The 121526-nt window shown below is 48.1% G+C and overlaps 7 protein-coding genes and 1 long non-coding RNA gene across 12 annotated transcripts; 4 read left to right on the top strand and 4 right to left on the bottom strand.

The window, feature by feature from the left end:
• Positions 1-2553: 2553 nt before the first annotated feature.
• On the bottom strand, positions 2554-6785 carry LOC306805420 (killer cell lectin-like receptor subfamily B member 1). Of its 2 annotated transcripts, none has more exons than XM_079313157.1 (6): positions 4887-6785; positions 4396-4509; positions 4175-4306; positions 3904-4058; positions 3552-3667; positions 2554-3457 (listed from the first exon to the last, which is right to left on the bottom strand). In XM_079313157.1, the coding sequence occupies exons 1-6, from the start codon at positions 4969-4971 to the stop codon at positions 3331-3333; spliced, it is 729 nt and encodes a 242-aa protein (XP_079169283.1). In that variant the 5' UTR covers positions 4972-6785; the 3' UTR covers positions 2554-3330. The 2 variants fall into 2 exon arrangements, with proteins under 2 accessions (XP_079169283.1, XP_079169284.1); XM_079313158.1 differs by having other exon boundaries at positions 4396-4506.
• Positions 6786-8325: 1540 nt separating this feature from the next.
• Positions 8326-10214, bottom strand: LOC306805037 (uncharacterized protein; the record flags this gene model as incomplete). Its single annotated transcript, XM_079312333.1, has 5 exons — positions 8326-8767; positions 8858-8958; positions 9140-9318; positions 9421-9516; positions 9893-10214. The coding sequence occupies 5 exons, from the start codon at positions 10212-10214 to the stop codon at positions 8653-8655; spliced, it is 813 nt and encodes a 270-aa protein (XP_079168459.1). The 3' UTR covers positions 8326-8652.
• Positions 10215-22271: 12057 nt separating this feature from the next.
• LOC306804941 (uncharacterized protein) lies at positions 22272-25791 on the top strand. 2 transcript variants are annotated; one of them, XM_079312165.1, is made up of 6 exons: positions 22272-22509; positions 23439-23868; positions 24246-24341; positions 24443-24621; positions 24803-24903; positions 24994-25791. In XM_079312165.1, the coding sequence occupies exons 2-6, from the start codon at positions 23547-23549 to the stop codon at positions 25106-25108; spliced, it is 813 nt and encodes a 270-aa protein (XP_079168291.1). In that variant the 5' UTR covers positions 22272-22509; positions 23439-23546; the 3' UTR covers positions 25109-25791. The 2 variants fall into 2 exon arrangements, with proteins under 2 accessions (XP_079168291.1, XP_079168290.1); XM_079312164.1 differs by lacking the exon at positions 22272-22509 and having other exon boundaries at positions 23289-23868.
• A 3089-nt stretch (positions 25792-28880) lies between these two features.
• LOC306804952 lies at positions 28881-30712 on the top strand. Its single transcript, XR_013775074.1, has 3 exons — positions 28881-29007; positions 29082-29302; positions 29807-30712. It is a non-coding gene; the product is annotated as an uncharacterized lncRNA (long non-coding RNA).
• A 5126-nt stretch (positions 30713-35838) lies between these two features.
• Positions 35839-42223, bottom strand: NUDT13 (nudix hydrolase 13). Its single transcript, XM_079312693.1, has 9 exons — positions 42191-42223; positions 40937-41047; positions 40279-40418; positions 39678-39785; positions 38999-39105; positions 38052-38177; positions 37771-37882; positions 36898-37052; positions 35839-36377 (listed from the first exon to the last, which is right to left on the bottom strand). Exons 2-9 carry the CDS (start codon positions 41017-41019, stop codon positions 36183-36185), a joined length of 1026 nt encoding a protein of 341 aa, XP_079168819.1. The 5' UTR covers positions 41020-41047; positions 42191-42223; the 3' UTR covers positions 35839-36182.
• Positions 42224-48722: 6499 nt separating this feature from the next.
• Positions 48723-72947, top strand: P4HA1 (prolyl 4-hydroxylase subunit alpha 1). The gene is given in 16 exon segments (XM_079312132.1): positions 48723-48752; positions 52763-52871; positions 53664-53760; positions 55432-55583; positions 56248-56385; positions 57997-58236; positions 58894-59084; positions 59533-59709; positions 64011-64081; positions 68783-68882; positions 69730-69804; positions 69806-69898; positions 70944-71009; positions 71456-71524; positions 72125-72221; positions 72674-72947. Coding segments are annotated over 16 exon segments (1761 nt in total). The 5' UTR covers positions 48723-48737; the 3' UTR covers positions 72745-72947.
• Positions 72948-79454: 6507 nt separating this feature from the next.
• On the top strand, positions 79455-89472 carry PLA2G12B (phospholipase A2 group XIIB; the record flags this gene model as incomplete). 2 transcript variants are annotated; one of them, XM_079312172.1, is made up of 4 exons in its annotated part: positions 79455-79689; positions 83482-83558; positions 84710-84875; positions 86787-89472. In XM_079312172.1, the coding sequence occupies 4 exons, from the start codon at positions 79455-79457 to the stop codon at positions 86903-86905; spliced, it is 597 nt and encodes a 198-aa protein (XP_079168298.1). In that variant the 3' UTR covers positions 86906-89472. The 2 variants fall into 2 exon arrangements, with proteins under 2 accessions (XP_079168298.1, XP_079168297.1); XM_079312171.1 differs by having other exon boundaries at positions 83482-83574; positions 84714-84875.
• Positions 89473-90627: 1155 nt separating this feature from the next.
• On the bottom strand, positions 90628-118528 carry OIT3 (oncoprotein induced transcript 3). 2 transcript variants are annotated; one of them, XM_079312134.1, is made up of 9 exons: positions 116481-118528; positions 107412-107786; positions 106096-106203; positions 103215-103337; positions 101283-101405; positions 97793-97953; positions 96606-97021; positions 92413-92512; positions 90628-91282 (listed from the first exon to the last, which is right to left on the bottom strand). In XM_079312134.1, the coding sequence occupies exons 2-9, from the start codon at positions 107683-107685 to the stop codon at positions 91094-91096; spliced, it is 1494 nt and encodes a 497-aa protein (XP_079168260.1). In that variant the 5' UTR covers positions 107686-107786; positions 116481-118528; the 3' UTR covers positions 90628-91093. The 2 variants fall into 2 exon arrangements, with proteins under 2 accessions (XP_079168260.1, XP_079168259.1); XM_079312133.1 differs by lacking the exon at positions 116481-118528 and adding an exon at positions 111647-112353.
• Positions 118529-121526: the final 2998 nt, after the last annotated feature.

The following is a 121526-nucleotide window of genomic DNA, read 5'->3' as shown; positions in this document are numbered from 1 at the left end:
CACGACAGAGCACAGGTTAGAGGGGATTTTGTGAAGGAATTGTTCCCTCTGAGGGTGGGGAGAGCCCCCCTGGATCCCTGGAATGGCCAAGGCCAGGCTTGGAGTAACCTGGGATAGTGGAAGGTGTCCCTGCCATTGCAGGGGTGGGCAGAAGACAAGCCTTAAGGTCCATTCTAACCCAAATCATTCTGTGGTGTCTTTTGAGGAGAGTTTTTGTTCTGTGCAAAATATAAGGCAGAAACTACTGGCCATTCTAGCATTATCCAGGCTGTTCGTTCTGCTAATCCATGGATTAAAATCTACTCTGGGTGGATCATTGGGACCCCTCATCACCCTCACTGCCCACACCTGTGACTGGCAACCCCTTACACCACAAGGATCCCAAAAACAGTTTGGCAGGAGAAGGATTTGAGGGCTGCTAACTCCTGACACTATTCCATAAAATTTAAGAAGAATATGGGAAGAGTGCCAACAGCCAGCCAAAATTCCCAGGTGTTCTGGGGAGTTTTAAGAGGTTAAAGGTCTCTGCATCCCCTGGCATAAATTCTGACCTCATGAAATAAATACAGTAAGCAGAACATTGTTTGGGACCAGCCTTGTACAAGCACGGTGGTTTTTAAACATCCAGGGCAAACCTGACCAGCAGCCTGAGGCATTTAAGTTATGCAAAGGAACATTTGGAAACAATTATGTTGCAGAACACTCACGGGGTGAAAAGGCAGAGATGGCAGCAAAAGGAAGGGAAAATTTTCCCATCAGTATTTTCACAGCAGCATTTGGTCATTCCCCCAAAATTAACACCTGGAGCAGCAGCAATGCATTGTGCCATGAGCATTGTGCCCTGCTGCCTGAGAGATGGGAGATGGCAGCAGGAGAAAATGCCCACATTAAGCCATTTCTGCTTAATCTCTACACAACACTTGGCTTCAGAATTTACAAATTTGTGCAGTCTTTCAAACAGATTCTGGTGTGGCATTTTTAACTTTTGCTCTTAACCTCCCTCGCTTTTGTTTGTCTACACTCTGTTGAAGCAGAGATTGCCAGCATCAGGTCCTGGCATTTGTAGCTTGCTGCTACAGTAGTTTATGTAGTTTGTGCTACAGGCAGTGACTGTTTGCCTGCTGTCACCGTGCCACCAGAGCTGTCTCCTCACAGCAGGTGACACCTGGCATAAGCCAGCAGACAGTGCTTTGATCTCCAGCAAACTGCCCTCGTGGGATGGCTTTTAGAGCAGTGCCTAGACATCAGATGCTCTTTTTAGCAGAAAAAAGGAACAGGCAGGTCTGTTAGTAACCTAGAGGAGCCATTTGAGTGAGGGGACAAAGAGAAAATGGGTGCAGGTTGGCCCTGAACCCGTTTCCATTTTTCTGTCACACAGCCCGGGTAAAAACTGGTTTTCCCACTATTCAGATGAATTTTAAAAATGTCAGAGTAGCTTGGCTTCTCCTCACAGGTGGCAGGATTAATGTTGAGGCTGTGCCAAAGTGACTGCTCTCTCAGAGAAGAGAGTTTTGCCTTTCCCAGGACAGGCCAAGCATCACCTGGCCAACATTGCCATACTAAAAGAGAGTTCTCACACCTCCTTTAAAGAACAGCTTGGAAAGGGGCTGGAGAGAGAAAATTCCAAACAATTCGTGGTTTTGCAGTGCTCCAAGATCCTGTGGGGGTTGGCATTGCATTGGTATTACGGGTTACATATTTATGAGTGAAAAACTGTGACAGAGACCAATCCAGCAGCACCAATGGGTTCATGTTCTGATGCAAAAGTCAAATCTGCAAGCAGTCAAGTGTGAAAAAATGAGGCTTTTTTCTCTTTCCACACATAAATGGAAAGGGGAATTATAACTACTTTCTGAATGGAACAAACCCCTGCTTCTTTTTTGGCCAAAACCCACTTTCAGCCAGGGGTGCCTGTGTGTGAAGGATGGCTCTTCTCCAGCTGGAGGGAAGGGTGTCATTCAAAATGCCTCAGAAGCAGCCTGAGACAACCCCCAGGAGGCCAAGGCCAAGAGCTGTCACTCTTTTTGTCTGGGAGCAATCCTCTAATATTCATGGGGTCCCTGAGAGGGTCCTGGAAGGTCCTAAAGCATCCCAGATGTCCTAGAAGGGCGGTACTGTGAGTGCCCCAGGGGTGTCAGAGGTCCTGAGAGGTCCAGGGGGGGTCTTGGGTGGTCCTGGAATCTTCAGGGGGATTCCCAGAGAGGGTTCTACAGGGTCCTTCCAGGAGCCAGCTCCGTGTGCACAGGCTGGGGACACGGGGGTGGCGGCGCTGGGCTGGGGACACGGGGGAAGGGACAGGAAGCTGAGGCATCGCTGCCCGCCGGCGCTGGCACCTTGTGGTGCGAGCTGGCGGCGAGAGCGGAGTTTCCTGCCACCACCACAGCCCGACAGCTGCTGGGGGGACCCTCCTGACACCCCAAGGGGGGACCGAGGGGATGGGCACAGGGGGAGTTTGTCTCCAGTCGGAGGAAAACCTGCTCCCCACGGGGGAAAGGACAAGCAGCTACTGCAAGTGAAACCCCCTCCACCTCAGCCCCCTGAAATGGTAAAAAGAAAAGATCTAAACGTTCGTCCTGACCTCTGAGAGATGAGAGTCAATAAATTGCCACTGAAAGAGGCGTCAAAATGTCGGGGTTCGATCCGTGAAATGCCAGGTGATTCTGTAAATTGGACACGTCGTTTTGCAGAGCTCACGGCCCGGTTTCCCCAGCGCTGTGCGTGGAGCAGTGGCACCGCCTCGGCGGGAAGCCCTGGGGCCTCACTTCTCCTACCCGCTAATTAGGAGCCGTTAATTCAGCTAATTAGGCGCTGTTTCATTGTCCTTGAGCTACCTTGGCCCTCTGCACAGGCCAGCACGGGCTCAGAGGATGCTGGTGCCGAAGGTGGGGGGAATATCCGAGGATTTCTCCCAGGCAGAAGCTGCCAGGACCGGCGGCTGTGGCTGGCCTTGGGCTCCCGGGGAACACGAGAGGGACACGGGGAGACATGGGGGACACGGCGGGGAGCACAGGGGACGTGGGCAGGGACCCTGCGGACCTTCAGTCTCAAGTTCCCCCCCTCCAGCTGAATCTCAGATCACCCCGGCACCAAAACACCGCTTAAAACGTCACATTTCTCCCTCCCTCTTCCGAGTGTTCGTTCCAAAAGTGCAATCCCCCGAGTTATTTTTAGGTTTTATTCGGTTTTTAGTTCGATTTCTCCTTTACATCTCCCGCTTTGGGGAGAATTTCACCGGTTGCGACTCTGCCCATCCCCGCAGGAGCTGCTGGATCCGCGGGAGTTGGGATTTTCCCTGCATTAATGATGCCGGTTTTGGGGTGCAATGGAGGCTCAGATCTCGGCAGATTCTCTCTTGCAGATCCACTGCAGCCTCGTGTCGCATCTCTGAGAGATGATCCCAGTCCCCTTGAGCGTTCCACAGGCTCCAGGTCCTTGCTTCCTGAGGTCCAGCTGGAACCTGCGGGTGGCAGGAAGGAGCCCGTGTCACCCCCGGGGTCCCTCGGGGACAATGGGGTGCCCCCTCCACGCCCAGTGCTCCCCAGGTCACTCACTGCTTCTGGTCGAGGTCGGAGCCGTTCTCCCACCTCCAGCCCGTCCCAGCCACAGGCACCGAGAGGCCGATCCAGAAGTGCCGTGTGGGCTTCTGCAGGCTGTCATTTAGGAATTCCTGGCCCGGAAAGGAGAAGGGATGGCGCTGGTTTGGTTACCCCAAAACTGGCTCTGTCCTCATCCCGGAACTGAGCCCCACCCGCGTCCCCGCATTCTGCCACAGGCACCAAGCGGGGGGCTTGGACACCACGTGGGGAGCTGAACCCATGAATTTGGGAACCCCCTCACCTTCCATGGGTGCCTCCAGCCCCCCTCAGGTCCACCCCACACCCTCAGCGCCATCATTCCCTTCACCAGCTCATCCTGGTTCCACGGCACCAGCAGCGTGGAGCCCCGATTCCTGCAGTCCTCCTGGCTCTTGCTCCAAGGGTTCATCCTGTCGGAAATCCAGTAGCACTTGTTCCCGACCAGCCTCCAGTCCACGGCGCACAGCCGGCATCCCTCTCTCTCTGCGAGCACACGGACGGACCCCAACGCGCTCAGGCACCGCTGCGGGACCGGAGGGAATCTCCGGTCCCCCTTTATTGGGGGGAGGCTTGGAGGATCCCCCCGGGGGCTGCGTTACCTCGGGGCGGGCACAGGATCCTCCGCAGCTCCCTGACGATGCCATCCCAGCCCGAACAGGCCATTCCCAGCGAGGCGTTCCCGTAGTTTGCTGTCCCCTTGGGCTGCCACCGCTGTGCCACCCACCAGGAGACTGGGAGAGGGGGATGCCAAGCCCGGTCAGGGAAATCAGGGATGGGATGGGAAGGGGTGCCCGGAGCCCTTTGCCACCCCCAAACTCACTGCAGAGCACGAGGGAAAGCGCCAGAACGGCCGTCAGGGCCTCGAGGAGGCGACGAGGACAGCGGGGACATGCTGCGGGGGCCCTTTGGGATCCTTGAAAGCCAAATCCTGCTGCTGGGGAAGGGATGTGGCAAAAAAAAAAAAGAGCGGGTTCAGGAGCACCCATGGCCTCCCCGAACCCCCAGAGCACAAGGCAGGAAGTCTCTCTCTCTGAGACCCCCCTGCACAGGAGCACGAGGAGTTGAGTGAGCCCCAAAACCCCTTCTGCTCCATCTTTTGGGGTCCCGGCTCGGGGGGATGGGACAGCAAACAACCGCAGTATCAAGAAACCCCCCCCCCCCCCCCAGACCCGCCTTCCTCCAGTTTTGCCTCGGTTTCCCTACCCTGGGCGGCTCTTGGCGACTCCTGGGTGGCTTCAGCCCGCAGCCGCCCCCCTCCAGTTCCTCTCCCACAAGGAACGGGGGGGCTCAGCGGACACGACCCCCTGGTACCTGCACCCTGCCGCGGCGGGCACCTCCCGGGACACCCCCGCTTGCTCCATCGGTCTAACACCAGGTAGCCGTCCTCGTCCTCCATATGACGGCAGAGCCGGGGGTGCACAGGCTGGGGACACGGGGGTGGTGGCACTGGGCTGGGGACACGGGGGAGGGGACAGGAAGCCGAAGCATCGCTGCCCGAGGGCGCTGGCCCGGTGTGGTGCGAGCTGGCTGCAGGAGCAGAGTTTCCTGCCACCACCACAGCCCGACAGCTGCTGGGGGTGACCCTCCTGACACCCGGGGAGGGGACCGAGGGGCTGGGGACAGGGGGAGTTTGTTTCCAGACGAAGGAAAGCCGGCACACGGGGCTGCTCCCCACTGGGGAAAAGACAATGAGCTACCGCGAGAGAAAAAACCCTCCTTACGCCCGGCAGGGAGAGGAGGAGGAGAAAGTGGTGCAAAGCAAAGGGCAGAGAAAGAGGGACAAGGCTGGAGCGGTGGAAAGTGGTGGCAATGGAAGTGGGGCAGGCGGGCATTTTGCCTTGCAGCTCTGTGGGAGGAAAAGTGTCAAATGCATCCAGGGTACAAGGGGAGAAACAGCAGGTGCTGGATATCGCCGCCCATTGGGGTTCATTGTGTGCCTGAGCTGCCAAGGCCGGCAGGCTCCGAGCAGCGCCGGACGCCGCCAGCGCTGCGCTGTGTCTTGCCCTGGCCCTGCCCTGGCTCAGCCCGCCTGGCCAGAGCCCCTTGTCACTGACAGAGCTGCACCGAGGCACAGCTGGGGAGCTGCTGCAGCTGCATCAGGAGAAGAAAACAAACAGAATCAAAAGCTGCACTGCCGGGTCTCCTCTGCCCGCTGTCACTAATGGAGCTGGGCCGAGCCACCGTGGGAGCAGCAGTGCTGGTTAAAAAGAGTCCCGGGAAAGGCTGGGAAATGTGAAGGGAATAAAATTCAGAGAATGGCATAAAATAGTCTAAAACTAATGCACCAGCAGCGGCTGCTGCCAAAGTGTCCCTACCAAGTTACAAACAAGAAAGATCACAGAAGCACAAACACAGATTTCCCAGCTCCCTCCGAGGGAGAGCAGTATCAGCACAGGAACAGAAAATGCTGCTATAACATCCTTTCCCACTGGTCCCCGTGCTCAGCTTTAGGCAGTGTTCTTCAGTGGTTTTATCCATGGAAATATTGCAGAGAGACACCAAACATTTACTGGTATACTAAAAAGAAGCTGCAAAACCATGAAGGATGAGGTTTGCAATAGGGACAGAAGCAAATTCCCACATCATATGATAGTTAAATATGGCTACTGTGAGTATGCAGCGTGGAGGACAGATGGATTAAACTAGAATATATTCAAAAATTGTAACTATTTGGCCCTATAACTGTAGGTGAGGTTAATAACTCTCACCAATTCAAAAAAGGGAAATCTGCTCTGAACCAATTTAGATGATCATCCCTGCAGCCATTGGCTATCAGTGCTCCTTTTCCCTACCAAACCACAAAGACTTTACTGGAAATCTCTCCTTTTCTGCTTCCTAGCTGTGCCAGTGCTGCAGTGGCCTGGGTGATTTCTCTGAAGGAACTGAGCTTTCCCTTGGCAGCAGCTTTGCTCTTCACTCCCCAGCCTCGTAGCCTTGTGCATTCCCATCTGGGAGCGTTGGCCTGCTGAAGGAGAGGCTCTATTGCCAGCAGAGATCCACAGCTGACAGGAGTAACACAGCATGGGATGTTCTCCTGCCTGCACTAATCCCTTTGCTGCTCAGCTGCAGCTGGAGCCCAGAGCCCTGGCAGTGGTTAAGGACACACTTTGCCATGGCATGGCCCAGCCAGGCTGATTGCTGGGCTGGCAGCACAGCGGGCACACATTCCTGCACCTGCCCCTTCTTCCCATCCCGTGTCCAGAAGCTGTTCCCGTGTCTCCTGGGAGAATCCACACCCAGCTGTGTGTGGGATTTGGAGGGGCTCTCTTGGGGGAATGTGGGGGTGCTCTGTGGGATTGGGGTGGGGGGGCTTCAGCTGTGTGTGGGTGTCTCTGGGATTCCCGTTTTTTCCCTCTCATATTTCCTATTCTTTTTCCGCTCAAGTTTTGCACCCTTTTCTCCTCACCTTCCCAGTGCTTTCCTGCTTCTTAAATGACATCTTTTAACCATTATGTCATCTCCATTTTTTCACTCTTCCCCACCGTTTTTTGCTGCCTTTTTTTCCCCCATTTTTTGTCCCATTTTCTCCTGCTTTTTTCACCCATTTTTCCCTCTGCCCTTTTTTGCTGCCTTTCCCCCTTTTGTTGTCTATTTTTTTCTCCTACCCTTTTTTGCGCCCTTTTGTTGCCACCGTTTTTTTCCCCACCTGGTTTTTATTTTGTTATTGTTTTTGTTTTGGGTTTGTTTGGTTGGTTTTTTTTCTTTTTCCCTGTTTTTTCCCCCCAGACCATTCTTTGCCCCTCAAGGTAAATCCCTCTAATGATGGAATTAGTAGTGGTTTCTATCAACTTAAACCCTCAATAATAAGGCACAACAGAGATTCCCTGTCAATTTAAAGTTAAAGATGACAAAAATGGACACATTTCAAACTGATAAAATTTCATCATACAGGGTGTTCCCTGTTCTATTCAAACAAGAAAATCAGGAATTACAACCAATTGAAATCCCTGGACAAATTGGCAAGGCAGGTTTCTTTCCATTGATACGCTTAATATTGCAGGTGAATGGGGATTGCCCAGTTTAAACACAGAAAATTAACCTGTTACCTTCAGAATATACTTCAGCAAAAATCTGTTGAAAGGGAAGCACACTGCACTTGCTTTCCCTAATTAATTCCATCAGGCTTCCTTCACTATAAACGCTCTCAAAAGTAAAAGCAGAGATGCCTCGTGTGTTACTTCAAAGCAGATGACTTGGTTTGAAAGTCAGGTGTCTGCTAAGAAAAGCAGGAACCTCTCTTGAAATGGAAAATGTAAGCTCCCTCCCTCCAAATTATTATAATTTTGAAATGAAGGGGAGTCTCAGGCAAAGAAATTGGAATAGGAATGGGAGTTCTTTACTAAGAAAAATTAAAACAGAAATACACAAGGTGCCCGGTGCCAGCAAAACCATTCTGTCCCCTTGTCCCCTCACCTAGGGCAGGCAACAGAACACATCAGAAAGGCTTGAGGTGTTCGGGGAGTTTGTGGGTTTAAATCTTCAAAAGATTTCAGCACTTGTTAGTTGCTATAAAGTTGTTTATTGTAAAGGCACAGAAGTCTAAAAAGGTAAAGACTCCCAAGTGTTCAAGTCTGTACTAAAAGCTTTCAGCACAAAGTCCCAAATAGAAGTAAAGCCCCCATTAGAAGAAGAAGCAGTCAGGTCCTTTGCAAAAGACAAACAGAGAGACAAAAAGACGGATCATTCTTCACACTCAGGTGCCTGATGCCAAAAGTAGGATTCCTCCTCAGCACGTGCCAGCTGTTCTTCCTCTTCCAAGGACAGTCCAAAAGTCTCACCTTCAGGCCACTTGGGGATGATTTCCAACAGCCCAGGGAAATTTGGATTTCCCATTCCAGCTTATTGTGCAATGAGGGCGATTCACTCACTCCAGCTAGCATGGCTGGCAGGATGGGTTGCTGAGACTTTTCCTTTGAACAGCCAGCCCAGCGCTGGCAGTGGGGATGAACAGGCACTGAGGTGACCCTGAGAGCAAGTGCAAGGCACAGGGTGCAGCTGAGAAAGGACAGCCCTGTGCCGGGCTGAGAGGGGAAGCTGGGACTGCCCAGTGTGGAGAAGCTCCTTTCTCCAGCCCCTGTTACAGGGGAGCTCGGGCCTTGCTGCAGAGATACGGCTGCGGATTCGAGCAGCCCTCACTCCTGAATTTCTCCTCAGCCAGGCACACAGACTCGGAATTGCCCAGGACAGGAACCCTGCAGGGAGGAGCAGAGGCAGCGCTGGTTCGCAGGGGAACACGTTGTGCCCCTGTCCCCCCATGCCCTGCCCGGCTCCCCGGCACTCACCCGGAGCTGAAGCTGCTGCCGTCCCCCCACTGCAGGTGCTCGCCCCATCTGCGCAGCCCCACCCAGTAATCGCCGTTCCCGCGGAGGCGGAAGAGCAAATCCTGCCAAGGAGAGAGCAGTGGCAGCTGCCCCGGCCCCTCGGGGGGACACGGCCCCGGGGCTCCTTCCCTGCAAGGCCCCGGCACAGGGCTGCAGCCCCAGCCCCACCAGCACCCAGCCCGGCCCACCAGCACCCCCAGGCTCCCCTCAGCCACCCCACAGCGCCCGCAGCCCCTCACTCACCATTGCCTCATCCTTGACAATGACCAGGGAGGCCCCGAGCACCGAGCACCGCTCCTCAGCCTCATCCCAGGTGCCTTTATCCCTTGAGAAGTAGTAGCAGTCTCCATTGTATCCAACCCAACCAGAGTCACAGCCCAGAATCAACGGCGGAGTCTCAGGTGGAACTGGAACGTGTGGTGCTGCAGGGGGAAGAGGAGAAGGTGTGAGGATTGCCCTGTGCAGGGAGCAGGGACCCCGCTCTGCCCCGAGGGGCTGGGCCCAGCCTGCTGCCCCTCCCTTACCTGACTGCACAGCCAAGGCCACCGCCAACGCCAGCAGCAGCAACAGGAGCAGGATCAGCACCAAGATGTGCACGGGATGGCAGCTGAACCACTGGCCTGGAGCAGGAAAGAGCTGCTGGCTGCCAGAAGCACAGCCGGCCCTCGAAGCTGCTCCCCCAATGGGCGGGGAGCACAGGAGGGAGCTCTCAGCCTGTCTGCTCCTCCCTCAGCTGCAGCCAGAGAGCCAAGAGGCTGCACACAGGCAGGGACACAGCTGTGGGGACAGCCAGGGACACCGGGCTGGGGACAGGCTGCAGCAGGAGAGCTGCACAGCCTTGGGGGCAGCTGCGGCTGCCGCTTGCAGCCACTGCTGGGGCCGAGCGCAGCACGAGGCCTCTTCCACACATCGGGAAACAGCCACACACCTGCCAGCCCTGTCCTTGCCAGCTGACACTGGCCCTCCCTAGAGGCCACAGGCGTGCCCTGCACTCACCCGGCAATCTTCTGAGGATGCTTTTGTGCCCAAGGCCGGTTGCTGATGTGCCCTGGGGATCCAGGGGCTCTGTCACTCTGCCATCGCTGTTGCAGATTCCATTCTCCACATCTTCACTTACTGCACACTCACACGTGGTGTCGCTGAGATTGCAGCCTGTGGCTTCTTGTGCCCCTTGCAATTGTGTTAGCCCGACTGCTGGTTCCTTCTGGAGATGCAGGAGCTCCTTCTCAGGCCCATGAACGGAGCAGAATTCTCTCTGCTCCAGCTCACAGCCGGCATACCTCTCCTTGGAACAAACAGCCTCTTGCTCCCGACACATCAGGAGTGCTGAAAAAAGTATTTCGGAGATCGGAACAGCTGTAGGCCCACGGGGATTACCGATTGAAAGGGACACGATGCCAGGTCACGGCTGGTCCCGCCCTGCGGGACACGGAGGATCAGGAAAGGAACCGGGATGAGCCATCGCTGCTGCGGCACCGGCTCGTCGCCAGCGATCCGCGGCAAGGAGGAGACCGCGGGCAGCCGCTCCCTCCGCCAGCTCAGGCCAGGGGCACACGGGGGAAGCCGGCGCAAGGAACTCGCCAGAACCGCCCCGTTCCCCTGAGCGCGGCCCCTCCGGCCGCAGCGAGCCCGGGCTGGGGCACAACCGAGCGGGGTCGTACCTGTGCTGGAGCCGCTCCCAGCCCCGGTGCCGCCTGCCTGGACCTGCCCGAAAGCACCGGGAGAGAGGAACGCTCCGGCTGAGCACGGACAGAGACTGCGATCACTGCTGCTACAGCGAACAATGTGCTGAGGGCCGATCGGCTTCTGGTAGTGTTGACCAAGCAGCGAGGCGAATGGAGACGGGGTGATCTCCTGTCCCTAAAGGAATGAATGCGTTTGGTCCTGTGCAAATATAAAAATTATGACACACCGCAGAAGCAGGTGAGCGACGTCATCCCACCAGGCATTTTTTTGCCAGGTAGGTGCTGGCATGATATAGCGCCAACACTGGCAGTGCAGCACTCGGGGGTGTTCGTTATCTGTCGGTCTTTGAGCCTTGAGATCAGTAAAATGGAGCTCTTTCACTCAATTCGAACCCATAGAACAGCACCATAAAGGCATTCTTCTTCCATTTAAACACGATATGAATGGGAAACCGTGATTTCCCACCTAGTGAGACGCCAAAAATCATTAAAAATGTGTGTTTTCCTTCAATTGAGACCATTCAAATAGTAGGTGAAGGGGAGTCCTCCCAGTTCAAACACAATTACCGAAAAGTAGTTTTCCTCCTTCATTTTAAATCCATTAATCCCTTTTGTTCTTTCTTTCTTTTTTGGCGGCTGCGTCACTGGTGAGTGATTGGTGTCACTTCTCTCTCCTCTCTGGTCACACCCGGGGCTGCTGCCGCTGCCGAGTGCTGGGAGTTTCCTCCCAGTCCCCTCGCAGTGTCCCTCTGCCTGGCAAGCACCGGCAGCGATGGGGAGAGCACTGCCAAGGAACTGCGAGCGCTGCACCTTCCCCGTGCTCCTCATCCCCTCCCAGCTCCTTCTTGTTCACTCCCGCTGCTCCCACTCGCCCTCCCAGTTCCCTCACAGCATTCCCTGTGCTCCCAGTTCCCTCCCAGTGTTCCCAGTATCTCTTCCAGCTCTCCCACCGACGGCAAAACCCTGCGGGGCTCTGTGGGAAATAGGAAAGTTATAGAACTCTCAGAAAGGTGAGTGAAAGCAAATTTCAGGATGGGGAAATGCAAGAATGCTGAAGATGCAAGGACAGGAAACAACAGGGCTGTGAGCTGTGTAGACACAGGCCTCAGGAAAATATGTTAAGCAAGACAGTAGAAATATGTAAGCTTAATAATGAAGATTTATCCATTGTTTTAAGCTGTTAGAGGCAAGCATTGTTCAAAGCAATATGTACGTGTGGCTTCATCATTTGGCTGAGCAAACACTTGTCAGCTTTTAATATCATGCTATTGGCTACAGAGTTTATGTTATTTACAGGTAAATATAACGTAAGAGAAAATATGTCCCAAAAAACCCAACAGTGCTGGTGCCCTGTTGGTGCCCTGTTTGGTTTTATGAAACAACTGTTGGAATCCTCAGATAGTTAAAAGGGACACCTGTGGAATGATCCTTTTGGATTATAAATGGATATTATTCTCATCTCCTCCTGGCTGCTGCACACCCTGGGATGGAGCTGAGGAAGGAGCCTTGTGGAGAATCAAGGTGAGCTCTGGGGAAAAGAAACCAGGGGACAAGATTTGTCTGTTGAGAAATGAGACGTTTATCTCCGTTTATCATAGTTATTACTTCGGACCCTATAATTAATGTTCAGGATGAGGAACATCGTTTTAAGTTCGTCAATACAAACTATCTGAGCACAGACCTTAACTCTGTCTTCACATTCTCTTTTTGGGATGTTGTCCACTGGAAACTTTATAATCCATTCACTTTTGGAGGGGATCAGAGCAGGTTAAAATTATTGCTGCTTGTCCAATGATCATGAGCATTTTTCAACAGCTGACCCCATCTGTGCTTTTCCTGTGTAGCCCAAAACGAATCCCCAAAACCCTCTGCATCCCAGAATGATTGCCTAATTCAAATTGAGCACTTCGCTTCTTTTCTCCCTCAGCGCAGAGTCTCTCCTGCCTTACTTCATCAGAATGTTTCAGCCTATCCTTCGTCTCCAGCATACTCCGTGCCGGTTCTTCCTCCCCTCAGCCCTCTGTCTGTACCCCAGGTGGGCAGTTCGGGACCCCCTGGGGGCCCCTCTGTTCTCCCCGTGTCAGCTCTGGCCTCCCCCGCCTCTCAAATCCTTCCTCAGGCTGTTCCAAACTCCTTTGTTCCCCGTGTCTCAGAACGCTTTCGCCGGCTCTGTCCCCGCTCCTCGGCCCTGGCCGGTCCCCTCGAGCCCTCCGAGTGTGATTCCCGAGGAGCTGCATTGTCACACATCCCTCCGTGTGTGATTCCCGAGGAGCTGCATTGTCACTCATCCCTCCGTGTGTGATTCCCGAGGAGCTGCATTGTCACTCATCCCTCCGTGTGTGATTCCCGAGGAACTGCATTGTCACACATCCCTCCGTGTGTGATTCCCGAGGAACTGCATTGTCACTCATCCCTCCGTGTGTGATTCCCGAGGAGCTGCATTGTCACTCATCCCTCCGTGTGTGATTCCCGAGGAACTGCATTGTCACACATCCCTCCGTGTGTGATTCCCGAGGAACTGCATTGTCACACATCCCTCCGTGTGTGATTCCCGAGGAACTGCATTGTCACACATCCCTCCGTGTGTGATTCCCGAGGAACTGCATTGTCACACATCCCCCCGTGTGTGATTCCCGAGGAACTGCATTGTCACACATCCCTCCGTGTGTGATTCCCGAGGAACTGCATTGTCACACATCCCCCCGTGTGTGATTCCCGAGGAACTGCATTGTCACACATCCCTCCGCGCCCTTTTTGGTCTCTTGTCACCGCAGCATGCGAGCGGCTGGCGAGCGAGAGTTTCCATTCGCCCCTCGGGGCCATTCCTAGTCCCGCGCCACCGATGCCAGCCCCGCTGCCGCTGCAGTGTCCCTCCGCTGTCCCCTCGGATCCCAGCGCAGCTGCAGCCCCTTTCTCAGCCGCATCCATTGCTTGGCTCCCGCGGCGAGCGGCATTCCCGGTGCCAGAGCTCTCTGTCGCCCTTGGCACAGCGCCTGCCGCAGCCTGCGCCGTCCCACGGGAACTGCGCTCGTTCTGCAGCGATCGGTGCCCGGCCCGGCCCCGGCAGAGCCTTTCCCGGCGGGCTCGCCCCGGCCGCGGCTGCCCCGGCCCTAGCCCAGCTCCCATCCCCGGCAATCACTCACCGAGCGCGGCCGTTGCAGTGCCGAGGTGGGCTCGGAGCGGCTTTTGTCCCTTTTGAGCATTCCGAGTGCGGGACAGGAGGCGAGGCGGGGCAGGGCAATCCAAATTACTAAACAACTCCGACAAGCACAAAGTACGTGAAAATTCACGCTGCGGAAGCTCTAGAAGTTTTACTCCGACAAACCAAAGTCAATGAAAGTTCACGCTGCGGAAGCTTTAAAAGTTTTACTCCGACAAGTACAAAGTCATGAAACTTCACCCTGCAGGGAAGTTGTTTCTGGGAGTTCTCGACAAGCGCGCATCCGGCGGTGCTCAGAGTCTGCCGGCCTTTAACCCTTAGGATCAGTAAAATCGAGTACTTTCCCTCAATTCAAACTCAGAGAACATTGCCATAAAGGCATTCTCCTTCTGTTAAAACATGAAATTAATAGAAAACTCTGGTTTCCCGCCTAATGAGACACCAGAAATCATGAAAAAGGTGTGTTTCCCTTCAATTGAGACCCTTCAAATTGTAGGTGATGGGGTGTCCTCCCCAGTTCAAACACAATTACTGAAGTTTTCCTCCTTCATTTTAAATCCCTTTTCTTGGTGTGTTTTTTTTTTCTGGGGGGGGGGGGGGGGGGGTTGTTTTTTTTTTTTTTTTTTTTTTTGGTTTTTTTGTTTTTTTTTGGTTTTTTGGGGGTTTTATTTGAGGGCAGATGATGGGAGAGGGCTCACTGGTGAGTGACTGGGAGCACTTCTTTCTCCTTACAGGTCATGTCTGAGGTGGGCAGTGCAGATTCAATAATTAATGCTTCTGTGAACTCTTTTCACTCTAAACTGCACACAATCACTGAGGAACAAAACCCTCAACGAGTGTGGGTTGCTCTTGCTGGCACAAGAAGAGAAGGAGAAATCTGACAGGAATATTCCTCATCATTCTGCCCAGGCTTTGTCAAACACTCCAGCCCCTGCACTTTGAGAAATAACAAGTGGCTTATAAGAAGTGACTTTTATGTCAGTGAGCATGTTATTATGGATCAATATGACACTGGAAAACAGTCTTCATCCCCTACTGCTCTTTGCATCACCCAAAGAGTTTGGATGCTGCTGCCCAGCGAGCTCCTAGTTGTGTCTTCCTTGTCAATCTTATCAGCCCCTTGTTCAATTGTAAAAAGCCAATAAAATGCAGCCAGTATTAGCCCAGTGCCTCAGGACTTGAAGGTCTCTTGTAAAGAAAGGGAAAAAAGATAGTCTCTCCAAACCAGAGTTAAAAAGTTAGTTATATACATATATTTTTGAAAGGAAAAGAGTGCTCTAGTCTACTTCTCGTCTTTCACTAGTAGCACCTCTAAGAATACTTTTTAAAAAACCCCAAACCCAATGAATTTAAGCTGAACTAGAAGCAATCTGGCTGCAGGATTATTATACTTCACTGCCTGAGTTCCAGTAAGAGAATTCATCCCTTCCACAGTTATCAGCCAGATCCCAAAGTACTGAGCATCAGCTTTTAGCTTTTTTTTTTTTTTTTTTTTCAATTGAACTGTAAGAAGAGCTGCTGCAGAGGGCCATGCTCCAGGCACATCCATGGGACTTAATCTGTACAACTGTCTAAACTCACCTCCTGTCTTTTCCTCCAGTTGCTGGCTTTCGCTCATATTTTCCCTGGGGTTTTTTGGGAGTTTTCTCTCAGAGGGGGAGAACACCACGAGATTAGAAGCAGGTAAAGCTGGGGGATGTTGGTGGCACTCACTGGTTGTTGGCTCTGGGAGGAGGAAGGCTGCTGGAAAACCTCATCCTGCCATCCCAATACCGGGGGCTGCCTCTTCTGCTGTTGGACCCCACACTCCTGCTAGGATGCTCTCCTGCTTCAGCCTGCCATCTCCAACCATCCTGTTGGAGCATCAACACTGCTCCAAGGATTCATCAGCAGTCTTTCCTCTTCCCATCTGGGACACATGCAGGATCACTGCATCTGCTCCTGCCCACCAGGAACCTGCCAGAGCTCACTGCCAACAGCAACTGCACCAGAGGGGAAAAGTGCCCAGGTCAAACAGGAGATTGCTCATGCAGTGGCCCTTGGCCCAGTCAGGATGGGACCAGAGATGAAGAATGTGCTCTACTCTGCACCTGGGAACCATGGTCTGTCCTGGAGCCTTTGGCAGAAAGTGCCTGGTGAGACTCAAGGCCAACCTCTGGGATTCTGGAGGAGAAGTGACAATAGGTATGAAGCAAATTACACTCTCACGGAGAAGGAAATCTTGGCTGCCTATGAGGGAGTTCAAGCTGCCTCAGAGGTGATTGGCACAGAAGCACAACTTCTCCTGGCACCCCGACTGCCAGTGCTGGGGTGGATGTTCAAAGGAAAGGTTCCCTCTACTCACCATGCCACCGACGCCACATGGAGCAAGTGGATTGCCCTCATCACGCAGCGCGCCCGTATTGGCAACCCAAATCGCCCTGGGATTTTAGAGATAATTACAAACTGGCCAGAAGGTGAAGATTTTGGTCTCGCTGATGAAGAGGAGCAGAAGCAAGTGACCCGGGCTGAAGAAGCTCCACCGTACAACCAGCTGCCAGCAGATGAAACACGCTACGCCCTTTTCACCGACGGTTCCTGCCGCATTGTGGGGATGAACCGGAAGTGGAAAGCTGCCGTATGGAGCCCCACACGACAGGTTGCACAAGCTACCGAAGGAGAAGGTGGATCGAGTCAACTTGCTGAACTCAAAGCTGTTCAGCTGGCCTTGGACATTGCTGAGAGAGAGAAATGGCCAAAGCTCTACCTTTACACTGATTCGTGGATGGTAGCCAATGCTCTGTGGGGTTGGCTGGAAAGGTGGAAAAAGGCTGACTGGCAACGTAGAGGAAAACCAATCTGGGCTGCTGATGAGTGGAAAGACATTGCCACTTGGGTAGAGAAGTTACCCATGAAAGTCCGTCATGTAGATGACAATGGCATCCTGGCCTGGATCAGGAATAGTGTGGACAGCAGGAACAGGGAGGTCACTCTTCCCCTGTACTCAGCATTGGTGGGACCACACCTTGAGTGCTGTGTCCAGTTGTGGCTCCTCAGTTTAGGAAGGACGTTGAGACACTTGAGTGTGTCCAGAGGAGACAACAAGGCTGGTGAGGGGCTTGGAACACAAACCCTGTGAGGAATGGCTGAGGGAGCTGGGCTTGTTGAGCCTGGAGAAAAGGAGACTCAGGGATGACCTTATCACTCTCTACAACTCCCTGAAAGGTGGTTGTAGTCAGGTGGGTTTGGTCTCTTTCACCAGGCAGCAGCTGAGAATGGGACGACGCAGTCTCAAGCTGTGCCAGGGGAGATACAGATTGGATATTAGGAAAAAGTTTTCCACTGAAAGAGTGATAAAGTACTGGAATGGTCTGCCCAGGGAGGTGGTGGAGTCACCATCCCTGGATGTGTCTAAAAAAAGACTGGATATGGCACTTGGTGCCATGGTCTACTTGAGGTGTTAGGGCATGGGTTGGACTTGATGATATTGAAGGTCTCTTCTAGCCTAGTCATTCTGTGAATTTGGTGAATGTCCCCAAGAGTCAGGCTAATGAAGAAAACAGGCACAACAAGCAGGTAGATCAGGCTGCACAGATAGAGGTCTCAAAGATAGACTTAGATTGGGAACACAAGGGAGAACTGTTCCTGGCTCGATGGGCCCACGATGCCTCAGGCCATCAGGGCAGAGACGCCACCTATAAGTGGGCAGGAGACCGAGGGCTGGATCTAACCATGGACAGCATCTCTCAGGTTATTCATGACTGTAACACGTGCGCTGACATCAAACAGGCCAAGCGGGTGAAGCCCCTCTGGTGTGGGGGGCGATGGTCCAAATATAAGTATGGAGAGGCCTGGCAGATTGACTATATCACACTGCCTCAGACCTGCCAGGGCAAGCGCTACGTGCTGACCATGTTAGAAGCCACCACCGGATGGTTGGAGACCTACCCGGTGCCCCACGCCACTGCTCGGAGCACCATCCTGGACCTGGAAAAACAAGTCCTCTGGAGGCATGGTACCCCTGAAAGAACTGAGTCAGACAACGGGACTCATTTCAAGAACAACCTTACAACACCTGGGCTAGGGAGTACGTGGGTGTAACATATTCCTTACTGCTGCAGGCAAGGCAGAGTGGTGCAATGGTCTGCTTAAAACCACGTTAAAAGCACTGGGTGGGGGGACTTTCAAGAACTGGGAGATCAATCTACCAAAGGCCACATGGTTAGTGAATACCCATGGTTCCAGTAATTGAGCGGTCCCTGCCCAATCTGAGCCCTTGGGAGCATCAGATGGAGATCAGGTTCCAGTGGTACATCTGAGAGGCATGCTAGGAAAAACTGTTTGGGTGAACTCTGCCTCCAGCAAAGCAAAAAAAAAAAAAAAAAAAAAAAAAAAGCTAGTTAGCTAGTTATTTTTTACTACATTCATTGGGTCAAACATCACACAAACAAACTTACACACTTTGCAAGATTTGCAACATTTCTACTTGATTCTGGACCCCTCAGTTTAGATAGGACATTGAGTGCATTGCTAAGGTCACTCCTTTGGATGGAGTGGAATGTTGAAAAAACAGTCTTTTAAATCAATGATGACAAGGGACCAATCTCTTGGAATCATTGACACAGAGGGAAGTCCAGGTTGCAGGGATCCCATCTCCTCAATCACTTAATTGATCTTCCTCAGGTTGTGAACAATCTCCAGGAGTCAGAAGTTCAGGAGTCTGGTGAATTCCAAGGACTGTTGGTAGGCGTGCTGTGAGTTTTTTGGAATTGCTCTTCTACTAGTTTTTTTTAAATGTTTAATTTTTTTTCTGATATAGGCCATTGGTCAATCCAGACAGGGGTATCTGTTTTCCATGTCAGCTTCAGAGTGGTGGGCATTGATGAAGTCCCCATCAAAGGCCCACTTCTAATTTGGTTCCCCATGGGAGAGAACACTCTCCTCCATACTGTGATGGGTCTCTGCACCACAGAGGGATAAATGGCAGCTGTGTTCCTTCAGGACCTGTAATGGTAATCATGGATTCACTTTGCAAACACACAGTGACCTCAACAACTCCACAGGTGACATCAACTTCCAATCACTGGACCAAGAGCTATGAGAGGTCACAGTGACATCTACACCTGTGTCTGGCATACCTATGATGCAAATTAGTTTTACCACCATAAGTCAGACTGCAAGTCAGTTCTTCTTGTTAACTGCCAACAGATGCCACCCAAATAACATCAGACATTGTGATAGATTTCCCAAACACAGTTTGCTTAGTGAAAGGTGGAGTCCTCAGGTAATTATCCTGGTTGGTTGCAGTCACTGATAAATTAAAGGAAATAGCAATTGTTCGTTTTGGTTGAATTAAAAGAGGGACACTTTATCCAAGAGCTAAAATTAGTAGCTCTTCATTACAATTTGCTGAGACAACAGCTGAAAGAACTGAAAGCCCAAAAATTTTCTTATTGTCCTTGTCTATAATTAAAAAATCTTGTCTCTGTTGTGAACTGCTGGTAACTCCTGTAGCACTACACTAATGAAAAGAGTCCTTCAAAAGGTAAATTAATTTGAAGGTTTACAGTTTGTAACATGCCCCTGGGGGAAATGAAGTGGGATTTCTCAAGGTATGAGTGGAGAAAGCACAACTGGCATTTCGTTTGGGTCCCACCCTGGTGTTTGAAATTTCTAGAAATTGAGGTGCCACAATTTGTTTCAATGTCAGATTGAGAATGACACCGATTTGTGCAACATTTTCCTTTTCTGCATAGGGGGCAAATACCAGGTGGCTTGGCCTTCCTTGTGGCCTCAGGGCAATCTTTTGTAAGATGGCCAGACTGCCCACAATGAAAACAAGCCCCTTTGGACTTCTGTTGTAAAATGGCTATAGTTTTATCACAGCTGTCATGTGTGTATTGAGGACCTTTCTGAGTTCATCTCCCATAGCATTAGCTTGGACCTTAGGAACAGACTGTGGAGTGTTAAGTTCATTGTGAGCAGAAAGCATCTGTGGAACTGTTGGATGTTCAAGTTAAAATCACTTTTTTACATTTTTCATTTGCATTAGTAAAAGCAAGGCTGTTAATGCTATAGGGGTGAGCTACCTCATCTGGGCACTGCCTTTCAACAGCATCTAAAAATGCACTCTAAGCTTCAGTGTGGCCTTGCATTGCTGTGGAAAAGCACAGCTACCAGCTGGCTCTACAGCACGTAAAGCCTTTCTCACAGCGCTCTTGGCATCTCCTGAGGCAGCTCTGGGCAGCACAGCCTGATCCTGGCGCTTGTCATACGGTGAATCCCCAGCCAGCTGAGCAACTGGGAGCTGAGCATTGGCACTGCCAGCACAACTTTCTCTGAGCCTGCAGAGACACCTTTCCACTGCAAGTCCCACAGGAGATACTGAGGATTGGTTAAAGTCAGGGAAGCCACATTGCAAAAAACTGAAGGAGTGAGATCACAGGAATTACAAATACTTTTTATCATGTTCTCAAAATAAGTAGAAGCCAGGCCATTCTCCTCTATAGCTTGTCTGAGTTCTTTGATTCCATGATGAGACAGGGCCTCCTATTGTGGATTGAGATAATTTCTACCATATCTCACAGGCATAGCAAGAAATTGCCCCTTGGAGGAATCAAAACCTTTATCTGGCTCAAGATTCTGTCTTTCTGACCAATTCCTCACCTAATTCCTGAGCAATTAGGTAAATGTAATGGAATATTGTCACTTCGGCTATTTGAATAAATTTTGGCAGCATTTCCATTTGCTGTCACTCCCGGATCTACTGTTTGAGTTATGATCCCAAGCTGTGTCCCAAGTCTGGCATTCCTTGGCACACTGGTGGTTCTGCTGTTCCTCCCCTCTCTCAGAAGAGCAGCAGCAGCACGAGCAGGAGCAGGGAAGGAGGCAGAGGGTGCCCCTGGAGCCAGAGGGAAGATAAGCTGTGGTGGATGCCAAGGTGCTGCCAGCAGGAGCTGGAGCCTGCCAAGGACAGCAGCCAGGAGGAGATGAGAACAGTATCCATTTATAATCCAAAAGGATTATTCCACAGGTGTCCCTTTTAACTATCTGGGGATTCCAATAGCTGTTTCATAAAATGAAGCAGGGCAGCACACTATGAGGTTTTTGGGATATTTTTTCTCTTACCTTATATTTACCTGTATCTATGTGCACAAATGACAGGAATGCTTGAGCATCACAATCATCAGCCTCATTTGACAGAACCAAGGGAGATGCACAGCAGACAAAGTTCTCTTTGTGACAAAGTCTTTTAACAACTTTCTAGCCAATACTATAATATTAAAAGCTGACAAATGTATGCTCAGGTCAATTAATAAAGCCACACATAAATCTTGCTTTGAACAGTGTTTGCCTGTAATAGCTTCAAACAATGGATAAATCTTCATTATTAAGCTTACATATTTCTACTGTCTTGCTTAACATATTTTCCTGAGAATATTTTCTCTACACAGCTCACAGCCCTGTTGTTTCTTGTCCTTGCATCTTCAGCATTCTTGCATTTCCCCATCCTGAAATTTGCTTTCACTCACCTTTCTGAGAGTTCTATAACTTCCCTATTTCCCACAGTGTCCCGCAGGGTTTTGCCGTCGGTGGGAGCGCTGGAAGAGATACTGGGAACACTGGGAGGGAACTGGGAGCACAGGGAATGCTGTGAGGGAACTGGGAGGGCGAGTGGGAGCAGCGGGAGTGAACAAGAAGGAGCTGGGAGGGGATGAGGAGCACGGGGAAGGTGCAGCGCTCGCAGTTCCTTGGCAGTGCTCTCCCCATCGCTGCCGGTGCTTGCCAGGCAGAGGGACACTGCGAGGGGACTGGGAGGAAACTCCCAGCACTCGGCAGCGGCAGCAGCCCCGGGTGTGACCCCTGAGGAGGGAGAAGTGACACCAATCACTGTCCAGTGACGCCGCCGCAGCCGCCGCAAAAAAAAAAAAAAAAAAAAAAAAAAAAAAAAAAAAAAAAAAAAAAAAAAGGGAGGGGTGGTTACGAGAAGAAAAGGGACTTAAAACGAAGGAAAAAAGCTTTTTTTCTGTGATTGTGATTGAACTGGGGAGGACTCTCCTTCACCTACGATTTGAAGAGCCTCTATTGAAGGAAAACACATATTTTTCATTATTTTTGGCGTCTCACTAGGCGAGAAATCACGTTTCTCCATTCATATCGTGTTTAAATGGAAGGAGAATGACTTTATAGTGCTGTTCTATGGGTTTGAATTGAGCGTGTTAAAGGCAGGCAGGCCCTGAGCACCTTCCACGAGGTTGGTGTGTTTTCTCTTGGTGTCTTTTACATCACATTCCCCGCGGCTTACTCAGCCCGCCTGGCCAAACGCCCAGAAGTAGATGAGTCCTGAGCCGGCGTCAGCAGGAGCTTTGTGTGTTTGTTTATTGGTTGATTCTCTCCCCGCCCCGCCGCGCCGGTCCCTCCCTCTCCCCAGTTAGCCAAAAAGTTCATTGAATGCTTTGCTTCTGCTCTCCGGCGCTTGGCGGCACCTTGCAGCATCCCCCATCCTCCGCTATTTTTCCCGGCGGGACTGGAGCGCTTTTCTCTCCCGGCGGCCTAGTCCAGGCAGGCGGCACCGGAGCTGGGAGCGGCTCCAGCACAGGTACGACCCCGCTCGGTTGTGCCCCAGCCCGGGCTCGCTGCGGCCGGAGGGGCCGCGCTCAGGGGAACGGGGCGGTTCTGGCGAGTTCCTTGCGCCGGCTTCCCCCGTGTGCCCCTGGCCTGAGCTGGCGGAGGGAGCGGCTGCCCGCGGTCTCCTCCTTGCCGCGGATCGCTGGGGAGTGTTTGCGTGAGTTTGATGAGTCGGGGGTCTCTCTGAATTTTTCTGACAGAAATCAGTGCAGGGATTGAATTAAAACTTTTGGATAGTTTGAAGTTAAGCTGCTTACACGAGTAGCAGTGCGAGTTTTAGTCAAGGTTAAAAAATAAATACTAGTTTTCTCCGTGCGGCCTGGTTTGAAAGACAGGTATTTGCCAAAAAAGGCAGGAGCCCCTCCCTGAGACGGAGAATTCAAATCCGCTTTCCTCCAATTTATTACAATTTTGAAATTAAGGGGCTTTCAAGTAAAGATACGGGGTTAGGTGGTTATGTTACCCGTAGCTTGTCACATTCCGTTTGGGCACACCGCCATGAATGAATAGCTCCCCTGGCGGGTCCCGAAGGGAGGCGGTGCAAATAGCCCGTGTCACTGCCGGAATGCTGGATGACGGCGGCTTTGTCCCGGGTGGGAAGGGTAGAGGAGAGACTGCACGGATCTCGGTGCAGTGCCGGTCCCGGTGCTCCAGCAGGATGCGTGGAGGTGTTAGATAGTCCGAGCAGGGGGTTGCGGCGTCCCGCAGCCGAGGAATGCAGCTCCCGGCGTTGCTGCAGCACAGCGAGGTTTTCCAGCCACCGTTCTCCCAGACAAGCGGAAGGACACTGTCCCTTTACCCGCCCGGCCCTGCGAGTGCTCTTAAAGGGACCGGGAGTCTTCCCCTCTCCTGTCTATAGCCTTTTTAACATGTCAGTGGGAAAATATTTCAGACGGGGAGGACAGGGGAAAAGAAAAGAAAAAACCAGCCCCCAACACTGTGGAAGCTCCAGGAACAGAGTTTTAATACAATAATAAAGTTAGTGCCTAAAGCATCAAAAAGTTAATCCCATAAAAGTTAACCCCACGAGCTGGTGCCGTAGCAGCAATGGCTCATCCCGGTTCTCTTCCTCATCCTCGGTGTCCCGCAGGGCCAGGACCAACCGTGACCTGTCATCGTGTCCCTTTCAAAGAGCCATCCCCGTGGGTGTGCAGCTGTAACCAAGACCAATCTCCAAAAGGCTTTTTTGACACTCCTGATGAGTCCAGAGCAAGGGGCTGATTGTTCCGAGCAGAGAGATTCTGTCTTTGAGCTGGAGCAGATTGAATCAGACTCCATCCAGGGGCCTGTGAAGGAGCACCAGCCTCTCCAGAAGGAACCAGCAGCCAGGCTGACACCCTTACCAGGGGCGCAAGAAGCCACTCGTCAGAAGCAGGGGGACGACACTTGTGAGTGTGCAGTGAATGCAGATGTGGAGAATGGAATCCGCAGCAGGGATGGCAGCGTGACAGAGCCCCTGTGTCCCCAGGACACATCAGCAACCGGCCATGGGCACAGAAGCATCCTCAGAAGATTGCTGGGTGAGTGCAGGGCCACACCTGTGGCCTCTAGGGAGGGCCAGTGTCAGCTGGTAAGGACAGGGCTGGCAGGTGTGTGGCTGTTTCCCGATGTGTGGAAGAGGCCTCGTGCTGCGCTCGGCCCCAGCAGTGGCTGCAAGCGGCAGCCGCAGCTGCCCCCAAGGCTGTGCAGCTCTCCTGCTGCAGCCTGTCCCCAGCCCGGTGTCCCTGGCTGTCCCCACAGCTGTGTCCCTGCCTGTGTGCAGCCTCTTGGCTCTCTGGCTGCAGCTGAGGGAGGAGCAGACAGGCTGAGAGCTCCCTCCTGTGCTCCCCGCCCATTGGGGGAGCAGCTTCGAGGGCCGGCTGTGCTTCTGGCAGCCAGCAGCTCTTTCCTGCTCCAGGCCAGTGGTTCAGCCGCCATCCCGTGCTCGTCTCGGTGCTGATCCTGCTCCTGTTGCTGCTGCTGGCGTTGGCGGTGGCCTTGGCTGTGCAGTCAGGTAAGGGAGGGGCAGCAGGCTGGGCCCAGCCCCTCGGGGCAGAGCGGGGTCCCTGCTCCCTGCACAGGCAATCCTCACACCTTCTCCTCTTCCCCCTGCAGCACCACAGGTTCCACTTCCACCTGGGACTCCGCCGTTGATTCTGGGCTGTGACTCTGGCTGGTTTGGATACAATGGAATGTGCTACAATTTCTCAAGGGATAAAGGCACCTGGGATGAGGCTCAGGAGCGGTGCTCCGAGCTCGGGGCCTCCCTGGCCATTGTCAAGGATGAGGCAATGGTGAGTGAGGGGCTGCGGGCGCTGTGGGGTGGCTGAGGGGAGCCTGGGGGTGCTGGTGGGCCGGGCTGGGTGCTGGTGGGGCTGGGGCTGCAGCCCTGTGCCGGGGCCTTGCAGGGAAGGAGCCCCGGGGCCGTGTCCCCCCGAGGGGCCGGGGCAGCTGCCACTGCTCTCTCCTTGGCAGGATTTGCTCTTCCGCCTCCGCGGGAACGGCGATTACTGGGTGGGGCTGCGCAGATGGGGCGAGCACCTGCAGTGGGGGGACGGCAGCAGCTACAATTCTTCGTGAGTACTGGGGAGCCGGGCAGGGCATGGGGGGACAGGGGCACAACGTGTTCCCCTGCGAACCAGCGCTGCCTCTGCTCCTCCCTGCAGGGTTCCTGTCCTGGGCAATTCCGAGTGTGTGTACCTGGCTGAGGAGAAATTCAGGAGTGTGATGTGCTCGAATCCGCAGCCGTATCTCTGCAGCAAGGCCCGAGCTCCCCTGTAACAGGGGCTGGAGAAAGGAGCTTCTCCACACTGGGCAGTCCCAGCTTCCCCTCTCAGCCCGGCACAGGGCTGTCCTTTCTCAGCTGCACCCTGTGCCTTGCACTTGCTCTCAGGGTCACCTCAGTGCCTGTTCATCCCCACTGCCAGCGCTGGGCTGGCTGTTCAAAGGAAAAGTCTCTGCAACCCATCCTGCCAGCCATGCTGGCTGGAGGGAAGGGATTGCCCTCACTGCACAACAAACTCAAATGTGAAATCCAAATTGCGCTCGGCAATCATCCCCAAGTGGCCTGAAGGTGAAACTTTTGATCTGTCCTTGGAAGAGGAAGAAGAACAGCTGGCACGTGCTGAGGAGGAATCCTACTTTTGGCAGCGGGCACCTGACTGTGCAGAATGGTGTCTTTGTCTCTTTGTCTGTGTCTTTGTTGCAAAGTATCTGACTGTCCTGCTGTGGGAGCAATCCCAGGCTGGAGCAGGACAAGGGTTTGGCTCCCCAGGAAGAAGCAGTGATGTGACGTGACTGTAACCCCCGTCCCTCTGTACCACTGTGTGGGGAGGAGGGAGGGAGGGAATTGGGCATAAAGTGAATCCCTGGAAGGAAAGAACAGTGTGGGGAAGATGCATTTTTAGGCTTTGACGTACTTCTCATTCCCTTGCTCTGATTTGCTTGATAATAAATTCAATTAATTTTCCCAGTCTGGGGCATTTATTCCCATGATGGGTGAGAGATTTCTCACCTTTATCGAGTCCCTCGAGCCTTTCCTGATGTGTTCTGTTCCCCACCCAGGGTGAGCAGGAGAGGGACAGAGCGGTTTTGCTGGCACCGGGCACCTGGCCAGGCCCAGCCCAGCCCAATCATCCCTGCAATAATTCACTCCTATCCCACCATTACCCGCTGCCACGGCGGCTCTGGATTCACGGGCAGGTGCCTGGAGTGAGAGGAGGCAGCTGGTGCCAGGGGGTGAAATGTCTTTGCTGCGAGCTGGCAGGGAGAGGAGGAGGAGAAAGTGGAGCAGAGTAAAGGGGAGAGAAAGAGGGACAAGGCTGGAGCGGTGGGAAGGGGCGGGGATGGGCACGGGGCAGGCGGGCATTTTGCTTTGCAGCTCTGAGGGAGGAAAAGTGTCAAATGCATCCAGGGTACGAGGGGAGAAACAGCAGGTGCTGGATATCGCCGCCAATTGGGGTTCATTGTGTGCCTGAGCTGCCAAGGCCGGCAGGCTCCGAGCAGCGCCGGACGCCGCCAGCGCTGCGCTGTGTCTTGCCCTGGCCCTGCCCTGGCTCAGCCCGCCTGGCCAGAGCCCCCAGAAACTCCCCCGGGGCTGCCGATCGTTAGGAACTTCTGCGCTGTGGGGCGCTTTTCTTAGTGGTTCTTTTAGGAAAGGAGGGACCTCCCTCCACCGCCAAACTCCGCCTCGCTGCTTGGTCAAAAACACTAAAATCCGCTGCGTCCCTCACAGTGTTCGTTTGCAGCGGCGCTGTCCGCCGTCTCGGTCAGGGCAGGGCCTGTCCTGGTGCTTTTGTGCCGGACAGGCGGTCCCGGAGCTCGGAGCGGCAGAAGGATCCTCAGAAGATTGCCGGGTGAGTGCAGGGCCACGCCTGTGGCCTCGAGGGAGGGCCAGTGTCAGCTGGCAAGGACAGGGCTGGCAGGTGTGTGGCTGTTTCCCGATGTGTGGAAGAGGCCTCGTGCTGCGCTCGGCCCCAGCAGTGGCTGCAAGCGGCAGCCGCAGCTGCCCCCAAGGCTGTGCAGCTCTCCTGCTGCAGCCTGTCCCCAGCCCGGTGTCCCTGGCTGTCCCCACAGCTGTGTCCCTGCCTGTGTGCAGCCTCTTGGCTCTCTGGCTGCAGCTGAGGGAGGAGCAGACAGGCTGAGGGCTCCCTCCTGTGCTCCCCGCCCATTGGGTTGGGATGCGAGGGCCAGACTTGGTTTTTCCTAAGCTACAGTTTCACTCTTCTCTCCTTCTTGTACAAAAGGCACAGGAGGCACTGGAGTTTTTCTTACTTAGAGTAGAATCTTTCGCTTTCCATGTCTTCCTCATGTCCACCCTACTCACAGTTTTCTCCCCTCTCTTCCTACCATTAGAAATTGTTTCTGAATTGCCTCACTCCCTGCCTGGGATCTTTCCAGCAGTGCTTGTGGTTTGGAGATAAATCTAATCACAGCACTTATTGTGTGTGGTTTGCCTCAGTCTGAAAACGGAGGGAGAATTTTTTTGATTCATGGCTGTGACTTTCATTTAATAAGGAGAAATGGAAGGATCTGCGAAGTACCTGGAACTGTTGCATATGGCAGAAGATCACTTCCAGCAGTCTGTTGATGTGCCAGAAAGGTAAGAGCTACTTGAAATTCATGAAGATCATATACTCTGCCTACAAATCCTTTAACTGACCTTTAAAATCCTGGTTACAAAAAGCCTGAACCCTTTTTTCCATCATACATTTAACGTGGCTGCTGTGGCCAGGACATACAAATATTAATTCCTCTAGAACACTCCATTAGGAGAAGTTCTTGCTAGAATAACTCTTTATCTTGGTTTTGTGAAATGCTGAGCTCTTCCAAGTGGGTTAAGAGGTGACTGAAAACCATTGTTTGCTTAGTTGACTGTAGGAAGTGTAAAATGTTTCATGGAAAAGCAGTGAATAATAAAGACAGAGTAATCTGTCTACTTTGGTCAAGGAGCTGGCTGGAAGATCAAATAAAAAAATAAATTAGTACAAAATTATCTGAGGATTTGCCAGCTCATAATATCTTGACTGGTAGTTTTTTGACTTTCCAGTCTGTGCTGTTTGGAATCTGACAATCTTAATATTTACCAAGGTCAAATAAATATAGAGAAAAAGTGCCATGACAAATGGGCTTTGGAGCCATCAGCTGGGAATTGCAGGGACTGACTGTGTCCTGTTTTGGCCAATACTCTCTCTAGTACTCTGGTACTTCCCCCAGATTCATTTCCCTTTTTGATGTGCTTGCACGGAAGGAAAAATGAAGAATTTGAGTGAAAATCTGAATGCAGATCCTGTGATCCCATTGAATCAATTTCAGTAAATTGATTTTTTTCTTCTAGCTCTGTTGAAGTGAACCCAGTTGATGAAATCCTGACACTACTACAGACAACATCCATTGATTTGAAGGAATTTGAGAGAGAAGCAGCTTGTCTTCCTCCAGAGGATGGTGAGCTAGATGAGGGAATTATTCCTATTATCATCCCACAAATGATTATTTGTGGGAAGGTTGACAGCTGTGAAAAGAAAGCCAGTGATTAGTCATGAAGCCAACCTTCATTAAGACTAAATACTGGATTGGCTCTCCCTTTTTAGAGTAAGCCTTTCTTCTTCCACTTAGTGGCCGAAGAATTCTCAGTGACTAGAGTGGTATCTTAGTTTGAAGCTGTGGAGTGTTGCACTCTGCTGCAGCCCTGTGGTTGATTCTGTGGTGCAGAGAATCAAAGTTTGAAGCTGTTCTGCTGAGCAGGGGCCTGAAGCAAACCCATAGCAGTGAAGATGTACTTGCTTTAAATCAGCTTGGTGCCACTCTGACACTGGTGCAGGTTAAAGTGCTGCAAGGTGAGCTGCTCTCTGTCCCTCAGTTTGGTTTTGTGGTCTTCAAAATTTATGTCTGTTATTCCAGAAATTCCTGTAGTCATTGTTTCTTGTCTGTTCCATACAGGCTTCAAAATTCTGAGGGCTTCTAAGTTCAAATGCTCCCACTTCAGTCCTGACTTCTAAGTTCAAATGTTCCCATTTCAATCCTGGCTTGAGAGAAATCAATATGGCTTGTGCCTCTGTCAGGCTTATGCAAGCAGAAGAGCTTTATTTATTTAAAAATATTTTTATATTTCAGGTCATCTGATGAATCCCATGTTACCTTTGACGTGGATTCTTTTACAAAAGCACTGGACAGAATTTTAGGTAAGACTTTCTTTATCTGAAACAAACCCGGCACTGATTTCTTTGCTGTTGTACTGACACAAAATAATACCCAGGAGCAGACTCGGAGGAGCTGGATTCTGATGATCTGGATGAAGAGGAGGAGTTTGGTTTCTCAGATGAGGATGATGAAGACCTGGCTGCTGGAAATCCAAGGCAGGAGCAGAAGGTGTCTCCTGAGGAGCTCGTGGGCAGTCTCAGGTCGTACATGAAGGAGATGGACCGTGAGCTGGCACAGACCAACGTTGGGAAAAGTTTCACCACTCAAAAGACAGGGGTGAGTATGCCTTGAGCTCTGATCTGTAGCAGTAATTTCCAAACAGGAAATGTGCTGGAAGTGGCCATTCTGAGTAAGGTGGTCAGAACCTTCCCACGTGCAAACGAAGTGTGCTGTAGCTGCACCATAATTTGTTTTTTTTCAGACTAAAGCTTCCCTAAGTTTTGAATTTGCACATCTTTTCCAAGACTTAGTATCATTTCCCTGTTTTCAGTAGCAGGGCAAGCCAGCTGCAGCTTGACTTTGGAGTTCCTGTAGTAGTTTGCTCCCATAGGAAGCTCAGCAAGACTTTCTGTCTTTCTTTTGTAACTTAATCTGGGTAATGGACAGTGATGGCTTTTAGCTGGCATGAGCATTTGGTGGCTGAATTCCTGTCTGTCAAGACTCTGGAATGCACTGGACTTTGCTGGCTGCAGAATTGTTGTTTCTTTTCTCTCGTAGCTTCCCTTTTTCCCCTTAAATCTGCTCATGCAATTTGACAAACCTTGCTCCTTGTACCTGCAGGCAGGTTCTGTTGGAGCAGCCACATCTGAGAGCGCTGGCCCTGATTCTGGAGCTGAGGATGCTGAGCTGGCACCCGTGGATGTGGACATGAACCTAGTGGCAAACCTGCTAGAGTCCTACAGTGCCCAGGCTGGCCTGGCAGGACCCACCTGGAGCATTTTCCAGAGCATGGGGGTGGCTTTACCTGGGAACACAGATCCCACCAGCCCCAGCAGCCGAGCAGCGCCCTGAGAGCTCCGGGCGAGACGCGGCTGGTGGGGAAACGAAGCACAGACAGAGGAGCAGGATGGGGAGCAAGAGGCCCAAGGGTTTGATTCTGAGTGTTCTGTTCATTATGTGTCACTTCAGCAAAGTGAATTTACCTGCAAAAGCCTCTGTTTGGACACTGTCTTGGATGGGAAGGAGAATTTCCCAGTGCTGACACATTTTCAGAAAATGAAAAACGAGGTTGTGACTCGAATGAAACTCTTATTACAAAAATCTCTCTTCCATTTTTCCAATCAGTGATCCAATTTGCCACATTTCTGAAATGTTCTTTTACACATTGCTAAGTAGTTTCAATACATGGGAAGCAGATCTTGTTCTGAAAATGCTGCTGCCTTCAGGGAGAGGTGAGAAAATACCACATTACAGGAAGAGTCTCCTGGATTTGGGAAAGCTGGTTAAATGTTGGGCAGACTTTGAATCCACAATGCTGCATTGTAAGAACTTCTGACAATTACTGTAAGAGCCTGTTCCTTATTAAGCACAAGGATTTGAAGAGTAATTGGATCAAATGTGTAAATATTGGCCAGAAGTATTTATAAAATTTATTTCAAGAAAAACAGAAATACAGCTTGATTAATTAATTTTTTTGGAGGTGTGCGTAACTTCCTCAGTGAAGTATCAGTTTTTGGAGTGAAAGCATTTTCATAACTGGTCATTCTCTGAATTCCATTATTGCTGAATGTTGGTATCATGCCAGCAGTAGCTGAACAGTTTGGGGTTTTTTTCAGTGCAAATGTGGGTAGAAGGCATGCAGCAGGTTGCTTTCACATAGAAAGAAAAATCTGTTCAAATATGAACTTCAGTTTCAACAAGATAAATTTGAAATAAAATACATAGAAATTACTGATTTACAGACACCAACAATGCAGTCCTGTCAGTCAAAATCAGCTTAATTCTTTTTAATTCACCAATTAATCAGTTGTCCTCCACTGATATTGTATAATTTACTTTGTCAACAGTTCATGGAGAGCACTGGCAGGCTGGACAGGGATTACAGATGGCCAACATGAGCTAGGAAGTGTAAAGAAGGTTCTGATAAATTTCAAGGAATTTAGACTTCTGAGAGGTGAGATGGACTGCAGACTCAGACAAATCTGTGCTGGGAAAATGGGGCTGACAGAGGTTTTTTAATTTAGAGAAGGATACTGAGCAGTTAGTTAGGTGGTGAAAAACAGAGGTACTTGAACCTTGAAAAGGGTTTGTGTTTGACCAGGGAAGGTAATTAACACTGAAACTACATAAAATCCTCCACTGATGAGTAGTCAAGTTTAGATACTCCAAAAACTAACTCAGTCCAAGAACATGATCACATTTACCTGTTGTGTGGCCAGTGCTATACAAAAGGTCAAAACAGTTTGAAGGACTCTGTAGTGCATGAGGAAAACTCCTCAGCTGAGGTTCAGAACAAAGCTGCTCTTCTGGAAACACTCCAGCTGATCTTGCTGCTTGGATAATTTCACTTTTCCATCAGTGGGGCTGTGATTGCTCCAGGGCTGTGCTCATTCCAGCTATTTACATTTGTCCAGCAGATTCACAGTGGAGACCTTCAAGGCTCTGGAAGAGCTCACAGGAGAGTTTGCCATGGAAGAATAAGCATTTCCATGCTGCCTCTTCCACTGCTTGGAAGTAACACACTAGACAACTCTGCTTTTAATTTTGAGAGTATTTGTAGTGAAGGAAACCTGATGGAATGAATTAGGTAAAACAAGTGTGATGTGCTTCCCTTTAAACACATTTCTACTGAAGTATATTGTGTTGTTCAGCTGACATTACATTCCAACAAAATTTATTCACTTTGCTCACCTGAGTATCTGCTTTTTGTACACCCCTGTTCATCCTGGAACTTCTGACCTTTCACCAGCCCATGGTTTTCTTGTTTGTGGCTTGATCCCTGCAGCCCCAGTTGTGAACAGTGCAGTGGTCAAGCAGGAAAACAAATCATGACTCTTTCATCTCCCACCTATGAGATCAAAATTAACCCCAGGGAACACAGTGACCTTTAACCTCTTAAAACTCCCCTGGGCACTTTGGCTGCTGCCACTCTTCCCACTGGTGAGTTTGATGGAGCAATCTCAGGAGTCAGCACTTCAGAGCTGCTTTTAAGGTTACCTGGGCACACCTTGCAGGTGATCTCTCTTCTGGAACAATGGTGAGAATGATGCCTTAGGATTGTAGCTTTTATATTATTCATGTCTTTGTAATCCTGCAATTCTTTAGTGTATAACTCTAAACTCCATACAGAGTGTTTGTTAGCTGCTGCTTTCCCATTTTGGTCAGACACAACAATTTCTGGAGAAATGTAAACAAAAGTGACTTTGGGGGGTGCAAACTTGCAGTAAATTATTTCATTACTTGAAGCTGTAATTGGAAGATTAACCTCCAATATATAAATAGACCAAACTTATAAAAAATATGAAAAATCCTAACACTTTCCCTGAAGGAGAAAGGTTTTATATTGAGGGGAAACCCTCCTTTCCTCTGCTTTTTGTCTGTGTTTAAACTGGGCAATCCCCATTCACCTGCAATTTTAAGGGTATAAATTGAAAGAAACCTGCCTTGGCCATTTTTTTAGGGATATCAATTGATTTGGAATCCCCATTTTCTTGTTTAAATAGAACAGGGAACACCCTGTATGATGCAATTTTATCAGTTTGAAATGAGGGTGAACCCTCCATTTTCATCATCTTTAAGTTTAAATTGACAGGGAATCTGTCAATTTAGGGCTTAAATTGGTAGAAACCCCCACTGATTCATCATTTGAGAGATATACAGTGAGGGGCCAAAAAAAAAAAAAAAGTGATGGGGGAAAAAAAAGGTGGAAAAAGAGGGCAGGAAAAAAAAAGCCAACAGAAAGGTGGGGAAAAAAGGGAAGGGAAAAAAGGTGGGGATAAAAGGCATCAAAAAGGGAGAGTTTGAGAAATGAGGTTTACTTTTTTGATAAAATTTAAAAGTTTAATAAAGGACAATAGGAGACAAAGATAATAAAGGAAGGTTTAGTAGCTGGATGCTTGAGCTTAGCCAAGGGCATATCTGTTATTTTGGAGACTTTCTTTATATATTTTTAAAATTGTATTAGTCTACTGTATATTTATAAATAATTATGCATATTTAAACTTTTTTAAAACATGTTTTAACAACTTTTTAGCATTTTTTTTTTTTTTTTTTTTTAGATCATGGCTGTTTTTTGGTATATTTTGGTTTTAGTTTGTTTTTATTATTACTTTTAGTTTAGGGCTTTGGTCTGTACTTTTTTCAGATGGTAGGTGTTGATAGTAGGGGTTTTATTATATGTTTATTGGATGTTATTTTAATTAAGCAGGCAATATAACTATATTAGTTATTACTATGTTTAAGTTTAGTTAATAGCAGAAATAAAAGCTATATTTTTATAGTAAGGTTCAGACCACATTTCCTTTTTTTGAATTGCTGAGGGTTATTAACCTCACCTGCAGTTATAAGGCCAAATAGTTACAAATTTGGAATATGTTGTAGTTTAACCCAGCTGTCCCCCATGCTGCACACTCAGCCATATTGAACTACCATATGATGTGGGAATTTGCTCTTGTCCCTATCCCAAACCTCATCCCTCATGGTTTTTCAGCTTCTTTTTAATATGCTAGTAAATCTTCTGTGTCCCTCTGCAATGTTTCCATGGATAAAACCAGTGGAACTCTATAAAGGATAAAGGATTCTGCCAGTGCTGAGCACAAGGGCCAGTGGATGTTATATCAGCTTTCCATCTCTTGCCAGGTGGAAAAGTGAGCAGGATTTAGATGGGAGCTGCAGGCTGGGGCAGCTCAGTCTGTTCCAGCAGTGCCTCAGACTGAACACAGGAATTGTAACCTGTGTAATTACAGCTTGTTCTGACAACCTGCCTGCTGCAGCTGCTCGTGGCTCCTGCAGAAAGGTTTGCTGACAAATTGCTTTTACAAGGTCAGGTTGTCAGGGCATTCCACTGAGTGCTTGAGTCCTCTCAGGCCAAACACCAGGCTCAATGTGTGTCCACAGTGCTGGTTCTAAGGTGAAACAATTTCTTTGTGTGAGAGCTGTAATACTGAAGGAAGACTTTCTGCCATGCACAGTGAATACCCCTCTGGACAGGAAAATGTGGCCTTTCCGCACAGCAGCCCAGGAGATGGGAGAGCTTGTGGTGAGTGAATTTTCTACCCACACTGTTTCCTGATAAGATTTTTCTGAGCAGAGATCAAACCATTTGTGTCGTGAGGTGTGGTCCTTCAGTCCTCTGCTGGCACCTGTTTGAGATCAACATGAGTTTTCTGTCTTGCTGCTTTTGGGAGGGAGGTGGAATGCTGCTCTCAACTCACTGACCAAAAAAGTTACTTACTGATTAATCAGATTAATGCTTCCATTCTATATCCTACTGACTTTTAATACCTATGAGCAATGCCCCAGCTGGCAGCTTTCCAGTGCTGTAAACCCCTAAAAGCAGAGGGGTCTCAGTGATTTATACAAGCCAATGTTCCCAAAGAGGATTCAGTGAAGGGATGCATTCTTGAGAGAAATGTGTTGCTGTCCCTTTTGCCTGCCTGGTACCTTTCCCATGGAAAGCCCTGCTGTGTTTTGATGAGGAATACTTTGTCAGGAGTCACCTGTTCCTTTTTATAGGTCACTTGCCTTTTTGGAGCATGTCCTGTCTTGATTGCAGTGAGTGTTCTTCAGGCTTCAGACAGATTTCTGAGGCAAATGCAGGTGAGGAGAATGTCCTTCACCTTGTTTTTCTGTGCACTGCCTATCATCGCTCCTGCTTGCTTAACATCAGGGGTGGAGGTCACCAATGTTGTTTCATAACTAAGTCAAAAGGGTCTGGCTTAAGGATTTTATAAAACAGTATAAAGTGTAATGCTTTTCCAAAGATGTGATTATTATCTTGTAGTTGTTCTATCTCTACCAAAAAAAACCAAAAAAAAAAAAAAAAACCAAAAAAAACCACTCTATTTGAATAGATTGAAAAGTAGATTTTTGTCTTATTGGTAACTAAAATACCAGGAAGGGTGTTGGTACATGCTACCACAGACTGAAGTAATTCCCTCCCAACCTCCTGAAGTAAAAGTAACCTGAGCACACAGTGTCTCAACAATGTGAAAGACTTATTTCTTCAACTTGTTGCTCAGGTTCAGGGCTCCAGAATTTTACCACTGCTCACCTGCAGGGAATCCCAGTGGTGGCAGTCAGGGAGACATCCCTGCTCTCCCTCCAAGCACCTGGCTTTGCAATCCTGGCACTGAACTGTGACTAAGCAGGCAGGAAGGACTGGCAGCCTGAACCAGCAGCAGAAATCAGATTTCACCTCGATCTTTCACTGAGTTTTCCTTGCCCAGAAGTTTCTTCTGCTCTTCCTCCAGAGAGGCAGAACATTTTACTATTTCATCAGTAAAACCAGGTCAGCTCTCCAGGCAAGGCACAGACTTTGGCCTCAGGGTTACAGGCACTGATCCTTTCAGGATTTTTCTCTAAGTGCAGTTCTTGTTGCAGCAGTTCCTGTCACCTTTGCATTATCCAAAATGTTGATGTGTAGGTCTTGCTCTTCCCCTCTCTGCCACCAGATAGCTCTGTTCCCTTTTTCTTGGGACAGAAATAACTGTCTTTCTGATGGAGAAAATGTAGAAGCCTGTTGAACATTTACCAAAAAAAAATTAATTGGATACTTTATATGAAAATGGAAGATTGAAGGGAAGAGACAGTAGAAAATGAGAGCAAACAGGCAGTGGCTTTTTGACAGCTCTCCCAGTTCCATAGAAACACTGTCCCTTTATTTTTGTTCTGGGAAAAAGGGTGCATTCCTTGTCCATCCAAGACAGAAGAAATGGAGGAAAATGGGATACTGGTGCCATGGGGTCAGTGACAGCTGCTCACAATAAGTCTGATGTTTTGGAACCAAGGATTTTATTGTGCATTTACTCCAAATCATGGGATGTCAGAGGTGATCCACTGCACATGGGACTGTCAGATCATTTCAGAGACCTTTGTAGGTGGGTGTGTCCCAGTGGTGCTGTCCTCACTGTAACAGAGCCCTGTTCTCCAGGGGCTCTGGAAGCTTTTCTGCTGAGCTTTCACAGTTCTGGTGGGATCAGAGTCAGTGAAGCCCAGCCTAAGCAGTCTGGGCAGTCTGCTGCTGCAGCCACTCCTGGATCAGCTGGTGAGCAATGGCCTGTTTGGGAGGGAACCAGGGTAAAATACTACCATCATCTTGCTTTGAAGAGCTGGGCTGTCTCTTCAGACCCTCCACAATTTCCTCCAGGCCAAACCAACGGGCTTCCTCCAGTTCCAGGGTGTCTATACTGATCTGGAAAGAATTCAGAGTTCCTTAAATCAGCTTGGAATGTGGGCAGTGGTGCCTTGCCTGTTCTTGTTTCCACAGGGATCCTATGCTGGAATGCCCAGGGTGCTACATCCATGCTGAATTAGGGTCTGATGCCAGTGCAGGGAAGGATATTCCCACCCACCAGCACTTTGTTGTGCTGGCTTCCTCAGGGAAGCCACAAACCAACTCTGCTCCATGGTGGCAAAGCAAAGTAATTAACATGGCAGAATCTTCTATGGCAAATGTATGAGGGAACATCCTCTGCAAAGTTCAGAGGAAAAAAATTAAAATACAGGTTCTGAGTGACCTGAGTGAAATCTGGCACCTTGCAACAGAAGATGATGGGATTGTTTCCAAGTTTGTTCTGCACTTCCAGAAAAAGCCAATGGAAAATTGCACTTACAGAGGGTTTGATGTTCCCCTAGCTAAATTCTGTAGGCTGAAGGAGATTTTGCTACCCGAGGCAGGCAGTGGAACAGCTCAGGGGGGCCAGGGCACTCACCTCAGCCTTCTGGGCTGCCACCAGGGCATGGCAGGCTATCATCAGGGAGCTGCTGGGGAAGGGCCAGTGCTGGGAAGCAGAATAGCTCAGCGACTCCACCTCCAGCCCCACCTCTTCAGCCACTTCTCGACGTACTGCCTCCTCCACGTTCTCACCTGGAAATGACCAGAGTCAGGCAAGAACGGCAGGGACACGTTTATCCCCATGGGCAGGAGCTCCAGCTGTGCTGACCTGGAAACACTTGCTGGCAGGATGCTCCATTAAATTCATCAACCTCTGATAAATACAGGCACCAGACACATTTTTTGGCCACCATCTACATACAGAAGGTGGACAGAACAATTCAGTTTTAAGCTATTTTCCCTCCTGTGACAAGAGGTCTGTAGTTTTTCTTTCCAGCCAGAATGAGCTGAGCATTCTGCATGAGCCTCAGAATGGATTGTAAAAGGATCAGAGGTTATAACTCAGCAAGTTTAAAGCTTATGTTTACTATCAGGGACTAGAAGAACTGCTAGACACATAATTCTCATTCCCTTCAGATACATAACAGCTATTTTGAATTCTGGCTTCATGCCAACACTGATCTATTTAGATCTCATGTTTTTTTCCCAGCTGTCACAGAATCACAGACTGGTTTGAGTTTGAAGGGATCATTAATTTAATGATTGAAGGATCATTTAGTCCGGCCCTCTGTCACCAGCATGGACACCTTCTGCTAGACCAGGTTGTCACTCAGATCTCACCCAGTTTGGCTTCGAACACTTCTGGGGGTGGGGACACACATCACCTGTGTGTCCATCCTTCTCTGTAAGCAGGGTTTGGCTGATGTCCCCACCCCCTGCAGGCCACTCTGCTGGGTCAGAAGCCACTTACCCATGTCACAGAAGCCTGAGAGAGCTGTGAACATCCCTGGGGGAAAGGAGGGCTGTCGGGCGAGGAGGCAGCGGCTCCCGTCTGACACCAGGGTGATCACCACTGGGGACATCTGCCACAAAACAAAAGAAATTCAGACTAAAGTGCAAATTTTCACTTTTCCTTGCTGATTGAGGGTCACTGGCTGACCACAAGTACCCAGCTATGCACAAATCCCTTTTGCTGCTTCCCCCAGGGGTGACCCAGCCCTGTGTCCCCCACCTCTGCTGCCAGGGGCTCACCTGTGGGTAGTAAGTGACTCCACTGGCGTGGCAGACACGTTTGCTGCCAGCTGGGTTCTTCTGAGTGGGCTGCCCAGTTCTGCTGCAGTACTGGTGGGAATCATGCCACCTCAGGAGGGACTGGGCCTGCCAACACAGAGAACACAAACCTCATTTATACCTGGAGGAATTAAAAATGGAGAGCAGTCTCCCTGAATAATGCTTCGTGTGCAGTTATGGGGATAAACTCTGATAAGCTTTGGAAGCCTCAGAAAGGTAAATGAAGTATGGGCAGTGCTTTGAAAAGTGGCAGATTCTGCAATCTGTGTTTCCTGCTTCTAAATTTGAGTATTTGGGAGAGGTGGGTGAGAACTGTTTATTGGGACATAATGGGAGTTGTATTGGGTACTGGAGTATTCTAAAGAGTGTCCAAACCTGAATATCTTCTTGAAAAATAGCCCAGGCATTACAAACAGAACAGGAAAGGAAACACAAGCTATTTCTCTTTATGGGTCAGGATAGCTGATTTTCACACACAGGCCTTTTTTAAGGCCTTTTAAACACAGGGCATCTGCAGAGCACCAGCTTCTAAGGGAGAGGTTTTAAAAGAGCAGCTTATAAAGGTGAAGTTTTAAAAGAGCAGCTCTGAGAGAAGATGTGTAAGTTTGTTTGTGGTACCCAGTTTGCCTGATAATTGTTGAGCTGAGGACAAACTGGGATTATATTTCAGCTAAATGGCATAAATTGCTGCAGTCATTTTTAAGCCACTTGTCTGCTTTTCCTTCCCTTGCATCTTCCCTTTGGGAGCACAAATTTGGGGAAAACTGGTGTAATTTATAGTGTGTCTGTATCTAGGTTCTTGAAAGTGTACAGTAGGCACCTCTGGAATATTAGATCATAAAACACTGTGGGAGAAGGGTTGATGTTAGAGATCACAGCTCCCTAAATAAAAAAGCCCTGCCCAATACCGAAGCCAGCAAAGGAGAATCCTCTCTGTCCACCACAAAGAGAGCCTTTCGTAGGTCAGTAAATGATCCATGCAGTTCTGACTCAATGACTGATTTATCCAAGGCTCCTGTTAAGGGAAAAAACAACAACAAAAAAAAAAAAAAGACAGAAAGAAAACTTGATCTCATAAATTTCAACAGGCACAGGAGCAGCAGTGCAGCCCGTGGCTGTGACCTCCACACTCGTAACAGCTCCTGCAGAAACTCAACCCAGCCCTCCCTGGCAGGACAGGCTCTCCCAAAGATCAGGGATGCAGCCCTGGCAGCTCCTCCATCCCAGGGCATCAGACTGCTGCTGGAACAGTGGAAGAGGAGTCATCCCAACTTAAATCTGGTGGGATGAAGGAGGAGTCTCCCAACCTAAACCCAGTGGGGTGGAGGAGTCATCCCAACCTAAATCCAGTGGGATGGAAGAAGAACCATCCCAACCTAAATCCATTGGGGTGGAGGAGGAACCACCCCAACCTAAATCCAGTGGGGTGGAGGAGGAACCACCCCAACCTAAATCCAGTGGGGTGGAGGAGGAACCATCCCAACCTAAATCCATTGGGGTGGAGGAGGAACCACCCCAACCTAAATCCAGTGGGGTGGAGGAGGAACCATCCCAACCTAAACCCAGTGGAGGAGGAACCATCCCAACCTAAATCCAGCGCGAAGCGTGGTCTGTGCTCGTCCGAACAGCCGATCAGCACTGACTTCTCCATCCACTGCTGGGCCTCTGGGAACTTCTCCAGAACCTGTCCCATCTCTAAACAGCAGGGAAAAGAGAAGAGAAAGCTGTGATGAAGCAAATCCATCCAACCCTGGTGCTCTCTGGATCTTCAGGGCACAGGAAATCTTGGCTCAAGGCAGAATGCCCATCTGGGAAAGGGGACCAGACAAGTGATCCCACCCAGGCAGAAACCTAAAATCTGGCTTCTCTCCTAAGCTATAGGAAGTTTAGACCATGTCAGGCCAAAGGTCCCAAGGCTGAGATGCTTGGGGAGCAGCTGCCCATTGGTTTTGCCCTGCACCAGCCAATGCCTTTCTCTCAAAGGAAACTTTTCCTACATTACACCACAAAGACATTTGTCAACAAGATCTTGTTTTTTTTTTCCTGTCAGCCCTCTCTCTTCAAAAGGCACAGTCCCAAATGTTTTTAAACCTGACCACCTCAGAACAGATCAGCCTGATACCATGTGTCTCTGTTTCATTCCAGCCGTGTGATCCACCAGGTGTTTCTTTCTGGATTTCTTTCTTACCTGCTGCACTGACCTGTGGTATCAAATATTTCTTCCCAACTTTCTGCAGGAAGGGGGAGAGATTGTGAAAGAGGTAGAAAGTTCCTGAGGCCTGAGCTTGTCTACAAAGGCTGTCATCTTCCTTTAACTGATTTAAGTACCTGCAGTGAGAAAATGATTGGGGAGATGAACTGAAGATTGTGTTGAGATTATTGCATATTTGGAGGTGTTTATTTTGCACAGAGCAGGGGGGGGCTGAATGGCCAGGTCAGATTTAAGGTATTCCATGTGCTGACAGCTGAGTCAACCAAGTCTTAGGGCACAGCTGGCTGGGGCTGAGTTAGGAAAAAAAAAAAAAAAATCATTGGAAAGAGGATGTCAGCATGTGCTGCCTTCAGGCTGTTTGAAGCAGTATTTCAAATGAGGTGAGCAGCACCACTTCCAGTCTGCCTGGTATTGTAGGAGCCCTCTAGCCAGGACAGGCAATCATTAACAGAGCTTCAGCCTGAGAGAACCACATCTTAGAAGTGATTAAGGCAGTGGAGAGGCCTTGGCTGTTATAATTTACCGAGCTCACAAAGCATTTCTGTGTGATGGCTGAACTGGTAAAGGATTAACCCCCAGGTCAGGCTTAGGTAGGGCTGCTTGTGCCGAGCTCTGCAATCAGATGAGAACTCACCTCATTTTTCTTACATAGGTGGAGTGCAGCCTGCAGACCAGGGAGGAAACTCTCCTGTGCAGTGTTTGATACACTGCAGCCATAACCAACACCTACAGTTGCTGTCTCTGCCTAAAAAAAAGAGGCATAAAATGTAATACAGCAGCCCTGCAAGGTTAAGTTTGATTTAAAAGCTGCAATAACCAGGTAAGTCTCCCTCTCACTGCAGAGTCTGCAGAATCTGCTTTCTAAAATGATCACTTCAGTCACACTTCAAACTCCATTTCAGGTCAGTTTTAAGACTCCTTAAAGGTATCTCAGTTTGTTTCCATCTCTGAGTGTGCACAGGCCTTACAGAGCTTGCTTGTAAGACTAGATTAGACCTTCCTGTCCCAAATGCCTGTGTCCCAGGGAAAAAGGGCACAGAAGGTGGCTGATCTTTTGCTGGTTTCCTACACAGTTGTGATGGCTTTGATCCAACCGCACATCCTAGTGCAGCACACAGTGGATCCTGTGGGAAAGGCACTGATGCCAGCAGAGAGTGAAACACAAAATACCAGCTGCAGAAGAGAATTCCTGAGTTAGACAGGGGACAACAGATGCAGCTCAATGTGGGATCATCTCCAGCATTTTGTGCCAAAGAATCCCACCATGTTTTCAGCCCAGGCAGTCTCAGCTTGCAGCCTGACCTCAGCTTGAGGATATCAGGAAATGGAGACAAAAATGAACTGTGGTGCAGAATCCTTGAGGATCACTGAGAACATTTCACTATGCAGACTCAGCATGCAAAGCCCTTTATGGAGGAAGTTAGTTTGCTTTGTTACAGACAAAAATGAGTTTGGGGCAGAATCCTTGGGGATCGCTGAGAACATTCTGCTCTGAAGCCACACAAAGCAAAGTCCTTTATGGAGGAAGTTAGTTTGCTTTGTTACAGACAAAAATGAAGTGTGGGGCACGATCCTGGGGTCACTAGAACATTTCACTCTGCAGCCACAGAAAGTGAAACCTGCACGGAGGAAGAAGTTATTTTGCTTTGTTCCAGACACACAGGCAGTGCCAGGAGGGGTCTCAGATCTGCCTCCAGCACAGGTCAGCCCTAGAGGAGCCCCAGCAGAGGCTATTATTGGCACGGGGACACTTTGCCGTGTGGCTCTGCCCCTGATCCCCTTTCCCCGCTGTCCCCCGGGAAGCCGCCGGGAGCTGAGCCCGGAGCAGCTCGCTCTGGAAGTGTCACCAGGGTCACCCAGGGCTGGACCCCGCGGATCCCGCACTTACGGAGCCGGGCGCCGTCCCAGGGCTGTCCCCAGGAGCGGGGACCAGCTGCGGCGCCGCCGGGATCGCGTCCTCTTCCCGCACCGGGAGCGCTGGGAACTGTAGTTCAGCTCCGCCTTTGGAGTTTGTTCCTGTTCCTTGCTTTCTCTCTCTTTCCTCCTCCTCCTTTTTTTATTTATTTTTTTCTTTTTCTTTCTTTTTTTTTTTTTTTTTTTTCCCCGATGTATCCAAACGCTGTGAGAGGACTGATGGATTTGTCTTTACAAACAAGCTGTGGGTCTGCTGGCAGATAAAAGCAGCCCTGAAAAAATAAAAGAAACAATGGGATGGATTCCACTGATGGACAAATGGAAAAAAAGGTATTTGCCTTTACAAACAAAGAGTAGGTTTGCTGATAAATGAAACTGGATGTTGGAAGATTAAAGAAGCAATGGGGGAAAACCATGAATTCTATAAGAATTAAAAGTTAAAAGGGAGGGTTATACATTAGAGGGGAATCTCAGGTATCAAGTGTTTAGGAAGTCTGTGCCTCTCAAGTACCTCAGCCAATGGGGAAAGAAAGAGGGAAATTGGGATAAAAAGGAGGCTGAGTCCTCCAAAAATTTTAGAGATCCCAGGGCAATGCCCCACGGTCTCTCCCTTTATTTGAATAAACAAAAGGACTCCTCTGTCTCCTTTCTGGACATAAACTTCTGGTGTTTGTGGATTAATTCTCCTGACAGCTGGATACCCACAAATACCCACAGCTGGATTTGTCAGTGAACAGCTCTGATCAGAGAGCAAGCACCCTGTGCCAGGGCACGTCAGAATAATGACAAATTACTTTCATTCCTTTGCAAGGGAGCGGATTCCTCTCCAGTATTGAAAACATTATTCTGGGTTGGAGCCTACCTGGCTATATTTAGCACAAAGAGAATTTTATAAACATACAAAAAAGTAAATGTTTTCAGGGCAGCTTGTTGCTTTTTGGTCATGAATTGGGCTGTTCTAATCGAGAATGCACGTCATGTTATTTGAGAGCGTAGCTTGTAAAAATAATAAACACAATGTCCAGGGCAATAGTACTCTGTTACCAGAGTTACTCACAACTTTAGGTTTAATTATGCTTGACTGCTATTTTTATGCTTCCTGAAACAGAGCAAGCCCAGTCTTATTAATCCACCAAGCTAATTGGATTAATGTACAAAACACATCTTCCCTTAATAAGATAAAGGATTGAAATATAATCTCTAAGGGAAGTATCCACCCTGCTGTTAAAACAAACCAACAGGTTTATTGACTCTTAAATGCCCCTAGATACAGATCTTGCAAGAAGAGCTGGCTTTGGAGGGAAACAGCTGGTGGAGATACTTGGGACATCAAATCTTGGGACTGCCTCTCCATTTTGTTCAGTACCCGCTGCTGGGAGCAATCCTGGGAGTGAAGTGAGGGCCTGGACACAAAAATTAATCTCTGATGGCTTTCTGTAGCTTACCAATTTGAGCTTTGGCAGGGCCCCAGAGGAATTGAATCCCAGAAACTCTCTTGGTGCAGTAAGAGCAAAGCAAAGGAGCAGGCCAAGAGGACACTGGCAGTAGGAACATCATCTCTTACATGGACAACATCAAGGTAAATCTTTGGTCCTGTGTTGCTAAAATTGTTATTTTTTTAAATCTGGGTTTGGGGATAAGAGTTGGTAAAAGATTTTTCTAAGCCATAAAAGCATCTGGAAAATGTAATTCCAGGCTAATAATGGTTATACTACTAGTCTTGCTTTTTCTTTCTGTTTTGTGTCTCTGCAGTTGCCCCCAGATAAGCAGAAATGAGCATTAGAATTGCTAGCAGCTGTTTAGCAATTGTAAAACAACTGTTAATTGTTTTAAACACATGAAACGGACAAATCCACATGGAAAACTTGTGGTCAAGCCACAAGGAACTTTTTTGGAAAGAAAAAAAAAAAAGTCCTTTTTTTAGGTAAAGACAAACCACTTCTTTAAAGAGAAAGCTAATGAGTAGCCTTCTCCCCCCCATCATTAAAATTTAGATGCAAACTACCCAAATCTGGCTTTTCTCCAGCTCCATGCTGATCAACTTCTTGGTGCTCCCCACTGCCCACCCTACTTCCTAAAAATACCTGGAGAGTGCAAAAAAGGATGAGAAAGCAGCAGATCTCACTTCTTGAAAGAAATCTGACTGTGCCTCTAGAGCGTGTGAGGTTTTGCCAAATCTCTAGAAGCTGCTGTTAAATCTCTGGCTAGATGTTAGGGACTCTTTGGATAACGGGGCTTTAACTGGATGCTAGAAGCTTGGCTACCATTCCAGTGTTTCCTGCTAGTTGTAGGAGTTGTATTACTGTTGGAAGGCGACCAGGAGGAGAGGAAGGGAAGGCTTATTTTTTGACAGATAGTTCCACTAAAAACTGGCCTTCTTCCTGCCCAGTGCTGGCGGTGCCGTCAGCTGTGGGGACACATCTGTGTCCACAGCTGGACTGGAAACCACTAAATCCACCTCATGGCATTGTTTGCTTCTCCTGTGAGACGTGCTGCATCTCAGCACCCTCCAAAACAGGACAGAACACCCCAGGTTTTGTCTTGGCAAGGTGGTGGGAGCTGAGCTGAGAGTCTGGGTACAGGGGGAAAGTCCTCTTGGGGATCACCCTGCAGCCTCCAGTTCCCTCTCCTGGACGATGTGGTTTTATGGATGTGTGTTAGAGGGGATTTGGTGCCTGTAATGCCTTTGTCATCTCTCTGGTGGTGGTGTTGTGAAAGATTTCCAGCTGGGAGCAACCACAAACACCTGCCTTTAAAGATGGAAGGCTGGCTATGCTGGCAAGGAGGTGATCCTTGAAACCCTCATCCAAAGAGAAAAGAAAAAAACACTTAGGAACGTCCCTGATTCCACCTTAATGGCTGCAATCAATAAATAACCAGTTTATTTATGGAATCCCAGAAAAGAACGGGCAGTAGCAGACAGCACCCTGGTGTTTTAGCACTTCTTCTGGCAACTTTTAATCCAAAAACACAGCCCTGAGGCCAGGCTTCCCACAGTTCCCAGCCCCGGGAACCAGTACCGGCACTGGCACGGTCCCCACGTGTTCAGCGTCTCCGGGCCGATGCCGGTACCGGTGTAGTCCCATGTACACGGTGTCTCCAGGCTGGTACCGGTGTGAACCCACGTGCCCGGTGTCTCTGGACCGGGACCGGTGTGGTCCCACGTGTGCGGTGTCTCCGGGCCGGTGCTGGTTCTGGTGTGGTCCCACGTGCACGGTGTCTCTGGACCGGGACCGGTGTGGTCCCACGTGTGCGTTGTCTCCGGGTCGGTGCTGGTTCTGGTGTGGTCCCACGTGTGCGTTGTCTCTGGGCCGATGGCGGCATGGTCCCACATGTGCATTGGTTTGGTACCGGTACTGGTGCAGTCCCACGTGAGCGGCGTCTCTGGACTGGTACTGGTACTGGTGTGGTCCCACGTGCATAATGTCTCCGGGCCAGTACCGGTGTGGTCCCACGTGTGCGGTGTCTCTGGGCTGGTGCTGGTACCAGTGTGGTCCCACGTGTGCGGTGTCTCTGGGCCAATGCTGGTACTGGTGTGGTCCCACATGCGGGGCATCTCCGGGCCAATGCTGGTACCGGTGTGGTCCCACGTGTGCGGCGTCTCGCGGCCAATGCTGGTACCGGTGTGGTCCCACGTGTGCGTTGTCTCTGGGCCAATGCTGGTACCAGTGTGGTCCCACATGTGGGGCATCTCCGGGCCAGTGCTGGTACCGGTGTGGTCCCACGAGTGCGGCGTCTCCGGGCCAGTGCTGGTACAGGTGTGGTCCCACGAGTGCGTTGTCTCTGGGCCGGTGCTGGTACCGGTGTGGTCCCACGCGCACGGCGTCTCCGGGCCGGTGCTGGTTCTGCCGTGGTCCCATGTGTGTGTTGTCTCCGGGCCGGTGCCGGCATGGTCCCACATGTGCATTGGTTCGCTACCGGTACTGGTGCAGTCCCACGCGCACGGCGTCTCCGGGCTGGTGCTGGTACCAGTGTGGTCCCACGTGTGCGGCGTCTCTGGACTGGTGCTGGTACCGGTGTGGTCCCACGCGCACGGCGTCTCCGGGCTGGTGCTGGTACCAGTGTGGTCCCACGTGTGCGGCGTCTCTGGACTGGTGCTGGTACCGGTGTGGTCCCACGCGCACGGCGTCTCCGGGCTGGTGCTGGTACCAGTGTGGTCCCACGTGTGCGGCGTCTCTGGACTGGTGCTGGTACCGGTGTGGTCCCACGCGCACGGCGTCTCTGGGCTGGTGCTGGTACCAGTGTGGTCCCACGTGCACAGCGTCTCCGGGCTGGTGCGGGTTCCGGTGCCATTCCACATTTGCATTGGCTCGATACTGGTACCGGCGTGGTCCCACGTGCACGGTGTCTCGGTACCAGCGTGGTCCCACGTGCGTGGTGTGCCGGTATTGGTAGAGGTGTGGTTCCACGTGCGTGGTGTGCCGGTATTGGTAGCGGTGTGGTCCCACGTGCGTGGTGTGCCGGTATTGGTAGCGGTGTGGTTCCACGTGCGTGGTGTGCCGGTATTGGTAGAGGTGTGGTTCCACGTGCGTGGTGTGCCGGTATTGGTAGCGGTGTGGTTCCACGTGCGTGGTGTGCCGGTATTGGTAGCGGTGTGGTTCCACGTGCGTAGTGTGCCGGTATCGGTGTGGTTCCACGTGCGTAGTGTGCCGGTATCGGTGTGGTCCCACGTGCGTTGTCTCTCTGGGCTGCTGCCAGTTCTAGCTGCTCGCGGTGGCTCTGGTACGGTCCCAGGTGCGCAGCTTCCAGGCTCTGGTGCCAGTACCAGCGCGGTTCCCTTGCGCTCGGTGCCCTCGCTCTGCTGCCGGCACGGGTGTGGTCCCGTGCGTGCGGTGGCGCCAGGCGACCATGGTCCCAGGCCGTGTGCGGTGAGCCCGGGCCGGTGCCGGTTCCGGCGTGGTCCCCAGGTGCGCCATGCTGCTTGTGCCGCTCCTGGCGCGGTGTCATTTGTATGGCGTCTCCGGTCCGGTGCCGTCCCTACATGAGTGGTGTCTCTGGGCCGGTGCCAGTACCAGCACATTCCCAGTGGGGTTGCGCTCAGTCTGGTGCCGGTACCGGCGCGGAGCCACGTGTGCAGTGTGCGCAGGCCGGTGTTGGTACCGGTACCGGCGCAGTCCCACGTGTGCGGTGTGCGCAGGCCGGTGTCGGTACCGGTACCGGCGCGGAGCCACGTGTGCAGTGTGCGCAGGCCGGTGTCGGTACCGGTACCGTGCCACGTGCGCAGTGTTTATGGGCCGGTACCGGCACAGTCCCAAGCGCACGCTGTACTCTGTACCAGTGCCGGTACCAATGCGGTCCCACGCGTGCGGTGCCTCGGTACTAGTATCAGCGTGGTTCCATGTGCACGGTGTCTCGGTACCGGTACCGACACGGTCACACACGCCCAATATCTTGGTACCGGTACCAGCGCAGTACCATGCGCGCAGTGTCTCGGTACCGGCACCGGTACCGACGCGGTGCCACGCGCGCGGTGTCTCGGTACCGGGGCACCCACGTGGAGGCGCGGCGGTGGCGGCCGCGCATGCGCCCTGCCAGTACCGCCGCTGTGACCGGCCTCACGTAGCGCGCGGGCCGCGCCGCCCGGGGGGCGTGGCCTGAGGGGGCGTGGCCCCGGCCGCCTATAAAACAGGAGCGGCGGGGCCGGGCGCGCTTAGTCGGTGAAGCCCCCGGGCAGAGCGAGGAGCTGCGGTACCCACCCCGCCCAGCCGCCCCTCCGTGCTCAGGTGAGGCCCGGCCGCCGCGTCCGGGGGTGTCTGGGCGGGTGAGTGGCGCTGAGGGGAGCCGCGGGGCGGCGGTGGGTGGGGGCGATACGTGGCAGCGCTCCCCGCGGCCAGGCTCCGGTGTCCCGGGGCTCCCGGGCCTTGCGTAACGGGAGCCGGCCGCCTCCTGAGGGGGGCGGGAGGGCGCCGCCGCGCCGGCTTCCCCGCGGCCGGCAGACTAAACACAGCCGCCTCCCTCTCCTCCTCCTCCTCCCGCTGCCGCGCCTCCTCCCGTTCCGCCGCTGGGAGTTTCCCGCTGCCCCGGCCGCGCTCGCCCCGCTGGCGCAGGTGGGATCCCAGCGGAGCTGGGGCTCCTCCGTGCAGGCAGGGTGCGAAGTTACTCGGTGTAAAGTGTCCGCAGGGGATCCTGGTTTCCCGCTCTGCTGCTCGTGTCCTACGTGAGATTTTGCGCCCACGTTTCTCTTTACTTTAAATCCAGTAGATGCTTTGCAGGAGAAACTCCGACCTGGAGCGTTGAGCATGCTGGTGAATGTAATAAAAATCTTCCAGCTTACCTGGAAAGCTGGCTGCTCCTAGAGGGAAGATCCTTCGGGATTGCCCAGCGTTCAGTTTCACTTTTTTTTTTCTGCTGGCTTCCTTCTCCTTCTGCGAGGAGAACGCGGAGTGCTGGAGTGTTCACCTGCTTAATGAGTAAAGGTTCATTGCTCGAGGTTCTGGTGAATGAAAGAAGCCATTTATTTACTCGGTTACAGCAGGTAAATAAATGCAGCTCCCCGCAGCGCCAGGGGCTGTTGGCTCGGGATGCAGACAGCGAAGGTAATGAGTTCCTGGCTTGTCTGGGAAGCAGACAAGCCCTTGGGGACAGAGATGTTCCCTGTCCTGCTGCTTTGCACCCACTGCTGCTCCCCGACCTTTGCTGGGTTTTTATGCTACGTTTTAATGCCTTGGAGCAAACTGTTTTGACCTGGAGTGCTCTGCATTGCTTCTGAAGTATGTGCTGACACAACCAGTACTGATTAACTTTTCTTCTCTTTGTTTTCCTCCCCAAGCCAGCTCTCTGACCTGTGCAGATTTAAATGCTGTTCTGTAATGAATGGCTTTAAAACCTGGCGTTTAAAGCTGTGGTTTTGGGCTGCACGTGGTTTGCAAAGTGCTCGGTGCAGCTGACAAACTGAAATGGAAGGAGTGAGGATAAACAGGTTTATAGCAGGAAAACCATGTCTTCATGCTGAGGTTGATATAGATAAGGAAATCTTTTTTCTCTAAAAGAATATACTCCTTGGCAAAACTCAACTGATTGCTGGCACTGTCCTGCTTTCTTTATGATCACTCTTAACATCTGAAAGCATTCTGTATGTCTGTGTAGATGCTCAGCTAATCCTTGAGCAGAAGGGTAGCCTCCTGCCTGTTGTGTCTAATAAGATAATTGCTCTATTCCAGCCCCAGTGCTCTTTGTCCTGGCCTGGGAAGTTAAAACAAGTGGGCTCTGAGGGCTGTGTCCCTTCAGTCTTAGTCTGGAGGAAATCAAGGGAAAACTCACTCCAGTTGCCTGTGTACAAACCTCTGTACAAACACAACTGCTCTGTATTCAGCCATGAATGTTGTCTGCAGCTTGGAAGTAAATGATAGAACACCCTACTTGACTTTGAAATTGATTATTCTCATCTCTTTTTATGTTATTGTATCTTTCATATGTATAGAAGGTTATAACTTTGTCATGAAAGGACACCTAAAGCACACCCTGTTCTTTTGGTACCAGCAATTGTATAAAACCTTTCTTCTCTCACTGCTTGGATCTTGATTTTAAAACAGCCTTTGAATGTGGGACTTGGGAACTGGATTCTGGTGTTTCTGTGCTGTGAGACTTTTAAGGAGTGATGGCAGCTAGATGTTCTTGGGACTTATTTTGGGAAAGTTCTTTCCTTTTCAGTAGTATTTTTGGTCCCATTGTGTCATGAGACTGTAACTTGGATTGTCCTTGACACAGGAGAGGTTTAGGGCAGTGAGCTTCTGGTTCCATCTCCTCCATTTCCCCTAAGCTCAGCTTAACTGGTCAAGGGGTTTTATTATCATTTTTGCGTACAGAGGGTCCAGTAAGGATTTTGAGAATGGACCCATCTTTAAATCTGAAGTTGAGGAGGATCTTGGTGATAAAATTTTGTCTCCTGGCCCTGCAGATGACTCCATCTTGAGCAGGCCAGTTACTTCTTACCTAAATAAAGAAGCTGGTTTGGAATTGAGTTAGAGCCTCCTCCCCAGTTTCCATTTGTTATCCTGTTTCCTGAATCCTGGTAAGCATGGAGTTGGCAATGAGATTTGGCTAATGAGCAACTTCACTCTTTGGTCACCTAGCAGTGGGACCTTGTTTGTGATGAGGTTTGTGTCACTCTGCATCTGTCTTCACTTGTCTGCTTTGTATTTGTAAAGCAGAGCTGAACTCTTGGGAATTCCTCAGGAAAATGGTGTTTGCTGTGTGCTCAGAGCATGCTGTGCTCTCCTGGTAGTGCCATTGCTGTGCTGGCTGCTTTGTCTTCCTTCTATCCCCGTGTTTGTTTGCTCATTGCTCTCCCCCCTTGCCCCTGTCAGGTTTCCTGCTCTGCCACGTTGTAGTGCACGTTCCAGGGGGAGGCAGGGAGCTCCTGTGTTGGAGCTGTCAGCTGGATGCCACAGCGTGGGCAGTGATGCTCAATCTGTGGGACACGGCTGAGGGGGAGGGTGAGACTGACAGGAATAATGGAGGGGGATTTTCATCTTGTTTTACTTCATGTCACCAACGGGAAGAAATTAAAGCCTACTTATCTGGCAGCCTGTGAGATTTCCAGCATCTATATGAACTGAGCTGTGTTTTCTTTGGGAGCCTGTGGCTGATCCTACTGCAGTGCTTGGAAAGCTTTGCTCCTTCTGGAGTTCTTCCAAGTGTGGGAGACCCAGTTTCTCTGGGCAGCCTGTTCTAGTGCCTAAGAGTGAGAAATTTTGTGTTTGTACCTCCTTGGAATTGCCCTTGTGGCATTTTGTGGCTGTGTGCCTGTGGAGATAAGGAGGTGGGAAATAAGGGTTGCAGCAGTGTTTGGAGAAGCCTGGTGTTGGAGCAGGCTGCAAAAGCAGCTGGAGAAGAGGAAAAACAAGATGGAACACTGTCACTGAGAGCAGTAGGTGGAGAGGAAAATTTTCTTCATCTTTTCAGTGATTTTTGTTTATTGGTTTTTCTTTGTGCTTTTAAAAAGTTTCAACTTTACTAATAGCGAGAAAAGAAACTTTCTGAAGTTTCTCTTGTGTTTCACTGAGTGCTGTAAACAAATAGCTCAGTGCATTCCCAGTACTGATAAAATTGGCAAATATTTATGGTGTAGTAAAGCTGTTTGTGCTTTGTCACTGATTCACAGATGTATTGGCTCGAGTGCTGAGGGAGCAGGAGGCACTTGGCTTTCTGCAGGGTGAAATAGGAGCAGAGTGGTGTTTTCAGTGGGAATGGAGGTGGACATCAGTGGGTTTTCATTAGGGATGTTGGAAACAGTCTTGTTGGCTGCCTGTGAGGAAGAAGAGGTGAGGAAGGCTGCTGGGGGGGAAAGGGGGGCTCCAGGCTTCCCTCTGGAATTCTCACTTTCACAGGCAGAAAGTGAGCTGTGATGTGCCAGAATGCATCAGCCCTTCAGTTGTGGTCACTCAGATCAGATTTTTGGGTGGTTTACAAGAGCTGGAGGTTGTGCTGCTTTTCTGGGCTCGTGTGAGTTTCCTGTTGTTGCTGTTGGTGCTGGTGGAGCTGTGCTTGTCCTGCCCAGCAGGCAGTGAGTCCCCAGAGGAGATCCAAACCTCCTCCTGCAGTGCTGGAGGTGGAGGAGAGGAGGGAGCTGCCTCCTGCCCCCAGGTGCAGTGTGAGGAGTATTAACCCTCTTAACACCACCCCCCGTGCTTGGGATGGTTTTTGTTTGGCTGTAACTTTTGAACTTCCCTGATTGTGTTTGAACATTCACTGTGTGAGTACCACACCTGAGTTTGTTGTTTGCTTGGTTAAAGTTATGCTGCTTTCTTCCCTAAATAGTCCAAACTACCTTGTAGCTGAGCTTGTTGGTTTTTTCCTTTCTTTTTTTCCTTCATTAGTAGTCCATGCACTGGAGTTCATTTTTTATGAGCAGATACAGAAAGAGCAGATATAAAGGAGAGAGTTTAAGAGTTTAAACTTTTGTTTGTGGGGGGGGAAAAAAGGCAAACTTTGTGAATTCCACGACAGCATAATTACTGCTAAAGTATGCAGGAGCCAGGCAATGCTGGGCTGCTGGAGGGATCAGGATGCTGAAAGGCTGAGAGCTTGGCAGCTGGCCCTGCAGAAAGCACTGTGAGCCTGCCATGGGCTGAGGCAGGATGCAGGGACAGACACAGCAGCCTTTTGTGTCAGGTGTGGGGCTGGACTGCATGGTGGCAGCAGGATCCTGCACACAACTCCCTCCCTGGGCTGCTCAGGGTTTTCCTTCTGCTGTTCCTGGCTGAAAAAAGGAAACTTTCTTCCCCACTGAGTGGATGAATTTGATAGTGACTATTTTAAGTCAGTGTCATGGGCTTTTTTCATGGTTTGATGGTTTTTTTTCTTCAGTGCTTTTTGCAATTCAGCTCTACCTGCAGCATGACTTAGATTCCAAAAAGAAGAGTTCTGGTGAACACCTTGAGCTGTTCTTTCTTCTCTTGCCACATGAGGCAGGTATAAAAGCCAGCAAGAGGGGCTCAGTCTGTGAGAGCTGCTCAAGCTGCCAGGGTTCTGCAGCCCCTCCTGAAGGTGCATTCAACTCTCTGGTGAGCAGGGATGTTTTACCTCTTTCGTGTTTCTCTCACAGGTGTGTGGTGAGGTGAGAACAATGGCATTTAAGAAGGTTTGGTGTGCCCTAGCCCTGGGATTTCTGCTGCCTTTCTCTTGTGCCCACACAGACTTCTTCACTTCCATTGGTGAGGTTTGCTTTGGTGTAGCCAAAAAAGCTTCATGACAGCCCTCAATGGGTTAATCATCCAAGGCCCTAATTGGTACAGAACTAAACTCACTTCCTAGTTCTGAGCATGTTATTGGTAATTTTGGTGAATTGGTTATTTATTTGGGGGAGAAACAGGCTTTAAGTCAGTCCAGGGGTAACCTAATGACCCAGGCTTTGTAGTCACTATTTATTCTTATGGATATTGGAGTAGAAACAGAATTTTGGTGCTGCACACATGTAGAAGGAGGTGGTGCAGCTGCCAAGGGCACATAATGGTGCAATAAGTCTGGACCCACTCTTGGATTCTGGTGGGGCTTTGCACCCCTTTGTGCTGAACCACTTCAGCAGTTATTAATTAATACCAGGGACCCCTTGGATATAATCTTAAAAATAAAGCCCTAGATTAATGCTGTGTATCAAACACAAAGGCTTTGTGTATATCTGTAGCTTTCTCTTTATTTGCTCTATATTATGTATGCTTGGATGAAAGATTACTCTGTGGCAACTATTTCCTTTTCCAAATGAATCCTAAATTAGTTCTAATAATAAATGTGCAGTATTACATTAATTTCCATGGAAACAAGCTTGGTCCAGCAGGAAATTTTCTCCTTCAAAAAAAAAAAAAAAAAGGCTTTGCTCAGCAATTCCTTCAGGGCTGTTTAAATGAGTGTAGAAGGACTTTTGGGGAAGGGAGAAAGTAGAAAAGAGGAAGTTTTAGTTCTCAGGGTTTTGTGTTTCTCCTTGACTCACCAAACTAATTTTTTTCTAGGTCATATGACAGACTTAATTAATACAGAAAAAGATCTGGTTGTGTCACTCAAAGACTACATCAAGGCAGAGGAGAGCAAGCTGGAGCAGATCAAAAAGTAAGCACTGGTGTCATAATGCTGATGGTCAATCATTTGAGTCCACCCTTATGCAAAAAGTGCTTCCTTAAGGCTGATTGAATTTGTGGAATTTTTCCTCTGGGGCAAAGCTTAAAGCAGCAGGTTTTGTTGGGTGTTTGTTGTAAGTTGTTCTCTTTCAGCATTGCTTGGTGCATAAATGAGAAGAGACCTGACCATGGGAGGAGCAGAGCCCAATATGTCAGATTTGATCACAGCTAGAAATAAATATTTTATCATTGAACAGGATGCTTTCCTTGCTTCCAGAAGTATGTACAAATCTGTCTTGAGGGTGTTGAAACAGTTCTAGGTGGAGTGGCTTTTATTTTAGCCTTTGTGTATTACTTTCTGGTATTCCACCATCCAGGAAGGAAGATCCTTCTTTGTCACTTAAAATCCAGACTTGGAGTTGCTGCCAGGTTAGGAATGTTACAAGTAAATTCTTTACAGCTACAAATTAACATGGGAGTTGCCAGTTGGGCATCCCAAAGTGTTTACACACAGCTTATTGAAGCAGTGCTGCAGCTCTGGTTTCATTATATCTCCTGTGAGGTCAGCAGAGTTTAAATGACTGTCACAGAGCTATTAAAGAACCTGGGGGAAAAATGCCAGCTTTGTTGGCACCTGGAGGATTTGGGGAGCTGGAGTGGGAAATGCAGAGAGGGTTTGACTCTCTGCAGTGTGAAGGCACAATTTGAAATTGGTTTCTTCAGTCCTTGGCTTGCTCTGAGCTGGAGTGGGTCCCCAGCAGCACCTCTGGTTTGGAGGGAGTCCCTCACTTGTGCTGGAAGAACCCACCCAGGGACTGTCAGAGGGCAGGAAAGAGTCAGGGATGGTGTGGGGAGAGCAGAGGCACCTCTGAGAGCTGGGAGCACCTCCCTGCCTCAGGTAAAGCCTGCAGATTCCAGTCAGACAAAGCAGATCCTGGAACAGGAGCAGCTCCAGCTGTGGGCAGAGTTCCCTCCAGGCTACAGATTCTGGTTTATGGTTATAATTCAGGATTCTCTGTGGGGTGTGGTTCTTCAAAACCAATTTACCCTGATTGCAGGGTGTTGCTGCAGTCTTGGTGTTGTAGATCTGCTTCTTTTTTTTTTTTTTTTTTTTTTTTAAGCACCAGGAACTGTCTGGGCTCCTCATTTGGGAGTGAATATGTTTCTTCATCCAAGCATTCAGCATGGAAAGGAGTTTTGTGATGAGAGGCAAGGGGCATCTCACAGATGTGTGTGTCTAAACCTAAAATAATTTGAGACTAGCATTGAACTGCCTTTTTTAAGCCTTAATGGGGAAAAAGGGGCATTTGAAATATTGAAAATGTGGGTAAAGCTTTGTTTTTGGTTAGTCCTGCATGGCAGCCCATAATGGGAGTGCTGGCACTTTTGGGGCTTGTAGGAAGGAGTTCCTTCTGCAGGGCTCCAACAAGGATTGCAAGAGCAGCACAAGATTTGGGCTGCAGCTGGGGAGGAGAGGATTTAATAAAAGAAAAGGAAGCAGCCCTTTTTGTTCCTTTTAGAAGAGCTCTAAATATAGATAATGCAAAAGCTTGTCATTTTTGATTGACTTTTTTATTAATGAAGACATTTGAGAAGCTTGCAATCAGTTCTCTAGCACACAGCAGACTTGTGTGAGGCTTTAAAGGATATTTTTTCATTGCAGATGGGCAGAGAAGCTGGACAAGCTGACAGATACTGCCACCAAAGACCCAGAGGGGTTTTTGGGCCATCCTGTGAATGCATTCAAGTTGATGAAAAGGCTGAACACAGAGTGGGGTGAGCTGGAGAGCCTGGTCCTCAAGGACATGTCAGATGGTGAGTGTGTGTGTGCCTGCAGCAAAAACCAGCATCACAGCCTCACTGCAGCTCCTGGGCTGTTGCCTTTCATATGTCAGGGCTTGAATTAGATTTTTCTGAGACTGAGCATTTGTGGAACTATTCTGAATTAGTGTAGTAAACACTGAACTGCTGCCTCTTTTCTTCAGCAGTGGTGGAAAATCTTTAGCAAGGAACAGAATTGTGAAAGAGAATTAGGAAAAGGAAGCCAGGATGGTTTTATTTGACCTGTGATTGTCTCAATAGCTAATTAATACCAGGTGGAGGTTTGTAGTAAGGAATTATAAGAAAGCAGAGCTTTCAGAAAGACCCAGGATTAGTCTGATAAGGATTCAGTACTCTCAGCTTCCCTGTTGCTGTGAGAGGGACTGAAGGTGGCAACAGAAAAGGCCAGAAATCTGCACCAGTGTGTCTGAAACCCTTCTGAATGAGTGGGGTAAAAAAAAAAATAAACAAAAAACCTTATTTTTGATATTTCCCTTGCTTTCTTTAAAAAAACCCCAAACCAAATGCAAACTGTGCAGTCTGTGCTGAGTTCAATTCAGACCTGTGTGAAGGTGGATTTTGGCTTTCCCTGGAGCAGGGGGTTCATGCAGTCCCCAGGACAGAGGTGATCACATGTTTCCCTGTCCTTCCTTTCCAGGCTTCATCTCCAACATGACAATCCAGAGGCAGTTCTTCCCCAATGATGAGGATCAGACTGGTGCAGCCAAGGCCCTGCTGAGGCTCCAGGACACCTACAACCTGGACACAGACACCCTCTCAAGAGGCAATCTGCCAGGTGAGAGCCACCCATGGTTGTTATTTGCATTTCCTAAATCTCCTGATTACAAATCCTTGGCTCTGTTCCACCTTGTTTAACTGATCAGCCTAAAGGTGATGTTAGGAAGGGGTTTGAGCTGGCTAAAATGAATGAAAAATGTGATTTTTTTTTTTTTTTTGGTTGAAATCTGCATCTTTCTTCTAATTATGGTAAGATAATCTACTGTTAATAGTTTTTAATAAAAATCAATAGCAATGAAATCTTGCCTGGGTGGGGTTTTCCCTTGTATTGCACTGGCAGATGCTTGGTTTTATTGCACAACTTAATGCATTTTAACAGGTTCCTTTGAGCTTAAACTTCAGGGATAATTGTACAAACTGAAGAGCAGGAGATGGTACATACACAGATTTGATCCTGTGGGTTTTTTTTGTTTTTGTCAGAAAGCTTTCTCTGCTGAGTCTTCCTTGTTTCCTCTGTTCAAAAACAGTCCTGTGCCAGCTGGCAAAAAATCAGTTCTGCACAATCCATCTGTGTTTTTGCAAGTGCTCATTGTGGTCAGATGCCTAATAAAATTAAGGGTAATTGGCTTTATGTGTTATGATGTATAACCTTGCTTTTGGGTTTGGTTCAAGACCTGTTCAAGGACCTACAGATTCCTTCTAATGCAATGAGTAGCTCATTGCTGTTTTCTTCAGTTTTGCTGCTCTTGAAGCCATGAGCTGTGTGCATTGAAGTGGAATGGCAGAACCTGGAAGTTCTGCAGGATAAAAGGGAATAGTTTGGGCTCTGGAGAGCTCCAGAGGGGAACTTCCCATGTTTGTGCTCCTTTTCTTCACTCCCAGGGAATTTCTTTTGGCCCAGAGTCTCAGCTGCTGCCAGATCTTTGTGTCCTTTTTTTGTCCTGAGTTTGCAGACTCAGGATGGGTACAAGGTGTTCAGGAATGAACAGCTGCCCTATTTGAACACTGCAGAGCTGCTCTTAGAAACTCAAGATGGATTAAGATGTAATCAGGGATGTAATTTTAGCTGTAACACTGGTGGTCCTGTTTCTCTTTTACAAGCTTAAATTTGGTTTTACATGGGGCCTGTATTTCCAGAGGCAAAAATAGGAATCTGTAATTTGCCTACTAGTGCTTTAATCTTTCAGAGGTCACTTAAAATGTTTCTAAAAATGACTGACTTGAAAAAAATCCCAAGCAGCTGGGAATTTACTCCCTGATGTTTTCCTTTTCCTCCCCCACTAAGTTGTCGCTAACAAGTCATGGTTCAGTAAAATTCTGAAAGTGATAACATGATGTCCTTGAAAACAGTTCTGAAGCTTCAAATTTGGCTTATTTTGCTCCTGCTGGAAGTGGTTGGGGTTTTGAGGAAGGAAGGTTTGTTTAATTTAATTTTTCACTAGTGGTTAAGACATTTAGCTGTTTGCTGGTATTCTGGCAGTGGAAAGCTGCATCTGAGTGTTCCTTGTGTGCCAAGGATTTAGAGACTTCAACATGCAGCTACTGCAGAAGGGAGGAGTGGGAGAACAGAAATAAAACCCTGCTGTGAGGAATGAGCAGTAACTCAAACATTTCTCAGAGGACTGGCCTTGGAACCCTGTGTAAACTCTGTTTTGTTTTAAATACCCAGGTGTGAAGCACAAATCCTTCCTAACAGCTGAGGATTGCTTTGAGCTGGGGAAGATTGCCTACACAGAAGCTGACTATTACCACACAGAGCTGTGGATGGAGCAAGCCCTGAAGCAGCTGGATGAGGGAGAAGTGTCCTCTGCAGACAAAGTTTACATCCTGGACTACCTGAGCTATGCTGTCTATCAGCAGGGGGACCTGGGCAAGGCCATGGCGCTCACCAGGCGCCTCCTGGAGCTGGGTACGGGGCACAGGGACACTGTTGGCTTCTATCCCTTCACCTGTCTGAAATCTGGTGCTCTTCCTACATTTTGCTTCCCCTTAGGCAGAGGCAAAACCAAAATTAATTAAATTGAAACTAAATTGGTGGTACTGAAATCTCTGCAGATGGTTTAAATAAATTCAGTGTGCTGCAGATGAAACACTTGTAAAAACAAGAGATACAGGACAGTGAGATAAGAGTGTTTCATGAGAAATGAAAGCAGTTATTTTTCTGTAGATGCTCCACTGTCTAATGGATGCTCTGGGAAGCTCAGAATTAATCCTAACATAGCAAAAACTACTGAGAGCCACTTAATAAAGAACTGAAAGCAATTCTGTAAGTCAAAAAGCTTTGTCACCAGAAATCTTAAATCCCACCAGGGGATTTTCAGGTTTACAGCCAGTTGTGCTGTCCCAGCTCTCTCCCTGTCCCATTCCCTTGTCTCTCCCTCTCTCCTGAGATGGGCAGGAGTGGCCAAACCCTTTTCCTCAGTGCTGGGAGCCCTGTGTGCAGTGAGGGATGGAGAAGAAGTTGTGTGCATCTGTTTCCTTTTGCTTTCTGTGAATAACCACTTGTGGGTGATTCCTCAGGGGCTGGAAACCTGCCAGTGATCCCTGTCTGTTTCTCTGTCCACAGATCCTGAACATCAAAGAGCAAATGGGAACATGAAATACTTTGAGTACATCATGGCTAAAGAAAAAGAAGCAAACAAGTCCAGCACAGATTCAGAAGAGCAGCAGGAGAAGGAAACTGAGGTTAAGAAAAAGGATTACCTGCCTGAGAGAAGGAAGTACGAAATGCTGTGCCGTGGGGAGGGGCTCAAAATGGTAAAGTGGAGTAGACTGTTCTCAAATGTTTGAAACCAAACAATGTCAGGAATTTGTGTGTGGTGTGCAAGCAAGGAAGTTGTTAGAGCAGCTGGATGAGTGTGCAGAGTTGAGGCTCGTGTTGGATTTCTTCCCTGTTCCAGCCTGTTCAGTAGACAAAAAGTAACACTGCCCCAGGCACTGCCTTGGATCTGCTCCATCAGTGTCAGTAGTTAAGGGTGCTGGAAGTCCAGAGTTACAGGCAGAATTAAATAGGGGTGGTTTTTTAACTGATAGAATTATCTTAGTAGGGTTGTGCGCTGCAGTGCAGGCAGCACTGACTTCTCAAACTGAAACCATCTCTTTATCCCGTCACATAACCACTTGGAGAGAGCAAATTGTTTGTCATGTCCTTGGAGATACCAGTGTCCTGTGGGAGCTCTGACCCCCTGCTGTGCCTCCCTTGCAGACTCCCAGGAGACAGAAGAGGCTCTTCTGCCGCTACTACGACGGGAACAGGAACCCCAGGTACATCCTGGGCCCCGTCAAGCAGGAGGACGAGTGGGACAAGCCGCGCATCGTTCGCTTCCTGGACATCATCTCCGACGAGGAGATCGAGACCGTCAAGGAGCTGGCAAAGCCCAGGGTAAATGCTTTGTGCTTCTTGCCTCTGGAATCTTAAATTCCACCTGCATTTGGTGGCAGTGTGCCTGGCTGGCTCCTCTGGAGAGCAGGGGTGTGCTCACACCTTGCTTGCCTCACTTTGCAGCTCTTGGTGACACCCCTTGGTGGAGACCGGGAAAAGCTGGGAGTTCTCTGTGGTGGCTGTCAGGCTCTTCTAGCAGACACAATTTCAGCTGGTTCAGTGTTTTCCAACAGAAAAACATAAAGCAGTGAGGGTGTACTGGAGTATTCCCAACTTGCATTTGGTTTTCTGCTTTTTTTGTTTTCAAGTCTGGAAGGGAAAGGCAGCCATTTCTCTGGTCCTGTGTCCTGGTTGGAAGGACAGGTGTCTGCCAATAAAAGCAGAAGCTTCTCTTTGAAATGGAGAATGTAAACCCCCTCCCTCCAAATCATTATTATAATTTTGAAATTAAGGGGCTCTCAGGCAAAGATATGAGAATTAGAAATAACAGTTCTTTACTAGGAAAATTAAAATAGAAATGCAGTATTACAAAGAACAATCCCAAAACACTGACAGAGTCAGAATACAGCCTGACACCCTGTCAGTCAGTCAGGGTGTTGGCAGCAGTCCCATTCAATGGTGGCTGCATCCTCCTGCAGTGGCAGATGTGGTTCAGCTGGAGCAGTGCTCCTGGAGAAGGTGCAGTTTCCTCTGAAGGTCCAGGGATGATGTGGAAAGTTCTGGCTTTCCTCTGGAATCCAGTGGAAAGATGGATAACTTGCTGTCCAAAATCTCAGTTTTTATCTGGGTAGGAAAGGCTTGGCTCCTCCCCTGGCTGGAGCATCTCCCAGTGGGATGATGTAATTTTATCAGTCATGCACTGGGACTCAATGTCCCAGCAGCAGATGATATCTCCTGGAGGGAGGATGGGTTGTGGAAAGATAAAGATGATTGCCCCAGCTGGTTTAAAGATGGCCCATTAGCAGAGGATATGTGCCAGAAGATCAGGGTCACTGCCCCACCCACTTCAACAGATGGTGACAGAATACACATTGCTGGCCACATCCTGTATTGCAACCCAAGACATCCTGGAATGCCACCTCATGGGATAGATGAGAAAGAGTGGTTTTATTCTCCATTTTGGTATAAGACTAGCTTCTGTCTCCCAGCTGCCTGCAGATGAAATGAATGGAAGCTGGATGGATGGAATGAAATGAAATGGGTGCAGATGGAAGCTGCCTGCAGATGAAATAGCTTTAAGAGGGCAGGACTTAATTGGTGGATTTTGCCTTCTTATTGATGATGGTGGCTCATCAACCCTGTTTCAGACACTGGATGCAAAGGTTCTTGGTTTTCAGTGAGGAATAATCCAGGGCAGCTCCACTGTCTGAGAAAACAGGAGTGTCCAAGGCAAACAGGAAATTGATGGAGTTGCCTTCTGTATCCAGTTGGTGTAACTCTGTATCCACAATGCACATTGAAGATGTAGTTAATTAAAATTTATTTTTCCATCAGTTCTAAACTAAGACTTAAACTAGTAGAAATGTAATTTTCCTGCTTTTTTCCTTTACTTTTGGCCTAAATGACCTTTTGTCCAGAATGAGAGGGGCACCTGGGCAGTGAGGCTGTCCTTGGCCTACCAGGGAGCCTGGTGGGGCTCTTAAAGCTCCCTGAAGCCTGAGGTGTTGGGCATTGGGAGGAATTTCTTCACTGAAGGGTTTGTCAAGCATTTGCAGGGCCTGCCCTGGGAGGTGGCAGGATCACCATCCCTGGAGGTGCCTAAGGAATGACTGGTTGTGGCACTCAGTGCTCTGGGCTGGGTGGCAGGGTTGGATTTGATTATCTTGGAGGTCTTCTCTAAGCTCAGTGATTCTGTTCTGAGGTTTCTGAGGTAATGCTCTGAGCTGTAAGCAGGAAGTGTAAGCTTTTCCCTGCATGTTCCTGTGAGGCATCTCTTCCTGCTGCCCTGCCAGGCAGATTTGCTGCAGGACTGAAAGTCAGAGCCCTCATTGCTGCTCTGGAGCTTTTGGAGCTCCTTTGCTCCTGCATGATGCATTCCACACCTCTGGAATGTGACCAGACCACTGCTTTACAGAGTTGAAAAACTGTAAATGTGTGACTGCAATTTCTGAACTTGCTGAGGTCGCTGTTTTCCTGTCAAACACTCAGCTCATGGCAAAGACTTGGAGACCTTTAACACAAGAGCATCTGTATGCAGTTACTGTTGCCATATTCCCTGTGTATGAGGCCTCAGCAGCAAAAGGATTTTGTTCTTGGAGACCTAAAGGTCATCTCCTCCTTCCTGCTGCTCGGGATGCTGCCATCCTCTGGGAGGAGACAGCACTGATCTGTGCTCTGCCTTCTGCTGTGCTGGCAGGATGCAGCCTCATTATTCAGCTCTGGAGTCTCACTGGAACTGTAGTTTGTGCCTGGTTTTTTATGTGTCTGCATGAGAGGAGAGGCAGCATACTGGGAGCTCCCAGTACCTTTTCTTGTCAGTAGGTATGGAGAGGCCTTGGCTTGTTTAGTTTATTTTGACAGTGGAGAAATGCTAATGATTGTTTGGGCAGTTGGCATGACATTGTGCCTTTTGCAAAATCTGGGCTCCATCTCAGCCTGTCCAGTTTTGAGTGATGGAGAGTGTCTGGTAGTTCATGAAGTTAAAGGGCATGTGTGAGGTTCTGAGTTGGAATATCAACACAGATGGGAAGACATGGAGTAAATGGAGCACAGCAGAGGGAAAGGAAAGCTTTGAGCCAGGAGTTCTCACTCTGTGTAAATATGACCATGGGTGAAGCAGAAGTCTGAGAGCTCAGTGCTGCTTTTGGTGCAGGAAGGATGGAAAAGGAATGATTTGTTCACCTTTGGCTTATGGTGCTGCCTGGATTCCATTCACCAGTCAAACTCCTTATCTAGGAGCAAAACACCACTTTCCACATGCCACACAACTGTGCTGCTCCCAGGGCATTTCATCACTCAAGAAATCCAAGCTGCTGTAGTTTGCTTTATTCTAACAACTGTTGTTGCTACAGACGTGGAAACAGGATTTGTGGAAAACCTTAAAAAAAAAACCCAAAAAACAAGAAGTGGTTTTTTTTGTAAAGCTGGAGCCTCCCCCTGGTTGCCCTGACCCCTTGGTGGCAGAGCAGGGCACTGTCCCCCCCTGGCCCCAGGCTTCTGAAGGGTCTGATTGCTGGGATGCAGATTGTGCTTGTAATGCAACTTCTGATGGTTCGCTTCACAGCTGAGGCGAGCCACCATTTCAAACCCCATAACGGGAGCCTTGGAGACGGCACATTACAGAATTAGCAAAAGGTAAGAGAGCTCTCTGCCACAGGTTTTGGGCCTGAAGTGAGTCTGTACCTCCTGCTCACTCTGAGGAAAGACTTGTGGTGCACCTTGTGATTCCGTGCAGATCTGTAACAGGCTGGTACTGCTGAGTTTCTCAATCTTTCCCTTCAGCTGGAAGTTCTGGGGGCGTATTTTGATTTGTGCTTTCCTTTTTGGTTGCCTTCTCAAGTCTGTTTTTTCAAGCATAGTCAGTGTGAGAAGTACAGGATGCTGCAAAACCTTCAGTAAAATCTGGTTTTGGTTTTAATATATATTTTCCTTTTTCCCCTTGCTCTTCTCAAAACCAAGAGTTGTCCTCCCTTTGGAAATTACAGCAGATCTCAAAGTGCCTTAATGGGTGTCAGAAATGCTTCAGGTCCTTGCTGTGCACACAGACACACATCTTCTTGTCCAGGATAATCCCACACTCCCAGCTGGGCTCCTTTACCTCCTGCCTGACACAAACCTGGCAGAGCACAGGCTCGCTTCCACTGGGCTCCTGGTTCTTTTCAGCTTGTCCATTAAGTACTGCAAGTGCTGAATGTAGCCAGTGCTTTCCAAAATTGGCTGGATCTGAAAGAAACCACCTGCCCCTGCCTGATCTCCCCTGGTTTTAGCTGTGGTAATTAAAGATTGACTGCACAGGCCATCAGCACTGAGCCAAAATTCTGGGAGGAGTTAAAACTTCTGGGTGAGGAGGAATAGTCTGGGAAACTCAGCATCATAAATTGCGTGTAGAAAATCTCAATTTTAAACAAATAAAAAAAGAGGAAAAACAATAAAGGGAGGAAAAAAGTGAAAGGACAATCTAAACCAAATTATTCCAACCAATTTGTTGTGATTTGGACATGGCAGCTGCAGCTTGTGTTGCCCTTCCAACCATTGCTAATATGTGACATGGCATCCGGATCAATCGGAACCTTTCAAACACCTGGGGCTTGGCCAAAAGCAGCCTGCAAGGTGGGTAAGCCTTGTCCTTTCTCTTTTTGTAGCTGAGCCGTGCTACTGTTCATGACCCTGAGACTGGGAAACTGACCACAGCACATTACAGAGTCTCTAAGAGGTAAGGGGAAGGGATTCCTTGTCTGAGGAAGTGTGTCCAGGGGCTGTGCTGCTTCAGTGCTCAACATGGATTTTGTGTGACTTTGCTTATTCCTCAGCCTTTCTTTCAAAGAGTGGGCTGATACAGATGGATTGTGAGTGGTGGCACTCCAAGGTGGAAGTGCCCTCTGTGCCTGAGCATGGCTTGTGTGCTGTGACTAACATACTAATGGGGGCACCTCCCTGGCTCACCCAGCTCTTCAGCTTCAGTGCCCACACGTGCTTGGAGCTGCTGTGATTCCTGCCCTTTAAAGCTGGGGGTGATTTTAAGGGATTTCCATGGTGGAATGAATGCTGCTGAAATAGAAACCCAGTGTTCTTTCAGCTGCTTTGAACAAACCCTGAACTTGGAATTCTGAACTTGGAATTGCTTTTAGTTAGCTATGAATTTCTTCAGAAAGGTAAAAGTGCTTCCAAATATGAGATCACAGGGAGGTGATTAATTCAGGAATGGTGATAAGTCTCAGGGAAACTGCAGACCACTAAAGCTGAGGTCCTTAAGGCCACTCTAGTGGCAAGACTTTTTTTGAAGACTTTTTTTTTATGCCTCACACCTTAGCAGCAAGTGGGTCTATGTGCTCATTGGCACACACAGGTAATGGGAATATTCTGGAAACTGGAGGAGCTCTTAGGTATTTGCTCCTTAAAACTCTCTCCACAGAGGGACTGTAGGAACATTCCTCTTCCTGTTGGACATGTTAAATTTTATTTATTGCTTTTAATGTTCAAGTCTGTCCATGTCTTACCTATCTTGGTTATTTGTCATTGTGTTTTTGGGGCTTCATTTATTTACTTGTGGGGTTTGTCCTCTGTGCCAGACAGCTCTGGAGTATTTACTGAGGAAAATCCTTCATCCATTTGAACATCCCCTCATGTCAAACTTGAGTGCTAATGCTGGAAATAGGAGAAAGTGACCAGATTATTGATGGAAATTGGGATGCATAATTGGTCCCTATTTAAATAGATGAGGCTTAGTGAAAGAACTCTTTGAGTTGTGATTTTTCATTAGTAGGAAGTGTTACTCCCTGAGGTAGTGCAGATGCCACAGTCAGAAAAAATAGTACAAGGCACCACCTAACATTAAAGGCCAATTAAAAAAACAGGATAGAGCCTGAGGAGTGGGATCCTTAAATTCTTAATGAGGTTTGGTGCTCAAAAATGTGGCACTGTGTGACTTCCCTCCAGTGTACCCAAGGAACTCTCAGAATTAAATCACATTTTACTGAGCTAAGTTTTTTAATCCAGTATCTCACTGGAACTGGAATTAAGATTGTAGAGGCACATCCAAGAACTTGGATAAGGCCATTTTTGGGAGGGTAGGAATAGCCTCCAAGGGGTGGAGCAGGACTGCCCTTCTCCTGCTCCCCCTTTTGCTTTGCTCTGTGTGCAGATTTGCTTGATGGGTGTGGACTTTGCAGAGAACTTGACACCTCAGAGTGGAGTAGGAGGCAGAAGCCACCCCCAGCAGGCTGGTTTGGATTTGGAGCCTGTGCTGCTCCTGCTGCCCTCCTGCACTGCCAGAAACATCTTTCCCTTGGAGCTGCTCGAGCCAGTTCAGATTCCACATGAATCATTGCTCCTGAAAACCAAAAAAATGCTCACTTCATTTTTTATTTTTTTAATAGATGACTGCTTTCCCCCTCCCAGCATTCCTTCCCAGCACATGCCCTCCTAAATTACAGCATTCCTGTCTCTGAGAGAGCTACTGTTCCCCTGGTGGGACGTGGCAGCTCTGTGAAGGGGGCACCTTGCCAGCTCCAGGGAGCTGTGTGTGCAGCACCAGGATCAACCCACCCACTCACACACTGCTTTTACAGATAAAAACTGCCTTTTCCCTCTTCTCTCTCCTCCCAGCAGGCAGCAGGAGTTTGCAGCATGTGATGGGAAAAGTTTCCACTTCAGAAATACCAGGCTGGGCTTTTGCTCACTCCCTGTTGTGTCTCTGCTATTTTCTGCACACCAAGTGTGGCTTAGAAGCTTTTAAACACAAATGCCAGTGTTTTGTGGCCAGTGACTTACAGAAGTAGTGTTGGGATGAAATCCCAATTCCTAGACTGACCAGACTGAGGAGATGAGATTTTGGGGAGGGATGCTCTCTTGTGTGTTCAGTAGCTCCAGAGAATTGTCTTGTTTTTCCTTAATGTGCTGCTTAGTCTTTAAATTATTTCTGTGTAGAAGCACCATGCCATTACAAATCTCTAAAGTGCCTCATGCAGAAGAGGGAGGACATTTTGTGGCTGCTCCATCCCTGGCAGTGTCCAAGGCCAGGCTGGACAGGGCTTGGAGCAGCCTGGGATAGTGGAAGGTGTCCCTGCCCATGGCAAGGAATGGAATGGGATGAGATTTAAGGTCCCTCCCAACCCTGAGCCATTTCTTGATGTATATAAAAGTTGCTAAAAGCTCCCCCAGTGTGAATTCAGCATGCTAATGGAAATATTAAATCTTTATAACAGTTCAGGGATGGCTTTTAAAAAGCCAAGTGGGTCAGCAAAACACTAGACTTGTGTGGTAGTTATTAAGGAAATACCAGAGCCTCTTTAACTAAATCAGTCGTACCTGGGGCTTCCCAGGAATTGTGCCTTTTTTGTTAGGGCCCATCATGGACTCAGAGGTGGCAGCTGGTCAAAAGGACAGAATGCAATGAACCTGCAAGTGTGTCAATATAAAAAAAAACTGCTGAGCATGTTTAAGGCTGTTAATGCTGCATCTCCTGCACCACTGGTCAGGGGAGTCTTTCTCTTTTGTTTTTTTGTTTTTTTTTTTTTTTTTTTTTTTGTTAGACAGGGGCAGGATAAAAGCAACTTTGTGTGAAGAAATTGCTTTGAATGAGGCAGAGACTTATCAGCAAGGGACCAAGCTGGGACAGCACCAGAGGAGGGAATGTTCAGTGGCCAGGCAAAGCCATGGATGCAGCTTTCAGGACACCTCCAGGGTTAAATCCCCCTGTAACTCTGCTGCACTCCAGGCCTCCCTGTGGTTTTGCTCAGCACCCAGCAGACAGGCTGGCACTTGGAATATGGTTTCAATTCCCTGTTCCTCCACCTTTCATAGGCTTTCTTTGTATGTTGGGGCAGTTAATTTTTGTTTTTAAATACATACAGTGCTCCCCTTGCTGAAAGGCTGCAGTATTCTCTCTGGTGAAGCATTCATTGGCACTCTCAGTAACCTACAGAGCAAGAATGCTTGGGTTTTTCTCCTTTTGGGTTTTTTCTTTGTTTTTTTTCCTTTATTAACAGTCTGGACAGAGGCAGGGAGTGCCTGCACTGATGCTGCTGGGTGTGTTTGGGCTCTTCTCATGCCTTAAATGTGAGGTTAGGGCTGCTTGTGAGCATTACCTGGTCACCATGGCTGTGTAGCATGGCTGCTTTGGGGGATTTTTGTTTGGTAAATGCTTCATATCCATGTCTTGGCATTCTTCTGCCACCTGAAATCAAAGCAGGTTGTGTTGTAACACCTCCTTGTACTAACAAGTGTTCAGCAGTCTGTGCATGTCTGTCTTGAGAAAGTTGTTTTATCTCAGTTCAATTGTCATTTTAAAAAGTGCCTGTAGAGATTCTGTAACCTGTGTCAGTGCCTTGTGTCATGTGTCATGCTACTGTTCCTCCCAGGCAAAGTATTTGGGGATTTATGGTTTCCTTTAAACATAAATGCAAGAAAAACTTAATTTAGTGTAGATGTGAAGGTTGATTTGAGTAAAAATACATGGATGCTGCTGATTAGAGTTTCCAGCTGAGCTCTGGGCACAGGGATTTCTGTCCAGCAGGAAGCACTGCTGAGCCCAAAAGCTGAGTCAGCTGCTAGAAAAAAAAGGGGTAAAAATAGCCTGTCTCCATTTTCATGCCAAAAAAAAAAAAAAAAGGGGAGGAAAAGGTATCCCAAATCATTGATATTATCACCCATATTAGTGCAGTGGGCTGCCAGGGTAAAATGAAAGTGGAGTGGCTGGCATGGGATGAGTAAAGCAGCAACAGGAACAGGCATCAGGTGAGCAGATGTGGAAGAACTCTAATACACAGTAGGAGGCAAACATTTGGAACTGAGGCTGACCTTCCACATTTAAAGAAAAAAAAAAAAGGAGGGAGTATATTGGGTTTTTTCTTTCCCCGCTTAAAAATCATTGTGTTTCCAAAGCATGTGCTAAATACCAGATTTGTAATAGGCTATTCTGATAGCAGTTGTTAAATTTAATGGTTTTTTTAAACTTGATGGTTTTCAGAAAGATTTTAAGTGGTGAGACAGGGCAGCTTCCAGAGTGCTGGCCTGGAAGTGTGTGACATTTAAGGGAGCCGAGTTCCAGCTACACATTCAAATACAGCAACTCACCTGTTCCTGTCCCAAACCTTGCTTCAAAATGCATCACCCCAAGGGGCTGAATGAGCTGTTGGGAGTGGGGTAAGAGCAAAACTGGCTGTGCCTGGTTTAAGAAACAGCTTGAAGCACTGTTTGTAACAATTCCTTCAGCCCAGTATGGGAACTCTCGGTTATGGAGCTCCCTTAAACCACTGCTGGAAACACCTTCATTAAACTCAGGGCTTTGTAATGCCCTGGAAGTACTTCTGGTCATGCTGCCAGATCCTTGAGAAGTGCTCAAAGCCAGTGTCCATTGCAAGTATCTGCAGGTGCTGCTGTTGCTGTCAGGTGTCACTAACTGTCCCCTCCCCAGCGCGTGGCTCTCGGGCTACGAGAGCCCGGTGGTGTCCCGCATCAACACCCGGATCCAGGACCTCACAGGGCTGGATGTCTCCACAGCAGAGGAGCTGCAGGTGAGTGCAGCAGCACTGGCACCCTTCAGCCCCATTTCAGCACCTTGCTCAGCTGGGGTGGCCACCAAAACTTGTGTTTATTGACAGAAGGGAAAAGAAATTTGTCTTTGCAGAGCAGCTGTTCAGTGTGAAATGGCTTTTTCTGAAAGGAAGCAGTGATAACTTCTTCCCTTTTATTTAGATAAATAAACTGAGTTTCATGGCCTCAGAGTCAAGCTTTGCTGCTGTTGGAGGCAAAGTTTAGCTTGACTGGTGCTCAGGCAAGGCCACCAGCTGTATGTGCAGCTTGAGTAATTTGTAATGTAGAAGTGCTTTTATTTGCTGGAGGCCTTTAAATGAGCAGCTGGCTCACTGAACTGTGAGCAGAGCATGAGTACCTAGAAAGCAGGACAGCCACAAAGTACTTGTGAAACCTGCTGTGCTCCTTGCCACTCTGTCAGGGCTCCTGGTGATAAAATGGCCAAGGATCTGGTCCAAAATTGAGGCTATTATTTTTTTATAACCAATTGGCAAGAAGGACAGGGAACCCTCTTTATTGACACAGTCAAATTCAGGTCAAAAAATGGTTTAAATCTGATGATGTAAAAGCACTGTGGCACTATTTTGAAGAGTTTTCTGTAGGAAAAAAGTGCTTTTCAGCCCTGGGAAGCACCACATTCCTTACCTGGAGCATGCTGCATCCTGCAGTGCCAGTCTTGGATGTGCTCCTGTTGCTGCCAGAGGCTTGACATTTCCTGGGGTTTGGTGTTCACACTTTATCTCTGCAAAGGTTGTAGCTGACAGTCAAACTTGCCTGGATAAAATAAAGACTGATTTACTAGATCCTGTGCTTCTCCTTCCACTGTAGGTAGCCAACTACGGCGTAGGAGGCCAGTATGAGCCTCATTTTGATTTTGGAAGGGTAAGTCCTGTTTTGTCTTCACCTCTTTCTTCTTCACAAGCACTGTGTTTCTCTTTTTCAGGTGGCAAATTATGGAGTGGGAGGACAGTATGAGCCCCACTTTGACTTTGCACGGGCAAGTAAAGAGCTGGAGGGGAGCTAGACCTGGTGAAGCCTGGGCCTCTGGGCTGGGGCACACTCTGCTCTTCAATGTGCATTCAATCTTAGCTCTTCCACTTTGCTAATCCATGTCTGTGGAGAAAGCCCTCTAAACCACCAGCTGAACCTGTGGAGGTTGCTCCCTGTAAGCTGAGTGCCAGCAGACAACTGGAACAAGTCTTATCTGACCATCCTTAATTTTTAAATTGGATTTAAATCCCCCACCTGTTTTATTCCAGTTGAAATTGCAGAGTGCTGAAGTTCAGTTGGTTATTTACTGGGCATCATTCTGTGTGGTTTAACCCCTTCAGATTAACATTAACCCTGCCAAAGCCACCAAGTCTGAATCAGGATCTCTGCTCTGCAAGCACCTGCTCCAAGGCATTGCAACCAGTTAACAGGTTTTGTTTGGAAACACTGGGGCTTTTTCCTGGAGTAACAATTGTTGGAATTTCAGTGCACACAAATTGTGGTCACAGGGGGTGGGTTTAAAAACTGAGGTGTGGTAGAAGTTGGTATCAAAACTCATCAACATGGGATTCATTCTTGTAAGTTGAGTGCTGAACACCACTCAGCTGCCTGGTTTTCACTGAGGCTTCCTCCCTGCTTCCCAGCTGGAATCCAGAGTGGAGTATGGCAGGGTGGTGTCCAGCTGACCCTGGGACTGAGAGCAGCCCTGGCTGCTGCCAGGGACAAGGGGGATGAGTGTAATTAAATAATTCAGTTTGCTGTGAGGAGGATTTATGGACTCAGCCTCAGACAGTGCAGTTGTTCTTACCCATTAGAAATCTGGGCTTAATGCCCTCCCTCCCTCCCTCTCCTACAGAATTTCAAAGTGCCTGGTTTATTTAAATTAATAGATTCATTCCTATTGCATTCCTCCCCTCCTTCCAAATCGAGGGGTTGGATTAATTCTTCTGCATGAGTCTGTTGTGTGCTGCTGGCTCAGCAGCTGTGTGTCACTGGCTGCTCCCAGCAACCAAAGAGAAATGCTGATGGAACCTGCCTGCTTTTGTTCACAGAAAGATGAGCCAGATGCTTTTAAGGAATTGGGAACAGGCAACAGAATTGCTACTTGGTTGTTTTATGTAAGTGATACACTTCTGCCATCTGTTACTGCATATTCTATACTGTAGAAGGATTTAATTCTACTTTTATTTCATTCTTTTTTACTGAAGGGACTTGCAAGTGAAGCAGCCACTAACTTTGGGGTAATACATATGGGGGGGGTTCTTCTTACCCAGACTTTGTGGTTCTTCCATGTGTCCTAAGGAGGATTTCCCCCCAGATTTGAGCATTAGCTTAAATTATTTACCTGCCTGGTTTTTGTTTTGGTTTTTTTTTGGTATCTGCATCAGTATTTACAACGTGTTCACTGCCTTAACACTCGAGTGGGAGGGACAAAACTGGGACTGCACTAGGAACAGAGGGGGTTTGGCCTTCTTAAGGGATTTACATCAAAATTAAACTTCACTTTTGCTAAAAAGTGAGATTTTATCATCCTGAACTCACCTGTCCTTCCCCACCTATGCAGATGAGTGATGTGTCAGCAGGGGGAGCCACGGTCTTCCCTGAAGTGGGAGCCAGCGTTTGGCCAAGAAAGGTGAGCAGGATTCATCAGAGACAAAACCACTCCTCCCCTCCTACTCAAACAGCACAGACACCAAACACAGCTGTAAAATTGACTTAGAAATAATTGTAAGCATCTCTGTGCTGTCATAACAGTGCTATGGTTTTCCTTAAGTGCAGCAACTGGAGCTGTGCTGGTGTTTCCAAGGACCCCAATATTCCATGTGTGGATTCAAAACATTTAAATGCTCCAAAACACATCTTGAAAATACTCAAATCTGTGAATTTAGTCTTGAGGCATCTGGAGGAAATTCTCCTGTCAGTTCTTTCCTTCAAGGTTTGTCTTTGCTGGCCTGTGCTCAGCTTTAGTAAATCTTGGCTCTCTTATACTGGTCAGGAGTTGAATTAAACTGGCTTATATTAAGATAATATTTTATATTATAAATATACTAAGAGCCAAGTATATAGGCATACAATAAGTCAAAGGAGACATATCCCTAAGGAAACAAATGATAGAATATTGAAAAGAGCCTTCAGTTGAAAAGGAGAATCTGAAGCACAAATGCTTTGTCTTATTGGTGTGCAAGTGTGTGTTGTGCAGAGCAAAGGGCTGAGTGTCCCCTGCCCTCCCCAGGGAACAGCTGTGTTCTGGTACAATCTCTTCCCAAGTGGAGAAGGTGATTACAGCACGAGACATGCAGCCTGCCCAGTGCTAGTGGGAAATAAATGGGGTGAGTACCTGCCTCTGACCTGAGTCTGGGCTCTGCTGGGGGGGTGACTTGGCTTTTGTTTTACCTTGGGACTTCAGAAATTACGTTCTTTGTAAAGAAATCTGTTTAATTTACTTTATCTACCTCATCTCTCTATATATGTTAAATCTATTCTGTCTAGTAGCATATTTTATGTGTATAAAGGAAATTGATTCTATACTCTATAGTATATATAACGCTTAAAATAGAGTTTTTGTAGCTTTGCAGTCATACTGGAAGGGTTGGTTGTTTTTTTTTATTGGACCAGCTTCACACATCTGTGCATGGCAGTGGGGTTGGAATGAGAGTCTTTCCAGCCCAATCCACTGTGGGATTGAAACCCTTGAGAAAATTGGGATAATCCTGTGCTTAACCAAAAGCTATTCTGGAGCACCCCTAGCCTGAGTGTGACCAGTGCCTTTGTGTCTTTGCAGTGTCCAATAAGTGGCTCCACGAGCGGGGGCAGGAGTTCCGCCGGCCGTGCACGTTATCGGAGCTGGAATGATCCTCCTGTGGGCACTGCACACACCTGCCAGTTTACAGCTAACAAACACTCCACTACAGCTTCCACTACAGCTGTGACAGGACAAACATGCTTTTAGTTCCCTCCAAACCCTCCCCCGAAGGTTTATTGACAGAAAAGGTTGACAAGTGTTACTGGAAAAAAAAAAAAAAAGGACAAAATACAGATGAGGGCCACAACTTACAGTGGTGTTGTGTGTGGTGTTCCTGTCACCATCATCCCTCTGAGCAGTGTGGGCAGCCAGGGGTTGTCTGGAATCCTCCTCACCCCTGCCAGGCTTAGGGCAGGGTGATTTCCTGGGAGGGCTCCTTTCTAAGGAATGCTGAATTAAACCCATTCCTATTCCTCGATTCCCAGACACTCGACTCTTTGCTTTCCTGGAGTGCCTGACCACTGCAGGCATGCTTTGGTTTTTTTTTTTCTCTGGAAAACAGGTTATTAGCATGTTTTAGCCTGGTTTTTCCACTTCTACAAAAGCCCTACTTTTTAAACTTGTCTTCCTTCTCAGCCTGTGGGAAGAATTTGGCTCCTAGTCTTGACTAAGAGCCAGCAGTTCCACAGGCAGAGTCAGGATCCTTCCACAGTGTCAGAGCAGCCTGGGAACACCCACAGCCCATCTTCCCTCCTCTTCTGCAATGTTTGTCCACATGAACAAATGCTGCTTTTGTTCTGTTGTTCTGTCCTGGCAGCCAGCTCTTCCCTCTGCTCCTTGTTCCCATCTTCATTAATCAAAATTGTGCCTTAGGACACTGGAATTTCAAATTGGTTCTGAGACTTCAGGTGCTGAGGTAACACAGAGTCCTCACAGAATGCTCCTCCCAGCTCTCGAGGTTTCTGGAGAAACTCTCAGCCTATTTATAGTTCCTGAAGCTTTTTTAGATACAGGCTTGCTTTCCTGAGCCCTTTCCCTTCCACAGCAGGATTTTTAGCAAATATCCAAATACCTCACTAGCATGAGGACAAAAATCAAATGAAGCTGCACCTGCCTCTACCTAAACAGTCCAATTTTCTGGATGATGATGATTTTACTGATTTAGGGGTCAAGCCTGAAGTCTTTACCAAGGGAAAAATTCCAATTTTGGTTAATTGGATTTTCTGCCTCAATAAAATCTTGACAATTGAGCCAAAACATACAAAACCTATTGTTCAACTTGCTAGAAATACCTCTGGATTACTGGGAATGCAGTTTAAGGTACTATAGTTGGAGGAACTGCATACTTTCAGAAGACACTTGACAAGGTTTTTGCTGGAAAATAATTGTTAAATTTCTACTGAGCCTGGTAGCAGTGGGACCCACAGAACTGCCCCTCCTTAGCCCTGCACCTTCCTGAATTTTGCCTGGTTTTTGGCAGCTGGAAAACAAGGTCCATCCATAATGTAAGAACACAAAAAGTCTTCACACTCCCACCTCACATTTGTACTGCTCCTTTTCCAAGAGCAGGAGCTGATCTAAATAAATTTACCCCAGAACTGCATTAGCAGGGCTGATCTTTGAGCACTAAATTGTGATAATTAAAAAAATCCCACACCTGTAAGATTTGTGCCTACCTGAGTTTTCTCACTTCTTCATCCATCTCTCTTCCTATCCATGGTTCACTTTTTCCCATCTCTTAAGCTCCAAAAAGGTAACCTTGGCTGCAGGTACTTCCCACCACATCCCTGCAGGTAAAAGTGTGGTGTTGGGAATCCTGCCTTTGGGGCTTCCATAAGTGCTTGTAGGGAGCAAGTCCTACCTAGTACAGGAGCACAAAACAAAATCCCTGTATTGCCATGCAGGTGTGGAGAACACCTGCATTTGCTCTTACTGTCCTATCTCTGTTCAACAACCACCAAAGCATGAAAACCAGAATTTGGGAATTTTGCTCACCTCAGCTCAATACCTGTGAGTGCTTCCAGTGTTCAACAGCATCAGTGTCAGGCTTTGCTTGGGGAGTAGAAAATGACTTTTTAAAGCAGTGAACCACTCACAGATAATTATTCAGGAAAGAATTTTTCTACTTTTGACAGTAGAAAATTATACTAGGTTAAAGGAACAAAAGAAATCTTTTAAAATGAAATCTTGAGTCTGCTGAGGCACATCAGGAATGTTCCAGGTTATGATAACAGGGTTGGCTTTGATTTTTAAACTGCAGACAATCCCTAATTCCTCTCCCTCCACTGCAGTGGTGTCCATGCATCCAAGGCTGATTGTGTAAGGGATTACACTGGTGCTGCTCCTCCAGCCTTATCCCATCATTTCTCAAAGGGCTTTTGGATCCCCAGCATGGCTCCTGTGTGAATTTAGTTTTGTATTAAACATGGTTGAAAACTGTCTGGGCTCACAGTGACTGACAACTGAGAAACTGCCTTACTGTTACATCTTTTTTTTGTAATAAAATTTTTAATGTAAAAAAAAAAAGTGAACAGGCTTAAAATAAAAGCCACTGCCATTAGCAGTGAGAAATCCTCCACATCCAACTCTCCTCGTATGTGGCTGCTATAAATCTGATCACAGTTTTATCATCTTTGTGGAAAGCAAGCTCCTCTGTTTCCCTTCACCATCTCCCTGGGCAGGTGCAGGAGCTGCTCCTTCCCCAAATCCCTGCTCAGCACTGAACTTTGTGTCTCCATTAGGAAGACACAGCACTGAAGGAGTGCAAGAGGGGAGGGCAGGTAATGCTGGGCTGAAAGCAGGGTCAGCTGCTGAGGATCCCTTTTCCAGGGGTGACAAATCTATTTTGTGAAGCCAGAAAGTCAAACAATCACTTACCCTGGAATGGTTCCAGGGAGGGGAAGAAAGCACCAGAGCCTCCAACAGCACAATGAACTCGTGGGAAGGTCAGGCTGGCCTCTTCCATGACCAAAACCTCTGGGGTTTGCACACCACAGCCATTCCTGGGCTTCACCCTGCAGAGCAGTGGAGCTTGTGCTTAATTCCCATCATCAGGAACCTGCAAAGAGCACAGCAAGGGCTGGGGAGAGGCCTGTGGAACAGCTGGAGCACTTGGCTTGCAGGTAGGGAACAGCCCCCAACACAGCTGGGACACAATCCACTGTCCTAGGCTTTGTCCAGCCTGGCCTGGACACTTCCAGGGATCCAGGGGCAGCCTCCTCAGGGCCTCACCACCTTCACAATATAGAATTTCCCCCCAATATCCCATCTATCCCTGCCCTCTGTCAGTTTGATGCCCTTCTCCCTTGTACAAAGTCCCTCTCCAGCTCTCCTTTAGGCACTGGAAGGGGCTCTGAGGTCTCTGCAGTTTTCTAGGCTGAACACTCCAGCTCTCCCAGCCTTTCCTCCATCCCTCTGACTCACCTGGCTCGGAGGGACTGGGGTATTTCATCTCCTCCCCTTAATCAGGGACTCATCTGGCTCCCAAACGGAGCTTTGGAACGCCCAGCAACCTGAACCACAGACTCTTCCCGCTGCTGGGAAAGAGCTCAGTGCCCCAACCCCATGTCCTCCCACAGAGTGGCACGGGGAGGAGGATCCCGGCACACGAGCAATGCCCGCAGGAGCTGGCAGGAGGGTTTTCCAGCTCCATCCGGGCCGGGGCTCATTCCCGCAGGACGGGATGGGTGCAGCCACCTCTCCCTCCCCCCGAGCAGCCCGACAGTGTCCCTGGGAATGCGTGACTCACCAGCCCGGGGCTGCTCTATATTTAAGCATTACGGAGGCAGAAATGAATGCACGCAGTCAGGAGCTGCCTAGCCCGAGGGCAGCACCGGGTTCAAAAAGCACTTTGTCAGAGTTCACCACGGTGGCAAAAAGCATCTGCACGCCTTAAATCTTCAGAGAGAGAAAAGCTGGCCCAGGAAAGGGGTTTTTGTGGGTCAAAGAGAGGCCAGAGAAGCTCCAGAGTCCCACTGTGCACATCCACAGTCGGGAATTTCCTCACTGCTGCAGCTGCTGAGCCACTCCCCGGTGGAATCTGGAGGTTACTTTTACCCAATCCTGCATTTTTCCTGGCCTTCAGATCTTGCAGTCTGGGTGCAACCAAGCTATTTGCAGCTGGACTGAAAAGCTCCCAGGAGACTGGCCTGGGGAGGGAAGGAAGGAAGCAAGAGGAAGGAAGGAGAGTGGCTCGTCTCGGGGCAGGGCAAAGGGACTGCCACGTTTTGGAAAAGCAGTGAAACTGCTTTTTATTCACAAACCTTTGCTTTGGGACCAGTGACAAACTAACAGGAAAGTTTCTGATTCCTCTTTCCCCAGGCTCTGCTCTCTGCCAGCTGCTCCCTCCCCACCCTGTTCAGCTTTCCTAATTCCAATTGATTTTGCAAACAGCCACCAGCTCCAGGCTGCATGTCCTGCTCATGCCACACTCCCTGTGCTCTGCCTCCTCTGCAGCACTGCCAGCATTTTTTCCCTCTCTCTTTGCCTTCAGCAGCACATGGATCAGCCACCAGGGACTGAGGGATGACAAAGCAAACTGTGTTCTGGAATTGCCTCCAGAACAACCCTAAAAGGCTCTACATAATAGCAGGACACCATGCACAGACACCCAGAGGCTCTTACACACTCTCAAGCTATTCCCAAATAGCTGTTTTTCTCTTTTTTACATTAATTTCTGCCAGGCTGTTGGCAAATGCTGGGAGCACTGGGACAGGGATTGAACCAGCAGAGACACCAAAGGCTCCACTCACTGCAAGACACAGCATGGGACTCTTGAATCCCATTTTTCCTTCATTGAGGCTCCCTGACAACAAATTCCATTTCCACCCACGACTGACAGAGCAGTCCCCAGCATGAGAGCAGGAGAGGCCTGAACTCTCCAGTGCTCCTGCAGGGAAGTCCTCACCTCCCCAGCACAACCCTCTGCTGTGTGCCAGGGGTGACACAGATGTCACAAAAGGCCTCCTTGAGGCAGGAATTTGCTGATTCCCCAGCTGCCAGCCTCCCTTCCCCAATGTTCTCAGCATCTGGGTTAATCTCCCCAAAGGCAAAGTTGGTTTGAGGTTCCCCTGGGACCTCCTGCACTCCTAAATGTCCCCTCAACCACAGCTCAGCCTCAGAACAGATGGAACAAGCAGGCAGCAGCTGCCTCTGGCTCCACACCATTTCGCAGGAGAAGGTGTAACCAGCTTGTTTGCTCCCTTTCCCTCTTGTCTGACTTACCCTTCTAAGAAACCAAGCCGTGGCTGTGGCTCCTCCTCCTCATCACCCAGAGCCATGTGCAGAGACACCGGCAGTGCCATCGAGCTCAGTCCCCTCAGAAGCAGCAACTCAGCAGGGCTCAGTCCCCTACAAAACAATGAAATGCCAGAATTTGCATTTGTGTTTGGCACAGATTTGAAATGCCTGCAGCCCAGCTCCTCCTGAGAGGCAGTGCTGTGCTGGGGCACAGCTGAAAAGCTTTCCAAGAGCAGCCAGAACCTTCCCACACCATTTCACTTCTCCACTCTGTGAGTGGTTTGCTTTGTCTTTTGTTGTTGGTGTTGATTTTGGTTGCTTTCTTTTTAATGAGCAACTTGGAACCCTCCACCAGCTGAGCAGACCCCTGGGTCCTGGCAGGCCTGTCCCACCCCAGAGCCAGGACCTGCAGCTGCCCCACAACCCATTTCCTGGCTCAGGTTTCAGAGCCAGCCTTTCCACCTGTGCTAAATGTTTAATTTGCATGACCCAGGAGCTGTAACAACCAGCCCTATAACATCAGCCTTCAGTAGCCACATCAAAGGCAAGTGCTCACTCACCAAAGCGATCCTGGAACCGGAGGTGATGCCAAGGAATTGCCCTGAATGCAGTGTTTGTAACCCCAAACTACCCCAAGCTGCTGGATGATGGGCCCTTGAGGATTTGCTAGGAGCAATTATCCAGTATGGCAGGGTGAAAGTCTCACCCCACCCCTCCATGTGCCCAGGAGGCCCAGGGAGAAGGCAAGGGGTGCTCCTCAGCCTCCAGAGCAGCAGAAATTTTGCAGAGAGAGATACTCTTCATCTCCCAGCAGGCTGGGGAGAGAGTGAGGTGGCCCATGTGGTGCCCCAGGGAAAGGTCCCTCCTGGGGAGCTGCACCCTGGGGCCATGGGGACTGTAACAGAGTATGCAGAAAGCTTTGCTTATCAAACAATGCTAAGTTAGGGAACACGACCAAAAGACCACTGAAACTTGCTTAAACTAGATTATGTCTTAAATAACCACAAACATCCTGCACGTGCCCAGTTTGTGGATGCTTGCAAATGTCTTAAAGAACCACAAACATCCTGTATGTGCCCAGTTTGTGGATGCTTGCAAAAGACAGGAAAAAACAACAATGCCTAAGAGAGGAAGACCACAGCCTTCCTCCCCACGACCACCAGGAGAAGACCCCCTAGCAACTGGCTGCACAAAGAAGGTGAGAAGATGCTGAAAGGCACATACACGGAAGAAAATGAAAATGAAAGAGGGACTGACACGGAGTTGGTGGAGCCGAGGCTCCCCGCACGCCCAGCGCTGATTTGCTCGCTACCGCTTGCTCAGTAAGTTTTTTTATTTATTCCGCCTCTTGGAGTTGATCAATTTATTACAGATATAAATTTATAACAGGGACCGAGCCTGTCCCAGCGGGATTGTGCAAACTCCCCGCTGTGCGAGCTGAACTCGGGCCGTATCTGGGCGCTGCACTTTGCACCCCGGCTGCGGTGACCTCACGGCAGGGCTGCGTTTAAAGTCCAGGCAGAGCGGAGCCACTGCTCCTGCAGGCAGCAGCTCATCCCCAGCGCCGCTGCCCCTCTGCAGCATGCGGCTGCTGCTGCCGGCAGCGCTCCTGTGCCTGACCCTGCGCCTGGGGCACTGCTCCGAGGAGGCAGCACCCGACAGCGCCGGCCAGCAGCATCCCCAGGCACAGGCATCCTATTCCGACTGGGGCATCGAGACCATCCGCGATGGCTTCGAGACGGTCAACAGCTACTTCGATTCCTTCTTGGAACTGCTTGGGGGAAAGAACGGAGTGTGTCAGTACCGATGTCGATATGGTAAGTGTAGCTCACTGCTGCCGGCCCCTCTCGGCTCGCCCTTTCCCCGCTCCTTCCCTGCGGCCACCAACAGCTCCTCCTACCCAGGCGCTGCCCCTGGCACAGTCACAGCTTCTCTGCCAGCACAGGGACACCGAGCACGGAGCCCCCACCTTCCCCTCCCCAAGAACAGCCCAGCCCCGCAGGTACCGCACAGGGACGGCAGGAGAGGATGGAGGCGGGTTTTCCTGGAAGGCACCCGCGCTGTCCAGCTGCCCCGGGGCCTGGGACAGGACAGGGAGGGGAGGCTGAGCCAGCAGCCCTAATCTCAGCAACCTTGGGAGTGCCCTTATTCAGCAGTTGTGAGCTGGCCGGTGCCGCGGGCTGGAGGAGGAGAGATAACGGGGACAAACCACACGTCACCGGGAGGAACCTTTAGTACTCGAGGCACAACGAGGCAGCTCCTGCTTGCTTTGATTCCAACTCCTGGCCCTGTGCAGAACACCCCAAGAGTCACACCCTGTGCCTGAAAATGGTGTCCAAACACTCCTGGAGCTCTGGTAGCCATGGGACTTCTCTGATGAGCCTGGAAGTGCTTCCAGTGCTCAATCACCCTCTGGGTGAAAAATCCTTTCCTGACATCCATCCAATGTGTATATATGTGTCCTTGCTCTCCTGCCAGCTCTGCTCCAGGCCCCACAGCACCACCCCAGTACACAGGATGAGCCCATCAGGCAGCTCATGGTGTGGCAGGCCCAGGCCATGTGTGTGACAACCTCCTAAAGGTCCACACCATGCTCCAAATTCAGAGCAGAAAGGGATTTGCCCTCCTTAATGTAGAGACTGAAACCCCTGGCAGTGGGAAGAATGTGGCTGGGACTGCAGTGTGCCTGAGGTAATGCTGATATTCAGAGCTGGTTTCAGAGAACCTCAGGACTCACCAAACTGTGCAGAAGTTCCTGCTTTTGGACACATCCAGAGGGCTCTCTCTGTCTGTCCTTGTGAAAAGCATCTCCAGAGAGCAGCACAAATCCCTGCTCCCACCTAGGAGCACCCTGCATCTTATTGGAGCAGTGTTTTACCTAGGAAGGAAAACAAGTACACCATTAGCCCAGTTCTCATCCTCTGCTGAGCAGCTCATTAATCACTGCCTGAAGGAGGAAACTACTGAAATGCTGCCCATGTGGCTCCAAGGGTCTTGCTGGACCCTCCCAGGACCATTTGTCCTTGCTGATCTCTGGCACAGACATTGCAAACTGCAAGTGGAGATGCTGCTGGGATGATCCCAAATCAGTGAGATCCAGCCCTTGCTCAGAAGGATGAACACAAACCACCTTTGTGCTGAATCAGGGCCTGATTGGTTTTTTTTCCAGGCATAAAGCAAAAATTATTCCTTTTACATACTTTTACATTTTAGCCAAGAGATATCAATAATAGCTTATTTTGCCACAGTAAAGGTCAGGACTCACCTGTGATTGCCACATCCATCTTCAGCTGGGCACATGGCATTTGGCTGTTCCAGCTCTAAGACTCTCCTGATTTTTCAGCAGCTACTGAGGTCTGAAAACAACCAGCTTGATGGATTACTCCCTTAAATCAGGACATCAGGGTTACACTAGCATTTACTGGCAAATATCCTCCTGCTTACAAAGTCTCTCTGGGCATCTCAGGGGAAACAAAGAGCCTGAGCTGGGAGTGAAGCCCTTGTAGCTTCCTCCTGGCTATAGGACCAGGGAAAAAACTTCACTGCTTTCTCAGCATTTGGTCCTGAAGGGCTTAAGATGAGGGGGCACCTCCAGGCTGTGGGAAAAGAGCCTTCAAAGCCAAGCTCTCCAACAGGGAGGGTGGGTATGTGCAGGAACCTCTGCTCAAAGCCTGCCTGGGGCACACAGACAACAATGGACCACCCAAAAGTGCAAGGAGACCATCCATTCACCAAAAAATACCCTCAGCTGCCCCTGCCAGTGTCCCAGCCCTGCAGTGCCTGAGACCTCCTGCATTGGCCGCAGCTGCTCCAGCCAGCTGGCTGCTTTCCAGCCCCTTGGAACAGCTACAGCAGCCTGGGGGATTGAAATGCACCAGGGAAACTCCACTTCAGCTCTAGGGCTGTGCCAGCAAGGCAGTGGCCTGAAATCAATCTTCCTGCCTGTAAGGATGGGCAAGCAATAAATGATAACAGGAGCACTGAGTCAATGCTCATAGAGAGGCAGGAACACCTGAGATTCCTGTTTTGGTTTTGTTTACCTGTTAACCAGAAAACAAGATGGAGAGAGAGGTTAATTGTGGTGTCTTGGACTTGACCTAGATGAGAAAGAGTACAAAGGGGCACTTTACAAGTTTTAAAGCTATGTTTTGCAGAGAGAAGGGGACAGGTTTTCCACAAGGGCTTGGCCTGAGGGCAGTTTGATGTTTTGTGGATCAGCACAACCCTTATGTGAGGGTTTTTTTCCTCAGGACAGCTTTCTAAAACATTTCAATAGCTGTGACTTTGACTTAAGTGAGGATCTGGAAAGAAGCTGTCTTTGGCTGGGAACTGCATAATGGAGGTACAACTGGGTAACTGGATGAGCTTAAAGGCCCAGCCCAACCCAAGCCATTCTACAATTCTGTGATCTCCACATCCCTCCTCAGACTCACCATCTTATCCCATTAACTGTCAGTGTGGTGCAGGAACAAAATTCACAATCAATATTACAAACTCAAATTTGACTCCATCCTGCAAAACCCACAGCAGATTTTGAACTTTCCTCTGCCTCCTGCATCAATTCAGGAACATTTGAATTCTGAGTCCTACTCCCTTCCAAAAAATCAACAAGGCTCTTTGGAAGGGGAAATTTGCCTTTTGGCATCTCACAGCTGGACAGGATTTCAGTTTGTTATTTATTTGTAGTAAATCTATTATTTAAGCAAAAGAGCCCTGGCAAAGTTTAATTGAAGGGTGCTGGGAACACTCCTACATAAGTCCTTCTGAGGCTTTTGGCTGTAAGGCCTTCCCAAGGGCACAGCAGATTTATGGTTGAATTAACCACTGGCATTTCAGGTACCTGGACAGAAAAATGGGGAAAGGGTCTCAAATAATTCCTGGTGCTGACAAAAAGCAAGAAGTGGAAATGGAGTTTAAAAGAACCCAACCCTGCCTTGAAGGGCTGAATCAGATCCATTTTATGTCTATATAAATTCTCTAGCTGTGCTCAGGGAAGCAGAAACTTAACCCTTGATGTGATGGGCTTCAGAAGGCTCAGCTCACACCTGTTTTTATTGGAACATTTACACAGTTTATGTTTTCCCAGAGCAGGGACAGGACCCAGGGAGTGGATATCAGGAAAAGGTTCCTCCCCCAGAGGATGGTCAGGCACTGAACAGGCTCCCCTACAAAAATCAATTAAAATGCTGCTGAAGGTACTGTTAGAGCTGGCTGATAGCTGGACTTTTCCTACATTGGGTAAATAATTACTCACAGAGGGAGTTCTTGCTCCTTTATGCATATTAAGAAGCAGACTGAGCAAGGTGCAGAGATTAAAGGAACAGAAATGATTTGCAAAACATGGCAGTGTATGAGCATGGGCAGAAAATGGACCAAGAGGACCTGCACAGAGCAAGATCAGACAAGTCTGGCACAGTTTGGGGGAGACCCACAGCACAACAACAGTCCAAGAATGAGAATAGAAAGAAACCCCCTTGCTAAACCAGTGGTGTAAGCAGCAGAGTTTGGGAATGCAGACCAAAGGAGAGCTGCCTGTCACCCCTTGCTTTTTGGACCTAGTCTTGGGAAGATCAGCTTTCCTAACATTTGTCCTGTCTTTTCTTTCTCAGGGAAGGCTCCCATGCCACGGCCTCACTACAAACCCCAAGAACCCAATGGCTGTAGCTCCCATTTTCTGGGGCTCAAGGTACCTGAAAGTATATGTACTGTCCTCCCCACCATTCCCAAAGGATGCAGCTCTCTCATCCCATCACCAGCTCATAATTCTGGCCAAGGAAAAGGCTGGGCTGGGCTGTACTGGTGACAAGTGCAGCTTGGTGACAAATAACCTGAGTGCATCCTCCACACCTGGCCCTTCACCTCCTCCCACACTCTCTGCCTCTGCCAAGCACTGAATTAAACCCACAGGCTTCAATATTGCACCTGCTCATTATCTTAAAGGCAATTAATGAAATCGTATTGGAATCACCAGGAAAAGCTTTCCCAGGAGGCTCTCGGAGCAGGGGCTCCTATTTAGCTCATGTATTTTTGCTGCCCCTGGAGTTTGCAGCAATTAGGCAGATTCCTGCTCTGACAACCCCTTTTTCTGCAGACCATTCTTCATGTTAGGTTTAATTCCTGAAACTCTATTTCACTGCAAACCTTGTGGGCATTTCTGTGGTGCCTCCTCTGTACCCAGGCAATCACGAGTGCAACGAAGGAACAATTAATCTCCTACATTTTACATGAGGAAGGGCAAAAAGAGGAACCATTTATAACAAGCTAACAAGTCCAGTCTCTTCAGGAGAGAGGCCTTCTGCCCCATCACCCCCAGGGTTATTAGCTAAGCTTACAGGGAGCAGAACTCCCCCAACCACCCTGTGTTTGTCCTTGGCCTCAAGTGCATCTCTGAGAAATATACTTATGGCACAAAAAAAAAAAAAAAAAAAAAAAAAAAAAAAAAAAAAAAAATTTAAAAAAAGCAGGACCTTGCCAGGTTGTGGGAAAAAGAGGAAAAGAGAAAAGGGACCTTTACCACTCTTGGCAATGATATGGAGCTCTCTGAGGAGATCTGACAAATGAAAAGTAGAAATTTGTGATGGAGGGGCTGTTTCTCACAGTTAATTCCCTGGGACAGAGATGAGAAGAGAATGTGGTGCAGCCTGCACTGAACCTGCATCACTGAGCTGCTCCCTCACCCTTCTTTAGATGGTCAGGGGCAGCACAATTCCCTCCTGCTGCCCCGGCTATCAGGAACAGCTGCTGGAAAAAGAGCCAGCTGGGCTCTGCAGCACCTCAGAGCTGAGTGAGCCTGAGGCCAGGACACAGCCAAGGGACACCTCTTTTCTCTTTCCCCAGCTAGACTTGGGCATCCCTGCCATGACCAAGTGCTGTAACCAGCTGGACATTTGCTATGACACCTGTGGGGCCAACAAGTACCGCTGCGACGCCAAGTTCCGCTGGTGCCTGCACTCCATCTGCTCCGACCTCAAGCGCAGCCTGGGCTTCGTCTCCAAGGTGCAAGGTAGCCATGGAAGGCAGGGAGGGCATGGCCAGGGAGCCCCTTGGAAAGGCTGAGCTGGAATAGAGATTAGCAGAGCAAAAGGGATGAAATATGTGTTTATTGCAAGGATACAGTTTGGGCAGTGAAAGAGCCTGGCTGGGGTTACACCCAAATCAAATCTGAGATGGATCCTGCTCACAAATCTTTACACTTTCATAACTTTTGGTTCATCCACATATCAATTATCCCCAGGCTATGGAGTCTCAGCCCCCTTTCCGTCACCATTGTTTAGTTTTTGGGTACCAGTTGTCTTTGATTCTCTAGCTAGAAAGGAATTGTTTCGTCTAACCACCCTGTGAAGAGACATTACTAACACCTAATATGAAGTTTCAGAGTTACACACTGAGCAGCAGAGATTCTGAAAATATAAAAGCTAAAACCTTCCTTGCCAAAAAGAAGCAAAACTCTGCTGTCTCTGCTGCACTTGTCACAGAAAAACTCTTCTGTCTCTGCTGTACTTGTCACAGATAGCTGAGAATACAGAGATCTGCCTCCTCTGCTACACACTTCTGCCCCAAGGCTGGAGACCTATTTGCATTTAGAAAACATTACAATGTGTGAAAAAAACCCCACAAACAACGCTGGAAGCAATTCCTTCAAAAGTTGGATGCACTCCCAGGCAGTTCAAACACCCTAATGGGATACCAAAAAGCCTTCCAGGGCCAGTGGGGCACACATTGAAACCTGCATGTGGCCAGGGGCCAGCAAAGCTGAGAGAGCCAAGGACAGGGCTCTCAGGGATCTGGTCACAGATAAGAGGTGATGATGGTGCCAGCAAGAGAAATCAAAGATGTGGACTGAGATACAAGTGCTACAGGCTGAGCACAGCCAATCTGTTGTGGTCACCCTTATCAACAGGTCCTCACACAGCTAACTTCCTCCTGTCTCCTCAGATTTTCCCCTGCCACTCTTTCATGTGGTTCCTTCTTGCTCTCTGCTTGCAGCAGCAAAGCAAATCTAGATCCTAGGGAGGTAAGGTAGAGCAGAGCCCACACTCCTGGGTTGAACCAAGGAATTTCTGCCAGGCAGGAGTGGATTCCTCCCTCCAGCATCTCCATCCTGGCTGCTGTAGGAGGCACACCAAAGAACTTCTGAGCCATCCTCCCCATGCCTTGGGCTCTACAGACCCTGTCCCCAGGGCTGCTCTGAGTAGCTCCTGTCACAGCCCTTCCCCACAGCCACCCCAGCTCTTATCTGGCATCCAAAGCCTTGGTTTTCCCACTGACTCACCACAGCCTCTCCAGTGCCTGCCAACTGAGCAGCCTCCTAAGGAAACAGGAGCACTGAGGTGTTTAGAGAGGCTGAGATAGGAGAAAACAGTCCCAAAGGCAAGGCTTTCCCAACTTCATTATGCATACAGCAATCAGTGTTAGTGCCAGTAAATAAACCCTGAAGACCTAATATTCACCTGCTTATTTACTGATGAGCACTTTCAGGGCTGTTCTTTGGGATGAGGAGGAGCTAGTAGGCAGTCAGTTGCTCCAGCTGCTGTAGGATTTTTCATGCTGGCTGGCAGCTGGCATCATAACTCCCAAAAAAGCCCAGAAAGGCTGGTTAATAGTGGCTATAGGCAAACTGAGAGGAGAAAGAGTAATGTGGAGGCCTCTTGGGAAATCTGTTTGGTAAACAGTGCTGTTTGCAGAGCCCTGGATGATCCATCAACCAGGAAGGCCTGAAAGAGGCAACAAAGGAAGGGTTTTGTGGGGGGGAGAGAAATTAGTGCCACCATGGGGAGCAAAGAGGAGGGAACCTCAGGATTTACAAAAATGCAGTTCTCAGAGAGAAAAGATGCCAACAGCCCAGCCCCAGGAGCTCAGTGAGGGGTGCTCTGGGTTGCCTGTCCTTACCTGCCCATGCCATCCCTCTCAACAGCCTGTGAATCCATGGCAGACACCGTGTTCAACGCTGTCTGGACCCTGGGCTGCCGGCCCTTCATGAACAGCCAGAGGAGCGCCTGCATTTGCAGCGAGGAAGAGCGGGATGAGCTGTGAGGAACAGCCCCCTCTGCAGCACAGCGACTCCTGTCAGCCCTCGGGATGAGGGACAGCACCCAGGACAGCCCCTGGGCAGGGCAGGGCAGGGCAGAGCCAGCCCATGGACAGAGGGCAGCTGCAGCTCCACAGCCCCACTGCCCCTTCCCACGGCAGGATCCCGTGCCAGCTCTCTCCACGGACCGAGCAGAGGCAAGCAGGATGCAGTGCTGGCTATAAACAGGACTTACCTTAAATACACACTCTTACCTCCCCCTACCCTCTAGCTCTCTCATTTGCAGTGCAAGGCATTAGGTTTCTACAAGCCCTGTGGATGTGCTATTTACATTTTTGCACTGAAGAGGGGTAATTTGCTCACATCCATGCCTGACACTTGCCATCCTGTCATTACACACCCATATTTAAATAGTTGGTGGATCCTAAACTGATTTAAGGCATTTCTTAAGTATGAGTTAAGAAGAAGGGCTGGAGGTGTTTGTGGTACACAATTGATATTCAAGACCAAAGCCTACCATTAATCAGATGTGAAACCACAGCCCTCTCCCCCAGCCTCAGGAGAGGAAGCCACTTTTCTCTGCCAGTGTCATCCACATCTATTTAATTACTTTTCTCCTATAGCATTGAACAAAGCTTTGCCCTTAGGATCTCTTTTCAGACAAAATGGTTGGGTATCCACCTCCATCTCTTACACGAGGGAAACAGGAGGCTCTCAGTGGCATTGGATGAGATATTGCAAATTCTGGAGGCTTATCTGTCAGGTGACAGGACTCAAATGCTACCTCTGTGGGGCTGCTATCAGCAGCCTCAGACACCATCCCTTCTAAAATGTGGTTAATACTTCCATCTGTTATGGGGAGCTTTTGTTGCATGCAAAACAGAATTTAAAGTGGTGCATGGCATTTTGCCTTCACAGAACATTGGCAGACAGCTTTCAGCTGGGTTTCTTGTTGGAAGGAAGTTGATTCTGGGTGTGCTCGTGCCGTGCCACGTAAATATTTCAGTGGCTCCTGCAAACATATTTATGGTTATGTTCTTCCATCTGCCACAGAGAAGTTAAGGCTGCAAAAGGGTTGATTTAACAAGAGTGGAAAGAGTCTGTCTTGGTTGCTTTTCTTCCAGTTTAAATGGGTTTAAAATGTATGCATGGAGTTATAAATTATGTAAGCCCTGTATTCCTGCTCCTGCCAGTCATCCTTGCCTTACAGTGAACAGCAATGAGACATTCAGCCAGCCCCAAGTGGGCTGGAACAACAAGAGCCTGCTGGTATCCAGACCAGGAAAATGGAAGTGACTGTGTGGGGTGTACTGGGATGTTTTCCACCACAGAGGACTTCAACACTGATCAGATGTAATGACAGCCTTTCCTAGCTGGGCTAAAGCCTCTGGAGAGATAATTCTGCATTGCTGAGGTTCACCACTCTGTCAGAGCATGAGGCTGGACAGACAACCTTGATTATCCAGCTAAGAAACACAATCCTCCTTTTGGCTAGGGATGGGAAGAAAACATTCTTCATTCCAGACACTTCCCCAAACTTTGTATTTTGTTGGTGAAATGGTGCCTGTGGCCAGTTTAAATGTGAACATACTCTTATGACTAAATGACAAAAAATAAATTAAAATAGCTGTATTGTCTATGTTCAAAAGCTGACTGGATGGCAAATGTTTTAAAGTATTTTATAGTTCAAGTGATATCAGATTAAAGCCAAGCTGGCAGGTGATGACATACACTGGAGAGATCAAAGGGTTCTGAACAAAATCTCTGTACCCAGACACTGATGCACTGGAGATGGCGTTAACATAAATCATAATTTCTCCCTGCTTTCAGACCACCATTCATCCCCAAACCCTAGAGACTGCTGCAAGCTGGCCGGCTACTGAATAAATTCAATTTTCACTGGGGTAATCTGAAAAACCCCACCAGCAGCTCTACAAGGAAATATTTGAACCTCCAAGTGGTGGCAGTGACTCCAGCAAAGCACCAGATAATCCTGTGCAGGAGCAAACCAGTGCATGAACTCCAGTAAAACTGCATCCTAACTAAAAACTGCTTCCCCTCTGTGCCACTCCTGCTATCCAGTGATATACAGTGATGGAAGCACAGGATTCTCCAGGTTGCTGCACAAACCTTGGGTCATCAATTCCACCCTGCTCTGGACATAAAGACACCTCTTTGCTCATCCTGTGGCTTCTCTTGACTTTGTGCATTGGCAGGATTGTTTTCAGCTGCAGAGTGGAAAAGCTGCTTCACAGGAATTTGTCAGGAAGAACTGAATTATGTGCACAATAACTGAAATAAGCCAGGAAGAGAACTTCTCCCTCCATCACTCCCCCCACATCCCTTCCATATGAACAAACAAGACCAGATTCTCCAGAAGGCGCTGGATAATTAATTTCATTTCCAGCTCTTGTTTTATCAAAACAAATATATTTAGCAGAGGCTGCCTGAACAAAGAAGTGACAGTGGGAAACTGCCCCTGTGGTCCTAATGCAGATGTGAATCAGCAGAACAGCAATCCTAGGAGAAGCCTTTTTCCTTCCCTGTTCTTTCACATATGGTTAGATAACACGTGAAAAGTGTCTTTCCATTTATACCTACTTATCGTCATAGAAATATTTTTGTTTACTCTAACACACACACACATATTTCTAAGGTTGGAAAAGCAGCCATGAAGCTATTTAGAAAAATTATTAAACTCTCAGCCATTAAATGTTCATTCCTCACTGGAATCTCACTTGCCAGAACAAATAAATCTGTAAAATAGGTTGAAATGTTTGAGGTGATTTGTGACTCCCTTCAAACGGTCCCTTCAAATGGATTCCCTTTCCATTTGAAAGCAGCAAATTTTGGCTTTTGCAGCAATTTGGCTGCTCCAAGCAAAGCAGAACACAGGTGATGAAGTTTGGGGGGCTTCCAGCAGACCTCCAGCACACAGAACTGAGCTGCACAGAAAACCTTGGGAATGCACTGCAGTGCCACTGCCACGGGTGGGGACAAATCCTTCCCCTCATCCTCCAGCCCTGCCTGTTCTACACTGTCCTTCACTGCTGGCTGTGCTTCCTCCCTTCCACCCCACATCCCTAACCCTTTACCACACAGCTCAGTGAAGCCCAGAGGAACCTGAGCTGATCACATCCATTACATTTTCTTTGGAAGGAGCTTGACAGCCCAAAAATATTCCTGACAACCACGGTGCCACCACCATCTCCAGTAATTGTGTCCCCTGCCACAGCCACTCAGACAACACTGCAGTGTCTCCTGTCACCAGGCTCACTGGGGACAGCCCTGTCCTGAGAACTGCCCACCTTATCAGTGATTGCTATAAATAATTAACGTGCATTCCTCTAATCCTTTGTTGGAACCATGGCCTCCCTAACCAGGGCAATGCATCACAACTTCCAAACAAACACTTGGCAGCAGCACACGTGGGAAGGGAGTGTGTATAGATGTTTAATGGTGTTTCTCTTACAATCAGGGTGTTATAGCACTTAGGAAAGGCATTTTTGGTGGTGGGAGAAGAGGGAGATGAATAATGATACGCTAAATACAGGAGGAAACACTATTAAACTTCATGCAATTATCAAGAGCCACAAAAAAAAATCAAATGTCATTAAATACCTTTTGCTTTTTAAAATCACATTTAAATGTGCCTGTGATAGATCTGAGCTTTAGCTGCCTGTAATGACAATTGCATTGCTCCAAGGAACTTACACATGATGAGATATATTTTATGCATGTTTTTATTAACAGTCACCCGAAAGCTTCAGCATCACTCACAGAGCTGCACAGCAAACACACTCAGCTACAATACTATTTGTACTGTCTGATGCAAGAAGGGCTTGGATAACATTTGTTTAGTCAAGGACAAACAGTCCTGGGGCCTGTAGGTGGATGAGTGGAAAAGCAAAGTTGGGCAACACTTCCAGTCTGCAAAGAAACAGGGTCCCTTCAGCTGAAGGAGAGAATGCAGATAAAGGGGAGAAATGCAGATAAAACCAAACAGTTCTGCAGTCCAGGTCACACTCCAAGGGCTGCCTCCTGGGCCCAAAAAACTTCACAAATAATCACCAGAGAGTTAAGGAAACGAGTCCTGAGGTTCAAGCGGGGCCTTAACAAATACCTGTCGTTTCTCAATCACACAGCAGAATGCAGTGACAGGAAGTCCAGTGCCACTGTTCCAGAGGGTGGTGTCAATCATCAAAGTCGATTCTGATGGGGCCTCCTGTCAGGATGTGCTTTTCCAGGTGCACAGACTCCTGCTCCTGCTCCTGCTCCCGCCGCTGGGCCGCCCTGCGCGCGCGCCTCCGGCAGCCCTGGGCGCAGCGCGAGCTCTCGTCCAGCGCCCCGCACACCAGCACACGGCAGTGCAGGAACACCTCCTGATGGGGGACACACAGCAGGCTCACTGCACGCCTCTGGGGACCACTGCCACCACAGACATGCCACAGCACACCAGGAATCCAGCACTGCCATCCCCAGCCAAAACGGCCGCTCTGACCGTTGAACCTCAAGGATTGATGGAGATGTGCAAGAGAATTTCAAGCAAGCTGGGAGAACAAAGCCAGGAAACCAAGGGGAAAAAGAGGAAAACACAGGGTGATGAAAGGCTAAGTTGAGGGAAGAGGGAGAATGCAAAGAACAAGGAGACAGCTGCCTTTTCTCCTTGCACTGCCAACGCAGTGACAGGATTGCTGCTCCCAGCCCTGTAAATGACAAGGAGAGCAAGGAAGATCCCTGCAAGCAGCAGCCACAAAGATTTGGAGAGGTTTGAAGTGGAATCCATTGTGCAGGGTGGGAGGATGCAGGTTGGAGGCAGCAGGGGTAATCAGAAAGTTAGGGAAAATTTCTGAATTTTAGAAGATACCATCTGTTTTAACCTTACTGGGGCTGTCCAGTAGCTGGAGCAGAAGCTTTATACCTTTTGGAGCAGTGTTGGCTGAGCATAACAAGGACTGGAAGATCCAATTTCCTCCAACACAGAAAGGAAAGCTATTTGCATTAAGAAAATGGCATTATCCTTCCACTGTCCTCCCACTATAGAACTTCTGCCCCAGAGAGACAGCCTGGTTTCACATTGAATTAAGCAGTATGGTGGCCTTCTGTCTGGAGTCCTGGCATCTGTACTCACAAGAGTTAGAGAAGACACAAGGTTGAAGAGATCTCAAACTAAAACCTGTCTTGTTCTTAAGACAGGGCACTGTGAAATGTGTCTGGTGACTGAGAACACTTCTCTCACCCAGCAAACAAGAGTCCACCCTGGAAACAACAACTATTTTAGTCTGCTGTGGCATTGATGTTTCAAAACTGTCCTTCATATTTTAAATTTAATTGTTTTTATCTATCTCTCCTGAAGTACTTGTGTCAGGCTCCTGTAAGGTGCTACTGCTGCAACAGGCACAGCAGCACCTGCCTTGGGCCAGCCATTCCACACCCTTTTCCAACTTGATGCTGAGGCTCCTCAGCCATATCAGAGCTGATGAAATATCTAAGAGTCGAGTTTTGAGCTTACCTTGTTGTCTTTGCCCACAAACTTGAACACAGGAACCTGGAAATGCTTGGCAAGATGGTCCTTTGACGTGTACTGCTTCACAGAATCATCAGAAACACAGCTGAGGAGAGCAGAGGGATAGGCTTTAATGGGTTTCCCAGAAGTGGAAAAAGAAAAAGAAAAGACATTCCAGCCTACTTAAACAGAGAAAGAAAAGGAGGGATTGGTTCTCTCAGGCTCAGCTACCATCTCGGCTACTTCCTCTTTGGCCACAGGAGAAAAGTGGGGAGTGATGGGGGAAAACAGCAGTGTTGCTAATAGCATCTCCAGACAAGGAACAGCTCAGCAGGACATGGCCCAGGCCCCTCAGAGAGGGACTGCCAGGGATCTGCAGGCAAGTCTGTCCTCATTTCACCTTCCTGAGCAACAGCCTGCAGTGTTGTACACCACAGAATGTGCTATGCACTTGCTGTATACACACAGATATGCACATAAATTATGCTTAAAATGAAGCAGCCTGCACCCACATTACTAAAATATGACAGATGATGAAAACAACAAAAATCCAGATTTACTTTGCTTTCCTGCTGGATTTCGTCAAATAGCTCAAATTCACTCCACCAAAAATTTCTAAATTCAGTTATTCCATCACTAGCAATGCAAGATTGTAGGAGAGGTCTCACAACTGCAAGAAAATAAGCTGCTTTTATAACAAGTTACCTTCCAGGTGCAGTGCATTTATAAACTATTACAGCCTATTTAGAGTCTGACAGACAAAAAGTTATGGTGGCTCAATAATTACTGCTGATTATTGCAGAGCCTTGGGCATCTTGAGAGGCCCTGATGCTGCTGTGAAATTGCATTGCAGTGCAGCTCATCCTTTCTAGCAAGTTAATTTCAGAAATATGGACTTTGAAAGACATAAAAAAAAAACCCCAAAAAACAAAGCAGTGGTAGAAGAGACAAGAGGTACTGGTGTAGCTTGAAGTCTTGCTCTTGCAGCAAGTTTCAGCTCCCACCTTTACACAAGAAACGTGCATGGCATTGTCAGCAACACTGATGTTTGACATGGTCAGTTGTAAAAGAGCAGTTCTGCCTTCACTGGAACATTTGGGAATCTCTAAGTTGCTAAAATTTCTTTTTAAACAAAGCATCTGGTCACAATGAATGACAGTTAAAGACTTTTCATAGGTGAGTGGCCAAGCTCTAGAGCCATGAAGTCATCTCCTAGGCATGTTCTCATTTGTGAGCACGTAAACTGTGATGATTATTGGACACTGGCTCAAACTGACTCCTAAATCCCAGGTTCTCCAAAGATTCTCTACAAAGGTGGAAGGAAACCCACTGGTTTGGGGCTAGGGAAAGGCAAAGTGGCAGAACACCACAAAGGAATCAGAGATAAACAAAACCAGCCCACAAACCTCATGAGTCACAGGGGCAATTTTGCATTTGTGGGGCCAGACCACTCTCCTAGGAAATCCCCAGAGACTCTGCTGCCCACTTTGAATAGGTGAGGAGACAGCCTGGTGAGGATATAGGGAAAATCCCCCTATCCCTGTGCATAATGTACTTAGGTTTGGGGAGCAGAGCAGCAGAGCTGTGGGAGCTGTGCTCTGACTCTCTTTTCAGGGTTGCAAGGTTAAAAGGAAAGCTTGCACAATGAAATATCCACCTCAGCCTAACAAATGGGGCAGCCTGAGGCATAACAAGATGAGCTTTGCAATGGAACTACCTTAACCACCTTGTGCTCTGCTCAATCACAGCTCCTGACCTCAGCAGTGACATGACCTTACTCCAGATGCCCCAGAGAGCTTCAACATTTATCAGCTGTGCCACTGGTCAATGCCTTTGGTTCATTTTGTTTTCAGAAGGCAGGCAATTAACAGAGAAGACAGCACTAGAGGGAATTTTCCCATTCCTCAGTGGTTAACTCTTGCAGGTCTGATCCTGATACAAAACTGATTAACTGACCCTGATAAACTGATATAAAAAATCCCATCTTTATTGCCATAGGATTGTGAGGCTGGGTTTCTAGAAGGAAATTGAGTTATTATAGAACTATTTGGAGCAGGGACAACTTAGCACTGCATTCAGCTAATTTAATTTTGAATCATTGGGGCCTGCAGTGATGGCTACAGAGTGAAGCACTTTTCCCTTCAGTGAAGTTTTAATGCCCTCTGCAGGTACCAAGGGACTGCTGGTGCCATAAATCCTCCGACCAGTGCTGGGGTGAATTCAAGAGATGACATTTCCTGCCTTCTCCATCCAGCTCAGGTTTTGGCTGCTGTTTTGAATCCCATCATTTTCACTCACGGGGAGAAATGAATGAATGTTTGGGGCCTTGACTCTGTGAAGGGTCCACAGGAACAGCCAAGCCAGGATTTTATCCACTTGATAAAATCAATTTTTCCATTACAGATCTGCTCATAAAGCCCAGAAATGCTGGGCACAGAAGGACTGCAGCCTAGGATGGAGGGAGAGCAGGCTAATGCTGAATCCTCTGGCAGAAGGAAATGAAAACAGTATTTTTGGATACTTTACATTGCAGGACCCTTTTGCTACAAGACAACCACACAGGACTTGCCATGAGCAGCTGTAACAGTGGATGATTTAGTCTGGCAGCTGAGGACATGATTGTTGTCATCACTAAATGGTCTGGCAGGCAACATACAAGACTTACACAAGTACAGTCCCTTGACTATCAGGCTACAACTGTTGGGTATGTTTTAGATATTCCTTTGGCTGGATTTCCCTCCCTAGAGGACAGCAGGCTGCCTCACAACTATGACAGAGCTGTCTGGTTAAGCAGCTGGATGCAAACACTCCACAGCAATGCTGTAGCATGGCACAGTCATTTCAGCATTCAAAAAGTATCTGAAAAGAGGGATCATCTCAGGAGCCACAGCTGAGCCCACAACAAGGCTCCCCAAACCTCTGATGCAAAAACCACTACAACAGTGAACCCACAGATCTGCACAAAATTATTTTTAGCATACTCTGTAATGATCACTAATCCCAAATATCTCAAAAAATTACAGCCAAACTGAAAGACTTTAAGTTTATTCCTCTGACAGGCATCAGGGAAAGCAAAAGCAAGAGATTCTCCTACAGCTCCCACCAGGACTAACAGTGGATTCTTCTAGCTCATGCTGCAATAGGGCCACTATGAGAAAATTAAAAAACTTGCTCCAGTTGCTTTGTCAGCTGCCTGGCAGCAGCACATGGCCATGGGGGTTCTGCACATTGGCTTGGCACTCTGTGGCTGGCAGAGAGAGGATATCAGGAAAGAGAATCTTTCCTACAGGAGCCAACTCAATTATCCACAAGGCTAGTGACAGGGAAATACATCCTGTAAAGGCTGCACTCAGAGGAGCCTCTTTCACTGCCTCCCACTGTTTCTCCCAATTCCTTTTGATGGGACAGTGTCTTGGGTTGCAATAGAGGATGTGGGCAGAAATGTGTATTCTATCACCATCTGTTGAAGCTGGGTGGGGCAGTGATTTCCTTATCTCCTGGCATATATTCTCTGCTAATGGGCCATCTTTAAACCAGCTGGGGCAATCATCTTTATCTTTCCACAACCCATCCTCCCTCCAGGAGATATCATCTGCTGCTGGGACATTGAGTCCCAGTGCATGACTGATAAAATTACATCATCCCACTGGGAGATGCTCCAGCCAGGGGAGGAGCCAAGCCTTTCCTACCCAGATAAAAACTGAGATTTTGGACAGAAAGATACCCTCTTTCCACTGGATTCCAGAGGAAAGCCAGAACTTTCCACATCATCCCTGGACCTTCAGAGGAAAACTGCACCTTCTCCAGGAGCACTGCTCCAGCTGAACCACATCTGGCACTGCAGGAGGATGCAGCCACCATTTAATGGGACTGCTGCCAGCACCCTGACTGACTGACAGGGTGTCAGGCTGTATTCTGACTCTGTCAGTGTTTTTGGGATACTTTGTAATACTGTATTTCTATTTTAATTTTCCTAGTAAAGAACTGTTATTCCTAATTCTCATATCTTTGCCTGAGAGCCCCTTAATTTCAAAACTCTAATAATTTGGAGGGAGAGGGTTTACATTCTCCATTTCAAAGAGAATCTTCTGCCTTTTACTGGCAGACACCTGTCCTTCAAATCAGGACAGACAGGTGGTTTTAGCCTGATGGCTGCTGGTGATTGCTACTGCCAGCAAGAGAGAGAGCAGTGAACTCACCCATCTTGAATCAGGTAGTACTTGAGAATCTCATCAATTTTTGAGGTGGGAGTGGCAAAGCAGCTCTCCACCAGTGTCTCCAGCCCACTGACGTGCACCAAGGGCTCGATCCCAAAGTACAGCGAGTCCCGAAGCTTGAGGGTGGGCAGAGCACCCCTGTAGGGCTCATCAAAATCTTTGTCCTTGAAGATCTCCAGGGTGAAGGGGAAGACGCCCTGGTTGCGGCTCATGATTTCCAGGGGTGAGTTCTTGAGGTTGGGCACGTAGCCCTCGGAGATGGTGTAGCGGCGCGGGAACTCGCAGGTCACCGGGATCAGCAGCTTGCTGGTGCGCACAATGATGTCCCCATTGCTGCCCGGGGTCTGCTTGGGCAAGCCTGTCACCAGGTTGGTGGCGATGATTTTGTCATTTATCACCTGCAGCCAAGGAAGGGGGGATTGGTGAGGAAGAGCTCTCTGGGCTCGTCCCATAGTGGTTTTGGTTTGCCAATTTGAAATTATTTTGTTGTGAGATGGGATTTGGAGGAAGGCAAAATAGGCTTAACTTTAAATGGTATAAAGAGAAACTTTATTACTAGAAATTGTAAGGAAAAAAAACAACTTAGAATAAAACTTTGGACCACTTTCCCTCCCCTCCACTTCTTTCATACTGAAAACAACTCAGTTTATTATTTCTAAAATAGTCTTTCACCAATTTGCCTGGGAGAGGAGACTTCCTTCTTTAATTTATGGAGATTTCTCCACAAGAAACAGTTTTCTTGTGGCCTTCATGTCACAGTGAGAATATAATTTTGGTCACTATGTAAAAATTCCTTCCCTGAAGACCACCAGAATGATGCTGCTGATCCTCACAGACCAACTAAGGACCTTGGCCTGCTGGCAGCTGCAATGCACCACACTTTTGTTACCCCTCTGGGTCCTCACCAGTTGCTAGTTTAACCTTGGAAACGTTACCAGGGGACCAGAATCTGTCTCAGCAGGAGGATGAAGAGTGAGGGTACTTGTACCTTCCACTCTTGTGAAGCAGGAGGGGAGCAGAAAGCAGCACCCAGGTTGTCAAACACACAGTGCATGAGAGGGGATGGAACAAACCCTCTGCTATGGAATGGCTCTGAGGGCACAGCTAAATCAGATTCATTCCCCACAGCCAAATCCCCAAACCCCAGAGTGGGCAGCAGGGATACATACATCTACCACAGTGCCACAGGACTTCAGGGAGAAGTGGATGTTGACATGAGTGCCATTGGACACTCCTTTGCACGATGTGTTGATGAGGGAAAGGTCCAGGCCTCCAACCAGGTCCTTGGGGATGTTCACCTCAATAGAGCTGGACTTGCACAGCACTGGAACTGCAAGAGAAGTCCCCAGAATATACCAGTTATAATTGAGGGAAAAAATAAGGAATCATAAACAGCATTTATGGATATGACCCCACCACAGTAACCCAACTACCCACCTTGCAATCCCACCTACACAACACAAACCAGAGCTGCCTCTGCCCCAAATTCTCCAGCAATGCCTCAGACAACAATGAAAAAATCACTGCACTTGCAGCATAAACTTAGCTGTGCTTTCCAGCTTCACTTTAATATCCAGCACAGATTTGGTTGATATCTCTTGCACTGCCATGCCCTGGGAAGATTCTTTGCCAGATATGGGTATCAAATTCACAACACCCCAGGCAAAGCCATCTTTTAAGACCTTTAATCAGATTTTACATCAAATCCAGAACCTGCTAAAATAAGGCAGGGTAATTCCATATGGATACTGAGCTAAAATGGAAGCACCTCAAAATGCCATAATAATATTTTTATAAGCAATAAACCCAGCTCTGACAAACAAACCCAATTAGCTCACTCATTCCACCTCCTTCCAACCTTTAAATTTTAATACAGGCCTCCGTGTGAATTTTTTTGCATTAAAGTTTCATTACATAAGAAGCAGGAGAAAACAGAGCTTGGACAAAATAAAAAATGAAGGAAGAGAGAATAACCTTCAATAAAAAAGTAGTTGCTGTAGAAATATTCCTTGGGATTATTCAGTTCAGTTAGAGATTAGAGACATGACAAACATACTGGTGGCATATATCAAAAACAAACCTTTTGCAGGATTTACATTTATTGTATTTTAAAATCCCATGACAAAACCTTTTTAGCAAATATACTAATTTCCCAAGATTTTTGACAAAATTAATTGCAGTCCCAGTCCTTGACATTCCTATGACCTGCATTACCTTAATTTCAATCATTATATAATTGAGGATTCTGGATATAGCTAAAATAGGCATTTCACCCCCCTTTAAAAATTTTCCTCTCCCAGCTCAGGTATTTGCAACAGCCTCTGAGTACCTTCAGGGTGGATTTTTGATTAAAAGTTGATAAATTCAAAGTGATACACTAAAATGTATGCAGAGTGCCCAAAGCAATATGTTCCCATAATGACACTGCTGGGTTAGAACAGAAGCTTAAAGAACTAAAAATTACCTTAACCTTCCCTCCACTGGCAGCAAAAGGCAAGTGGGAATAACTGAGCATGTCAAATGGCTCAGGAGCAGACAAAAGGACTTGGAGAACACAGCATAATGCAGACAGAGAGGAACATCCTTTGCAGAACTGATTGGCTCCATCTGGATTTAAACACTGGCTGTTCTAGGGCTCCTTGATAAATAAGAAAATGTACTGCTTTTATAAAGGTGACATTCAGGGCAAGAGATTTGGATCCCAACTGCAATTCCCTGAAGTTCAGGACCTCTCTGTTTCTATATGTCTTTGACTGGCACAAAGTGGGAGGGAGAAAACACTCCATTTTCCCTGTGCTCCAGAGCTGCAGGAGCCTTGTGCCCTCCACCACCTGCACACAGAAACAAGTGAAAGAAACCTCTTGGCTCAAGCCAACTCATGGCTATTTGGGAAAACACCCAAACATTTTAGTTCCTCACCCTCATACTTCTCAGAGCACCTGTGAGAACGGGGAAAGCCTCCTCATTTCCACATTGAATTCTGTTTTCCACCCAGGCCTTTGAGCACCTGAACCTGGTAGGGAGCTTCTGTGGTGATTCCCGTGCTCATTTCAGTCTGCTGTTGTTACTGGCACCATATTCCAGCCTCTGGCTCCTTCCTTGGCCTTTCAAAGTGCTGCTGCTTGGAGCAGAGGTTATCTTCCTGCACAGACTGCTCAGCAGAACAGGCTCTCTGGTGCTGGGGAGCCCTGACCCACTGCTACAAACATAAGCCCTGCACAAAAATTTGGGCAGGGGGGAAGGAGCATTTCATCCCTGCTTTTCAGGAAGAGGTGGTGTTCCAGGATGGGCTGCAAAATTCCAAGTATTTTGTTGGCTGGTATCTTTATGAAAAAATTGCAGCCTCTGGACTCTGATTTCTGTGGAAGGTTATTAATGTTTGTTCTGAGTGTGGAGACAGTGCAGAGGAGGGCAGAGAGGCTGCAGATCCAATTGCTGCAGGCTACTGTGCCTGCCCTGTACTGTTAATTGAACCAATATAAACCTGATTAGGTGTCATAAAAAATTGTGTGGTACAGTTCCATACCTGCTCAGAATCTCAGGCCACAGCATGGGGAGATAAATTCATGAATGCAAAAGAACAGGCAATTTCACTTTATGATTTGCTGTATCCTGAGCCCCAGCCTGGCTCCCAGCAGTGCTGCTGCTCTCATTAGCAGCCTCACAAGCAGCAGAAACCCTGGCTGGGAAATCCAGGACTTCCAGCCATGCTGGGGCTGCCTCAGGGGCTCAGGACTGAAAAACATTGCTCTGGCCTGTATCCATCAATCAGACCTTCAATCAGTATGATCACAGCTCTTGGAAACTCCCATCAGCTCTGCTGGATCCCAAGTGGGCAATGCTCACTCTTGGGAGCCCTGCATTTCTAAAAAGCTTAAAAAGCAGAAATTCCATCAAGCAGAACCATTCCAACTTCCTCTCTGAGGCATTCCTGCCCTTTTGGCCAACACGAGGCATAAATCTGTCCCTCTAACTGATACCTGAGCACTGTGTGGCACACCAGACTGCAGGAGGTTCTCTGCTGGTAGCCTGGATGTATTTGCAGAAGAAATCTTTGCAATAAACAATGAACTTGTTTATTCCATGTGCATGCCATAGGCACAAGTGACTCAACATGAAGGACTCCCTGTGGAAAGTTCAGATGGAAGGTTCTCCAAGGATAATGCTGCCCTGGCTTCTACACAGCAGAAGTAACAGACAATTTTTAGATGCCATCCCAGGCAATTTTCCAAGGGGGCAGCAGGAGCACCTAATATCAAAGCTAGTGCTATGCTTCAAGGCATAGGAATGCTTACTGGAATGGCATACTTGGAAAAAAATGTGCCTCTCTCTTTAACCCCACTCTTGGAAGGGACTGGATTGCTTTAGCTGAGATTTTGAAGTTTGAAGCATGGAAAATGTCAGTTCTAACAGCACAAATTTGTCAGAGGTGTTCACAGAGCACAGTGCCCTGTGGCTGCTCTCCTTCCTGAAAAGAAGAGCAACATCTCCAGGCTCAGGCTTTCACTTTTGGATGGTCTGTCATTAGTAACAAAGCTCCATTAACCCAACTGCAAAGAACAGACTAAGAGAAGACAGCAAAAAAAAAAAAAAGAAGAAAAGTTCCTTCAGACATTTTCTCGGGGGACAGAGGCTGCTGGAGAGATTTTGTTGACCTACCCTGGCAAGTGTGGTTGTCTTCTGACAGAACAAGTCCCCTGGGGCATTCACACTGGTAGGTGTCTTCCACTTCAATGCAGGTGTGGCTGCAGCCTCCATTGTTATTGTGACAGCCTTCAATTTCTGGGAAACAAAGGAAAATCAGTGCATCCTGCAAGTCCCAACAGACCACTGACCAACCAACAGTCTGAACAACACAGCTCAAAGGCAAGAGTTTGTTACCCAGAAAATGAGGTGGAGATCCCTTTTTTAATTGTACACTTTTACTTATGCAGAGCATCATGATTTTTTTTTTTTTTTCTTTCAAATAACCTTAACTGCTTGATATTTTTATTCATCCTTTGGGATGAATATGCTAAATGAGTCCTACTGTTCTCAGTAAAATAACATAAGATAAGCAAATCATAAATATAAAATATTTCTCCCTGAGCCTGCCATCAGAGATCACTGTGTGGTTTTCACTGAAATGTAAAGAAAAGAATGGAAATCCCTATACACTCAATCCTATACAGTGCATGAAAAACAACAGCCTGTACACCCCATATGGGTAAAGCATCATAAAGTAAATTTTGAGATACTCTACTCAGCCTCCCAGCTCAGGTAATTAAGCTAAATCTCTTGCATTTGTTCTTTTTAACAACAAGCTGTGTGAGGTGGCTCACACTTCACATCCCATTCTCTACTGGCTCCCAAAGCTGAGGGCACATCTTCAGAAATAAAACTTACTAACAAGATTGTAAAAATCCCCAGCAGCAGTGTTAAACTCCTGAAAGGCACCATCCTTCTTACAGAAGGGAAATTAAATGATATATCAAAGGCCCTAAAAGCCAACGTGGGGAATGGCAGAAACAAACGAGTTTCCAAACAGACTATTCCAGCCCTGTCAGAAGAGTGCAGCACTTGGGAATAAAAATTGAACAGCTCATTTATGTGATGCTCCAGCAGCTCAGAGCTGGATGTGGCAGGGACAAAGCCCACAGACCATTTTTGGCCTCACACAACTTGACAAGTACTTAAGGAGCACTCTGCACAGCAGCATTTCCCAGGGAACTGTCACTGCCTGGATGAGTGATGCACCAGCAGTGCTCAGACAGCAGATTTAGCTCTTTTGGGCCTCACTGAAAAGTGAGGCACATCTGTAGTTGTTTTTCTTGTCTGAGGCCCCACAGGGTCTGTGAACACCACACAGCAGCTTTGCTGAGAGGGGGCACAGTGGTTTTCTACAGCTCACCCCAGAAAACATCAGGCACTGATGAAATAGGCTGGGTTTGCCTATTTCTGTTCAGGGATGTTTGTACATTGTTAGTGACAACACATCAGGCCCACAATTTGGTCTTTAAGCCAGATGTCTAAATTTATCAAGGGTTTTCAACCTGGGTATGCCACCACTGTGAAGGAACTGTGGCAGCTGCATGGAGCAGCAGAGCCCACAGATACCAAAGAGCAAAATCTGCCCAAATCCCAAATTTTACTTCTGTCCACAGACTGGCACTCCTCTCCTCAGTCTCCATCCTGGGAGGCTAAAGTGATCCTCATGCTTTAGTCTGATGTTGTGACATTACCCCATGCTTAATGAGCTGCCAAAACTCTGTGCTGCTAAACCTGCCCTCACAAAACTCTTCCATACAAATCTCCAGATCCAAATCCCAACAACTCCAACCAGTTCTGCCTGGACAACCAATCTTCCAGGTCCACTGCTGCCTGTCCTCCATGGGGATAAACACAAGCAAATCCTAACAGAAATGGACAAGGCAGGGACAACAACAAGGAGATTTCTCTCTGCCGGCTTAGAAGGATATTTTAGTCTCAACCTCTCTGGCAAGCACAGAGGTGGTATCAGTGACATTTAATGCCAGGTGCAAGGAGCCAAGCCAGTGCTGCAAGGGAGTGATTCAGACAGTTTCCAGCAGCCTGTGGTATCTGAAGCCTCACCTTCACAGGTTTTCCCATCACTCCCCAGCGTGCGCCCAACCCCGCACTCGCAGCGGAAGGAATTCTTCAGATTAACACAAAACTCACTGCAGCCTCCATTGTTCTGCTCACACTCATTTTCATCTGAAAAAAACAAACAAACAAATTCTGGAATGTATGAATAATGCCACGATAAAAGTAGTAACACTGACAGTAGCCTTTGAATCTCTTGGTAAAGCTCTGAAAACTCCTAAGGTTTTTTAAAGGCTAAAGTTGCTCTGTGTCTGTCTGCCCTTCTTTTTTGTTTTTGAAAGGTACTTCATTCTCTGAGATTCTAATTCCTGAACCTGATTTAATCTCTGTGTGCAAAAAGCAAATCAAACAGAGAGGAAGGGACAGACATTGCTCTTGCTGAGCCACAAAATGAATGATTTCTCTTGGGCCAGGATGCTGAAGTTATTGATCAAGGTTCACACAGGGTTTCATCAAAACAGCTTAGAAGCTGGCATTTGTTTGGTGTCAGAAGCTTAAACCCAAGAAAAAAGAAAAGTACCATTTTAACAGGTCAGAGAAGAGCTCTCTCAGGTATCTGTGGCCCCACACATGCACAGTACCCACAGCTGGCAGCTGGTGGTGGTGTTTCCTTCCACAAGCAATGGGATTGGAGCGTTTTTAGCCAAAGACTTGGCTGGTACCCTGCTTTGGGAGGCAGGAAGCACATCCAGGAGACTCACACAACACTGCTTTGCACACATGTGACAGGCTCCACACTTTCCCTTCTAAAAATAAAACTAAAGCTGCTTAAAAACAGAGGGTGAAGAGGGAAAGGGCTACTGGAAGATGCATGGAGCTTGTTATTAGAAGGGCCCAGAGATTGTCTTGGTCGAAGGCTGGGCCCAGAAATTCCCCTGACTGGTCCTTCCAAGTTCTTCAGTACATACAGATCTCTGTCCCTGCTCTACCCCACCAGTGAAAAGCAGCACTTCTGGGACACAGGCTGATTGTCTTGAGACTGGATTGGGACAGTGCTGAGCTGATTTTAATCATGGCTTAGTAGAACATGGATGCAGGCATTGAAGAATGCAAAGGCAATGTACTGAGTGACAGGAAATCTAAGACCTTACTTAACCCCTAAATGAAAACATAACTCAGGATCAACTGTTCTGCTCTGGGATTTAAAGCAGGTAATATTCTAAGGAGAAGCACAGGGAGGTGCACAGAGCTGCTCAGCCTTCACAAAATGGCTTGGGTTGGAAGGGACCTTAAATTTCATCTTTTCATCCCCTGCCACTATCTCAGGTTGCTCCAAGCCCTGTCCAACATGACCTTGGACACTTCCAGGGATGGGGCAGCCACAGCTTCTCTGCTGCATTACTGCAGCAGCTTTAGTACCCCTCTTGAGGGGAGCTGGGAAGGGAAGCACATTCTCTATTTAGGAAAGACAAACAGGGATTTATTTGGTTTCTCTGTAAGGAGGGCACAGTTGCTCTCAGAGATGTGATTGCACAATTACTCAGCACAACAGAAAGTTATTAGAAAGATCACAGAGTCACACAAGAAAGGCTGCAGATAGGTAGGTGAAGCAGAGTGATCATTCCAGCTGAGGTGCTCTGCCATCTGGGAATCTGGAGGAGAAGCAGCAGTGCAGAAACCCTGCTGGTGAGGGATGAAAGCAGCTGCAGCACACACAGACAGGCTCAGGACTGTGTGCCCCCCTGCTGCAGGAAATCCTTTCCTCTGAGCCTGCCACACATTCACTGAGTGCTGGTGCTCGTCAAGGGCACTTCTGTGACTGGAAAGCTTGCACAAAAGCAGACAATAAATGTTTTTAATTATCTGTGAGAGCTCACTCAGCCACTTGGCTGCAGACAAGTGGAGCTGCTTAAGCAAAAGCCTTCCCCAGAATCACAGTGAGCAAGTGCAACCCTGCTGCAGGACCAGGCTGCTCCTTCCACACACTGGAATGACTGTGGGCCCTGCCCTAGTGCTCACAGACACAGGGTGTGTGAAGAAAGAAACCACCCATACCTGCTTTTTCAGGTGTAGCTCCCATGGAACAGACTGCCCTGCCACACATCCTCCTGGACCAACTCTGCTTGCAGCTTCACCACCAAATCAAGTGACAGATGAGATTCCTCCTTTTCCTTACCCCTTCCTATCCATTGGTGTGGCTCTGCAGCTCCCCAACAGCCACTCCTTCCCAGCCCTTTGGTTTGTCACATCATTTTCCTGACCTCTCAGTCCAGCTGCTCTCCCCCAGCACCACACACACAACCACAGCCACACTCTCCTCAGACCTTCATGGGGACTCCCCCACGAACCTCCAAAGCCCATGCTCCCCACTCTGTTCTCACTTCCCTCCTGGCCATGCTGATCTCTGCCAGCCTCCTGAATATCCCCTAAAACCACTGCAGCTGTGGTGGGACTTACATTCCTTTGGGTCTCCTCAAGCCCCAGGCCCTGGACAATGTCCCAAAAGTGCAGGAAGTATGGTGGAGTTTAGTGTGAAGCCCTAGAGCAGCCAGCAAAACTTCTTTTGGAGGAGAGATATTCAACAGAGTGTGAGAGGAAATCTCTAGTGCCAGACTGCACAGCACTTCCTGAGTGCTACAGTAATACCACATGATCCTGGAAACAGACTCTGCCACTAAACTATGCAGAAGGCAAATCCAGCCTCACAAATGTGGAGCTCCAGGGGCACCAGAATGGATCCAGCCATGGGATGTCATATCTTGGAACCATTTACAGAATCACAGTCCTGGTTCTAGGCAGCAAAGGGGAAAACTCCTCTCAGTATATGTCATTTTTTATACTGCTTTGTAAGGCAAAGGATTGAGATGTGAGCAATGAAACAAAGGCAAGAAAAGCACCAGTAACTGGCACAGCTTATTTCCACTCTTACCAAGGCATGTCTGGCCATCAGGTCCTAGTGTTGTACCTGGGGGACACGTGCAGTCACTGCCCAAGCAAGAGCCCTGGCAATCCACCACATCACAGATGTCATAAAAATCTAGGGCACAACAAGAACAATGTCAGCACAAAGCACTGAGCATGCAATGACAGTACAGGATTAGTCCCATCACCTTCCCACCCCGTGCACAGCCCCTGGCCCACGTTTGGAAATCTGACCTGCTGAAGCTGCCAAGAAACAATGCAGTCTAATTACTGCTAGTCAGAGATGGAAATTTTGACTTTGCATAAGACAAACACCAGGCCCCACAGGGAGCATTAAATCACTAAGGCCACGTTGGATCCCAGAAACCTGGGGTTTTTGAGCTTTCTGTGCTGTCTGGGACTGACTCCCTGGAGAACAATGCTTTTGACCTGATGCCTTGGAGAAGGATTCCAAATTTGAGTGATGGAGTTAAAATTATGGAGGTGTAGTTAAATAGAAGTGTGTGATTTCACACAGTAGAGGGTTTTAAATTTGAGGGTTTTGTAGTATAGTAATAGATATGGGACAAGATGGAGGATTTTGGGGGGTGTCTCTTTCAGTGTTCATCTTCCTTCTCTTTTATGGGTTTCAGGCAGTAGTTTCTGGTTGGACAGTCAGCGTCACACTGAGAGTCATGGGAGTTAGTTATTGGGTTAAAAGGTTAAATAATATAGGTGTTTGCAGAGTGAGCAGTTCCCTTGCCAGGTCTGTTTTATCACATCCCAGACTCCCAAACAGCAGCCTGGTGTATTCCTGAAGGGGAAATATGGAAACACTACATGGGTGCATTGGCTTTGTGAACGTATCCAGAGACCACAGCAAGAAGCTGTGTTATTGGGTTAAAAGCATAAATAATATAGGTGCTAATTCTCTATTACTGATTAGCTTTAAGAGACCTTGTAGCAGCTCTTCTTTCATTTGCTCACTTCTAGCAAGTAGCTGAACGCTCTGTATGGTCAGTTAGTGCCACAGTGAGGGTCGTGGGAAGTTAGTTATTGGGTTAAGAGCATAAATAATATAGGCGCTAATTCTCTATTACTGTTTAGCTTTAAGAGACGTTATAGCAGCTCTTCCTCCATTTTGCTCATCTAGCAGCTAGCTGAACACTCTTTACTTTTGATACAATTTAACGAACTACCAAGCCCGAACACAAAAGAATCCATTTCCTTTGTGCACTTGCTAATCCAGGCTCTGAGCAAAGACAGAACAGAGACAAACCACTAAGTGGCCCAAGGCTGGGAATGGAGCTGGAGGAGGCAGGAGAGATCAGGGGGCTGACTTACGACCGCAGTAGGCGTGGAAGCAGACGCTGGGCTTGCCCAGCTGGTACACGTAGTACCCCCCCGGGCAGGCCTTGACCTGGATGGTGGCGTTCCAGAGGCAGCAGTTGCCGCCGAAGCTGGCGCAGGCCTGGCGCCGCACGGCGCCGTCGGCCGGCCGCGGGTGGCTGCCGTTCAGCCAGACGGGCGCGTGCGTGCCGCAGTGGTTCTCGGGCACGCAGAAGGTGGGCATGGCGTCGCCGGCCATGCCCGTGAAGCGGTACCACTCGCCCGCCATGCCGCTGTCGCACGCCGCCTGCCCGTGGCTGCCGTTGATGCGGTGCTCCGTGTTCCGCCAGGGCTCGTTCAGGCTGATGTAGGCAGAGCAGGGGTCCAGGGCTGGGACACACACGCACACACAGACAGAGCAGTTTTTAGTTTTTAACAGAACTGTTGTGATACAGAGAAAAGGTGATACCGGCGATACCTTCTTGGTGGCCAAGAAGGCCAATGACCCCTGGCCTGCGTTAGGAATGGTGTGGCCAGCAGGAGCAGGGGTGGTCATTCTTCCCCTGTACTTGGCACTGGTGAGAGCACATCTTGAGTGCTGTGTCCAGTTCTGGCCCCTCAGTTTAGGAAGGATGTTGAGATGCTTGAATGTATCCAGAGGGCAACAAGGCTGGTGAAGGGCTTGGAGCACAAACCCTGTGAAGAACGTTTGCAGGAGCTGGGGTTGTTTAGCCTGCAGAAGAGGAGGCTTAGAGGTGACCTTACTGCTCCCTACACCTTCCTGAAGGGAGGAGGCTGGAGACAGGTGGGGGTCAGTCTCTTCCACCTGCAGCACTGACAGAACCAGAGCACACAGTCTCAAGCTATGTCAGGGAAGGTATAGGTTGGATGTTAGGAAAAAAACTTTCAACAAAAGCATAATAAAGAACTGGAATGCTCTTCCCAGAGAGGTGGTGGAATCTTCATCTCTGGATGTGTTTAATAAAAGGCTGGACATGGCATTTGGTGCTATAGTCTAGACTCTGAATTGAGGTGTTAGGACATAGGTTGGACTCTATGATCTTAGAGGTCTCTTCCAACCTCATTATTCTGTGATTCTGTGAACTCATTGCCTTGTGGAAAATTCTGATTACTCACCTTAAAGGTCTTGGAGGAACAAGTAAATTAACAGAGCCTTTTACAACATCATGTGACAGTTTGACTTGCTGTTTAGCTAATGGGGGAGAAAACAAGATATAAGCAAATCTGAGGTCCAGGTAATGATTTTACCATAGGAAATATGTGGGAGTCCAGGGTGTTCCCCTGGCTTCCCTGAATGCTTCTAGACCCCCCTGGCAGGGGTTTCACAGGCCCTGGTGTGATGCCCAGGACTCCTGGGGACTGGACTTGAATCCCTGGAGAAATTTGCCAACATTGCAGGAAGAATTACAAGCCACAAAAATAAGTAGAGTATAAATTAGACTGTTCCTTAGATAACAAACAATAAACAAAAACAGCCTTCAGCATTTTCTTTGGCACTGGGGCTGGGAGAAACATGGACTTTAAAAACCACCAACATGTCCTGTTGTGGGGATCTCAGGATCAGAAGACCCCACATGCAGTGACATTTGGCATCCCTGGGTTCTAGACTAGGACACCAATCTGGTTTAAGTACTAACTGAGCACCTGCAAGCCCCTCCTGAAGTCACTGGTAACTCTCCCAGCTGCCTTGGAACAAAGAACTGTATCTCAAGCAGGTTATGCAGCCTCTTTTAAAACCCATCCACAGCTGCCAAACCTTTTTATTCATTATCTTATAATCTAGGTCTGAATTGGGACTTTCTGGGGAGCACCATGTTCAACCCTTTACACAGCTGTGCTCCTTGCAAGCCACAAATCCTCCTGATTCTGATCTGCACAGGAGAGCAGCTGTTTATGAGTGAAATGAGTGTTTGTGGGGGCAAGACACAGACACAAGGATTTCCTGGTAAGTGCATGTCTGTTCATGCAGTGCTCAAGGAGTGTGTCCCTTTTCAGAGGCCTCTCTGAACCTTCTGCAAATAATTAAAATATGAGAGTACCATAGGGAGAATGTAAATGAAGAATTTAAGAGTTCATTAAATTTTCAGTCTCCTCCTAATTAACCCTCATTTGGCAGCTTCCTCACTGGAAGTCCAGAGGTTCCATTTTGCCTTACATTTAATACCTGATTAAGCACAACTTATCCATGACAAGCAATTCCCTATTAAGAAAAAGGAATGCTAATACTACCCTGAGTAAGGAAAATTGATTACCATTTCCTAAATTAGGCCAATAAAACCAATCACTCTGACAAAACACATCTTAGACTGGAACAGCCTCAACTTTCCACAGCACATTTCTTTTGAAGTTCTAAAGCTGTGCAGTTTTGTTTTAACAATAGTATGATGGAGTTTGGATGAGGGAGGAATACTGTGCTCTTTCTATTAGAAACACAAATGATCCTGGTTCATTATTTTGATTTGTTTCACTGACTTTAAAGTGGGAGCTACAAGTGCTTCAGAGAATAGACTTCAAATCACTCATATTTAGCTGTGTCTTCTGTAAATATCTGTCTCACAGATGTGCTACCTCATAGAAATATCTCACAAATATAACATCTCTCATGCCTTCGTCAGCCACAGATATATTTTGCTTGGTCTCAAATCCAGCATAAAAGGCAGGAGCAGCTGCCAGAGTCAGGAGTGCTGCAGAGCTGGCACGGGGAACGTGGATCTGGGTTATGAAGGAATCTCCAGTGCCACAATTCAAAGATATGCAGGGGAGCTGATTCACTATCACCACAACCAGCCTCACTCTCCTGAGCAGCACAGGGGAATGCAGCAGGGAATCTCTGATGGAATTCACCAGGTGAAGCTCTCCTTTTCACCTGCTCTGCCTGCCTGCCCTTTCCCACAGACTGCAGCAGCACTGTAAATCCCATTCTCCAAAAGCTGGTTTGACTTCTCCCAAAAGGAAAAGATAGGTCCTGAACAGAGCTTCCTCTGGGTTTCCCTCAGTGTAATTCCCTTGGTTCCACCAGAGGATTTGGTGTGGCCTTAGGGTGAGTCACTGACTAAGATGAAAAGGTTTCAGTGTTGTTAAGAGCCAAATGAGGTGAAGCAGGAATGCCCTGTCAGCTTCCCAGCTGGGCAGCACTAAAAATACCAACACTCTCATTAGCTTTCATGTAATTATGAAATATCCTTTGTAGACAGGCTCTGGGAACACTCATCTAGGGAGATTACATTGTCTGCTAAACATCCAGGAGATAATTTAAAGACAAAATTTAGTGAGATGAACACGCAGCAGCTCAGAGGGAGCTGGAAGAAGGCACATCAGGGGAATTGAGGTAGCACTCCCTCCCATCTTTCATTCCCCTGAGAGCTTCTGGCAGGAGTGAGGGGGAAGCAAACAAGCAGAAAAAGCAGACAGTGCTCTTTGGAACACTGCAGATCCTCACAGCCACCTTTGGACTGCCAGTGCTGCCCCATGCTAGCCTTCCTGCAGACATCAGGCAGTCTGTCAGCACAGGTTATTAATTTTAACTAATTAAATGGAGTTTTTAAGGAAAAAATTCCACAAAAATAGAGAAGCAACTGATCAGCCTCTCACTTCTTCTCCCCAAACAACAACCTTGGGGGCTTGCACAAGACAAATAACTGTCTCCAGCTCACTACTTTTCATTTTTCTTGGCTCAGTTTCTTTCCTTCCTCAATACCTCTTGCGTGGTCTGAGCAATTGAGGCTGACAAGTGTTGGCTGTGAAGAAAAGCTTTTCCATTTGTAAGCTAGATGCTGTTAGTGCCCTGGCTGACAGGGCAGCACACACACTGGCTGACAAGCCAGGCTCCTGTGAGCACTGGTGAGAGCCCCATCCTGCAGAGATGAACCCTGGGTGCACTGAGAAACTGGAGGTGTCTGCTCCAGCACAACTAAGCAATAAAGGGAGCAGCACTGCATAATGGCACTAAGCTCAGCTCAGATTTGTCAAGGAAGCAGGTGAAAAGGTAGCACAGAGTCTGTCCTCCAAAGGGAGAGGAAAATCCCACAGTGCCTTGGCAACAGAGATTCTTCCACTATGGGAGACTTCACACTTTAACAGAAGGATCTTTCCAACTGGAAGGAATTTCATATCACCTTCAAAGAAAAGGGATATTTCTCCCACCTTTCAGCCTTTCACCTAAGAACACCAGGGCTCACCATGAACCTTAGAGACAGCAAACAGAAATTAGGCAATGCCTCTTTACTCACCCATTGATGACACTGGCTGGAGCTGAACAACAAAGAAAAACAAGAATTGGAGCATCCCACTGAGCTAAGGAAGAGCCACCACTCAAGAGACAGAGGCTTGAAAGTCCTTATGCAGGCTGTGGCTCTTGCAGCCTTCCTCTCAATGGAGCTTCTGACTCCAGGCTTCTAGAAGAGTAAGTGTGATTGCTGTGCTGGAAGTTTATCAGAGGAAGAAGTTGAAGGGACGTGGGCTACAGCTCCAGCCTTGACCTCCCCAGAGCAGCTCTGCCCCTTACTGATCAATCTTGTTTTTTGGACTTGACCTGCTATTGTTTTCTGCCCCACAGTGACACCTCCACTATCTTATCCAGAGAAGAATTCTAACCAGGGACACCCGGACATCCCGAAGGGATGGAAGAGAAGAACAGCTGGGTGCTTGTTATCATCTGTGCTCCTTCCACAAGTCACACTCCACAGCTCCCTGCAGGCACCAAACAGCAGCTCAGGAGCCTTAACTGCAGGAAACGGTGGCCAAAGGAGCAGCAGGTCCTTCCGAGCACAGATTGCAGAGGAGTGCTTGGAGCTGAGCTACAATGGGAACATCAGTCAAACTGAAAGACTGGTGTCCCACAGGGAAATGAGCTGTTCCTAGGACACACAGAGGCCTTGCCACTCCTGCTCACACAACCTGACCACTGCAGTGACATTATCACACAAGGCAAGGAAAGACACTTTCCTGCAGTGCTCACTATGGAATTAATTTTGATGCCAAACTGAGTAACTGAGAATCTCTCCTGGCTAGTTCAAACCAAATTGGGCTGAATTGTGACTTGTTATCACTGCACACTGAAATGTGCTCTGTACTACAGCAAACCCAGGAAGGGTTCTTCCCTCTCACCCCACCCCAAGAGCTCTCCATCAGCAATGAGTGCTGCTGAGCACACAGTCATCACACAATCAGGCAAAAATGGGCATTTCCCCATTCCCTTGGCATCCTGCATTTCTGCAGCCGGCTGGCCTAAGAAATGACACCAAGCTTCAAATCCCAGCAGGAAACAGTGGCTCCATTATTGAATTTGCACAGGACAGGGAGTAGGGTGATTGTCTATCTTGCAGGCACTGTACATTACAGAAAACTCTCAATGGCTTCTCTCTGTCAGGATGTGCCCTTGGGAGTGAAGTGCAATATGCTGCTCTTCTCCACCCCAGCACAGGAGTCTTTTTTCAGTGGTGAACAACTCTAGGGAACAACAACAACAAAAAAAAACAAAAACCAAAACCAAACTCCAAATAAATTACTGTTATTGCTCCCATAAGGAACAAAAATATAAATTCTTGTGGCTCTATTGTGCTGACAGCTGTGCAGTACCAGAAAGGTTTTTCCAACAACAGGAAAGGAGAACAGATTCACTACACAAAGCTATCAAGGCAGATAACCCTCAAGAGGTGATTATGTGAATTCCCAGAAGAGAAACTAAAATTGAACAGAGAATAATACAGTCAGCCACCAGAATTTTTATTTTGCCACTTTCATTGAGAGGCTGGTTCATAGTCATGATGCCAGGTAAATAAAACTGACAAGCCTGAATGGAATGCTCTGTTTGTGTCACAGGTGTGTACAGCTCTCTGAAGCATCTCTTCACCAGCTGCTTTTGTTTTGTAGCTGCTGTATGAACCTGTTATAACAAGGTTTTGACAGGTACATATATACGTGACTGACAGCTGACAACTAACACAGAGAAACAAGCTGCAGCATCACAAATTGGAGCCTCAAAGGTGTCACCTACAGGCCCTATCAAATTCCCAAGAATGGATTAAAGCAGGAGATGCCCCAGCATTCCCATAGAGGACACCATCCCAAATCACCATAATATCTAGTTGGAAGAAGTGGTCTCAAGCTGCAGAAGACAGTCTGCTACCTCTAAACATTATTGGGAATAAGCACCAGAGGCACTTCTCTATCAACACCTCCTCTTTGAAAGTTAATTTGGGTGATATTCATAGCTCCAATTCCCCCACAATCTGAGGGAGCAGCAACAGCCCCGAGGATAAATGGAGGGGAAAAAACCCAGACAAAAATCCTCCCTGCAAGCAGATGTTCTGGGAGAGACACAATTCCAATAGGGCATTTTGTAGGACCTGCACTCTCCAGCAAATATGTTGTTCCTGACCTCCACATTTGCACCCCAAAGATTGATGCACCCAACACCCCAAAAAGAATCAGGCTCAAGTTAGAATCTCTTGAAAGAAGCCACCAGCACTGTTTAAAAGATATGACAAAGGAAGGCACAATGAAAATAGAGGGCAGGAATTTCATTTTGGTACCCAAGAGGGATTTTCTAAGCCTGCTACAAAGCCTGTGCTTATCTGTCCTTAACACAAGAAAAATGTTCATTTTACAGGTGGCAACCACACTTCTTGTCCCTTCCAGAGATCTCTGCAGGGGGCTTTACCATCCTCACACAAGGAACTCAAATTCTTCAAAGCACTGACTGGACTGGAAAGCCTTGTACAGTTTGTAATGGACTCCTGAATAAAAATGCTTTGGCATTTGCTGAGGTGATCTTGGCATTGTCAGAGCCCCCTCTCAGGACACAGCAGTGCCTGGGAGGTGTGTGAAGCACAGCTCTGGGTGCAGGAACCTGCAACCTACCTAGAAGGAGCAGGAGGAAGAGCTAATCAGCACTTCCTGCCAGAGAGAGGGAGGAGAACCTGGCACACAGGTCAGGCTCCCTTGTCTGGGATTGACTGGAGGATGCACGTTCACAATAAGCCCTGACAGGCAGCTGAGATGGATTGCACTCAAGTCAAGGACTTTGAGATAGGCCTTGTTGCTGTAAACAACTTGTTCCAGGACTCAGAGCCAGTAGGAAAAGCTGTGGAGATCAGGGAGGGAGCACAAGCTGAGTGAAGTGTGGGCAAAATCAACACAAGTACAACACTGAGAACCCATTAAAATCAGGCAAGTACATCACTCCTAGTTAAGAGTAGAAGTTATTTCCTTTGCTTAGTAGAGCACTGTGATGCAGAACTTTGTGTTTTGAGAGTATTTTCCCAGAGGTGCTACAAACCCAGCATATTTTCCATACTCCTCCATTTTCAGATGGAGGAATTAGAGCACAAACAACACACACCAATAACTGCAAAACTACTCAGGGGCAGAAAAAGAAGTAGGACTCATCTTTTAAGAGTCCTAAGAGCAGCTTCTCCCCTGCTTCAGGCCTTAGGTACACTGCAATTTTCATTACTGGATTTTATTTTTCACCTCTTTAATTTCAGTAAAGAAAATAAGCCTGATGGTGTTTTTAAAAGGAATAATTAGCATCTCTTGGGATAAGTAGAGAAATAGTTAAGATATAAAAATCTTCTTCCTCTGTGAAAATGAAGCCATACAATGGGGCACAGAGGAAAGAAGCTTGCTTTTGTAACTCCACACTCACAAAAAATCCCAGGGGATATCAAAGAAATTGCTCCACTGGCTCAAAGACAGGCCAGCTTGGCCAGCTTCATATGGCTGGCTCAGTGCCATGGGCTGACAGCCAAAAGCAGCTTCAGGGCATCATGAAAACCCTCTTAAAGCCAACATGGAAGCATAAGAACTTGCAGCAAGGTGATCATCATTGCTGCCTGCCAGGCAGGAAGGGTTAGAGGGGGAAAGAAAAAGGGTTTCTTCTTTGTGCTCCAGGAAAGAAGAGCCATGAACACCTTCCCTGGAGGGACCTGCAAGGTAGAGCCTCATGGGTGTGAAAGAGGGAACTTATTCCAGTTCTCCAGGGAACTTTGAACCAGCCATACACTTATTTGAAAGCTCCTTCATAGAAGAGGTTAATCAAAAGAATGACAGAACTGGTAGGAAAAGCAGCACCTGAGCACTGCAATGCACCCTGCTGCTTCTCCCTCACCAGGGCTGAGGAATGCAGTGGTACATTAAAATTCAGGCAGCACTGCCTGCTCTGCATGTGCTGCCAGGGGGACAGGACCCTGTCACTTGCCTGGCTCCCAAAGGGGAAATAGCTGCTGCAAGAGAATGTGTTGATGTTGAGATACAACAGTGTGGATCAGGAGAGCAAACAAACCCTGCCCTTCCCTTCAGTGTGAGCATTCCAAGGCACTGAGACTGGAGTGGGAGGCTTGTGGGTTTCAGGGCACAAGGGCAGACACTTTCCTTACTCACACTGTCTCTAGAACAACATTAAAACATGTGCAGGAACTGTTTTGTAACAGCATCTTCTTGCTTTCAAAACAGAGAGTGGTGCTAAGCTGTCACAAAGTCTCCTGCTCTCCTGGATGCCAAAATGGACAGATTCTTATACAACTGAGCCAAACAATTTACCTAAGGGTGGCAGCAGCTCACCTGGGGACTGCAGCAGACTAAGGGCTGCTTGGAGAATGGAGGCTTATCAGCAGTGATTAAAGGGGGGTGATAACAAACAGCTTCCAGCCCTTGCCCTCCAGATTTGAAAAACACAAGAGCTGGCTTTTTTAAAAAACTTGCTAATCATGGATGGTAGTTTTTTTAAGCAGTCCACGGGCACAATGGAAACCTGCAGCTAACATTTCATCCTAATAACCACTGAAGTTAGGGCAAAGCAAACTCTGCTCTCCCAAAGGTAATGAACAAATCACATGTCACCATGACAAATCAAACCATTCCAGGGCCCAGTAAGAAAGGAACTGAAGCCTAACACTCCAGTTTTTCTCCAAAACAGCCCTTGAGTGCAATATAGAAATACACTGACACCACAGGCACCTCTTTTGGGTTGTTGGGCATTACCTGTCCATTTATATTCTTATCCTGTTACTATGCTGGCCAAACAAAGGAAGATCTTTGCAGACCAAGTATCTCTAGCTCTACCTCACCACCTCCTGAGATCCCTGTTAGGCAGCCAGGCCTGGCAGCCAGATCTCCATCCAGGCTTCTTCAGGAAAGCTATTATCTGCACCACCACGGCCTCAGGGAGGTAAGGTCAGTCAAGAAGACACAACCTAAACAAAAAGAAATGGAGGAAACTCAGGAGAGCTGCCAAACAGGGAATATTCTCTTCTCAGCTGGGGAAAATAACATTATTCAAAAGCACTGATTCAAAAATTGAATAGTTATTTATTGTTCCAGAAGTACATTGCTCTTTTATACATATTTCATAAATGATACAGGATTTTACACATGTTCAGGTTTTTTTTTTTTTTTTGTTCTTTTTTTTTTTAAAGAAGGACTTTTCTCCATGCTCCCTCCCTCATCCCAAACACACACCAAGGATTCAGCTACAGGATTGTGTTCACTTTTTTCCTTTTAAAACTCATCACACAAACAGGATAAAACAGATAAAAAATAATCACACAACGTAATTAAATGGAAAGACAGAGGAAAAGGGGAAGGGGAAAAAAAAAAAAACAAAACTAGAAACATGCACCCATTCGGTCCAACATGCCACTGAGTGAGAAGAGGCAGCAATCCCAGCTGTGTTTCCACATCTGCAAGGCACCTGGCATCTAGTTAATACTGAATTATTTTCTTTCCTATATTTTTAAAACATGGTTCTCCAAAAAAAACCAGAAGCCTCTTTCCATGACACAGTGAGGAGTGGTAGTGAAACATCAAAAAGAAGCAGCCAGCCTTTCTGCATATAAAGCTTAGTGTCCTTCTCCCACCTTCATCCTGTCTCCACAGCATTTATCAGCAGGGTGCTAAACCAGACTGACCTGCTTTGAGTGAAGAGATGTTTTATCTGCTTAGAAAGCAGCCAGCCTTGGTTAAGAGAGAGGGCAATGGGTTGACCTTCCTTCCTTTATTTCTTTTTAGCTAAGAACAAGAGATGTCTTTAGCCACTCCCAAGAAATTCTGACCTGTGGACACAAAGTTCACTTAAAGCTACTTAATCAGGGGAAAGTGCTACAGAACCAAACCAGTTCTGTGTCTTGCACTGTAAGATTCCCCAGGCTCTCAAAAAGCCTCTGGGCAAGGGAAATGCTTTGAGGATATGTGAAACCTTCTATCCCATTACACAAGCAGTCGAGCATCAAGTTTCATTATTCCATGCTCCAAAACTGTTCATTTAAAAGCAGGAGTCATGATTCCAGCAACAGTTTTATAATCCTTTAAGCCTTCATAATTTCATAGTCCAGGTGGCTCTCAGATTTGGGGTAGGAAGAGGGGAAGCTCCCTCTCTTAAGACTGAATATAAAAATCCGCTCATGCAATGCTGCCATGAATTTCTAGGAGGAGCTCAAGGGCATTGGGACGCAAAGTTTATTGAGTTATTATGGAATAATCCAAAATATCAATTATCAAATGTCCAGAAGAAAACTCTTTCCTTCTCTCACTTGGCTACAACCAGTCTGTGCTACAAATAAGCAAAGGAGGAAGTCAGTGGAGCACAGGGGGTGGGCTGGGAAGGGGAAGCTCACGGTTTTCCAGTAGAAAGCAGTCTTGTAGTAACTTTATAAAAGAGACCAGGTCTGACCAGAAGTGTGCGTGTTAATGGCGGTGGAGTGCAAGTTCTGATCACCAGCCAGAGCTCCAGGTGGCTTGGATTCTTTGTTCTTTTTTTTTTTTTTTTTCCAAGAGAGAAAGAGAGATTGGAATCAGGTAAAGGAAAATTTAAAAAGCTAAGCAGGCTGCTGGTGTCTTATTGAGAGGCAGACCCTGCAAAGCTGGAAGAAAACACCCCTAACACCCCAGCATTACATTCCTTTCATGAATCCCCCAATCCTGTATTTGTACACAATCGCCCTTCTGACAGATTTTAAAACGTGACTATTTGCCAAGCCCTTTTCAGAACTAACATTCCACAATGTCCCATCTTCAGATTTAAAGAGATTTCCCCCCTTTACAGTCCTTTGTCTTGATTAAAGGTAAAAACCCTCCACCCCCCACACCACATCCCAGCTTCCACCTGCAATGCTTTAATTAAAAAAGGCAAGAGCTATGAACAGGTTTTTTGCCGGGGTTCAGAGCTTCTTTGCTGATCAGTCCTTTTCAGAAATTTGCTGGATAGGCAGATGAACTTGCAGTGGGTCTCGAAGCCTCTTAAGGTCCAATTCTGCCTAAAAGTAAAAGACACATTATAAAGCACAAGCTCCCAAAACAACCTCCCCCCATACCATTTTCCTTTAGAGAAGGAAAAGCTTTCCCACATCTCCTTGTTTTTTCCCTGATCAGTAGGAAATTGTCCAAAGACTGAAATAAAGTTGCAGGCATATATTTAGGAAAACAGTTCTCAGCTGTATTTCTCTGAACCTGTCTGCACACAGCCACTTAAAAGAATAGGGTAGGGGAAATTTGGATCCCTGTAAACTCACTGGAATATTTTTGTTTAAAAGCCAGCAAAAACCCAACAAACCAACATCCCAACTAGATTATTAGGGATGGTTGATTCCAGAAGAAAAGCTGCAGGAAAATATGGCAGAAACACTAGAAAGACCTGTGGCTCCTTCCTTATGCAGTTTGTTCTCTAAGGCTGGAGTAGGACTCATCTTGCCCTGGATATCTTACACTGTCATTTCCAGAGTCTAGGAATAAAGGATGATAGAGAGCAGTGAAAAATAATGTGTAACTCTGCTTCTTCTGCTCACACCATCCTTCAGCAATAAGGCTCTGAGAAACACAAGGAAACATCTCTATCAGAGTCCTTGCTGAACAGATCCCACAATGTGGATAATCTGCCAAGAGTGTCTGTCTCCAGAGTCTGAGAAATCTGCCCCCACTGACTTTAACAATACAGCTGCATTTCCTGAACATTATTTTCCAGGACTGCACTGAAGTGCAGGAAGATCTGAACTGAAGGGATGCAAGACTTCATTCCTCACTAAATCCATCTGGTGTGTAGGAGCTGAGAAGAAAAGAAATCTTGAATTAGGCTCCTCTGAGGCATAAAGACTCTAAAGTAACTCAAGATTTGCCAGCAGTTTCTGAAAGGCCCCTAAAGATTGATATGGGTTTTGTGTTGATTTACACTTCCAGTAGTTCTATTCCTGGGAATTTCAAAGCCAATTCAATGATTGCAGTGGGGTTGTGACAAGAAAATGGGCTGAAAACTTAAAATACATTCATTCTTGCTTGAAGTGTGTCTATTAATAGTAACGAAGAGCTAGCAAGCAGTAATTTCTTTATCTTGTTTCTGGAAAAATTCTTGTTACCTGAGCAATTGCATCCTTGAGTTGATTGTATTTCTCTAAATCAAATCGTGTCTTTTTGGCTCCTTTATGGAAAAATAGTAAGTACTGTCTGTCTCTGGCATCTGGATAAACATATTCCTAAAGAGAAAAAAAGGAGAGAAAACAAAAATAAAGCTACAGCAGGGAGGCAGCAAAGGATGTCTCAGGTGTGTTTGGGAGAATGACCAGTTCCTGACAGAAAACACAAGCCTGGTTCAAGCTCACAGAGTGGTGGGTGACCCCTGCCAGCAGCTAAACCCCCACCCAGTCACTCACTGCTGCACAGCTAGATGGGAGAGAGAAGAGAATCCAAAGGTAGGGAAAAAAAAAAAGAAAAATTTATATGTAAAATTTCAGACAGTTTAATAACTGAGGGGAAAAAAAACCACAACAACATAGTGATGCAAAAGCAATCACTCACCACCTCCTGCCAGCAGACCAATGCCCAGCCAGACTCTGAGCAATAGCTGCTTTGGAGAAACTTCCCCCCAATTTATTACAAAATGTGCCATTAAGTGGTAAGGAGTATCAGTTTGATTAGTTCAGGGCAGCTGTGCCAGATGTGTTCCCTCCCCCATGCCTATTCCCAGGGATGGGGGCAGACCAGGGAAGAACAAAAACCAAAAAAGGCCTTGATGCTGTACCAGCACTGCTCAGCAATAGCAAAAGCACTGCTGTGTTACCAAGGCTGTCTTGGTCACAAGTGCCAAACACTGCACCACACCAGCTGCTCTGAAGAACATTAACTCCATCCCAGCCAGACCCAGCAAAGCCAGACATTTGCTTCTCTACTCATTTGCTACACTCCAGCAGTGAGTTACTATCACCTTCCTTCTGTTCCCACTATGTGAATCCTTCCAGGCAGAGACAACAAGAACTGACATTTCATACTGATAAGTTTGTGAGGAAAAAAGGAGGGAGAAAAGATATAAATACTGTCCCTGAAATGATGCAGCTGACAGACCCTTGGGACACCATGCTGGGACACCTGCAGCATCTGTTCTGACAGCCTTGTGACAGCAGAGACACTCTGAGCCCTCCCTTCCTCATTATTTAAGCAGGATTAGGAACTCATGAGACAAACACGCACTAGAAAATCCACAGAGAATCTGTCACAATTACAAGGATCCAGAGATGGATCCCTCATCTGGATGGGAGATTAGATCTCTGAAAGATATTTCCAACAAGATGCCTGATCCTTGAGCTCTTTAAAAAAAGGATAACATGGCATGTGAGGGGATGGGCTTCCTTCAAGCTCAGAAGAACCTCATGCAGCCATACCTGTCTGTACTGACCATATCAACCAGCAGATGAATCTGTTTGGCTACAGCAGTCAGCCACCAAACACAGAAAAGCATTTCTGGTAAAACAGCCAGCCAGGACCCCCATGAGAACATCCCAGAGCCACACAACACCTCCCTGGCCAGCACAAATTAAACAAGTGGCATCTGGGTTCCAACAGGATAAGGAAGGGGCAGAGAGGCTTCTAGCAGGCACAACTTTGCTATTTTTCTAGGGAGTAGAGCCCAGAGGAAGTTTTCTAGTGAGATGTCAGTATCAGCACAAGTCCTACCTGGCGGGTCATTACGAAATAAGCATACATTGCCATGGCACTACCATAGGTGATGAAATAGGTGACTGGTTCCATAATGTCCCAAGAATATTCCCACCAGGTCAGGCGGGCCAGAATCCCAAACTGAGTGGCCATGTAAGCCAGGCCTCCCCATAACACCAGGGTTGTCCTCTT

The sequence above is a fragment of the Erithacus rubecula genome (assembly GCF_903797595.1).
Source record: "Erithacus rubecula genome assembly, chromosome: 9".
NCBI classification, from domain to species: Eukaryota; Metazoa; Chordata; class Aves; order Passeriformes; family Muscicapidae; genus Erithacus; species Erithacus rubecula.
Note: the sequence above shows the minus strand (reverse complement) of the source record. Positions and strands in the feature narration are given on the sequence as shown.

Excerpts from the sequence above, each read along its gene's own strand:
- LOC306805420 (XM_079313157.1), bottom strand. The coding sequence starts at position 4,971 with ATGGAGGACGAGGACGGCTACCTGGTGTTAGACCGATGGAGCAAGCGG. Across the intron at positions 4,510-4,886 it reads CCCGCCGCGGCAGGGTGCAG|CAGCAGGATTTGGCTTTCAA; the intron begins GTACCAGGGGGT and ends TCCCTTCCCCAG. Across the intron at positions 4,307-4,395 it reads GCTTTCCCTCGTGCTCTGCA|TCTCCTGGTGGGTGGCACAG; the intron begins GTGAGTTTGGGG and ends CCCCTCTCCCAG.
- LOC306804941 (XM_079312165.1), top strand. The coding sequence starts at position 23,547 with ATGAGTCCAGAGCAAGGGGCTGATTGTTCCGAGCAGAGAGATTCTGTC. Across the intron at positions 24,622-24,802 it reads TTGTCAAGGATGAGGCAATG|GATTTGCTCTTCCGCCTCCG; the intron begins GTGAGTGAGGGG and ends TCTCCTTGGCAG. Across the intron at positions 24,904-24,993 it reads GGCAGCAGCTACAATTCTTC|GGTTCCTGTCCTGGGCAATT; the intron begins GTGAGTACTGGG and ends TCCTCCCTGCAG.
- NUDT13 (XM_079312693.1), bottom strand. The coding sequence starts at position 41,019 with ATGGCTGCAGTGTATCAAACACTGCACAGGAGAGTTTCCTCCCTGGTC. Across the intron at positions 39,786-40,278 it reads ACCACAGGTCAGTGCAGCAG|AGATGGGACAGGTTCTGGAG; the intron begins GTAAGAAAGAAA and ends CCTGCTGTTTAG. Across the intron at positions 37,053-37,770 it reads CTCAGGCTTCTGTGACATGG|GTGAGAACGTGGAGGAGGCA; the intron begins GTAAGTGGCTTC and ends GGTCATTTCCAG.
- OIT3 (XM_079312133.1), bottom strand. The coding sequence starts at position 111,701 with ATGCTCCAATTCTTGTTTTTCTTTGTTGTTCAGCTCCAGCCAGTGTCA. Across the intron at positions 101,406-103,214 it reads TGATGGGAAAACCTGTGAAG|AAATTGAAGGCTGTCACAAT; the intron begins GTGAGGCTTCAG and ends TTTGTTTCCCAG. Across the intron at positions 97,954-101,282 it reads AGACAACCACACTTGCCAGG|TTCCAGTGCTGTGCAAGTCC; the intron begins GTAGGTCAACAA and ends CTTCTCTTGCAG.